The sequence below is a fragment of the Panthera leo genome, chromosome A3, assembly GCF_018350215.1.
Source record: "Panthera leo isolate Ple1 chromosome A3, P.leo_Ple1_pat1.1, whole genome shotgun sequence".
Lineage (NCBI taxonomy): Eukaryota > Metazoa > Chordata > Mammalia > Carnivora > Felidae > Panthera > Panthera leo.
Genome location: NC_056681.1, coordinates 110,779,270 through 110,923,448, shown reverse-complemented (window position 1 = coordinate 110,923,448; position 144,179 = coordinate 110,779,270). Strand labels below are relative to the sequence as shown.

The window sequence follows — 144,179 nt, the reverse complement described above, 5'->3', positions numbered from 1 at the left end:
TTTCGGTTTCTTTTAAAAGACCTAGAAAGTCCAGTAAAATAGACAAAAAGATAACAAATTAACTGCTAGATCCTCAAAGCAGAGACAACACAGATCAAAACAAACCCAAATCCTTCAGCCATTGCTAACACCCTATAAACTAAAACAATCTTATTTTCAGAGATCTAGAACCGTCAAATTCCCTTACAGTTGTTAAGAAGAAAGCTTCAGTTTTAAGACATTTATCTTTCAGATTCTTCTTTGTGGAGACAATCATCATAACATCTGTGGAAGTAGAGAAAACAGTATGGACATGCATACGAGGTCCTAGAGGAAAACCAGCTGACTACCCTGACAGGCACTAAACAAGTGACAGTGAACCATGGGGGAGTCAACATGGTCCATGACTTAGTTGTAACTCATCCAGAGTCATTCCCATTTCAGTTCATTCCTGCCTTGTTTGCTCTGCCTGAAAGATATTCTCTGGCCAGTTATTAAAATGGAGCCACCATCCAGTGAAGTGAAGCCTCTTCATTTATTACTCCAAGGAGACCAGCATCACCCAGTTCCACCAATAATGTGACCTCCATGCCACTTTGAGGTCCTCAGACAGAGTAAGATGATCAGAGACAGTGGTATAGATTTCATACCCACTCAGAAACACAAGCTCTTGTTGTTGCTTTTGTTTTCGTTTTGGGGGATTTTAGGGTTTTTAAAGTGTTTATTTAAATTCCAGCTAGTTAACGTATAGTGTAATATTAGTTTCAGGTGTACAATACAGTGATTCAACACTTCCATACAACACCCAGTGCTCATCACAACCAGTGCCCCCCTTGATCCCCATCACCTATTTGACTCATCCCTCCACCCACCTCCCTTCGGGTAACCATCAAGTTGTTTTCTATAGTTAAGAGTCTGTTTCTTGGCTTGCCTCCCTCTCTTTTTCTTCCCTTTGCCCATTTGTTTTGTTTCCTGAATTCTACCTTTGAGTGAAATCATATGGTATTTGTCTTTCCCTGACTGACTTATTTCGCTTAGCCTAATACTCTCTAGCTCCATCCATGTCATTGCAAATGGTAAGAGTTCATTCTTTTTATGGCTGACTAATATTCAATTATATATATATATATATATATATATATATATATATATACACACATGTCTTCTTTATCCATTAATCAGTCAGTGGACATTTGGGCTATTTCCATTGTTTGGCTGTTGTAGATAATGCTGCTATAACCATCAAGATATATGTATCCCTTTGAATTGGTATTTTTTTATCCTTTGGGTAAATACCTAGTAAGGCAATTGCTGGATCATAGGGTAGTTCCATTTTTAACTTTTTAAGAACCTCCACACTCTTTTCCAGAACGGCTACACCAGTTTACATTCCCACCAACAGTGCAAGAGGGTTCCCCTTTCTCTACATTCTCACTAGCACACCTATCATTTCTTGTATTGTTGATTTTTGACATTCTGACAGGTGTTAGGTGATATCTCATTGTAGTTTTGATTTGTATTTCCTTGACGGTCAATGATTTTAGAATATGGTCCCTGAACACAATTCTGAGGAATACCTACTAGGACAATAGTAAAACAAACTGACAACAACTGAAAGAAAACAAACAAAAAGCACTTTTGTGAGGTGTGTGGACTAACACCATCAACAATACCTGGGAGGTTTCTAGAACTACAGAACCTTGAGCCCAGCCCAGACCTCATGTGTCTCCAGAATCAGATATCAGGAAATTTGTACATGCATTGAAGTTGAGAAGCCCTATACTAGAGACTCAGTCTTTAATGTAAGTCGGTTGAGAATCATGTTACTAATTTCAACTAAGTCAAAAGAGGAAGAATGAACTAGGAAATTATGTCAAAAGTATCTAGTTCCATGGGACCCAATTACTAGTTGGTGGGAAGTGGAAACAGGAAGGAATCGCCTTAATCCAATTCAGCTGAAGCATTATGGCTGTTATATTTACTATGGCAGCCATGGGTAGGAGTCCCTCCTTGGTGCCCTTAGCTGGGAGATATCACCATGACCAAGGCCAGCTGCCTTTTCTTACACTGCTTCTGTCTGTGAATGTGGAGTGACATGTTAACACCTGCTGTGATAGAAGGTCCATATTCCTCTTCCACAGAAAGAGCCTTATTCCTGAGAACCAGCTCCAGGACAAATCTCTTTATTCTGGCTCCCTTCGTGGAAGATTTTTATCCTCCTAGCATTTGGTGAGAAGGTAACTAGGCTCACAGGAATTGTGGAAGACTATTCAGAAAGAGCTTTCTTTGGTTTATAGTTGCCATAGCTTGTTATTCAGAGTAACAAACTCTCTTATTATTGAGAAACAAACACATGGCAAATCAGCTGCATTTCAAGATAAGAAATTCATTGCAATGGAAGTGAGGGATTCTGTGATAGATGCCTTGTATTCACTGCAATTGATCAGTTAAAACTTTTCTCTTATGTTCTTTGTTATAGGGGACTGACCCCTGCAACCTACATTTGCTAAGATTCTTTATCTACTGAATTCCAGTTAATTTGGCCAATGGGAGGCCATGGAAGAGGATTAGATGGGGCATAAGCGGGGAGAAGCCATAGAATTTCTCTTATGGCTCTGGTTTGAGAATTGTCTTCGATATTTGCTGTGGGTCATTATCCAAGGAGCCCTTCCCAAGACGTTTCCAACTCATTCAAAAGACCCTCTCACCATGATTCCAGAACTAGCTTAGAAAGACCCCTACCATGGGGATCCCAACTTTTTCCACGTAGCCTTGCCCTTAGGTTGTGGTAACACCACCTCTTCTCTCTGTCCCACCGCCAGAGGAGCTGGGCGTAGCATCCTATTATTGCCTCGTAAGCTCTTCTCGAACCTTTAAAATTAATTTCTTATATCAAATTAATTCTACTGAACAATTTAAAATGGATTTTATTTGATTGGCCTCACCCTAATTGATACACTGACCTTATATTCTATAAGCTTAAGCATCAAGGTCCTCTCTTTGAGAAATCAGGCCCAGCGGGAAATGTCATTGAAATTAACCTTCAGGCTTAGAGTGAGGATCATAGAATTTTATTGCTAGAAAGAACTTTAGGCATCATCTAAGTCTGTCATTTTACAAATGAGGAGTTGTTCCCCAGAGACAGTAAGTACGATGTCCAGTCTCAAACAGTTCTTAAATGTCAATGCCAAGACTAGCTCTGTCCGTGTCCAGTATATTTCCACTATTGCACATTTCTTCTGCATGTTTGCTGCCTTCATGAATCCATGGTTTGATGTCAAACTCTGTATAGATATATATTTTAGTACTATTGGCCAAAGTTACCTTAGAAACATTACTGGGCAATCTTAGGGTTCTGTGCTTTACATATAAAAACAAATGGTTACCGAATGTGTGCAAGCCTGTCAAATGTCATTGAAATTAACTATGAGAACTTACATTAATAATATGGGAGATATTTGGTCTATGTGTATAAAGATATGAGAGACTTATATAAGAATTAAAACATAAAAAAATGACATACTATAAAAAGGAGCATCGGGATCCTAAGATAGCTTAGTGACAATTCTCTGCAGGTAGGATGAGGAAGAAATATGAGTTTAGAATTGAGTAAACATGACAGGCAAAAATTTTAGCAAAGCAATAATTTTCCAAAGTAATACAAGATTTTCAAGGATATAATGCAACAATATATATTTTAAGAGACGAAGACATTGCTGAATAAACACCCTATGAAGTTAAAGGAAAACAAACATTTATGTTCCTTTCTAATGCACAATGCTCTGAAAGCTGCATCAAACCATCACATTGAAGGGTTCAGTGCAGGGCAGAGACCAGTAGACGAGATAAGACAAAAAAGAATAAAGTCCTTTAAGTACATTCTGGCATCTTCAGCAGTTCTGGACAGGTAGTAAAATGTTAGGGTTAAAAGCATAGAATCTGGAATGAAACTACTTGGGCTAAACTATAAGCTCTGCCAATTACTTGTTGTGCATGTTTGTTAGGTTAGTGCAGTCTGCAGTGAAAAATAGACCCAAACATATATTCTTTTAACGCAAGACAAGTTTATTTCTCACTAAAACAGTCTAAGTTTTCCTGATAGGAGAGAGTTTCAGAATGGATTTTGGTGTGCAGGTAATGCTTTGTGCTCTAGGGCTAATTACTCAACTTCTCTGAACTTCTGGTATTTTTCTCTTGTCTAATATTGGAATAATAACAGTGTTCCTGTAGGGCTAAGTGAACCAGTGCATATAAAACACTTATAAAAGAAGTACTCAATAAGAACCAGCTATTAGTAGTAGTGATTGTCCAGACTGGCCCTTTTTTTTTTTTTTTTAATGTTTATTTATTTTTGAGAGAGAGAGAGAGATAAAGTGGGGAGAGGCAGAGAAACGGGGAGGCATAGAATCCAGAGCAGGCTCCAGGCTCTGAGCTGTCAGCACAGAGCCCGATGTGAGGCTCGAACTCACGGACTGCGAGATCATGACCTGAGCTGAAGTCAGAAACTTAACCAACTGAGCTGCCTAGGCATCCCCAGATTGGCTATTTTTGAAGTTCTGCCTAATACTGATGGCTCCATCCACTCCAAATCAATTAAAGATACAAAAATGTCTACCATAAAAACTTTATTTCTCTAGGAAATTTCTTAAATCTCAGGGTGCATCAGAATCACCTGGAGAGTTTATTAAATCCCATTATGGTTTGGCCCTACTCAGAGAGCTTCTGAGTCAGTGAATCTGAAAAAGAGACTAAGAATTTGCTGTTCCAACAACGGGTGATGCTCCTGGTCTGTGGAGTGCACTCTGGGAACCACCACCCTGGGACAGAAAAGCCTGACCCTACAAAGGCTGAAAAAGATCCAAAGGGCGGGGGGGGGGGGGGGGGGGGGGGGTGGGGGTGGGGGGACAAAGATAATTAACACTCCTGTGTGATTCCATATTTTGACCACATCTCATCATATTTTTCCCTGTAAATCTCTGGTTTTCTTATTCTAGACGAGCTTTCCCTTTTCAAAGAGATCCATGGCATCAGCATACATCTTCCCATCTCTTCTGTCCCCACTTTGGGATCTTGATATTCTACCAGCGGGGGGGAAAAACGTGCCTCTTGGAAGCTCAGTTATGTATTAAGCAATGTTTATTTATTCCCTATGGTGTACAAATCACAATAGAGACATTTTCAAAATTTTATGAGCCCGTATTGTAAAGGGGTCATTTTAATATGGTATCTCATATCGCTTAGCATATGTTTGGCAACTTCCCCCAACCCTCACTTCATATGTGCTTATGGAATGCAAACTAAACTTTGATATTTGCTATGAAAATTGGCTATAATAAGAATATGCAGTGGACTTCAAAGGAGGGATTTTATACTCTCTACCCCCACTGCTTAAAAGACAAAGTCTAAATTATTTAATCCTCAGGTGGCAAAATAGCGGCCAGTTTGAATTTAGTCAGCAGATGTGGTTTTTGTCAGCATGTTATTTTAAAGATTTAAAATTTGGAGATGTTTTGCAGAGTATGCCTGTTCCAGTTAGATTCTCCTCACCACTCCCTTTTCTATTATGATATTGTGCCTACCCCTTGAATATATTCCAATCTGTACCTCATGCTTTGACGACACTTAGGAACTACATTTATCATTCCCCACCACCCTATTCACCTCCATCTTTCTATGAGACTTTCTTTGCTTCTCCTAAACTCACTGACTTATTAAGTGTAAAATATAAAATGTGTTTCAATAATATCAAGTGTACACTTGGAACATAGGCTTAAGTGGCTCCAACCACCTCTATCCTCATTAATAAAATGGGGATAAAGATAAAATCCTCTACATCTTCCAGACAAGATGGTGGTCTAAGTAGATATAACATCTCTTCATCTTGCTACCAATAAATAGTAATTTTGAATGAAATAAATTTTAGAAATCTGAAAGAGATAGCTGACCTCAAAAGCAGAAAAAAAAAATCCTTAGGGAAAGTCATAAAGAGGGTAATCATAAAAAAAAAAAAGATGCTAAACAAGTAGGAAATCTGCTACAACCCACAGGGATATCAGGATCAGATACACACCTTATGGGTAGAGTTCTGATGTTTGGGCAGAGACAGCACTTACAGCCATAAGGCCCTGTGTCTAACAGGGATTGCTATCTAAAGCTAAGAATGAAGAATGGATTTCAATCTGTCATAGACCAGAAAATCTGCAACTGTGTACCCCAGGTTGTGTTGAGGATAAGCCAGTCAATCTAGGCTCTGAATAAAACTAAAGAAGTCCTTAGCCTGTGTCAAATATGGGCAAGGTGTCCAAAGTTACACTACCAAAATTATGATGAAATTCTGAACCAAAAACTAAAGATCACTCTATGACCAGTAAATCTCCTAGGACAGACATCCCATCATGTTGCCTCCATGATTCAAGGCATATGTGGGTTTCCCATCAAAGACTAAACCACCAAGGTGAGCTCATTAACAAAATGTCCAGAGACATGAGGAAACACATCACCATAAACAATAGAAAGAAAATGCAAGAGTAGAGTATTCATATCTGACAAACTGAAGAAAATCGAGGAATTATAAAGTATCTTAAAATAGATTTTTAAATGATCAAAAAAAGAAAAAGGAAAACAATAAAATACATATAATAAGAACAGAACATTTGGAGGGGAGATTAACCAATTTGAAAGAGAATAATATGTTCAAACGTAAATAATATTTAATCCTTTAATTTTTTAACAACATTCCATAGATGCTTAAATGGACACTAGACACAGTAGAAAGGAAAATTTATAAATTTGGAAATAACTGAGGAAACCATCCAGAATACAGCACAAATAAATAAGGAGATGAAAAATATGCAAAAGAAGTTACATGGATGATAAAAAATAAAGAAGCAAAATGGTTTGTTTGGTTAAATTTGTAGACATGAGTCAGCCTCATGCATATATGTGGTATTTCCCAACAAGATAATCAGTAAATATTTGATGAACATTGTCTCATGTAGGGTAAAGAAGAAAAGCAAGCTGCTGGCTTCAAACACATTGTAATAGCACAACAATAGTGGTATTAGCAATGATTATATTAAAATGAATATTATAAAATGAATTATAGAATATCAGTTATACAAGGTAAGTCCTAGAGATCTATTATACAGCATGGTGTCTCTAGTTAACAATACCATATTGAATGTGCTATGGGTAAAGATTCTCCAGAGAAAGAGATATATCTACATATCTATATAGATCCTGGAGAGGAAGACAGAGAAGTTGAGAGAGAGAGAGAGAGAGAGAGAGAGAGAGAGAGATGTAATCACGGAGACAGAGAAGTCCCATGGTCTGCCATATGCAAGCTGAAGAACAAGGAAATCTGGTGGTGCAACTGAGTCTGAGTCCAAAGACCTGAGAACCAGGAGTGCCAATGTCCAAGGGCAGGCAAAGATGGATGTCCCAACTCAAGCAATGAGAACAAATTCATCTTTCTTCATCTTTTTGTTCTATTCGGGTCCTAAATGGATTGGATGATGCCCACCTGCTTTGGTGATCTTCTGTACTCAGTTTACAGGTTCAAATGCTAATCTCTTCCAGAAACATCCTCACAGACTCACCCAGAAATGTTTTACCAAATATCTGGATTTAGCCCAATCAAGTTGACATATAAACTTAACCATCATATGTACTTAAAAATTTGCTAAGAGGGTAGATTTTATGTTAAATGGTCTTATCACAAAATAAAAGTAATAATATCAATAATAACAGTTAAGAGGACAGGAGGAAACTTTTGGAGAGGATGGATATATTCATGGCATATATTGTGGTGATGATTTCATGGATAGTTATCTCCAAACTCATCAAGTTATATTTATTAAATATGTACAGCATTAAAACACATGCAACATAGTTACATCTCTAACAGTTTAGCAGCTGACAGTGCTTGAGAAGGTATTTCAGTTCTGTAAGGCAAACTGCCAAGTTGGTGGCTGGGTTTTTAGTAATAAAATTGAAAAATTATAAAAAATAATATTTGATATTTTAAAGTTGTGAACTTTTGGACTACAGCTGAAGAAACAATAGAAGGGGGTAAAAATTTTTGGATTTTAAAAAGGTATTCCAAATTTTACATTATGGTGTCTGTTTTTTTCACCCATCCCAACCTTTGTCTTCTCTCTCTATCCTAGCAAGTTTTGGTGCCCTATCCTTGCTTATGCTACTTTTTTTGTTACTTACAATTGCCTCTTTCAGCCAAAAACCATAGAATTCATTTTTTTATCTAAACCAATGTTTCTTTGCTGTGTCTATCTCCATCAGAACCACCAGAGATAGGGGCGCCTGGGTGGTTCAGTCATGTAAGCATCTGACTTCAGCTCAGGTCATGATCTCGCAGTTCATGAGTTCGAGCCCCACATCAGGCTCTGTGCTGACAGCTCAGAGCTTGGAGCCTGCTTTGGATTCTGTGTCTCCCTCTCCCTCTATCCCTCCCCTGCTCGTGCTCTGTCTCTCTCTGTCTCTCAAAAATAAATAGATGTTAAAAATTAAAAAAAAAAAGAACTACCAGAGATAAGTTATAAAATGTCTTCCCCAAATATACTGAATTAGAATCTAGGGTGGGTTCTAGAAATTTTCATGAAAAACCTACTTGAGTGGTCCACAGACCCATAATGATTGATAAATCACTCTTCTTAATGGCTCTCAATATTTCCCTCCTAAAAAAAAAGTCTTCCTAACTGCACTCATCCAAAATTATCACAGCCACCAGGAGATTGTAGGTTCTTGGGTGGTTGGACCAGCCCCTATTCCTTCCACATTGCACTGGGATACTTAACACCATGATTGACAAACACTGACATTCAAGAACTGCATTCCTCCCCATTTACTCAGGTTGCCCAGAATGTGGAACATTCACCCAATCTCCAAAGAATCTGTAATATCAAACTGTAGACTTTCATTCCCAGATCTTATTGATTCTATGAAAATTACCCTTTCTTCTGTGAACTTCAAAAGAAGTAGTCAAGGGACATCCAGTACCTTTGGGTGACTGTTGATATTCTGACTAATCTCTCTCTAAATACTTAGGCTTGGGATGCTATTTATAGTAAAGAAAAATAATGCAATTGGTAACTTGGATGATACTGGATTTTTTTTTTTTTTTTAAATATCAAATTGGTTAGGATCAATTTGTACTTCAAAGCTCTTACAGCCACTTGATTAGGTTTCCTCCATTTGCTTGTCTACACTGGGACACATTTCATCATGCTCATAAGGCAGAATGAAGCTGTCTGTGGACTTTACCAATCAGGAAGATGAAAGTACAGAACCTCAGCAGGGGCAAAAGACCTGCTGTGCGTAATGAAGCTGAGAAATTGCAATTCTTCTCTCTAGATTCTCCACCAGCCTCTGCATTACCGAGGGCTGCTCATGCTCTCCTCCTTGACTCCTCCACACTTGCCCATGAGTATCTCTGCCCTTGCCCATTTCAACCTTCTGCTTATCTCTGTGGATTTCAGGACAAAGGACAGCTATAAAGCTGTAATAATGGCAGTTACACGTACACTCTGGAGGGAAACTAAAGAAAACTAACCACAGCATTTTCGCAAAACTCTACTCACACGGTCTCCTTTCCCCCACCCCACACTGTTCACAACATCATGGTCTATAGAGAATAAGCCAGGATTCAATTTAAGTTACGCCCAAGACCCGGAGACTATATAAGGCACAGTGCAGTGGGCAAGATGGGCAGGCTGTGAGAGAAATCTGAACTCAATTTAGGTTCATCGGATCTTTCTAATTCTGTTTTTTCATCGGTAAAATAGGGACATTTGCAATGTAATACAAATGCTAACTGTAAAGCACTACTATGTATTACTCATAAAAGAGCTGGCTACTGCCCGCAAGGAACTTATAATTTAATGGTTTCCCTAGTGGTGAGGTAGCCTGAGAATATAGAGCATATCTTAATCCTCTTGGGCTGCCATAACAAAATATCAAAGGCTGGCTGGCTTCAACCACAGAAATGTCTTTTCTCACAGTTCTGGAGGCTGGAGGTCCAAGATCACGGCATGATTTCTGGTGAGAATTCTCTTCTTGACCAGCAAATGTCTTTTCACTGTGTTCTCATATGGTGGAGAGAGAGAGCAAGCACAGTCTAGTGTCTCTTCAGATAAGGTCAGTAGTGCCATCGTGAGAGCCCCACTCTGGTGGCTTCTTCTAAACCTAACTATAGGCACACCTCATTTTATTGGGCAACTCTTTATTGTACTTTGCGGAAATTGTGTTTTTTACAAATGGAAAGCTTGTGGCAACCCAGTGTATGGAGGTCTGCCGTGTTGAACAAATCTAATGGTGTCATTTTCCAACAGCATTTGCTTTCTTCGTGTCTATGTGTCACATTTTGGTAATTTTTAGAATATACCTGACTTTCTCAGTATCGTGATATTTATTATGACGATCCGTGATCAGTAATTACGACTTGTTGAAAGTTCAAATGGTGGTTATTAGACTTTAATAATATTTTTAACTGAGGTATATACATTGCTTTTTTAGACATAAAGCAATTGTACACTTAATAGACTACAGTAGAAAAGACTACATAGCTTTTATATGCACTGAGAAGCCACAGAATTCATTTGACTCACTTTACTGCAATATTTGCTTTATTGCAGCGGTCTGGAACCAAACCTACAGTATCTCCCAGGTATGCTTGTAGCTCCCAAACACTCCATCTCCAAAAACCATCACATTGGGAACGAAGGCTTCAGCATACGAATTGCAGGGAGAAACATCAGCCCTTTACAGACCACCACCATGCCCATCTCTCGTTTGACCCTCACTCTTGGGACTAGTGTTAGATACCTTAAAGTGAAACTAAAAATAAAGGTTCTCAGGAGAGCAAGTTGGAAAAATATGAAAATTGTTTCCCTTAACCTGCCATAATCTTGATTTTGGACTTCTAACCTCTAATACTATCAGCCAATAAATTTCTGTATTTTTTAAGCCATCCATTTTGTGGTACTTAGTAACAGCAACCCTAGAAAATGAATACATAAGAAAACATGTCTGTGGGCTAAAAATAAGAAGAAGGTTCCCTGACTTACATTAGGCAATAAATCTACTAGAAGATAGTAATTCCTTTTCTTGTTTTAGGATATCCTGGGAAAGAGCAATACTAACGACAAAAGGGAAAGGCTCAGGATTTTTCCAGTTGACTCTGGGGTTTTGTCAGATTAGAAGGACAAATCTCAGTCCATTAAGGTTGCTGGCATGGGTCCCCTCCAACTCTGAGCTTCTCTAATTCTCAGAAATGGGTAGTTCTGTGAGATACTGCTCATATTGTCTCCGGTATGACAGAATGTTCTGATCATGCAACATTCCTTCAGGCAGTGCCCCTGCTAACTGATAACAGGTGGAAGGTGGAACGGATATGAGCTTCCCTCTGATTTAGCTCTACAGAGCATCACGGTTTACCTCCTAGCAAGCTACTATCATTTGAATGGCCCCCTCTCAGCCTGAAGACACCTAATATCCTTTATCCTACCACAAGGTATTGCCTTCTACCAAGAGAATGGCCAAAGAAGTCAGTTAAATTAGTCTCCTCAGCTCTGGTGCATATTCCTTTTACTCTACTCATTCGTCTCCTGACTTTTCCATTCCCCTTAAATCTCCAGACCCTGTCCCTGAGACCTCAGATGGGATTTGGGCTTGCCTCCCCTCCTCCCTTGTTTGGCAGCTCTATTCCAATATGCTGATCACACCTGCTTTCTGCTGCGGGTACCAGACAACTCGGCAGGAGCTGCTTGTTCAGCTCTCCTCTCCCACTGCTGACTCCTGCCTCCCCAGTTCTACCGGTCTTGTCTCCTGCCTGCTGCTCAGATGGTTCTTGGCACTCACTTCCTAGTTCCTAATGTTGCATCCTCCAGATTCGTTTACTCATTCCCTTATTGCCAACGCTGAAAAACCAGCCACGTTGTTTAAGGAATATCCTCATAAGGCAGTAGTCTTTACCTCTTCAGAAGCAGAATAGTTGACTTCTGGCTGGGATTGCAGGGGGGTTAGCCTACTGTAAACAGACACCTTTCCTGCTGTAGCTACCTGTGAGTGTCATTGGGCACAGGACAAGCAGAGCAGAATGCTTCCTTTGTGTAGGAGCTGGAAGAAAGATGTCATACCTCTATTGACTGACCCACACCTATCTGGACCAGCTCCAGACAGAGGTTAATGTCTCTTGAGTGGTTAAAACATTTAGAAGAGGGCTAAAGAACTGGCCATTGCTAAAATACTTCATTTACTCACTCATTTTCCTGCCCCTTATCTGCTATACTGCCCCTTATCTGCTATACCTACTAGAGAGATTTTAATAGATTTCCTTAGAAAGACACAAAAATGACTTGATTTCTATGGACCCAATGTTCGTGCCCCACCAAAATTCATAGGAAGTCCTAATGACAAGTGTGATGGTATTTGGAGGTGGGGCCTTCAGAAGGTAATTAAGTTGAGATGAAGTCATGAGACTGGAGCCCCCATGATGGGATTAGTGTTCTTAACGGAAGCCGAGGGAGGAGCATGCTCTCACTCTCTCTCCCCACCTCCTCTCTGTTTCCTAGATAAGGATAGAATGAAAAGGCAGACATCTGCATGCCGGCAAAAGAGCTCTCACCAGAACCACACCATACCAGCACCCTGATCTTGGGCTTCCAGCCTCTAGAACTGTGAAAAGTAAATTTCCGTTGTTCAAACCACTCAGTCTATGGTATTTTCTCATAGCAGCCCAAGCTGACTAAGACCCTGATAGACTACCTTCACAAATGATCAGTTTACTGAAAATTTTTACTATTTTTATCTAAAAAGCAGAGTAAGGAGAGAGTGGCAAAGGTAACACGTTTGTATGAGTGGCGGGGTTGACAAACCCTAAAATAAGGCAATGAGGTGATACACTGACCTCTGATCAAGGAGCATCACTCTGGACTCTCCAAATGGGGGGCACTGGGAACATGTAAAAGACCGAGGAAGAACAGATACCACAAGGACAATGAGAAGACAACGAAATTTTAGATACATTGCAATTCTGCATAGGCGAGTCTTTCTTCATGTTGTTTTGCACAGCCTTGCTCCTCCCCTCCAGAATAAATAGAATCAACCCAGGTGTTTTATCATCCAGCTGGCTGGATAAGGGCCGCCAGGCTCAGACAGCCAAGGATTTCTGAACATTTGATTTGTGGCTGCAAATCCAACTCACTCTTGAGCATCCAAAAAGATACAACTTCAAAAAGAAGGCATGGATTTAAAATGTTTTTCATCGCATGCTATTCTGGCTTCAAATTTCATTCTTCATCTGAAAGTTGTTTTGTCTCCAAAAGTTTGAAGAATCAAAATCACTGTTGTGAAATGTCCCCCAGTCCCATTCAATCTGCTTGGTTATGTAGCTGGATATCTGTTTTGTAAGCATTTATCACTTTAATAGGAAAGGCCTGAAGGGGAAAAAAGAGAACTTGTTAGGATTTATTTTATTTATTGTAAAAGATTCTAGCCCCTCGGTCCCAGATATTGTCTCTTTAGCTCATTCTCCTAAGTCATATTTAATTTACTTCAGAAGCAATACATATTTTGTGTCACATAGTCTATTTAGCTGAGTTGGGTTGTTTTATTATCCACGACTATTTCCTTCTGTGATATATACCCACTCACAAAATTCGAAGGACTCCTCTTGCTGTATAGTGTTTTCTATACGGTCTTTAATTCATAATCCATCTCTGTAAAATCAAATACACCTTCAATATTTACTTTTAAAAGAGTTATTATTATTTTAGATCCAAATGATGAGAAATATAAACATGGTAATCATTGGCTTCATGCCTTTAATTCATGAAAACATTTCACAAGTCCTCCAAGCATATGCTCACACTGAGCTTTTATTGCACACCCTGAGATAGGTAGGTATTCCACACCTAAAGAAGCAGAGACTGTAGCTGGCACATGACCAAAGATTATGTTGGCTATCAGGTTATCATCTATGTTTCCCTGTCTACTCCCTACCTTTTAAGGATCTTGGACTCCCAGTTTTCCACACTCGTTGAGGCTAGTGGTAGTTTTCCCCACTGGCCAATAAACACTGGTTCATGAAGAAGTGTGTATAGATTGATGACGTAATTAGTGGAATCTTAGAAACTGTGATCTTACAAACAAAACCAAGTCATGGGAGATATGCAGAATCTGGGTTTTTTTAAATATCCACAAAAGAGCTGTCGCCGGCCATAAAAGAATATAAAAATAATCCAGCAATCAACCCATCAGGGAGAAATTGGTTAGAGGAAGTGAAGTTGCAGACGCAAATCAGGTGAAAAACATTTGGTAAGATGTAACTAGAAACCAATAGAAATAAACTGAGTTTAAAGAGTTTAGACCAAGAATCACTGTTGTAACAGCAGCTAGATACAAAAGTGTACGTTCCCTCACTGGTGAAAGATGAGTAGGCTTCATCCAGAGTCCAGACAAAAACCCTCGGGGGTGCCTGGGTGGCTCAGTTGGTTAAGCGTCCGACTTTGGCTCAGGTCATGATCTCACGGTTTGTGAGTTTGAGCCCGCGTCCGGCTCTGTGCTGACAGCTCAGAGCCTGGAGCCTGCTTCGGATTCTGTGTCTCCCTCTCTCTCTGCCCCTCCCCTGCTCACACTCTGTCTCTCTCTGTCTTTCAATAATAAATAAACGTTAAAAAAAAAAAAAAAAAAAACAACCCTCAGGTCAATAAGCTCTCCCATTCTTACGGAATGCAAACTTCGACTTACCTGAAATAGTAAAGCTATTTCCTTACTGAGAAAGAGAATCTTAACTCTGGCAAGGCTTAGAATTAGGTACACTGATGATTAAATTTACTTTGTACTTTACAAAGTCAAAGGATGAAAGAACTTAAACATATTTTAAAGCGTTTAAATAAATTGAATAGACTAAGCTTAAAATGAGTCTGATTATTTAAATAAGTTTATTCATTTCAATTTGGATTGACTGAAAATTATCGCACACACCCCCCCCATAGTGATCCTTAAAGTTTACTAGTTTAATAAACAGTAAAATCAGATCTGTTCATTAAATTTAAAGGCTTAAAGAAAACCGGGTTTTAAACTATTACTTTAATAAATGAAATTCTAATTTAAAATCTATAGCAGCAATCATTGTTATTTTTTTCCTTGCTCACAAAAGCACTTCCCTTGCAATCAACTCCCAGGAGAAATAAATAAATAAATAAATAAACAAACCTCACGGGAACACATGACATCCTGGCCAGAAAAATGTGAAAATATCTGCCCGGTCATAGTGAAATAAATAATCAGTTACCTGAGGCTCAGCATCCGCTATCCTAAAGGGCCACCTGGAGCCAGCCTTAGCAAGTCTCCCTGCCCACTGTTGTTCTCTCTCATCAAGGAGAAAGGGGACAAAGCAGCTGGTCCTTGACTTGTCAGAGTTCACAAAGAATGCCGAGTTGATTACAACAGAAACAGGTCAGGGGGAGGTGGATGAGGTTGAATATTTTGATTGTGAAAGACAAAACGCACCAGGTAATTACAGAGATGACTATTCAGGCTCTTGCATTAGGGGGAAAACAGTCATTAACGAGAAAGTGTAAAAGAAGATAGAGAAAGCCTAGAGTTTTATAAAACAGCCTAGAGTCATGGAGGAGGGTGGAATTGGATCATGTCTTAGAATATTCCCTGGCAGGTGGTTTTTGTGGTTAGCCTAGTGATTTCTCAAAACAGAATAAAAGAGGGGTGGAAGGCTTTTCCAACCATCCTTGCTTTACAGAATCCCAAAACTCAGATGAAGTTCAACACTGTTATCACAAACATATGTACATGAAACTAGATGTTCAACAATGGTTGTGACTTGAAAAATCAGTGCCCTGGAAAAAGCTGAATATTTGGTTGTCACTTTTATTTTCTTTCTTTCCTTTTTTCCTCCTTTTATTTTTGTCACAATGAAACTATTAGTTTGAAATATTTTTTGCACAAAACTCCATACAAAACAAAATTTCATGTAAGTTTCTGCATTGAAAATTAACAATTTGTGTCCTCTCATGAGAAATATGACCCTTTATTCTGAGATGATGTCTTATTTTTTTAATTAAAATTTCCTGTCATTTAGAAAATGATGGTGATGTATACCTTTATAAGTATTTTTAAATAAAGTTAATAACTATATATTTGCAGTCCTAGTTTTTTGTTAATTAATTTAGTCATTCAAATCCAAAAGCATGGAAGGTATTTTTCTGCAAAGAAATGCAGTTGGAGGGAACACAGAGTCTTAAAATTTACTTTCAATGATGCTTTCTGCAGTGCTCTTTTATCATGCAAATTTTCGAAGAGAATTAACATGATATCATCAACATCTACAGTTTTCTTAGCAATTTCCAACTGGGATGACCTGGGACAGCTAAAGATTAGAATTTTTGGAGAGAAAGAAAGAAAAAGAAAAGGGTCACCTTATGAGGAGGTAGAAGAATGTTCAAAATCCATTTGACTTGCATTACAGTTTGCCAAAGACTGTATTTAGGCACTGCTTAGCTACAGTTTAACATTTTTAATCTTTCATTCCTGTCAGAAAAAAAAATGATAACATTATTCAAGTTCATTATCCTCTATTCTTACTATAGGAAATTGGAGTACCAGCTTGAAAGTTGAAGGATCCAGTCTAGAAAAATCCACAAAGGCAAAAGTCAGAGCAGGGATTCAGTCATGAACAATGTGTGACAAATTAGAGGTAGCCAGAATCAGGCACAAGAAAGATCTGGTTGGGGGGACGGACAGGCAGGCAAGATGAGTCCTACCATCAGTCATAGCTAGAGACAAATAGTCAATATCACATATATCCGTGGTGAGTAAGAGGTGAGCACTAACATCTTGCCATAAGTAAAAGTACAGGTCAGAAGATAGGGTTGGGTAGATGAAACACACTAGGATACACAGTTAGGACCTACATAGCAGAAGTTAGACTTTATGAAGATCTAGAGAGGAAAACCAAGAAATGGACTGTCAGGTCAAATGGAATGAAAAGAAAACCTAGTTAACTATAGCACATGGCCTGATAATTACAACCATGCAACCAGGCAGAATAAGACCAAATAATTTTGCTGCCTTAAAATGGAATCTATAGGTCTAAGAGTATCTATCTCTGTAACATAGAGGGATACTAAGCGCTTTAAGTAAAGATGACTCAAGATATAGAGAATAGAGGAAATTATAACAAAAATGAACAAGCAATTTGCAAAATTAGGACCATGTGGCAGTTTGCTTGGGTACCCGGAACGGGGACCTACAGAAGATAACTAGGCAAACTTTGAGAATCGTTAATCATAGACAAAAGATTGCTCTATATTACCCAAGTCACAAATATTTTATATATTTCCTATCCAAAAAAGGCATTGACCTCAAAATGTAGGAACTTTGAAGAAGAAGCATCTGAATGGAATGGAATGATGTGACATATTCCAAGGAATCCATAATGATTCCTAGGCCCTGGGCTATGCTACGAGAAAATAAATATATTAAGAAAAAGGGAAAAAATATGTGTTGGAGATATAATGTCCTAGTCATATTGATTAATTGACTAAGCTATATCTAAGAGTGTCCATATTATTTCCATCGGGAACCAAGCTCTTTCTATAAAATCTTTTCTCATAAAAAAAATTCAAGTGAAAAATAAAACAATTGGCTATGATAAACATATAGCCCTTTTTCCAGGATGTTTTAACAAAGTCCTTTCCAGTATTAAAGGTTTTTCTCCTAACATCTGAAAGATAAAATACCCTTGGGTTGATTGAACTGAGTAGACCCCAGAAGTTCTACCTACACCTCTAAGGCAAATATCCTTATTGAAGCCATAACTTAAGTACACAAGGTTGGCCTTTCAGTGTATTACAACATGATATGCTACACACAGTAAGGTGTAAGGTCCCCACAAAAGTGCTATACACAGCAAAGTACAAGGTTCCCACTAAAGTCCAAATCTTTTTACTTACTTGATATTACAGAAGAAAAATTAGCAGAAGAATGGGGGAGAAATAACATGCATGGACCATCTGCTATATAAAGGGCAGGGTGCTAAGGCACTTCTACTTATATTACCTTAATGTATTCCTCATAACCCATTGTACTTCAGTTATTTCTAGATGAACTATCTCGGTAATTCCTCGTAGGCATTGGTAAATGTATTACCTTACTTATCCCCCAAAAAAGTTTGGGGGTCAGAGGTTTTTATTCAAATTTTATAGATGAGAAAAGCAAGGCTTAGCTACATTAGATAGTAAGTCACAAATCACAGTTAATGAGACCAGAGAGAATACATTTCAACCTAGACTTGCTGGACCTCAGAATCTGTGCCTTTCTAACATCTGACTGTCTTTTAGGAGTCACGTCTCCAATGCATGCATTTGCCACAAAGGCCAGCATGAACATGGCGTAGTTTTGTGTAACACCCTAGTTGTTGGTATCAGCAAGGCCATCAGGAAATATTATAATAGAAATGAGCTTAATTTTTGATCCTTTCCCAAATCCATTTTTTTCCTTTCTTCTCTCAGTTATAAGATTCCCCCCAACACTTCCACGAAGCATCTGAATTTTGCTGCCTGCCTCCACCTCTTATCTATGCTATACTCAAATCGGCTTGAAGATCAGAATATTAGTTAGAATTAGGTTAGCCTAAAAACAAGTTAAAATAGCATGCTTAAACTATTTAAGCATGTATTTAAATTTATTTAACTCTCACATAAAGAAGACCATATGCACAGCCTCCAGGGCTAGGATAGCAGCTTCACCCTACCGCCAATGTTCCAGAGTTCTTCTGTAGTTCTTCTCCACCTTCCTTAGTATGTATATCCCATCCTCAAATAGGCTGCATGGTTCAACATGCCAACTGGAGCTCAAGTTATCACCTCCATATTTCCAGCTAAATGTACAACTTCTAAAAAGGGAGAATTCCCAGAAGTTCCATATGACAACTTTTGCATATACTTCTGTATTCATTTTCTAGGTGTTCTATAACAAACTACCATAAACTGAGTATCTTAAAACAACAGAAATTTATTTTCCCATGGTTCTGGGAGGCTAGAAGTCTGAAATTAAGGTATCAATGGGGCCATGCTCCCTTTGAAATCTTGAGTGGAATCCTTCCTCGCCTCTTTCTAGCTTCCGGTGTGGACATTAATTCTTTGTGTTCTTTGGCTTATAGTTACCATCTCTGCCTCTGCTGTCACATGGTGTTCTTCTTTTATTTGTGTCTTCTTGCGGTGTTTTCTTCCCTTTGTTTCTGTGTCTTCTCTTCTTATAAGGACACCAATCACTGGATTGAGGCCCCCATCTATCCATTATGATGTCATCTTAACTCGTTATGTCTGCAATGACCTTATTTCCAAATAAGGTCAAATTCTGAGGTGCTAGGGTTTAGAAATTCAACATATCTTTTTGGGGAACACAATTCAACCCGTAACAATCTCAGTAGACAGGATTTGGTTACATGGCCACAACAATATGCAAGCATGAGGGAAAGTGTCAACATTGGCTAAATATATTACCATACCAAATTAAACTGGTGCTATTACTAAGGAAGAAGAGAACAGATGTTGATTCTCTGCTTATCAAATAGCATTTGTCATTGAGCACCTACACAGCATCTAGTACATTGCATGGCACATAAGAGACCCTCGCTAAACATTTTTTGAATGGACAAGTGAATGAGCAATCTATACTTATGTTGATGAGAAGAATATACATGATAATGGGTCAAGTTTATAAAGCACAGTAAATTATAAAGCCCTAAAACTGGAAATTCCAACTTTATCCAGAGAAGATATACTTTACAATTCTTAGAGATATCTTAACAATCTAGAATAAAGAGCCTGTAAAAAATTCTGAACCCACTGGCTCACAATCTGAAAATAATATAAGCCATAGGTAAGGAGGCAGAGAGCTTTCTGCCTACACTCTATCAGCAATCCTTAACAACTGGCAGTGGTTGGGTCTACCCAACTGGGCATACAAGATGTAAAAGCAAAGAGTGCAAACAGGAGGCCCGGGAACCAAATCCAAAGATCCTTAGGGTACAACAGTGTTTTTTCTTTTCAAAATTTTAGTTGACTGCCAGCTTTGAAACACGGGGGGATTCCAGATAGCAATACACATTTCTAACATTTCACTGAAAATCTGAAGATCTGGTTATTTTGAACCCAAATACATATGTAGAAATTGTAACTGAGTCTGAGCACCAGCTGTCCACTTAAGATGGGAAAAGCATTTTCTATGTTTCTAATGGCCTGTCTTCACAAATGTATGCTTTTTACTTGAACTCTCAAGGTATTTGAGTTTGTCACTACTGGTCTGGAAAATCCAGTGGAGGTGATCACATATACATGAATGTCCTCAATTGTAAAGTGTTAGTTTTTATTAGCAAATAGTAAAGGTACTGTAGCAATAGATATGTGACACGGAAAAATAAGCTAATTATCTCTAAATTGTATAATATACTACTCAGTCTTCTTTCTCTCAAGAATGTTGAAAGTAGAAAGATGTGTATTTCTTTTCATCTCACGCTTTGGTGTCATGAACTGGTAGGTTCACCAATGAATAAAGGAAATTAATGTGATGGTCTTAAAGAAACATGTGGATATTATATACCTATTTCCTGAAGTATTGAAAAAACACAAATTGAACGTATTGGTAAGAATTATTCATAGTAATGAACTGTAGCAGGGAAAAAAAATAGGCACAAATCCCTGCCATCATAGAAAAAGGAGAGAAGAGAATAATAAATAAATAATTTAAAATATAATAGTCAAATTGTGATGACAGGTTTTAAGAAAAATAAAGCAAGGAAAGGGAATAGGAAGATCTGGGCCAATACAATATTTAGAAAGTTACTTAGAGAGAGTGTCACGTAAGAAGGCAATACTCAAAGGTGATGAAAAAATAAGCCATGCAATATCTTGGAGGAGAAACTTCAGAGCAGAGCGCAAAGGACTTGAGATGACAGGGGCATGACTGGCATGTTCAGGGGATGCAAGGGAAGAAAAGTGTCTGGATGAATGAGCAAGAGAAAGAATTATAGGAGATGAGGCCAGGCAAGGTGTAGGAGGATGAATCATGTAGGCCTTTATGTGTCATTTTAAGTATCTTGGCTCTACTCTGAGGGGGCTAAAAGCCAGAGGTATGATATCACCTGATATTACATTTTAAAGGCATCATTTTGGCTGCTGTGTTGAGTTAGACTGTAATAGGGAAAGGGAGGAAACAGGAATATTACTTAAGGAGAGTATCCAGGAAAGAGAGAATGTTGGCTTGGACCAAGATAAAAGCAAGGGGAATAGTGAAGAGTCCTCAGATTTGGAATATATTTTAAGGTGGGATTTGCTAATGGATTGTACGTGCCATGTAAGGGAGAGGAGTTAATGATGACACCATGTTTTTTTTTGGCCTGAGAAACTGGAGAGTAAAGTAACCATTTACTAAGATGGAGAGGACTAAAATCCCATTGCAGGTGAGGCAGGGAGGGCAGGGGCCAGATTGGGAATTTACTTTAAGACAGTTTCAGTTTCAAGTGCTTGTTAGATATTCAAATGGGCTAAAAGTGTCTGGGCTAAAGATTAATTTTGGTATTCTACTGTATAAAAATGATAATTAAAACCATGACACCAGATGGTATGACCAATAGAATGTGTGAGAAAGAGCATCAGGGGTGCGCTAATATTTAAAGTTTGAGAAGATAAGAATAAGAATAGGGACAACAGTGAGTTAGGAGTAACATCAGAAGTATGGTGTTCATGGAAGCTAGTATAGAAGGTATTTCAAGGAGGAAGGTTGACAACTGGGTCAAATGCAGTGGATAAGTGAAGAAAAATCGAGACTTAGAACTGATTATTGGGTTTAGCAAAGAAATGAAATTCAGTGCCTTGAAAGTTTTGATAGAGTAGTTGATGGAGGCAAAGCCCTAACTCATAGTGTTCAAGAGAGAAGCTGGACATACAGGCAGCAGGTGTAGACACTGATTTCAACTATTATTCTCTAAAAGGTGACAAAGGAGTGGTAAGAAACTAAAGAAGAATGTGGAATCTAGGGAGGTCTTTTGGTTTTGATTTTTGTTTGAAGATGGGAGAAATTACAGATACTAAAATGTTTAGTATGATCTATGGAAAGGGGGAAATATTTGAATTAGGAGAACAACAACAAAATGTCTAGGCTGATATTCTGAGCTGGTGAGAGGAAAGTAGATCAGATGCACAAATAGACAGTTAATCTCCACTAGGAGCATGGTCAGTCTATCCATGTGAGATGGAAATCATAACATATGGGTCCAGATGTAAGTAGATACATGGATGTGGTAGTGAGAGCCTCTAGACATTGTCTTTTGATTTACATTATTTTCTGGGTGTAGTAAAATAAAGAAATCAATTAAGAATGAAGGTGGAACACTAGAAGTCTGAAAAAGAGGGAAAGGTAGAAAAAATAGGCCTAGTAGAGTGAGAGTGAATGAATGAGGGCAGTAGGGAGGATGGCTTGGCAGCACTGAGAATCCACTTAAGATCAGATGTCATGAATTTAAAGTGAGACCAGACAACTTGGTTTTGTATGTAACTCCAACTGCAGGAGCAGGGACAACATAGGTAGAGAGAAGTATTTAACCATGTTTGGAAATTGCCAGACAAGTATGATAAAGTGAGATGGGTAAGCAAGTTGAGGACATACGCAAAGGAGAGTTTTAATGTCCAATGATAGAATCTAACTTGAATAAAGAAGCAGTTGTAGATATAAAAGGGTGGTAAAGGACGGTGAAAAGTGGAAGAACCCATAGATTATACCAATGAGCTCAAAGAATTGTTGAATTGGGGGTTCTAGCAAAGATGACATGAAAAGATATGAAGAGGTGCTTGGAAAGTGTGATGCTTGAAATTAAGGCTACAAAGATGTTATTTTTTTTTGGTAATGATGTCATCTAGGAAATGGCCACAGGACTGAATAGTTGTGGAAGGGGGAAGGACAAGATCACTGGAGGAGAGATGGGCAAAGAAGTTTGAGTCTGGATTATTAGAAGAATTAACTAAATTGATATTGAAATCACCAAGGACCATAAAGAATAATGTTGCAGAATTTGACAGCAAAGAGCTAAAATCTTCTGGGATCAAGGGATTTGGACATTAGGGTCAGGGAATGACTACAAAAAAGTGGGATAGGTAGTTGTTGGAATGTTTTGATCACATGCTTTTTAACACTTAGTGATTATAGAGGAAAAGGAGAAGAAATGATCTGGAAGAAGTTATAATGAGCAAAGACTCTATCCCAAGGCCAGTGCTATAAGAAATGTGGGAAAGAAAATAACTACTATTTGAATGGCAAGTAGGAAAACAAAAGAAGCAGGGAAAAAGATAAGTATTCAGAGAAGAGTTTCAAAATATGAGTGATATAAGCTCTTAATATAACTCTTACAAGCTCTTAAATATCTATGAATTCCATAAGGCAAGGTGAAAGTTAAGAAGAAGTGGGATGGAAACAAAGGAGAAACAACATGAGGTTGACAGCCCAGAGGATGAAACTTGGTATTCCTGTGGTAATTGACATTAACAGTGGCAAAAGACAAATGGGTTAGTCTAGATAGAGCTGGGGCTAGGATCGGGGAAGAAGGAGGCACTGGCTTCCAGGGGCAAAATTTAAAGGTACACCAAATGAAAAAAAAAAAAAACTATGATGAGCAAATGGTCAGAATTTTACATAAAAATTAAATTAATATTACTGATTTTTCCTCTCACCCCAGGCTCCAATATGGCTAGGCATGGCATTGTTATTAATCTATGTATTTTTCACATTAATTTTGATTTTTTAAAATATGGTATTCAGGGGCACCTGGGGGACTCAGACAGTTAAAAGTCTGACTCTTGATCTCAGCTAATGGTTTGGGAGATCAAGCTCCGCACTGACAGAGTGGAGCCTGCCTGGGATTCTCTCTCTCCCTGTCTCTCTGCCCTTCCCTTGCTGTGCTCTCTCTCTGTCTCTCTCTCTGTCTCTCTCTCTCTCCTCTCTCTCTCTCAAAATAAACTTTAAAAGAACATTAAAAATGTTTAAAATATTGTATTGAAATAATATTTATCTTGTATACTGAGATTTTTCTGGCATCTCTTTAATTTTTAGCCTACCTCTTCCCTCCTCAAGTCAGTGCTTCACTGGCCTCACCCTGGTCCTGCTCTGAGACTGGACAAAAGTGGTTAGGAGGGGCTGTGAGCACTTTATCAATAGGGAAAAGCAGAGCATGCTGGGTCCTAGAGTTCTGTGTTCATTTCTGCCAATGGTAACATGGTGGTTTTAGCTGGAATCCGCACATTTTCCTCCTGATTCTCAACAATAAAGGTATTGAGGCCAAGGGAGGACCTATCCCATTATCACTGTAAATTCATTTGTCTTCTTTAGGATATCAAGGATCTGAGGCCTAGATTCAGAGAACACGGTGTATTTGATGTGCCTTGACAAGTTAGACGCTGCCTCATTGTCCATCAGAGAAAGAGGGAAAAAGATTCGTAGATGATGGTCTAAATCTATGCCACTGTTTCTTAGATGTGACCCGTTGCTCACTTACAAGCAGGACCAGAAGAATTCTTAGGAAAATATAATTTGCATGTGCATTCATCTAACAGGTAACTTATCCAAAATTGATCTCCTGATTTCCCACCCCTCCCCCAAACTGCTGTACCTGCACGTCTTCCTCATCTCAGTCAATGGCGGCTCCATCTGTCATGTTCCTTAGGACACACTCCACATGGCACCTCCAGTGCCTGTAATGATCATTAAGACGTAACAGCTAAACAAACGAATACAGCATGTATTATGACCAAGGGCATGTGTTTCTCTGGGGAAGAAATAACACGTGGCTAAGATGTGAATGTCGTGGTGAGAAAACTTAGAATAAAGTTGATAACAAAAGGCATAAAACTGTACTGCATTTGTAGCTCCAGCCCATTCCAGAAAGCTATAAATCACTGTAAACATATATATGCAATACAACCAGGTCGAAAATTTGGAAGAAGATTGGGAGATGGTGAAATAAAGATAGGAAAAAGAAAATGGAGCTGGCAGTATTCAAGAGACATACCAAACGCTCTAGAAGGTTTCTTAGAGATAAGTGGCATATTTGACTCTGAGCTTGCTGGTAACTAGTGTAAAATAAAAACATCTTCAAATCTTCACTCTACAGATCTTATAAGAATTTTAAAATAGTAATTAATAATGAGTAATAATAATAAATCTTCAAAGGGGAAAAAATGTACTTGATAATGAGACCTGAGAGAACTTCTTCTGATGAGTCCTCCTAAAGGGAAAATGTTGCTATAATAAATCAGGTTCTCAACAACATTCCTGAAGTACATTTAATAATGATCTCCAGAGGTCCATCCCTGGAAGGTCCCTCAATGGAGGACGATGGCTATCACCAAACTACAACTCAATGGAAACCAAAATATTGTGCTCCAAAAACACAGTGCTTCAATACTCTAAGTCAATCCAAGATTAAAATCTAAAGTAGCTAGCGTAAGCAACTGCTTTCTCCTTAAATTTCTGAACACTATGTTAACTCTTGAAGTACACTGTGATTTGTGAAACCTAGTTCAGGAAAGAAACACTGTTGTACAGCTATCCGTGTATACTCTATTCTCTAGACAACTGTCCAGGATCAATCCTTTGATAATCACTCTCTAGACATTCTTCAGGACAATTTTCTCACAACTAATAATCTGATAAATGACTTTTAGCAAAGCTTCGGAGGTTGTACTCTAAAAAATATGTGGATTACCATACTGTATTACTAATTCGGTATGAATATTTTTATTTGACAGTAAGCTAAAATGGGGGGAGGGGCGCTGGGATGGCTCAGTCAGTTGTGCCACCAACTCCTGATTTCTGCTCAGGTCATGATCCCAGGGCCATGGGATTGAGCCCTGCATTGGATTTCACGCTGAGCATGGAGGCTGTTTAAGATTCTCTCTCTCTCTCTCTCTCTCTCTCTGAGGTGCCTGGGTGGCTCAGTCAGCTAAGCATCCGACTTCAGCTCAGGTCACGATCTCATGGTTCGTGATTTCGACCCCCATGTTGGGGTCTGTGCTGACAGCTCAGAGCCTGGAGCCTCCTTCAGATTCTGTGTCTCCATCTCTCTCTGCTCTTCCCCCACTCACACTCTGTCTCTCCTTCTCTCTCAAAAATAAACGTTAAACAAAATTATTAAAAAAAAAAAAAGATTCTCTCTCTCTGTCCTTCTGCCCCCTCCCCAACTCCTGCTCTCTAAATAAATAAATAAATAAATAAATAAATAAATAAACAAATAAAATGGGAGGAGAGCTGATAGTCTCTTAAGACCAGTTGAAGAAAATAACCAGGGTTTGTGCCTATATAATTGGTCACCCCTGCTTCCCTGTAATAATTACTATAATAAAATATGATGAATCAGGAGTTCCAGGTTAAAAGCCATCCTACAAAAAGCCTATATTAAACAAGTCATAGAGTTCACCTCAAACAAATGTCAGGTGTGGGGCAAAGGGGAGAAAGCTTTATAAACATACTGATCTATTTCAGAAGTCGGTCATTTTTTTTTTCTTTTTTAAGATTTAAAATTAACAGGATCTTAGGGCACTTCCTTAGTAAGAAGGCTATCTCCAGCAGCTGAACTTACATGTAAGCTAGTCAAACAACTCAAAGAGCCCTACTCTTCCCAGAGTTTCAACTCAACTGTTTGACAGTCAAACAGTCAGTGACAAGCCCTACTCATCAAAAACAAACAAACAAAAAGAACACTTACTTCATTTTTATGTCCTTATGACAGGTGAGGTGACTGTGACACAGATATTATGAATGAGGTGGGAATCGTTCATGGTCTATTCACTGAAAAATCAATGAGGTGAGAGAAGATAAGTTAGGACTTCCCATTGTGCACTTGCTCTTTCTAGACTCAAAATTAAACATCCAGCAGTGTGAACCTATGCCTCCAGCCCTTACTACCTCCTTCAGCTCTCACCACCTCCTAAGATACTGGCTCAAAAATGAACAAAAAAAAAACAGCTTTTCCTTCTATTCCACATGGACACTCCTATATAGCTTCAAGCTATGCCATGAAGCTGGAACTGGCATGAGGCAAAATGGTACTACTAAAGTTTTCTGAAAATCCAAGTTAAGAATGCAAAACACATTTGGAGCAATTCATAATGCTCACAACTGATGTTAGAAATTGATGCTCTGAGCTTACAGATTCAGGAGCCTGAAGACAATGGAGAATTTATTGAAGTGATATTCGACCTGCCTCTTAAAAAATATTTTAGTTTCTACTCAACATGCCAAATCAGTACTTAGGAGTACTAATTAGAAGTAAAATACTTCATCTATAGACAAGGTATCATCAAATCATTCTCGGGGGCTTACCAAAATATCTTCATACTTGTGTGCTATATGAACATTGCCAGTTACTTGAGGTGATACTTCAGGGAAATTTGCAAACATAAAGCCTATTATCGATGGATCTTCATTTCCTCCCTTAGTGTCTAACTTCCACACACTACTTTAGGGCAGCAACTGTTTCTGTACTGAAAGTTCTCCTCTTGGTCATTAGCCTATTGTGACCTGATCCCCTGTGTTCTCCTTATTCACAAATTGTGAGTTCCTCCCTCCGGAAGCTCTCACTCAGAGAGATGGCAGGTACTGTTCAGTGGTGTCCCTAACCATTTGTAGGTTGGTTCCTTAAGTTTAAAAATAGTCAGGGGGCACCTGGGAGGCTTAGTTGGTTAAGTGTCTGACTCTCAATTTCCACTCAGGTCGCGATCTCAAGGTTCATGCCCTTGAGCCCTGAGTAGGGCTCTGTGCTGACAGCGTGGAGTCTGCTTGGGATTCTCTGTCTCCGTCTCTCTCTGTCCCTTGCCCACATGCTCCCTCTCTCAAAAACAAATAAACATTTAAAAAATAGTCACAATGGAAGTAAACAGTTTAAATTGCTTTTTCTTAGGGGCGCTTGGGTGGCTCAGTTGGTTAAGCGTCCGACTTCGGCTCAGGTCATGATCTCACGGTCCGTGGTTTCGAGCCCCGCGTGGGGCTCTGTGCTGACAGCTCAGAGCCTGGAGCCTGTTTCAGATTCTGTGTCTCCCTCTTTCTCTGACCCTCCCCTGTTCATGCTCTCTCTCTGTCTCACAAATAAATAAATGTTAAAAAAAATTATAAAGAAAGAAAGAAAGAAATTGCTTCTTCTTAGAATTTGTTGCTGTTGCTTCCTACTGCTTCTTCTTTGAAAATATTAGTCATGAGAAGAGTAATAGAAATGTAAATTGTGGTGGCAGTGGGGTTGCCAGAAGACAATTCAAAGTCTGAATTATGCAGGGTACACACTAATTTAAACTATAACCATTTTTCATGTAATTAAAATGTTCATATGGCATAGACACAGGAATCAATCATGTGGTCTAACTTTCTTGCTTATCAAAAAGGAACAATAATTAATTAAAGGATGCCTTCAGCATTTCACATGGCAAGTATTTCCAAAGTTATGAATGTAAAATAATAATCATCTCTCTTTGGGGTAAGATTATGCTTTGCTATTGTAGTAACAATAAAAGCAGTGATGAATATCAGAATGAGAAAAGGCTTTCCTAATGGTTCAAGAATAGTATTCCAACAAGTCCTATCTTCCTAGGAGGGAGGAGCATAGCATATGAAAAATATATTCACATGGAACCTAATCATCTGTGAGAACCAAAATAAAATACTGAAGATGGTAGAGCAAAAAAATTCAGACTTAAGGAGGATGCCCCAAGGTTAGAACTGATAATATGAGGGTACTATAGGGAGATGTAAAATAGTCTTCCCAGAGCAGAAGCTTCAGGAAAGGGAGCTGTAACTGTTCGCAGAGGTTCTTTCATCATGCCAAGATGTCCATTCATGTTTCTCTAAGCAATATTGAAACCACGGGCTGAACGATATAAAATGCTAGATTCCTGTAGAAAGCCATATACTCTATAAGTAGAGTTCACCTAAAGAGGACACAGCTGTGTCAAGTACAAAAGGGAAAGCAAGACATCAGCTGGAAAGCTTAGGTCCATTGAGAAGTGTCTTTCTTATCTTCAAAATTGGCTTGACTGGGAACCTAGGAATAATTATGGGAAAAGCCCAGACATGTGACTTCCCCCTCCTCCTAGAGCCAGTCTTCCAATGGCATGCAGGATGGCCCCTGAGGACAGTGGATTCACACAGACTAAAACAATTATGCTAGAGAATATATTCTGCCCTCTGAATATGTCTGAAAGTTTACCTTCCTCCTTCTCAACACGCTCTCTGTTCTGACGCCATTCTATTCATTTTTTTTGTTCCTTTGACAAGGAAGCAACACCCTCTAAGTACAGAAGACAGAGGAATTCCTTGGCTCTTTTATCCTTTCTTTGTTGAACCCAAGCCTTATTTATAAGTTTATATTTATAAGCTCAGTTCCGAAAGCTGGTTTCTTTCAGGTGCTCAGCAGACAGATTTCCTTTAACCTTTCACTTTTTTTTTTAGGGTTATTTCCAAAGCAGAAGAATGAAAAGTCAAAGGCCGTAGGAAAGAGGATGCTGTTCCACTAGCTTGAGATACCTTCACATCTTCTGGGAAAGGCACGTGAGGATGGTTCCATGTGAACACAGCAACAGGAGAACAAGCAGGCTGCTTCCCCTCAGCCTGTACCTCCTACAACAGACTCATAACAGATGTGAATGAATCTAGTCATTCAATCTCAAGTGATGCAGATTCTCCTCTCCTTTTAGTTCTGAAAGTCTGAAATGGCTTATTCTCAAATCAATCTACATAGTAGACCCCAGGTCCGGTCTCAACATGGAGGCCCTAGGACGTTGTTAAGGAATGAAGTTGCAATAAGTAATTCACTTGACTTTCTAAGATTATGTTTACATGTTAGGCAGAACACAATTACAGTAAGCCTATCCATATTGCAACCCATGATGGATCAAGTTTTGATGCTTAGAGAGACACATTCACGTTTTAGAAGCTAGCTGATCACCCAAGTTCTTGCAAATTTACAAAGAAAGTACAACAAAACTGGAAATAACTGTGAAATGTACCATTAAAAAAAACCTATTTCTAATGAAATTGTTTATTGCTTGCCTTAAGAGTGATTTCCTAGGTAAGATACTTTTCCAAGTGGAAAATGCAATAGCGATGGTGACATTATTGCAAATCATTGTAATGTAGTTCTATAGGCATATTACTGCACTCCAAAGCAATTTCCTGATTGTACATAGAAGTAGATTAAAATATGACAAGACACAGAACTGCAATGACAACACAGAAAAAATGCTAAAGAAAATCTAATATAGATTGTGTTGTGCAGAATTTAAGTAAATATAGATGTGTAGCTTTATGACTCTTAGTTTAAATTTAAATATGGTGTCTTTAGTCTTTACAAATATTAGATACATCACATAGTTGCACTATTGAAGCTATTACTGTACATTTATAATAGATTTTTCTATTATATTTGATGCAACATGATCAGTTCCATATCTAGAGCTCCTATAATGACCAACTCTATTTCATCTACAAAACTCTTCCTCATATGAAAAAAATAAAAGCTAGTAAGACCAGAGACTGACTCTCAGTTAAGAGAGTCCCTATATAATTTCCTGTATTATAGAAAATGGTTCCCACATCATACACAAACATAATAAAATTCATGTGCAAGCCCCTATCAATAGGTAATTAAGCCACAAATATGCTCACTGAAAATCACATTCTGTGTATGGTAAAACTGAGCCTAAATTATTATCAAGTTTCTTTTGCTTTCCATGAGGGATGGCAGGAGATAAGAATGAGAAGTTGCTGTTCTCACAATATATGGCAATAATTGACTGCAAACAATCAAAAATTAGATGGGCACATTGCTGCCATGTAGCAGACACTGTCCACTGATTATTGAATTTTCCAATTTTCCTCTCTACTTCCTTTTAACTGAAACTGTTTGTTCACTCCCCTCCAAATGGCCATGATTTTCAGGAATCTGCTTCTAACAATAATTGCAGGGGATGAAATCTGTTAGTTGGTCTAAACCTATCGTGGGGGTCTCATGCCTTTTCCTGGGAGGTGGGTTCAGACATGAGCATTGGATACAGTATTGTGATTTTTCTCCTTTCACTGCCTTTGGACGCTGATTTCTGAGATGCCTGGGAAATTGATAGCCACCTTGGACCCAGGGGAACAGATGATGGCAAATTAACAACAACTGAACTACCAGCTGAGGCTTTGAAGGGAAGGTTGCATTTGAATCAGAGATGATAGACTCCCTAAGACAACATTTCCAGGAAAAGGATTCTTATATTTTTATAATTAATAAGGAGAAAAGGAAGAAAGCAGAATCAAGTTCATAACAGGAGAGAAAGACAGAGCCAACAGATGTCACCTCTAGCAGTTCTCATGTTTTGGCTACAATTCACTTATCTGCATCTTTGGCAATTTTCTCAGTGTAAACCAGAGCTGCAAGGAAAAATAATTTTCAATATCTGAATTCATCTCCATTAAAAGAGGGATGGTAGGCATATTATATTTCGAAGGCCAAGTCTTATGAACTAATTACATCTCCTAAAATACCATGTTAGGGAGGATGCTAAGGCTCAGACCCATCCCAGTTGAAAGGAGAGCTGTGCCTGGGGGTGTGCGCCTGGAGCCCAGCATAGAAGAATGTCAGCTAGCTTGCCAAGTATTTGTCCTCTTTGGTTTTGTTGATTTCACTAAACTCCATTATACACACACACACACACACACACACACACACACATATATATATATTCTTCTATTGAATCTGAAAATATCTGGAAACATAAATATTTCTAAGTGGAATCTCGGCTCATCATTAATTTACATATTTGGTAAATATGTCGGGAGGTAACAGAAACAGATGATTATAATGTAAGACAAGAAGGGATGACTAGTGCTACAGTAAAGGCACAAAAAAGGCACATCCTCTCCTAATGAAAATGAAACAATTTACAGCCATCAGTCTGAGATGTATTGGTTGACCCCTCAAAGTATCATCAGCATGTTAGACCAATTTGCCTTTTAAAAGCAGATAAAGTTACAATTATGCCTAAGTGTAAGGCTCAGTCAAGAGAAGGCAAAAAAGGAAAAGGAATAAATAGAAAAAGGGGTGTAGGAGAAAATGTGAGAAAACTAAATGAAAGAGGCAAGAAAGATGTGGGAGAGCATGGGAAATGGTCACCAACCACCCTTCATGTGGCTTTCAACAACCAGCAAGAAGGCCTTGCATGGTATCCACGACGGAAATTACGATGATGTTTTTTTCTCTAAGCTTCCTGGGTGCTTGATATTTTTCTAATAAAATGATTAAGTCTGCACAAAGAAATGATTTCTACCCCAAATGTCACCTAATCTAACCTAACCCATGTCATAAATATCATTGTTACTGCAGTCAATTTTGAAAATCCAAACATAAAACAACTTCGAGTGCAGGAGTGAGACCACTAGTGCTTCAAGTCAATCATACTAAAATATTAATTCTGGAAATGATGATAAAGTCACCTTTGATTTAAAGTTCCCCCATGAGATGGTGTCATCTCTCAGGTTTTAAATCTAGAATATTCAACCTTTCGGTCATAATACCTTAATTACTGACATAAACGTGATGGGAGGTAAAAACAATTTTTTAAATGGTCCTTCTTTACACTTATTTTTTCCAAACTGGACCATAAAATCAATTTTTAACAGAACATAATAAAAATATCAGAATTCATAGTCTTTGTAGTACTTTTGTTTCTGTTGTGTTTGTAGTTTTACATTGGGTCACCTTGATTTTACGGTATTTCCTTTTGTGGATTGCAGTCAAAATATTTGAAAGCCATTACTTTAAACTACCTTCCCTAATGCTATTTGCCTATTTGACTTTTTAATGGAATCATCACTCATGATGTATATAACGGGAAGCAGGGATATAACCAAGAACAATGGCTGTACACTTAGTCTATCCAATCGGTTTGATAAATGTTTACATTTGAATTCTCACTTAAAAAAAATCTCATTAAGAACTCTCAAATAAAAAAAAAAAAAAACAGAAAAAGCAAAACCAACTAGAACAGAATTTGTCCAGTTGGAACAGGGGTGTACCCCCATCACCTCTTTTAGCCTTCTTATGGAGAAACAGTGCTCACAACATCTTCGTCAGGTCTCAGCTCCTCCATAGAGCAGTCTGCAGCTTGAACAACTTACTCAACTTCTCTGGACCCAGCTGCTCCATCTGTAAAATGAAAAATGTATAGCCTCATTATGCTCACAGACCTATTGTGAGTGAAATTTGCACAATAGATCTCAGCTCCCAAGTTCCTAAGCTGCTTCTCAACCATTGTTTTGCGTCAACTCAACGATTTTCCATTCATCACAAAGTGTCTTAAAAATGTATCAAAGACAAGTTAATTTGAAATAACCCCAACGCATTTAGGTACCTGCAGCTCTTCTCCCAAGATATTTGGCCATTGTTAATATTATAAATAAAACCTGATTCAGAGACCTAGGGAAAATATGTTGTGTCCCATCTCTAGAAAGTGCCTTATCCTACATGAAATTCTAATGTTTTAGCTTCATTCCTTTGGATCAGTATCTATATTGATTAAAATGTGAAAAATAAAAGAAATAGTAATTGTATGGGAGAGTAATCACAAGAAAGTGTAACTTAGAATTTATATATATATTTATATATTTATATATATTTTATAAATATAATATATATAGTATATATTTTATATATTATATTCTATAATATACCATATATAATATATATCTATATAATACAGGAAAATGTATATAGTATATTATAGAATATAATATTATATATATCTAATAAAATATGTCATATAAATTAATATATATATATATCCAAAGATTAAAAAAAGAAAAAGAAAATAGTGTTCAGTGAGGTAAATTAAACAGAAAGGGGAGAATCAGTATCAAAGAAACCTTTGTTTACTCTTATTGATAGTAATTCCAACGACTATAAGTAAGAATACCCTGTATTTGCATTTTTCTTGCTGGTTTGCAAAACTACCTCATACCAGATCCCTATAATATCTATGCAGAATACTTAGATAAGTCTTCATAAATTACTTTTTAAAAAACAGTTAAATAAAAAAAAAGCCAAGAGTAAGATAAGCAAATTGCCCAATTTAAGAAATTAGTAAGTTGCAAGAAAATAACCTGGGAAAAGAACCTTGGCCTTCTCTGTTCTTTCAAGTACATCTGTCCTCCCACTTCCTAGTCTTCTGAAAACCAGCCTTGAGTGCAGTGAAACAAACATGTGAAGTATCCCAACCCTGATCACCAGAAACAGGAGCTCAGCTCTGCTGAAGGGAGCTTGCCCTTCTTTAGATTGTTCCCCAGTGCCGATAGGAAGGTAAACTAGTATACTTATTCCACAGTGCAGGACAGGCTTCCCTTCAAGGAGAGTTGAGTTCAAGAGAAAACACCTCCAAACACAAAATATCAATACTATTGTGTGTTATTTTTTTTAACGTTTATTTATTTTTGAGACAGAGAGAGACAGAGCATGAACTGGGGAGGGTCAGAGAGAGGGAGACACAGAATCTGAAACAGGCTCCAGGCTCTGAGCTGTCAGCACAGAGCCCGACGCAGGGCTCGAACTCACAGACCACGAGATCACGACCTGAGCCAAAGGCGGACACTTAACCAACTGAGCCACCCAGGCGCCCCACTATTGTGTGTTCTTTAGGAACAAGGTACTTCAACATCGCCATTAATAACAATGACAAGGGAAGCCCCGCAACCAACACTGGACCAAACACCATATTTATCAACAGTGAAAATGACTAAATAAACAAGCAGTTCACAGCTTTGGAACATGGGGTAAACATGTATCTCTGACTTCAGTGCAGTAATTTTATTTCCCTGGTTAAAAAGCAGCTATAAGAAAAAGATAATAGACATATTTTTTTAAGTTATTTATTTATTTTGAGAGAGAAAGACAGCATGAGTGGGGGAGGGGCAGAGAAAGAGGGAGACAGAGAGAATCCCAAGCAGGATCCGTGCTGTTAGCACAGAGCCCAATGTGAGGCTCAAACTCACCAGACTGTGAAATCATGACCCGAGCAGAAACCAAGAATCAGACTGCTAACGGACTGAGCCACCCAGGCACCCCGGTAATAGACATATTTTATCATTAGTTGACACTACTGAGAATGACAGAGGAAACCTGAAATTAAATAAACATAGAGCATCTTCAAATAACATTTCTGAAGAGGTGACCTTGTGAATCAAATACAGTTTACTCAAGGATACTGTTAGAAATGTCTACTATGTGCTTCTGTTTTCACTCCAGAAGGAAGCTTACCTATGGGCTACATTCACTAATATTCACTTTGTTTTCTTAGTTTTACCTGATTTGTGTCCATATTCTTTGCTATTGCGATTTAGCATTGTGAACTTTCTGAGGTGCTCTGTCAGGACTATTAACAGTGTTGTGTCAACAGCACTCATAGATCATTACAGCGTGGGTGCAAAGATAATATGCTGGGCTAAGTGTTTGATATTAAAGTACTTCTGTTCTTAAAAGCGTAAAATATTTTTTTAATTCTTAAATATTATAAAGACTAAGCTCAACAAGACAACTAGGTAGAGTAGGCAAACTGTCTATGTAATTTGATTTCACGGGTCTAACAATTTCCTGCTCTTTTCTGAATACTTCATCCTTTTGCTCACTGGTATATGAAATTTAACATTTAGAGCTTTTTTCAGCAAACAACTTCATTATCATTCATATAAATAACCAAACATTTTTTAAAGTAGATACTCAAATGGGTACTAGTGTAAACCAAGATACTGTTGAACTTATGGTTTCAGTGCCTTTATGGAGAAGAAACATTTAGTGCTGAAGGGGAAGAAAAATGTTTTGCCTAATTAGAAAGAGAAAAATTAGTCAAAATTTGCATTTTGAAGGCAGTTTACTAAGTCATATGTCAAATGCCCCACACCATACTCAGAGAACTCTCTTTGGTTACTTTCCTCAAAAGTGGTTCTGGATAAGGCATATACTCAAAATGTCCCATAGATGGGTACATTAAGGAATTCATTTAATTACATTTTTAATCTTCAATTAGACTTTGAAAATTTAAAGAAAAAACTTGATTTTTGTATGGTTGACTTTGTATTATGAATTCTTATAAAATTTCCTTAGTATTTCATAGCAGTTTTATAGGTTCCTTTGACTATTTTATGTATAGTTTGGTTGAATTTCCATAATGACATTTTTATTTCACCTTTTCAAACTTTATTTCTTTTTCTTGACTTATTACATTTTGGGCTCTCTACTTCAACATTAAGGGAAAAAAAGAAATGAGAGAAGTCCTTTCTTTGTTTCTGATGTAAGAGAAAAAAATGTTAATTTTTTACCATTAAATTTGATACTAGCCATAAAGTCTTCATAGGTGTTCTTTATCAGGTTGAGAAGTTTCCTTCCATTCATAGTTTATTGTTAGGATTTTTTCAAATCATAAATTGCCATTGAATGTAGCAAATACTTTTTCTGCTCCATTGAAGTGATCATGTGATTTTTCTTTCATAATCCTTTACTATGGTGAATTATACTGATTGATTTCATATATGAGCCAATTTGAATTCCCAGGATAAAACCTACTTGGTCATGACTTATAGTCCCTGCTATCTATTGCTGTTCTATCACAATCAATAGAATACTTTGTTAAAGATTTTTGCATTTAATATTCATGAGAAACATTAGTCTCCAGTTTTTTTCTCTTTGCAATATCTTTATCTTATCTTGGTATCAGAGTTATGCTTGCCTCATAAAGTGAATTGGAACGATTATACTTATCTACTTTGTGAAGAGTTTGCAAAATACAGGTATGATTTTTTTTCCCTTAAATATTTAATAGAATTCATTAATGAAGCCATTTGGACCTACCATTTTCTTTGTGAAAATTCTATTTCTTTAATAGATATAAGACAATTTAAAAATTCCATTTCCCATTGCAAAACTTATAGAGAGTTGTGTTTTTAAGTCAACACCAAATTCCTATAAATTATTGCATTATATGTTATGAAGTTATTCATATATCCTCTTATTTTAATATCTCTGGTGATGCTCCTTAATTTATTCACCTTGGTAATTTGTATCTTGGGGTTCTTTTTCTCCTTTTTCTTGACAGTCTTGTTAGTAAATTTATCAATTTTATTGATCTTTTCAAATAAGTAGCTGACATTATTGATTTTCTCTACTGTTTAAATTTCTATTGCAGTGGTTTGACTCATATTTCCTTTTACTAATATTGGATTTGCTTTGCTCTGGTTAGTGTCTTCTTAAGGTAAGAGACTAGATCATTCATTTTGTACCTTTCTTCTTTCATGAAATAAACTATAAATTTCCTTTTATGGATTGTTTTAGTTGTATCTGTTAATTTTGATAAGAGGTGTGTGTGTGTGTGTTTTATTATTCAGCTAGTAATAGTTTTATATTAATTTTTATCTTATGATTTTTTCTTTGATCCATGAGTTATTTGGAAGTACATTTAATTTTGAAGTACTTGGGGACATTTATCAATTTTTTATTAATACAGATTTCTAGTCTACTATACTAACTAGTATAATAATAGTATACTAATACTATTATACAAAGAGCACATTGTGTATTATTTCATCCTTTGAAACTTATCGGATCTTTTCACATGGCCAAGAATATGGCCTATTTTCAGGAAAATTCCTTATTCGTTTGAAAAGAAAGCATATTCTGTTTACTTATAATGTTTTGAAAATGTCAATTAGGTTAATTTAATTGATAGTGTTAATTGGGACGCCTGGGTGGCTCAGTCAGTTAAGATCCTGACTCTTGGTTTTGGCTCAGATCATGATCTCACAGTTTGTGGGTTCAAGCTCCATTGGGCTCTGTGCTGACAGTGCAGAGCCTGCTTGGGATACTCTCTCTCCCTTTCTCTCTGTCTCTCTCTCAAAATAAATAAATAAACAAAATTTAATTTATACTGTTAATCAACTCTTCTATATATTAATTGGTCCATGTGAACTCATGCAAACAGTTTCTAAAAAGGGAGTTTTTAAAATCTTCAAATAATATTGTAGATCTTTGCCCATTTTCCTTTTCATTTTGCTGTTGTTATTATTGAAGTAACATTAATATACAGTGTTATATTAGTTTCAGGTGTATAATATAATGATTCAAGTGTACTCATCAAGATAAGTGTACTCTTAATCCCTTTCATCTGTTTCCCCCATCTCCCTCCACCTCCCCCACTCTGGCAACCACTAGTGTGTTCTCTGTATTTAGGTGCTTTATTTTTCCCTTTGTCTCTTTTTCCTTTGTTCATTTGTTTTGTTTCTTAAATTCCACACATGAGTGAAATCATATGGTAGTTGTCTTTCTTTTACTGGCTTATTTCATTTAGCATTATACCCTCTACATCCATCTATGTTGTTGCAAATCCCAAGATCTCATTTTTTTTTTTAATTTACATCCAAATTAGTTAGCATATAGTGCAACAATGGTTTCAGGAGTAGATTCCTTAATGTCCCTTACCCATTTAGCCCATCCCTCTCCCACAACCCTCCAGTAACTCTCTGTTTCTTCCCCATATTTGAGAGTCTCTTCTGTTTTGTCCCCCTCCCTGTTTTTATATTATTTTTGCTTTCCTTCCCTTATGTTCATCTGTTTCGTCTCTTAAAGTCCTCATATGAGTGAAGTCATAGGATATTTGTCTTTCTCTGACTGGCTAATTTCACTTAGCATAATACCCTCCAGTTCCATCCACGTAGTTGCAAATGGCAAGATTTCATTCTTTTTGATTGCTGAGTAATACTCCATTGTATATATATATACCATGTACATACATGTATATGTATATATATGTATGTATATACTACATACATATATATACATACATACATATATACATACATACATATATATATATACCATGTACATGTATGTACATGGTATATATATATATACACCACACCAAGATCTCATTTTTTAATGGCTGAGGATTATTCTAGTGTGTGTGTGTGTGTGTGTGTGTGTTTGCTAGTATACACACATATCTCACACATCTTCTTTATCCATTAACGTATCAGTGGATATGGATTGCTTCCATATCTTACCTATTGTAAATAATGCTGCAATAAACATGGGGGTGCATATATCTTTTCAAATTAGCATTTTCATTTTCTTTAGATAAGTACTCAGTTAGTGGAATTACTGGATCATATGGTAATTCTAGTTTTAATTTTTTGAGAAACCTCCATACTGTTTGCCATGGTGGCTTTAGCAATTTGTATTCCAACCAAAAGGGAATGAGGCTTCTTTTTTCTCCACATTCTCGCCAACATTTGTCATTTGCTGCGTTTTTGATTTTAGCCACTCTGACAGGTATAAAGTAATATCTCATTATAGTTTTGATTTGTACTTACCTGATAATTAGTGCTATTGAGCATCTTTTCATGTATCTATTGGTCATCTGTATATCCTCTTTGTAAAAATGTCTATTCCTGTCTTCTAGTTTTTATTGGATTGGGGGTGGTGGTGTTGAGCTGTACAAATTCTTTATATAATTTGGATATAAAGCCTTTATGGATATGTCATTTGCAGATATCTTCTCCAATTAAGTAGGTTGTCTTTTTGCTTCCTTTGCTGTGCAAAGCTTTTTATTTTACTGTAGTCCCAATAGTATCATTTTTTGCTTTTGTTTCCCTTCCCTGAGGAGACATATCTAGAAAAATATTTCCATAATTGATTCCAGAGGTATTACTGCCTATCTTTTCTTTGAGGAGTTTTATGGTTTCAGGTCTCACATGTTGTTTTTTAATTCATTTTGAGTTTATCTTTGTGTATGGTGTAAGAAAGCAACCAAATTTCATTCTTCTGCATGTAGCTGTCCGGTTTTCCCAGCACCATTTTTTGAAGAGACTATCTTTTCTCCATTCTATATTCATGCCTCCTTTGTCATAGCTCAATTGACTATATAAGCATGGGTTTATTTGGGGGCTTCTAATCTATTCCTTTGATCTATGTGTCTGTATATTTTTGTGCCAGTACCATACTGTTTTGATTACTACAGCTTTGTAGTATATCTTGAAATCTGGGATTGTGATACCTCCAGCTTTGTTCTTTCTCAAGATTGGTTTGGCTACTTTGGGTCTTTTGTGGCTCTCTACAAATTTTTCCCTTTAGTCTGACAACTTCTGTTTAAAGAATTTTAGAAAATTTGATACTGGACTCAGACATACTTACAATTAATAAAAATTCTTGATTTTTTGACACTTTTATCTGATATTAACACAATCACAGCAACTTTCTTATGCTTAGTGTTTGCAGGCAAGGTATATTTTTTTTTCCTTTAACTTACAGAATTGTCTGTGTCTTTGTGTCTTTGTCTTTAAAATATGTATTATAATCAACACGTAGATCATTTTTTAAATCCTGCCTAATAATCTCTGCCTTTTAACTGGGTTTTTTTTAACATACCTATATTCAATGTAATTATTGAGATGTCTACAGTTAAGCCTATGACATTGGCGTTTTTCCTATGCGTCCTGTAGTTCTTTGTTCCTGAGTTCTTCCTTCCAAGATTTTTTTCAGGGGCAGTAGGATGCACTAAATCAAGCATTTTTTAATATTACATTTATGTCCTCTGTTGGCATTTTAGCTATGCTTCTTTGTTTTATGTTTAGTGTTTACTGGATAGATTAAAATCTCCATTTTTAACTTTCAAAAATCATGTCTTTGCACATACATCAACAGCTTGTCTTTGCATATAATGTTCCCTTTTTCTGGAATGCTTTCTCCACAGGTATCTTTAAGATTCTCTTCCTCACGTCTTTCCGGTCAATGCTCAAATGTTGTCTCATCAGAAAAGTTCCATAACGTCTTCATATAAAATTGTAACCCATCTCTCTAAGTTGTCTCTTGTATCTTGTCTTATTTTCTCCATAACATGTTTACATTTAAGGAAATTTTATTAACTAAAGTAATAAACAGAACTATTGCTCAAGGGGGTGTTGGTGTATTTACTTTGAGTTTATTCAAATGAGTGATCACAAATCAATATAACCTTTGATACTTTAATATATTTCTGAAAATTATTTCAAAATGTATAATTGATTTTAAAAGCATACTACTGTTTGTTTTATAAATATACTACTTATTTGAGAGTTAACTAACTAGAAATAATCTTTCCAATGTTCAAATTTCTCTCTTCAACCCTCTTTGACAACTCTCATTCTTTGCATTTCTACTGAAAATTAACTTCTTTGCAATGTTTTCTTCATCCTTCAAGTCTAGATTCAGGCTCCACCTATGCATTTCTAGAGCACCTTTTGCTAAGAACATTTATCTCATGGGACACCTGGGTGGCTCAGGTTAAGCATCTGACTTCGGCTCAGATCACGATCTCCCGGTTCATGAGTTTGAGTCCCACATCAGGCTTGCTGCTGTCAGTGTGGATCCCTCTTCAGATCCTCTGTCCTGCATTTCTCTGTCTCCCCAACTTGTGCTCCCCCACCCCCCGTGAAAAATAAATAAACATTTAAAAAATAAGTTTGGGGCATCTGGGTGGCTCAGTCAGTTAAGTGTATGACTTTGGCTCAGGTAACACTTTCACGGTTCATGAGTTCAAGCCCCGCATTGGGCTCTGTGCTGATAGCTCAAAGCCTGGAACCTGCTTTCAGATTCTGTGTGTGTCTCTCTTTCTTCCCCTCCCCTGCTCATGCTCTGTCTCTCTCTGTCTCTGTCTCTCTCTCCCTCTGTCTCTCAACAATAAATAAAAGTTAAGATTTTTTAAAAGAATATTTATCTCACAGTATCGCACTTGCCAATTTGTCTCCCAGCACCTTGCATGGTCCCCAGCACATAACAAACACTCCATACATATTTGTATAAGGGAGAAACAGTGTGGGGAAAAAAGGAAAAATAAGAGACAGGAAGAGAGGAAAGAAGAAGGCCCGCTTTACCTAATTCTGGTCAATGTCCTTCAATGCTCTGCACTCTTTCCTTACCTCACAAAATATCTAGATTTCTATAGTAAAATATATTAAAAATGAAGCATTTATTCAATTCATTTAGATCCCATATAATTTAAGCTTTATATTTAAGCTTAAGAGAGGGAAATCATTCTTTCTGGCTGTCAAGTAATGCTTGGATAAACTCTTATTGGCTTACTAAGGTTTACTACACATGGAGTGAATTTTCAGAATATGAGATCCTGCTACTTTTGTATATCCCATAGAGTCCTAAGTACAATATGCACTATTATGAAATATGAAATCAAATTTCACTGTTTCTTGACTTAACATGTTCCATCTTGTTGCTTAGCTACTTTGTTCTACAAAATTTCAAACTCACACTTGCCACTTGAAGCAGAAATTTTAAGGAGAAAAAAGCTTTCAGGATAAAGACTCAGCTCTGCAGTCTACCCAAATTTTCCAGAAGATTCTTCAAAATATTTATATGTGCAAAAGCAAAATGACTCTTCTTAGGTATGACAGTCTACCTTTCTGGTATTTAACATCAATCCCCTTCTGTTTCTCCTATCCTTTGTTTTAGCGCCATTCTATTAATCTTTCTTTAAATACATCATAATCACCAACGCCCTCATATCTGCAATGCCCATGTCCTGGATTTTATATCTCATTTTTACATCTTATCCCAACCTTCCACAAGAGAAACAATCATCTCTTCCTGTGTGTTCCCTAAGCTTCTGCTACATTGCTCATATCCACCGTATGTTATTTGGTGTAAACATGATTATAATCATGCCTAGCAAAAAGGGGAAACTCCCCCCCGCCCCGTGACATCTTTCAAGAAGTACACTGTCTTTGTTCAGCATAAATTAATACACAAGCTCCTTTGAGATACAGAGAAAAACCTTGGGGGCCTGAGTATGAGCAGAATCACTCCACAGTCTTTTCTAGAGAGGAAAAAGAATGTGCTGGCTTCTCCTCTGGGATGTAAAGGAGCAGAGCAAAGGACAGAGCAAAGGGTGATCCATGATGGGATCCCCATGATTTAAAACGTGGTCTCACCCATATTTTGCTGAATATCCGTGGTGAAGGAATAAATCCATGAAATGCTTGCATGATGGAGGATTTTGTGGAAAACTGGTGAAAGCTGGAGTTTTGCACTCATGTGGCGGGGGTGAAATGAGGACTGAAAGGACAGAAGCAGTCAGGTGACAGCCAAGAGAAAGGTATAAAAATAAAAGTGATTAGATGTTGGTGATTGGCAACAAGTTTATAGAAATCTCTTATGCCTGTGGTCACTCAGGTTTCATTTTACACTCTATGCCCCGGATCCTGTGATCTAGCACAACTTGGCCAGCTACGTATTGTATGTAATTATCCACCCTCGAACACAATCAAGGTTGTGGATGGTCTTGCCTTGACTCCTATCTATTGAAAGAATTGGATAAGGATGTAGAGCATCACCAGGCACAAGTCCTGACTGCTTTTGGAATAAACCTCAAAGTCAAAGCAAAGTTTCAGAAACTACTACTTACACTATTGGATGGTGTCAAATGGAAAGCTAAGCACACAAAAAGTAGGGTGTGAACTTACTAGACTCAGCAATTCTAAGAAACTCCCACCTGAAGCAGCTGACTAGAGGTTGTTTTTAACACAGCTTAGCTGACATGCCATGCGTTAAGAAATTGAAGAAATCTTTCCTAGAAGGGGAAAAAAAGCCTGTTGCACATGTATTTAAGCTGAATTTCTTTCTCGTATTTCATCCACTGAGAGAGGAATCTGCAGCCTGGACTGCTACTATAATAGCATCTATCTGACAGATACTGGAATCTCTAAATAAGGCTACAAGCTACTAGAAACAAGGGGCATTTTAACGGAGCATATATTTAGGGTTTGCAGTGCAGGATTTGGAACCAAGGAGAGAGCGTGATCCTGAAATGTTGTAGTGCAGCCACAAGTCTTGAGAGTAGCAAAGTAACAGCAATTAATAGAAAGTTGGGAGGATATATAGCATACGATCCCAAAGCCACAAGGGAAAATACCTTGCAGATACAATAGCATAAAATACTAGAATGGGTACTTAAGAAGGTGGAGAAATTCTAGAATGCAATTCAAATTTCTGACCATAAACAGGAAGGGAATGGCATAGAAATATTTTAAGACATATGAGACACCTTAAGTAAACCATTCAGCAAAGTGCTTGGAAGTCATTTTTAAAAATCAGGCCCAGGGAGCAATTTACAGCAATGCTTTACTAGAAAAAAATTTCACCAGCATAAGCAGGTTTAGAGCCCCCCAAATTCTTACTATTAGTGAATCTAATCCAGAAAAAAAGAGAGTGATGTGACATCAGCTGCCCTCTGGGATCAAGAATAAATCGACTTCCACACTGAAAGTGAGTGGGAATTTGAACTGAGGTAAATATAATGCAGACCCAGAAGACGAATGCAGGTGCTAAAAGTCAGCTGAAGCTGGCTCCCCACCTTTAGTAAGAAGGTATGGCAGCCAAACGTGCTTTTGAACAAGTATTTCCTCTTCTCTAACATATGGTGGTATCACATTTCTCCATTCCCTTTGAAATTAGGCATTGCCACCCAACTTGCTTTGGCCAATGAAATGTGAGCAGAAGTGATCAAGTCACTTTATAAGACAAAAACATTTAGAGTTAGTACACAAGTTGTTTCATACCTTCCCATTGCTGCAGTGATTAAGGAAACATATCAAAATGGTTTCCATGGGCACCTTGGTGGCTTAGTTGGTTAAGTGTCCAGCTTCAGCTCAGGTCACGATCTCACAGTCTGTGAGTTCAAGCCCCACGTCCAGCTCCGTGCTGACAGCTCAGAGTCTGGAGCCTGCTTCAGATTCTGTCTCCCTCTCTCTCTGTTCCTCCCCTGCTCATGCTTTCTTTCATTCTCTCTGCCTCTGTCTCTCTTGAAAATAAATAAATATTTTTTAAGATGAGGTCTCCATTAGCCTGGGTCCTTGAATGTCTCCAGTGAACATGTACATAGATATGACTTAGAACTTAGGACAGTTAACCGACTGAGCCACCCAGGTACCCCTATTATATTAATTTTAAAACATTATTCTGAGAAGGGATACACAGGATTTACCAGATGTCCAAATGGTTTTAGGGCCCATAAAAATACTGAGATCAAAGATAGGCAAGAAGTGTTAAGATTACCAGTGAGCTAAACAATCAAATCCATAGAAATCAGGGGAACACCAAGTGGAGCGAGACCCTTATACCTCTGAGAATTACTGTTATTTCCTATGCCCAGGTTTGGACATTTTATACCTACTATGTGAAATATCTGACTATATCTTTAAAAGACCTTAGTGAAAAATATGAGATATAATTTTTTTTCCTGCTGTAGCTGAAGTCTTTATATGTAATGGCTGATGAAACAGTAAGTGGTATTATCATGCTGAGTCAAATCATTCAAGTTGACTACCAGTTAAGGAACGTAAACACAGGTTGTATTGAATTGGGAGGGAATAATGAAAAAATTAAACTCCATCATCATTCCTATCATTTCAATTATTGTTTTGCTTATAACATTCCAATCCTCTTTCAGTAACTTAAGATAACTTAAGATATATTTACATATGCATTCTAGTGGTGGTTTTAAATAAGCATTCTGTCAGCCTCCAGTTATTACCTCAACTAATTTGAGAAAGAGAATCTGTGGCTAGAATTACAAATGAGTGGGTTTGCAACTCACGGCACTTAGGGAGTGAAGGACCATTGACAGTAATTACTTCCTTTCCCCTTGAGGGCCCCTGAGAAGGAAAGTACTGCATTTTCCTACTGAGAAAATTCAGTGTTTGACAGACCATGGACAATTATAAAATTAGCTAATTGATAACTTATTAACATGAGAAACATGCATGTTCATCAGTAGATATTTTTAAAATAAAGTTCTACTCTAATTTCGCATGAATATTTCAAATGAGGCCTATCAAGAAATTCTGTTTCATTTTACTTCCTTTTTCTTCATTTGCATTGTCTGTCATCCCTGATAAATTCTGGAATCTTCAGAGATTTAGGTATAAATAGGGAAAACCACTGACTCTGAGGTCTCTGAAGTTTTCCACAATTGCTTTCCATATTTCCACAATTTCCACAATTAATTTCCATATTAATCTATGACATAATTCTAAAAATATTAAAAATTATTATCAACAAGTGCAACAGGAATGAGGCTGGATGAAGTAAGGCCACCTCTGACTGTTTCTTTAAAACAGAAACACACTCACACACACACCTTGATTCTGGACTATTTGAAGGCAATGGACACTAAATAAAGGAAGAATAACAGATGGGAGCATACTGTGTTTTCAATATCCTTGAGGACTTGTTTTAGAAAAAGACTTGTTTAAGCCATTCTGCTCGATCTACAAAATTCTGTTGTAAAATTTAGTCTCCTGAGAAATAGGAATAAAAAAAAAATACCTGATGAAGAGAATAGCTCTATATTGTCATGTTCAAACAAAGGTTAACTAGAAAATGGAAAATCTTGATTCTAACAAGTTTATAATGCCATAGTTCATGGCAGTGCTTAATAGCTGCTTACTGGCAAAGTAGAATCTGAGCTCAAATTCCACTGCCACGTTCCACCTGCATATCCTAGGGAAAAGGAATGAATGAGTCTCAGATGATTCACGTGTAAAAGGAGGAAAACAACAATTCTCCCTCAGGGATGTTGTGAGGATTTCATGAAACGAGAAAAGTGCCTAGGAAAGTGCCTGACATATGACAGGTGCTCAATAAACTGAAGCATGCTGCCCTCTTCTGCTGGTTTGTACCCTACTGTCCATCAGACTGAGCAGCATGTACAGGAGTGAGCCAAATGGATACTAATTTGGGGTAAGATGGAATCAAGGAAAAGAAAGGAACATAGAGTGATTACATTTGAAATAGGACTACACCTTGAGAAAGAGAAAAGCAATACCTCTCAGATAGGCAATGAAATAACTCAAGCTTACATATCTTTAATTCCTGTTAGTTCGAATCTCTGAGGCCCTTTCTTAGTTTCTTTTTTCTCAACATTCCCCGTGGCTTTCCAGAAAATCATTGCCTTATGTTTTGGTTATTTATTTTGATGCTATATGTTTAAATTAGGCTTATTATGTTTTCAGTGATTTAAAGGAAGTGGACTTATGGTGGTAGTATATAATATTTCTTAATGCTTACTATCTTCAACTAAAATTTAGGTAATAAGCCACTAGAAGATAGATTTCCCCATTCTAAAAACCCCATAACCCAAATGACTGGTTTGTTTAAGCAACAATAAGTGAGGAGGGAAGAATAAAAATCAAGAGAAGGAGAGAAGAGTGAAGGAAGGAGGGAAACAGAAAAAAAAAGGATAAATATGCACTTCTTTAAAAAAATACAATTTCAGTTAGGTGAGTAGTGAATGGCTTCTTGAAAATATAGACTTAGGGCATTTCTGTAACCCAAAAATCCAGCAAGGTATGGACTGTTTGCAAAAATATAAGAAAATACACTACCTTTCCCATCTGCTTCTTCCTCTAAAACCCTATATATTTCTTTGTTGTTGCACCTCCAGAAACGCAAAATGGAATTGGGAGATTTTCAGAAAGGAAAACCAAAGCAATCACAGGGATTTGGAGTAGGAATCAAGCTAGGGAAGTCATCCAGCAATGCAAGAAGAAACTGAAAGAGGAAAAGTCTTCAACCAGGAAAGGCAAAACCATAGGATGCTAACCACATTAAAATCATTACAACACAAAATTGCTATGACCAGAACAAACATAAACTTAACTTCAAAATCTGAAAGACTAGGGTGAGTCTTCTTTAAAGGAGATGTTTCTCAAACTGAGCAAGGCAAACTTAGGAAAAAGAAAAAAAGGAAGTACTTTTTTAGACAGAGGACAATAATCTTACGAAATGTAATCCCCAAGAGGTAGGTACTGACAGCAAATATAAGTAAGTTTTGAAAGGGATTGGCTGAATTTATATACCACAGTGCCATCAATAGAGATTAAGAAGAACTGACGCATGTTATACCTCTAAGGTTGATGTCAGAATGAAAAATTACAACCACTCATGGTTCATCCCTAAGGGCCATTGTTTGCACAGATTTGGGGGCTAGTTGGAACATTAATCTAGACCAGTCATGGTTATTTCTAAGTTTCTAAGCTTTATCTTTATAATTTAAAATTTATAAAGTCAGGAAATAAGTTGGAAGAAAACTTAGGTCTCATCTGGTTTAACCTCCCTCATATTTTTCATAGGAAGCTTGAGTCCCGGAGTCACATTGACTTACCTCAGGTCACCCAATTTGCTGATGGAAGAATCAAAAATAAAATCAATTCTTCTCCAAAATTTATAGATGACAGCATTAACATTCTTCTCTCCTCATGGCAACTATAAATAAAATTATAGACTATAATATAGCTAATCAAGATGCATACCCAGGGCAGGAGTCATTGTGGTTCTCCTACCTCAATCAGGAAATTAATTTTGTAGTAATGGTTTGAGGTATTCTATTTACCTCTTCATCAGTTCATCTGTCATGGGCCTTGAAATCCACATAAATTTAGTTTCTTTACTAAATTCTCAGTTCTCAGTCAGTTTTTAAGCCTGAACTAAAGCAAAAATCTCTGAGAGACCCTTTTTTTCTGTTAAAGAAACTTCAAATTAGGGAAACTGACATCATCTTTGTCTTACTGAATTTTAAAACTTATCTTGGTAAGCAGCTCTACAGAAAGTAATTGACTACCAGGGTTTTATGTAGATGCCTTCAAAACCACTCACCTTGAACTAAATCATAGTAAACGCCCCTCCCAGGTTAACTTGAGTAAATGGAACCACTCAGTTATAGCTGGTAAGCATTTTCCCTCTTCATTAATGTGTGTACCCATATTTTTAGCCATTCTTCAGAGAATTGCACTATTTGGCATTGCATTTGCAGGGTCCGTTAAGGTAGATGGTCTCAGATATTTACTGGAAACAAATAAGAATTATTATTCACACGTAAAATTTAAGATGTACATGCACTACCTCAATGCAACGATGTTGCAATTTTATTTGACTGATATTCAGAGAAATCAAACCACAAGGGAAATTAACCTGAGAATCCAGTGGAGCTCTGGTCACCAAAAGGTCACTCATGGAATTCTATATTAATGTCTGTTATCAGAACTTAGTAACCAAAGGGATATGCAAAGTGTAAGCAATAGAGATTAACTGAAAACATAAACTACACATAACTATACCTAGCATACAAATGTCCATGAGTAGGAAAGAATATGAGAAGATTATGCAAAAAGAGAAAAGCTTGTTATTCTGGGCAAATGCAATCTATTTAGGGTATGAATTTTGCCTAAGGAAGGCCTCACTTGCTCTGAGGAACTTCTGAGTAAACCATTACTTGATTGTAGCATGGAAATGCAAAGTGATTCCTTCAGAGGACTGCTATTGGAACATCCCAATATTAAGACCAAGTCATGGAAATTCTCTTCAAAGCAGCCAGTTGTGCCCTCTGCATACTCTGAAAAATTGTAGTACTTCATGTTTTATACTTGATGATTATATTCTCATTCCTGATTTTTTTTAATTAGACTATAACCTATTCAAGGAAAATAATACTATAATCTTTCAAAATATTTTTAAACTCATTGTGCCCCACATAGTATCTGACCTGGACCATTAATAGACTGAGCAATCTTAGATCATGATAGGCAATCAAAATGGAGAAGGCAAGGAAAAAGGGGGACATTTTTCAAAGTACATTTATATTCATAATCTGACCTTTAGATTTCTTATAGAGTTTTGGAAATGATTTTTTTGATAAGATAAAATTATTATTCCATGCATACTAAATCTGCTGTGGCTGACATTTTGGAATAAACAGAATTTTTACACAGCAGAAAAACATATCTAAATCTACTTTATAAAGAAATTCAAATCCTGCCTGGCCATGATGGAGTAATAATGCTAGAATACCGCTTCTACTGCAGACCATTAAAACGTAGACAGAATATATGAAATTACTTTTTTAGTCACTAGAAAGCAAATGGCACAGACCTACAGTCCTTGAAAACAGGAGTCTTTGGCTTTCTGCCTATGTCCAGTTTCAGGACTGGATAAGAAGGAAGGGAAACTCAAATAGAGACTGCCATCTTTCTTAGTACAGGACACAGAGATTGACATTCAATGAGGCCAAGGAAACTCAAATTAGTTGTGGGAGGCAAAGGAGGAATTATAGAATGCCAGAAAGGAGAAAGCTATGAAGAGAAAGAGGTCCAATATGTATTGCAGTCCTCTTGAATCTTTAGCTGAATATAAATCTGCATATATTTGTGGTGGACCAGACAAAGAACAACTTTCAGGGAAAGAAAACGTACTGGTAATCTGTTGGAAAATAATTCCTAGCACTCACTCAGGGCAAGAAATAATGTGTGTTCCCACCAACCAAAATGGAAAGACTTTGTTAATATACAGGGCATTCAGTACATGTCCTGAAAGAATCAAGCTTTAGTAATGAAGCTAGAGTGGAGGCTACTCTCTACCTGTCCCCACCCCAAAAGCTTGAAAACAAATCACAAAAGCATCAAAATGATTCGTAACCAACTTGATTCCCTGTCAGGACATTCTTCATACAAATTTGAAAAGTTCAATACTCGAAAAAAAATGTAAAGTCATAACGCCCATCAGCCAATAAAAACCACTAGATAAGTGAAAAGGCAGAAAAATGTAACCTACAACCAGGAGAAGAATCAAACAACAGAAGCAGACATAGAAATGACAATGACAATGGAATTAGGAGAAAAGTATACTAACATCATTATTATTAATGTGTCAATTTTGCTCAAAGATTTAAAGAGAAACATAATGAGAAGAGAAATAGAAAATATAAGAATCAAATGGAACTTCTAGAAATGAAATACTGAAATGAAACTGTCACTAGGAAGAATTAAGACCAGATTAGACACTCAGGAAGAAAGGTCAGTGAATCTGAAGACATAACAAAAGCAACTACCTAAAAAATACAATGAGAGGGAAAAAAAAAAAAGAGAGCAAGAGAGATTGGAAAAAAGAAGAGTCTCGGTGATGTGTGCTTAATTGCAAGATGTGTAACCACCATGTAGTTTGAGTACCAGAAGAAAGGAAAGAAGAGGGAGATAGAAAAATATTTAAGGAAATTAAAATTCCAAAATTGTCCAAGAGTTTTCCAAATTTGGTGAAAACAATAAACCCACAGATTCAAGAAGATCAATAAACATTAACTGAATACAAAACCACACCAACACACATTACAATCAAATTACTGAAAACTTCAACAAAGAGAAAAATCATAGGAAAAAGATACATTTTTTACATAATAAAAAAAATGACCACAGACACATGAAAAGTCAGTGATTCAGAGTTGATGAAATGAGAGGGGGAAAAGAAACTTGCCAAACAACACAGTGAAAATATTCTACAAAAAAATAAGCAATGAAGACTTTTTCAGGCCAAAAAAAATCTGTAACAATGTTTTGCCAGCAAGTATTCACTGAAAGAAATGTTGAAGGAAATTCTTCAGATATAATGAAATGATACCAGACGAAAAACTAGATGACAAAAAAGAAAGAAAAATAAAAGGTAAATAGGTAGGTAGACATAAAAGCATGTTTGTTTTATGTTTAATTTTTATTTTTTTAAGTTTATTTATTTACTTTGAGAGAGTGAGTGCATGAGAGGGGCAGAGAGAAAGGGAAAGAGAATCCCACGTAGGTTCTGCACTGTCAGCACGGACCCTGATACAGGGCTTGAATTCATGAACTGAGGGATCGTGACCTGAGCTGAAATCAAGAGTTGGACACTTAACTGACTGAGTCACTGAGGCCACCCAGGTTTGTTTTATTAAGGCGGGGGGGGGGGGGAAATATATATATATATATATATATATATATATATATATATATATATATATATGTATAATTGGTTGTTTAAAACAAAAATATACTGTGGGATTTAACTTATTCCTATAACTATACCTATATACACATAAAGTGCACCACAACAAAAATACAAAGGATTGGAAGGGAAATGGTTTAGGGAAATTTTTTTAAGGTTTTTAGCCATACATGTAATGTAAAATATGTTAAGTTACAGATATATAGTGCAAAATCTATAGTAGCCACAAAAAGATGTATACCTAATACACCAATAGTGGAGATAAATATTAACAAATTAGACAAAAAATAATCAAAAGATAAAGAGAAATAAACAAATATCAGATAGCATGATGGTATATGTAAGCCAATTACGTTAAAATTTACTTAAATACAAATGGTCTAAGCACTCTAACTAAAAATCAGAGATTATCAGACTGAACCAAAAAAGCAATAATGAACTATATTTTGTCTACATTTAAGTATGTTTTTTTAAGTGTAAAGATGTCAACAGGATAAAAGTAAAATGGTACAAAAAGGACTGTACAAACACTAATATTAAGAAAGCTATAGTAACTGTCATTAGATAAAATGCAAATCAAAGAATATTAACAGGGATTAAAAAGAATATTTCATAATGCTTCATAAGGATAAATAGGCCAATTCTCAATGAAGATACAATAATTTTACACTTTACGTGCCTAAACATAAATTTTAAAAACGAGTTTCAAAATTCCATGGAGCAACAAATCAGCAGAACTGAAATGAGAAAGAAGCAAATATATTATTCTAATTTGAGTGTTCAACATTCTGAGCAATGATAGAACATGTAGACAGAATATCAGTGAAGATACAGAAAACTGAGCAACACATTCTACCAATGTGACCTGACATTTATTTACACAACACTTTACCAAAGAACAGCAACACATACATTATTTTCAATTGAACATGCCACATGCTACCAAGATAAACCATATGGTGGACTATAAAACAAGTCAATAAATTTTAAAAGATTCAAATACACAGTATGTTCTCTGACAACAATAGAATTAGCACAGAAATTAACAAAGCTATCTGGGAAATTCCCAAATATATAGACACAAAACAATGCGATTCTAAACAAATATGTCAAACAAAGAATCACCAAAAGAATTAGAAATGCCTTAAACTGGTGAAAATGAAGTCATCAAAATATCAAAATTTGTAAGTTTTGGCTAAAACAGTTCTTAGAGAGATAATTATAGATTGATAAACTTAGAAAAGAAGAAAGTTCTAAAAATAAGTGAGGTAAGCTCTCAACTTAAGAAACTAGGAAAAGAAGAGCTAATTAAAAATAAATTAGCATAATGAAGAAAATAATGGATACATAATTGAAAATCAATACAGAAAAACAATAAAGAAAAATCAGTTAAAGCAAAAATTGTTCCTTTGAGAAGGTCAACAAAAATGGTAACTAATTATCCTGATCAAGAAAAAAGAGAGAGAAGAGACACAAATTGCCAAAAATGATGGAGGAGATCACTAAAGATCCCACAGACATTAAAAATATAATAAAGGATAATTTCACAACTTAATAACAATATATGCTACTTCCAACAAATTCCTTGAAAATCAGTGAACCAAAACTAATACAAGATGATACAGAAAATCTAATCTAATTTTTGAAATATTCGTTAAACACATTGATTTTTCTATCATTTTCAAAAAACTGTAGAACCTTATGATTTATATGAATTATGTCATACATTTATGAAATAAATAATACCAGCCACATACATACTCTTTCAGAAAGCAGAGAAGGAAGCACTTATCAAATCACTTTATAAAGCTAGCATCACTCTATCACCAAAATCAGTTGAAGACTTTACGAAAACAGGAGCTGCAGACCACATCCTTATGCATATAAATGCAAAAACTCTTAACAATTTATAACAAATAAAATCCTATAACATATAAAGAGGCTGACATATAGGGTTTACCCTCGAAATGAGAAGATAGTCATGAAGAAAGAAGTAAGATCTATAAATGGATCTTATCTGGGGAATGTAAAGACTGGAGGAAGAGGCCACTTGTTTTTATGTAAAGACAGCAACACAAGACTTCAAGGAACAGGAAGAATCAAGGAACCATGACACCACCAAAGGAACACAATATAGACTCTTCAACAGTGATGTTAGAACAACTGGGTAACCGTATGGGAAAAACTAAATCTCAACTCTTAACTGCATCTTAAAAAAATTAATTCAAAATGGTTCTTAGACTTAAATGGTAAAACTTTAATTATAAAATTCTAGAAGAAAATATAAGAGAAAGATATGTGATCTTGGACTAGCAAAAAGTTCCAAAGTCATACACATACACACACAACAAACCATGAATCATAAAAGAACTGAACGTAATCACAATTAAAAATTACTATTTTTCTCGGGGCGCCTGGATGGCTCAGTCGGTTGGGCATCCGACTTCGGCTCAGGTCACGATCTTGCGGTCCGTGAGTTCGAGCCCCGCGTCGGGCTCTGTGCTGACTGCTCAGAGCCTGGAGCCTGTTTCAGATTCTGACTCTCCCTCTCTCTCTGACCCTCCCCCGTTCATGCTCTGTCTCTCTCTGTCTCAAAAATAAATAAACGTTAAAAAAAAATTTTTAAAAATTACTATTTTTCTGAAGACACTTATATGGAAAGTCACAATCTGAGAGAAGATATTTGCACTACACACATGTGATAAAGGACTTGTATGCACAATATATAAAGAATATTTATAACTCGGGGCACCTTGGGTGGCTCAGTCGGTTAAGTATCCGACTTTGCCTCAGGTCATGATCTCACAGTTCATGAGTTCAAGCCCCACATCAGGCTAGCTGCTGGAAGCACAGAGCCTACTTCAGATCCTCTGTCTCCCTCGCTCTCTGCCCCTTATCCTCTCTCTCTCTCTCTCTCTCTCTCTCTCTCTATGTGTGTGTGTGTGTATCAAAAATAAATAAAACATTATATATATATTTTTTAAAAAGAATATTTACAACTCAATAATGCAAAGGAGATCTGACTTAAAAATGGGCAAATGATTTGAACAGACACTTCATCAAAAAAGAAAATACAAATAACTAATAAGCACATGAAAAGATGTTCAACGACATTAGTCATCAGAGAAAATGTGACTCTAAACTGCAATAACTTACCATTGTACACTCACACTCAAATGTCCAAAGTTGAAAAGACTTGTCCAGGTAGTAGAAAAACTGGCGCTCATACATGGCTGGTAGGAACATGAAAGGATAAAACCTTTGGGACACTGATTTTTTAAAAGAATTTAAACATACAGGGGCACCTGGGTGGCTCAGTCGGTTGAGTGTCCGACTTCAGCTCAGGTCATGAACTCACCGCTTGTGAGTTTGAGTCCCGCGTCAGGCTCTGTGCTGACAGCTCAGAGCCTGGATCCTGCTTTGGATTCTGTGTCCCGCTCTCTCTCTGCCCCTCCCTCGCTCATGCTCTGTCTCTCTCTCTCTCTCTCTCAAGAATAAATAAAACATTTTTAAGACATTTTTAAAAAAGAATTTAAACATACAGTTACCATATGATTCAGTTATTCAACTAAGATATTCACCCAGGAAAAGTGAAAACATTTATGCACAAAAACACTTGTACAAGGATGTTCACGTCAACTGTTTTCTGTAGTCAAAAATTGGGAACAATCAGAATGTCTATCAAGAAGCAAATGGAAAAGCAGTTGGTAGGGACTAGTTGGTAATATAAAAGAACTAACAACTGAGAACAATGTGGCTGAATCTAAAAACAACACATTGAGTGAAAGAAACCAGATACGAAACTACATGATTCCATTTCTATGAAACTCTAGAAAAAGGCGAATCCTACATATAAGCGAAAGAAAGCATGTCAGTGTCTACCTGGGACTCAAGTTGCAGTAATGGAAATGTTCTCTATATTGATTTTAGTGGTAGTTTTCAGATACATACATTTACCAAATCACATAAACTTCCCATTGGAAATCAGATCTTTTCTGCTTCGTTTGGCTACCACAATGAAAGACTACCATGTCTAGGGAGACTTGTAGAGTTTGTTTTTGATCTTTACATTTCTGATGTTTAATAGCATAGTGCATATAATGTCGTCGTAGATACAGATGCACAGATTCTATATAAATGTTTGTTCATAGGCTTTGATGCCTTGGAAGGGTATATATATTTTCTCAATATTGGCTGCAGAGCTGTACACATGACTATCCATTCAGGCTGTTTATTAGATTGTTTGATTGATCAGTATCTAAAAATGCTATTTTTCCTTGGTAATTCTGTCAATATTTATGTCTTATGTTTGAGGCTACAGGTATATCCAGGGTTCAGAACTGGTATATCTTTATAGTGAATCATTCCTTTTATGGTTAAGTGATAATCCTCATTATCCCTACCAATATATTTGTCTTGGAACTATCTGTTTTGATAATAGTGCCACATCAATGTTCTTTTGAATAGAATTTTTAAAACATACATTTTCCATTTCCTACCTTTCAAACTTTCTGTATCTTTGTATCATAGGGATGTCTCTCGAAATTACCTGAGAGCTGGATTTAGTTTTTGCTTTTACAGCAAAAACTTTCTCTAAGAGATTGTGATCAAGAAAGTTTCTTATATTTACAAGTATTGTGATTATTGATGCATTTAAACTCATTTTAGTTTTTAATTTTTCATGCATTTTTATTAGTATGCAGCTTTTAATATCCAGTTTGTAATATTTGTTAGTGGCATATGTTACGAGACCATGATTTTTTTTTTCCATTTGAAACTCTCAAGATGTGCTTCCTAAATATGATGATCAGAAGAGGGAAGCAGAGGCACCAGTTGATGTCTGTTTCTTAACTGAAATGATCAGTCCTACCCCCCCACCCAGTAAGAAGATGTATTTGTGAGAATTTTGGACTTGGAAAGAGTCTCAAAGATGTGGCCTAATCCATTTTACATGTGAAAATTGAAAACTGGAAGGTTTAGATTTGTTGTTCAAGGTCACAAAGCGAGCTAATTATTACGATATGACTGGAGTGGAGTCTCCTAACTCTTTGTCTAGTATTCTCTCCATGCTGTCCTTTCAGATTTATGCTGTACAGACTATTGAGTATCATCATTTCGGCGATACAATTGTAGCACATGTCTTCCTGAAGGAGCTTGCAAGTTGAATCAATTCTGATGTGCATATTAAGTTAAGAAGCATGCAAAGCAGATGGTAAAATGCAAATGGATTAAGAGCTCCAAGGTTATACAGATTTGAATCTATTTTAAAAAGCGATAGCCTGTTTTAAGTCTCATCAGTGACTTTGAAAACAATAGACTCAACCACAATGGGAAATATGAAATATTTTCTAACTTGCAGTTGCCCTTTGTAAAAAATGTTTTATTTCCATACCTAATTTATTATTTCTCATTTATGTAATACCCTGCAGCTTTATTTCTCTACAACTTTTACCTTCCCATTGAGTATTTAAATTTTTCTATCATTTATTTTCCCTCAAAGGCATTAACCTGCTTTTCTAAACCATATTTCATTTTCTTTGTTACTTTCCAGACACCTAAAATTTTTAAATATTATTTCTAGTTAATCCCATATGGCACACAAAATGAAGAGCCAGTGTAGAGAATAATTACTCAGTATTTCAAAATGCAGAACTGCTGGGGTAAATTACATGATGGGAATCAATGCCATCAGGTCTCATAGTATTGACCATGAAAATGTAGCAGTCATACTTGGAAAAAGCTTTTACTTTCTCTACATGAGAAAGAAAAGGAAAACACAAAAATCCAATCTCAAATTATGCTTCAATTTCTACATTAATGTTCTCTTCTTAAAATATACATCGCTAAACCCCCTGGTTCAGCAGATCTTTCAAAACCAGCCTTTGAGATTTCAGTCTAGGTCTGCATTCGGAGCATATTTTTTAGCAGATAGACCAATTAGGCTTTTTTCCTGACAGCAGCCAATGTCGTGGGGCCTTTGTTGAATTTCTATCACATCTTGTGTTTATGAAAATGAACTGTGTCCTTGGGAATTTCAAAAGGTAATGAAGCATGGGTCTACGGGGAGCACCAGAGGGAGGCATAGCACAGAGTTTGTCACTATGTCACTCTGATGGGGGTATTTGATTTCAACTGATAGCGATGGTTCTCTATGGTACATAGGTCCAAAGAATCAGAAATCAAAACAAAACCTCGTGAACTCTAATATCTAGAAAAACCCAATTTTTGTTTAAGCCCATGTGTACCACCAATTAATCCCAAGAAGAGATAGATTTGGAATTTGGCATATTTTATTTTTTTACAGAGACCTATTTAAACTTGAGAAAGGGCAGACATGAGCTATTTACAATCTCTTGGGCATATACTATGTTGTGCCTGCCTCATGCCAGCCCCACGCTCAGCCTTTCACTGTTTTGGTTGAAGGACTCCCTCAAAGGTCGGCTCATCCTGAACTCTACAGTCAAGCTCTTTCCACTTTCATTCTTCTCCCTTGGCTATTCTTCTTTCCATCCAGGGATGCATTTATCTGTTCATCCTCAGACTCTCTGGAACTTTGGGTGATCAAATCATGCAGCTTTGCCAGGGACTGTCTCAGTTTTAGCCCTATAAATCGCACCTCCCAGGAACACCCCATTTTTCCTTTCCAAGCTGCTCTGGAGATTTACATCTTCCTCCAAGCCCAACCAAGGGATTGATCTTACTGCATATTCATTCTTTCAATAAGATCCTTCTCCTAAGTCACTGCCCCATCCCCTCCCCAAACACACACACACACACACACACACACACACACACACACACACACACGAGCTTAGAAATATACTGAGAATGAGCACGAAGGCTTTGCTTCATTGATGTGATGTTTGGCCTAAATGTCACCTCTTCTTTGCCTTTTCAAAATCAGCCAGGACTTGAAAGACCTGCCTCAGTCTGCTTAGTGTCTGTGTCTTCAATCTGTGTTCCCAGGTCAGCCTTATGCTGAGTAGGTGTTACTCTCCCTTGGGCTCATTTCACCAAGCTTTTTATGCTCTCTGATGGCCTTCACTTGCTGGCTCAGGCTCATCTTGGATGAGCCTGGGAGCAACCTGGGAGAGAAAGTTCCTATTTCAGTTACGCCTCTCCACCATATTTCTAGGAAGTGGAACATGGAATTTTCATACTTCACATTTTGGGATTTGCGGGCCCAACTATGATTGCTCTTTTTGTATGTGACTTGCTTTTTCCTCCTTATTTGGAAGGTTTTAAGATCTTTCCTTTGTCCCTACTATTCTGAAAATTCACAAATATGTTCTTTCTTAATATTTTATTTTATTTTTGAGAGAGTGCAAGAAGGGGAGGGGCAGAGAGAGAGGGACAGGGATCCTAAGCGGGCTTTGCGCTGACAGCAGACAGCCTGATGTGGGGCTCAAATTCACAAACCGTGAGACCATGACCTAAGCTGAAGTCGAATGCTCAACTGACTGAGTCACTCAGATGCCCCACAAATATGTCCTTTAATGTGGGTTTTTCTCCATTCATTTAACTAGAAACTCCGTGGGTCCTTTCATTCTGAAAAATCATGTCTTGATACCTTTTTATCCCACTTCTTTATTAATTTAGTCATCTTGCAATTTCCCTGTTCCTTCTAACAGTTTATTGTTGTTTTACTCCTTTCATTATATATGACATCCTATTCTTTTTAATTGATGTAACATTTTCCCTTATTAAGGTGATCATAAAATGTAATATAATGCATTCATTTAATGTTCATTTTCCCCTTTCTAAATATCAAATAATTTTACTGGAATATACCTCCCAGTTCTTTTAATTGTTTTAGCTGTAAATTTAATTGTATCAGTTAAACAGTAAAAGTTTCATTTTATGAATGTTGAGACTATGCAACGTATAATTGTGTAAAATTGGAGGGGGGGATTGTTCAAAGGACTGTGGAAAACCTTGTCTCTGGGCTCTGGTTTCACAGTTTTAAAATGAAAACTGACGGCAAACCTGTGTTTTGTACCTGCCAAAAGACAGGTGATCTTAAAAGAGCCACTCCCTGCTTCCCCCCCCCACCCCCCCCACCCAGTCCCTGGACATCAGTTGAAGAACTGACATACTTTAATCCTAACCAGTGTTTTGAATGAAAATACAGGGTGGGGGTAGGGGGGGATTACACACATTTAACTCCAAAAGGAATACCTTTTTAAAATAATAAGAAAAAGAAAATGAATGATATTAACCAATTAGAAATGAGTCAAAGGCCAGGATGCCTGGGTGGTTCAGTCAGTTAAGCATCTCACTCTTGACCTTGACTCAGGTCACAATCTCAGTGTGAGGCTGAGTCCTGCTTGGGCTCCAGACTCTACAGCCAGCGTGAAGCCTGCTTGAGATTCTCAATCTCTCTCTCTCTCTCTCTCTCTCCCTTTACCCCTCCCCTTCTCACATTCTTTCTTTCTCTCTAAAGTAGAAAGAAAGAAAGAAAGAAAGAAAGAAAAGAAAACAAAAGAAAAAAGAAAAAAGAAATGAGCCAAGGGCTAAGGGAATTTTAAGTAAAATAAATCCTTAGGATAAAACCAAATTAAAAAGTTTTTAACGGCACAAGGTTCTCACACAAAGACAGGAAAACAATGAGTCAGCACCGAACTAGTAACAAAGTGTCTTATCTGTTAATGAAATTATACCCCACTACAACTGAGTAAGATGACATGGTGAGTCACGTCCATGCCAACAATCAATGTTAAAGCTAAAAGGAATAGTACAGAACAATAAGTTCAACTCTTATTTTCATGAAGAACCGACTGAGACCAAAAGAAACAAGAAAGTCATTCAAGCCCTCACAAATAGCTAATGGCCCATGCAGCAAATATGTTATTGCTCCAAAATCAAACTGTTCAATCTCTTTATTCCTATGAACTTCAATGTTCTATTCCCTGAAGAAACGAGTCTATAATGAAATATCTAACACAACTACAGATAGGTGAAAAATAATTGGCAAAGTCTAGTTATGGCCCATATAATTTAATACTCAATACAGCGCAGTTTCAAAAAGAGAAAAGATTCCAGATCTATATGTTTTCAATAAAATATCCTTTAAAGTCAAACGTTAGATGGTCCAGAGATGAATAATAAAAGAATAAAAAAGAGAACACCAAAGAACATTTGTGAAGGCAATTAAAGAACTTGGGTTGTAAAATTTAGAGAAAAAAAATGTTAAAGAATGACTAGCTACAGTTAAATGACAAATACAGGCTATTATTCCCCATGTTCATGGAGATAAAATAGAATTAGGTAGGCACAGATGTACCCAACAAGCAATTCTTATAGGTAGAGTGACTTAGGTCTGGCTCAGCCCATCAGTAGCGAAATAAAAGGTTAATGGTAGATGGATCCCTAGAGTTTTGGGATAAATGGACTAACAGCTGAAATTTGCTGGGCAGAGGTCTAGAAGCTAGACCAAGTGACCACTACCATACTGCAAAACCGCAAAGCTAACTGCCTTTCTTAATCAAGGAAATGACATGTTCAACTCTTCCAAGTCAAAAAGGTACTGTGATTAAGCACAGACTCAAGGGTCCAGAATGCCTGGGTTCAAATCCCAGCCTTCATCAATAGCTAATGTAAATTTAGGCAAATTACTTTTAAGTATCTCCAGCTTCTCCTATGTCAATGAAGGTTTGGGTGACCACCTAAGATGGTGTCTACCAATTCTTGGGCCAACTCTAGGAAATAATGAGTAATTATTATCTTCCATATGTCTGAGAGTGTACAATCTGACATAATTTAACATAATTATTGAAAGTATCAAGATAGAAATGTGGCTTTTAAATTTATCTATTAAAGGTGTCACCAGCTTGATTGAAGAGGGAAAAAAATGTAGCTAAGGATATTTAACAGCCGTTATTACATCACCACGACCCATCAAACGGGCAGTGATGAATACCTTGACTAAATCCTAATTAAGAGTCTACTGAATTAGTGAATTTTCGATTTTTACAATTGGCATTTGCTTCCTCTTGAGTAATGTTAGGCTTTATTTACATGAGCATTGGAGAAGCCGTTTCCTAGTCATGTTTTATTAGAAACTATGTGGCAATACCATGCCTCTCTAAACATAAATTTCTATAAATACTCATAATGTATACACTCAAAATACAACTTGTTTCCAAATGGCTGAATCATTTGGCTGTCAAATGAACTCTCAGTTGGAACAATGGAAGAAGCACAGAGAATTTGTAATTTAGACACAAATAAGAGACTATCCAACAGCATGACTTGGTAGCTAAACTCAATAGTAATGAAATGCTAAATTCTTACATTTCTTTAATTACTGCATAAATCTGTTAAGACTCTAATCTGTAGGTATGGTGAAATCACTATAGAGCAAGAGAAGGAGCTATTAGAGTCCTCTAAGATATCCCAATACAGTCAGTTCTGTGATCTGAGACATACGTCTTCCTAAAAATCAGTGCATTCTGCAAGATTGTGCAATAAAAACCATAGGGCTTAGGTAACAACAACAACAACAAAATGAGGCTATGGCACAAGACTTGAAAGCTTCATCAGTGAAACACTGGAAAAAAAGAGATAGGAACCTAACGACTATGGCCAGAAGAGTTTTATACACATTAAATAGCTAAGAAATACTTAAGTACTAAAATACACCAAGTATTTTACCTGGAAAAAAAGATGTGAAATTGGCTTGTGTAAGTGGACAACAGAGAAGTTGCTGCTTGTGAGTTATTGTAAAGAGGTGGAAGGAGGATTAACAGAAATCATAGGGAAAATTGTAATCCCAGAAGCAGTGAACTGAGGCAGCTGGAAGATATTTGAGGCACGCACACGTGTATGAGGCACACACACGTGTATGTCTGTGTGTGCATGCGTTCCTACCTAAATCACTTCATTTGGAAAATTTCCTGCATCAACCTAATATTTCTTGCAGATAAAACCATGCATAAGCAAATGCAAAATTCACAGTATGCTCAAATTGTTACCTAAAATACCAATCTCATGGGAACAAATCAGTTTCAAAATAAGATAAAGTATATGACAATTTATCATTGATAAAAACTTGAGACGGGGAATAAGCTTGACAGAAAATTTAAATAATCAACACCGGACCTTCTTGGATCAAGGAGGTTGTTGAATGAACTGAATAAATTAGAAAGATTAACACCTTACAAAACTTTTCCTGGATTTTCTCTCCTTTTTCTTTTAATTTGCTATTCCTTTGCCTTTGAAAATTAACTCAACGATTTCTTAATATATCTACAAATGACCCTCCTCCATTCTTTTTCTTAACATGACTTTTTCTCCTCTCTATTCATCACCCTGAATTAGTTTCTTTTTCAAAAATGTTTTTTGAACTAACATTCTTGATTTTCTTTCTTCTAAACAGGATATTAACTTTAAGTGTGAGGCTAAAAAATGTTTTAAATACCTTATTTTGAGACATGGGAGGTTTGGGGGTTGGTAAAGGATGGGTGGGTTATGTTTCTAGGGTTGAATTTCTGAAGACTCAATTTGTAATACAAGTACAGTTTCTAATTCCTCACAAAACTGGTTCACAACCTGGATAATACCAGGATGGTGAACCACCCACCCAACTACCTTATCCTCAGTTTGTTTCTTTTTATCAGGGAGAAAATCTTCAACTAAGATGGAAATCAAAAGATTTCTCTGTTCTAGATGTAGAACTGTTTGTCTTGGAATGTTTCACTAAGTCCCTCCACAAAGGCTTAGAATGTTTTTCTTCCCTCTGGATACATTTCACTTTAGCTGAAGGAAGAAGGTGTAGGAAAAAAAAAATCCTATCAGCCTCTGAATATCAGCTTCCATCCTGGCTAACTTTTGACCATAGAGTTACCTAAAAATAAAAAATCCTTTCAAGTATTTTCTCAGGTCTCAGCTGGGGCACATAGTAAAATATTCCTGGCAGTATGGAACAACCCCTTGGATGCAAAAGGCATCCCCAAAGAGGGTGCAAAGGATACTAGGTACAGAGTCAATCCTCAAAGATAAACACAAGAAAGACAATTCCTCTGAGAGCTGGAAAGAGTGAATAAGACCCTAGTCACAGATGGAGGGCAACCCACATTTCTGTCCAACCATATTTTGGGGGACTCCAACCTAACAATCACCAACTAAATACACAGGACACAAAATGAGACAATCAAACCAATGGGTACTTGAAAGCAAATTCATGAGCCACAATTTAAAGATCTAATTCTTACAAATGTTTTTTGCCTGAAAATCTGAATTTGGGAAGGAAGGGAAAACATTAAGTTTTATCTTCCTTCCTTGACCAGCCACCACCGATACAGATCTGGGAGAAATGACTTCAGTTAAAATCTTACTCTTGCTGCACCTGGGAGGCTCAGTCGGTTAAGTGACAGACTCTTCGTTTCCACTCAGGTCATGATCTCATGGTTTCTGAGATCAAGCCCCACATTGGGCTCTGTGCTGACAGCGAGGCACTTGCTTGGAATTCTCTCTCTCCCTCTCTCTGCCCCTCCCTAGTTTGCACCTTCTTGCTCTGTCTCTTTCAAAATAAATAAATAAACTTACAAAAGGGGGGTGGTGGATCTTTTATCTTTTGCCAGCCTCTTCATTTTTCCAGGATCCTGTCTTCAGTCTGCAGAGCAAGTGGATCTCATCCTGGTCACCAGAAACTATAAAGGAGGAAAAATAATTTCCCTTCGACCCTTTGTACTGAGTGCTTGGCTAAGACCCCTTTTTGTTGGACACCTCATAAATGAAAAGGCTTATATATGTTAAAATTCTCCACTGTGGCCACTGTAATTCAAGAATATCTTTGGTAAGGTTAACCTGCTTGTTCAGCCTTAAAACAATTTTTGTTTTTTATCTGTGGTCTCACACTGACCTCAGAGCAGTTTAAGTCAGGCCCAGTCTGACTATGGATTCGGTCTGACCCCGAACTCTGTCTGGTTTTCAAGTTGGACCCAGTTTGAATCCCAACCCAGTCTGGCTTTTTAAGTCCAACCCAGTGCAACTCTGGCTAGGTTCTGGACTCAGTCCAGGAAAAAAAAAAAAAAATGGTCAAATAAAATCTCAAAGCTCATAATGCAAGGTTTGCACAGCTAGGATCTGAAAGGTACTTACCCCCACCTTCAGAGATAGCTAGAAGGCAAGGAGCTTAAGGAGCTCAGCAGGTCTCTTTGTGTGGTTACTCATGGCTCTTGGGGGCTGTGGGGTCTCCTTTGGATCCCTCTCCTGACGACAGAACTGTTAAAAGATAAACTGTGGCATATGAAAAATTCTGAGTTCATTTGAGCAAAAATGGATTCAAATCAGGCAGCATCCAACCTAGCAGTAGAAAGGAGTCTTGGAGAGCTGTGCAAAATGAAAGAACCTTAATTTGTTTGTTTATTTATTTTTGAGAGAGAGAGAGAGAGCATGAATGGGGGAGGAGCAGAGAGAGGGAGACACAGAATCTAAAGCAGGCTCCAGGCTCCGAGCTGTCAGCACAGAGCCCAATGCGGGGCTAAAACTCACGAACTGTGAGATCTTGACCTGAGCCAAAGTCAGACAATTAACCGACTGAGCCCCCCACGTGCCTCTAAATGAAAGAATTTTATAGGTAAAAGGGAACAGGAACAAGAAAGTTATACTAGGAAAACAAAACAGTTCCTTTTCTGTGAGGGGTGGTAGATTACCTACCGGGCGCTGTTCAGGTGACTCCCGGTTACTGGCTTTAGGATTCTGTGCCTCCTAGATTTCAATGTCTGTTTTCTTCCCCAGAATGGGGAAGTTCTCAGCTGATTTGTTCAAGTATACCTTCCGCCCCTTCCTCTCTCTTCTTCTTCTGGAACTACTATGATATAGATATTGTTCTGTTTCATTGAATCACTTAGTTCTCTAGTTCTCCCCTCGTGATCCAGAATTTTTAAATCTTTTTCTCAGCTTCACCTTTTTCCCTAATTTTACCTCTATTTCACTTAATCTCCCCTCTGCCTCTTCAATCCTCACTGTCACCGCCTCTAGTTTATTTTGCACTTCATTTGCAGCACGTTTTAATTCATCATGACTATTATTTAGTTCCTTGATCTCTGCAGCAATAGATTCTCTGCTGTCTTCTGTGCTTTTTTCAAGCACAGCAATTAATCTTATGACTATTACTCTAAATTCTTGTTCAGTTATATTGTTTATATCTGTTTTGATCAATTCTTCAGCTGTCATTTCTTCCTGGAATTTCTTTGGAGGAGAATTCTTCTGTTTCATCATTTTGGCTAGTTTTCTGTCCCTTATGTGTTTTAAAAGTTTTTATGTGACCTTCACCTGTGAGCACTACTGTATTAAAGAGGGATCATACACTGTCCAGGGCCTGGCCCTTCAGGAGGTGTTTTTTTGGAGTGTGTTACTTGCTCTCTGTTTTCGTGACTTTGGTTACTTTATCTCCCTACTGGAAGTGATGTTTTGGACCTTCCACCAGATGTGCTTTGATTTTTTTGTCATTGAAGTAGCCCTGGAAAGGAAAACAAACAAAAGGCAACCAGAAAACAAAAACAAACACAAAAACAAAAGCTAAAAACCAGAAACACCAGCTACAAGTAAACACCAGGGTGGAGGCAGTGCTGATGGAAGCGGCCTTATCCCACACAGAGAAATGGCAGGGGTGGGGAAAAAGAAAATAAAATAAAAATTGACCAGAGAAACTATATGGCTTAATCCAGAGAGAGAGAAAGAAAAATAGAGAAGGTATAGAACATGTATAAAGAGAAGAGATTAACTATGTCTGCTTAAACAAACCAATAACCAGAGTAACCAGACTGGAGGAGGGAAGAGACAAGAAGGAGAAAAGGAAGGAAGACTATACCTATATAATAAGAATTGTCCGAGAATTAAATTAGGCAATGCTAGAGCGCCGGTCTGGAAGAGGGCCTGTCTGGCTTGTCAGCACCAACTCGGCTGCCGTAGATACGCAGTTAGCAGGCACGGAGGGGCGTGGTTTGGTGCAGGCAGTCCCGCCTTTTGTGGACCCGCCGCCCTTTCCCAGAAGCCCCACCTTGGTGGTGATCGGGCGAAACATGGCGACGCCCAGTCTCTCTTCCACAGACCGGGTGATCCAAACCACTCTGTTCAAGCCGTCCTCACTGTGCCCTGGGAGCAAAGAAGGCGGTTTGTCCCACCCCGCCAACTCCCGCACCTCCCTGGTGCTTGGCTGGGACTTAAACCCTGATGTCTTTAAGGTTCCCACTCCGTCCGCCGCCAGGGTTTCGGGCAAGTGCAGCTCCGCACTGCCCAGTGTATGGTCTCCGGCTGGAGGGCGCAGGCAGTCTTTTGTCTTTTTAGCGGATATATACCTTCTTCCCACAGCATTCCAGGAAGGGGATTACTTTCTCCCACTTAGAACTGCGTGTCTGAACCGGTTACCAAGCCCGGGGCTGGCTCCCTTCCTCCCCAGGTGCGTGAACAGAGCAGCCCATCCCAGTCCAGGGAAAGCCCGCAGTTAGAGATTGTATCTTTCTCCATCCTTGTCCCTGGTTTTTTCCTTGTCCAGATACAGTCCTACACTTCCCCAGCCGCCCTTTCTCTTCCCTTTGTCTCTCCGCAGGAGGGGATCCCTTCCCTCCATTCCTCTGCTACGGGTTTTCTCTCTCCCAGTTTGCAATCAAGCATCTATGGCCCGCCAGGTTGTCCCAGTGCCTGGAGGCATCTCTGTCACTTTGCTTCCTGGACTCTTGGAGTTCAAAGTCTGTTGGCCTCAACACTACTGTGTTTGAGAGATGAGGGAACTTCGGATCCCCCTACTTCTCCACCACGTTGGAAAGTTGCTAGATCTTAAGCATTCTTACCGAACAAAAGAGAGTTAACTCTGTGACAGGTTAGATGTGTTAATTATCTTGATGTTGGTAATCATTCTACAATGTATATGTATATCAACCCATCACATGCACTTTAAATATATACAAGTATGGTTTTCAATTACCACTTAATAAGGTTAAAAAAATTATTTGGATCAATCTTCCAATTCATGAGTTTAGTTCCTGTATCATGAGTTTAGCTGTATCATTTCTCCTAATCTAACCCCTCTGTATTTACTTTTAGTTTAATTACCATGTTTCTTAATTCTCAAGGCTTCAAATTTGCTTTTCTATTGAAGTCTGTCATTTTATTCTCTCCTAGAGGGTACTAATAAGTATTTTTGTTTTTCCTATATTAAAATTTTGGTGTGATCATTTCTTAATTTTGTTGAATCTCTTCTCTTTTGAGTTTCCTTACATGTCTGGGACTTTGTTGAATGTTTGTGTTTTTAGATTAGCATCTAAGAAACACTGAAAATACCCATACAGGGGGGAAAATGAGTCTCAATGAGGAGTCCTATGTCCAGCAGTTATGTAATGGAGCAAACGGCGGGACTTGTGGTGGGCTAGCATGTTGTAAATGCATGAGAATATTTCACTTGTTCAGGAAGGGGAGGCACCCATTCTTCATAGTAGACATAAGTTATCTGGAACCTTCTCCATACCTTGTACTCTATAACTCTCATAATCTCTTGTGAGAATGTCTAAATTCGAATTCCTTATTCATATTGTACCCCTCCAACTCTATCCTGAGGCCAAATTAGGAAACAGTGGAAAATAGTAATGAATAGACATTTGTCATTGGTTTCCCCTCATCCAGCCTCTGAACCCTTCTCCATGTTAGGAGAATTTTCCACCGTAGGAGTCTTGCTGAGGCAAAGAATGCCCCCTTTATAAAAAACCGAAGCTCTTGTGATTCTCTTTTCTAGTTATCAGACTTAGACTCTGCCAATCAAAATATATCTGTGCCGGATTTGAAGCTCTGAAAGGGAAGATCTGTGCCCACGCCTGCAAAATTCACCTCCTGGAGCAGAAGTGGCTCAATGGTAAGTCATTGCAATACTACCTGAATAGGGTTGTAGAGATTCCATAGCAAGGCCACTTCTGTGGCTTGGAGTTGTTGCTCCTAGCGGCCCAGCCTCCGTCCTGGTTCTCCAGCCTTCTTGCAATTCTGTGAGCCACGCCAGTCCGTATCTGCTTCATTCAGAGTAATTTTCGCTTGCACTTGACAGCTGATTAGTACCCTTGGCAGAACTACTTCACAGCCCTTTTATTAATTACCAATCAGACCTCACAAGGCCTCCTTCTCTAAAACATACCACCTGGAGGAAAAGGTGGGTTTTTCTCTTTGCCTGCCTTGTGCTTTTCAGCAATCTCGCGTTCCATTGTCGGCCGAATATTACATGTTCTGTTTCTTTCAAAAAATGCACCACACTTCTGGGTTTTGGTCACTCTTCCCAGGTTTCCAAATTCCTATGCATCCCCTTTTCTTTTATGTATGTTTCCATGAGATCTGGGATGGTAGGAAAAGTACATCCTATTTTTAAGAAACCATACTGAACTGAAAGTTAACTATTTTATTTTCTACCTTTTACTCCTGATTCATTTTTAAATAATAATTGCCATGTGAGTATACTTAAAACTTTATATATGAATGTGTATATATGTGTGTATGTGTGCGTGCATGGGTGTGTGTGTGTGTGTGAGAGAGAGAGAGAGAGAGAGAGAGAGAGAGAGAGAGAGAGATCTATAGATCACCGGAAGAATTTCTAACTTAATGGCGATGTTAGAAACAAGTGGAGGCCTTGGTATCAGGTCGTACTGTACTGATATATCATTCTTTATCACTGTGATCAGTGTAGTCAGGTTGTTTTCAAATTGCTTTCATTGTCAATCAGCAAAGTAAACATTCCATTCCAATTTAGCCCACATAGCTCCTCATCTGCTTTCAATGGGGATCATCTACAGTGTGTTCATTCTCTTTTGTTTTTTGTTTGCCTAAATACCTGTTTGAGATGGAATCGTGAAGATTATGACAGTGTCTATTTACTTTGGTGAATATGACATTTCTTCAGGCCTACAGTAAAATCATTACCTAGGTTTATTCAATGTAGAGGTCCATTTATATTTGAAATCATATGCTGCCCAAAAGCCTGAATAAAATAAGTGTTTTGTTAACTGGACCCTACTTTGAATGTAGCTAGGTCCATTGCAAGCAGATGTACTTAAAGCTACTGAAAAAAAAAAAAATCTATGCTTTTCAATACAAAATTGTCAGCACATTGCAGGTGCCCAATCACAATCTTGTGTGCTTGATATTCATTCTTTCCTGCCCTTCCCCCACCAAAAAATTCCTCTAATTTATCTGCATTTTTAAAAGTTGTCGATTCCTATAGTGGGTTTTCATAAGCTAGGGCACACCTGTATATATCTCTAACCACTGAATTTTCCAGTTGCCTCAATATCACATTCCCCAATACTGCCTTAAAGACATTCTCTGTTTCTGTTTCCTTTACCTTTGCTGGTTTTCTTCTGGTGAGCTAATACTTTTCAGGCGCTCTTTTTTCAATTTGCTTTAAACTTCTGACTCTACTCTCTGAGTTTTCCTGCTTCTCTTTAAACTTGAGTCAGGCTGTCAACACCACTTATTGAATGCCTGCTGTGAAAAGATACAAAAGGAATCAAGGCGACACTTTCTTTCCTGGAAGACTGTAAAATCTACTTGGTGAGACAGAATATACATTCCCATTGAAAGCATGTAAAAGACTCCAAAATGACCTGAAATAAGCATGTATTAATTTAGTCGAACACTTACATGTATTCTAAAAGAATGCAGTGTTCTTTAGTACTGTGCAAGATTGATTAAGTCTCTTCTAGATCTGAGTTTTGAGTGTCAAACCTATCAGACATCATGTCTCCTTTTATAATAAATATTTTATGATAACTTTTTACTATTTCAAAATGAAATGAATAGATGACAAAATCTAACAATGCACATAATTTCAAGGAAATTAATATAAGGTCTTATCTGCAACACAAAGGAGAGTAAAAATATTTTATAATCAAATAACATATATTTCAAAATATAACTGGCCAGGCACATGCACACTAGAAGACAAAATGAGGTAGAATCAGATTCTGGTCCCATATGTGGCAATTGCAAATGTGTTGGTGGTTCAAAAGTCAGGAAGCATGGCTGTCAGAAGTGTGGATTTCCACGGTGGTGACCTACTCTTGGTCAAGTTCCAGAGGAAAACAAATATTCCCTTGGCTTATATGTAGGTTACACCTGTGAAAAAAATCACTGTGTATTAGAAAAATCACTATGTATTGTTGTATGCAACCATTTTGTTTCCTATATGCGAAAGGGTTAAATTCTGGTCTCAATTAGAAACAGGCATCCCATTTACATGAGGACCCAGGGTCTGTTCAAATATGGCAAGGATTTGGAACTGTTCTTTATTGTACAAGATTGTCCTCACACTGAGGGATGTCTAATATCTTCCTGCTGGTCATCTAATCATGTGACAACTGTCCTCACACTGAAGGATGTCTAATATCTTCCTGCTCGCCACCCTGTCCAATCATGTGACAACTGCATGTGTCTCCACATATTTGCCAAAGCATCCTCTGGATATGGGGCTACCTGTGTTGAGAATAACTGGAATTAGAAGAGAAGACAGATCTTTAGTGATAAATGGGCCAAGCATTTCAGCACCTTCTTTCCATCTCTTTGGTTCCTAAGCCTTATTCATGTCAAAACCATGTGGAGAAACCTCTCATCTATCTAGTTAACACACGCTTAACACGTACTTCCATCGTGTGTTCTATACCTGAAACTGTTATAAATGCTCTACATATATTACTTCATTTAATCTATTTACCAACCTTTCAGGTAGCTTTAAGGTAGACACTATCAGTACAAATTACAGATTAGGAAACTTGCATATTGAGAGGTTAAATGATTTGTGCAGGTCGCACAGCTAATAAATATAGAAGCTAAGATTCTAATATAGGTATTTTGGTTTCATGGTAAATGGTAAGTTAATATATTATGCATTAGACATATAAATCCCATCCTCAGTGGTTTTGATTCAATTAAATCTGGTGTCAGGATAGAAAAATCTGTATGTATGTGGATAAGACTTTCACATATATATAGTGAGAAAGGCACTGACTCATATATGGAAACTTTAGTACTATATCACAGCTCAATTGGGAGTGACAAGAAGGAGACTTATATCATTAGAGTCAAATCTCTGTATTAGAGTATAATGAGAAAGCAAAAAAAAAACAAAAACAAAACAACAACAACAACAACAAAACAGTGGGTGGGGAACTATCCATTTAGAACCTTGGAAGCCAGGCTAATACACATCACTTTTGTAAAATCGTCAATAGGGAGCTATGCATTGTTCAATACAATGAAACATATTGAAAACACAGCATCAGAGGAAGAGCATGAATAGCATTAATAAACATAAAAATGTTATAACACATTCAGCAAAACATACAAAGATAATAAATCTGCACCTGGAGAAAGTACATTAGGTTGTATGCCTGATGTGGGGAAAAAAGCAATAGTATCTAATTAGCTGTTGCATAGCTTTCAATTATGAGGCTTACAAACCAATTAGATAATTGTGAGCTCACAGATAGATAAGCACTGGGATTTAGAAAGTACCTTTGAGAACATTAGGTCTGGAGACCACAAACCCAAACACTTATAAGATCAAGCAGATAATGAGAAAGAATACTTCTAAGACAATGGGGAAGAGTGGGAGGGTGTCAAACTTGAACATGCGTAGAGGGCAGCTGTCATTTTGTTCCAAGCAATTACTGTTAGGATAATTATACTAGCCCAATATTAGCACACACTCTGATTTTAAAGAAAGCCACGACATTCATATTTTTAGTCAAACAGTTCACATTTTACCATGTTATGCTCAAACATATTTTAGAAATTTTATCACGTAATTTGTTGAAATCTGGATATAGTGTATTTTTTATGTCTCCTAATTTTCATAATGTGCGAAAAGTTACTGATAGTGACTATAAAAATATGTAGGGACTTTAAAGAGTTGCTGGATGCCCTTTTACTAATCCCTCCCCTGTGACAGGTGGCAATTACAAAAACAAAACAAAACTTCTGTTCTACCTACAGTGATCCCTGCACACATAATGACTGGTAGTTATAAACTACACGTTCTAGGAGTCATGAAAGAAAAGTCAAGACCTGTGTCTTCCATTTATTAGGCATACTAACTTCACCAATGCACTCAACCTGTGCCTACTCTGTAAACTAGAGATTACAATTCCCAGTCTGTATTTCTCACTAGGTTACTATAAAAATCAAATATATATTGAATGTATTCAACCCTGTAAAAATGCAATACAGTGGATTGGAAATTAAGGGATCGAGTCAGTTAGTCAATTGGTTTTCCACTGGTGTTCTAACCTAAAAATGAGGTTGATCAAGAGCAGCGATCACTTATAGAAATGTAAGGTGAACCGCATTTATAACTAAATGTTCTAGAGTCTGCATTGAAAAAGGAAAAAAGGACAGGTAAAATTAATTTTAATAATATTATATATTTAATTCAGTGTATCCAAAATATTACCATGTCAACATACGATCAAGATAAAAATAATTATTGAGATTTTTTTACATATACTTTTATGTCAAATTTGGTATATGATAATGCATTTTATATTTACGGCATGTCTCAATTTGTGTTAGTCACATGTCAAGTGCTTGATAGTCACAGTGGTAGTGGCTGTCATATTGGATGGCACAGATCAAGATAATGACTAATTCAACTCTTTGATACATGTCTCATTATTATATATCGCATCATGCATCGGTCTTTTTAAATGGCTAAAGCTTAAATCCACCTCACGATGAATCAAATAAGGTCTTTAACATGTTTTTTAATTAGGAATTGAAATGGCCTAACAAAATTATTCTTTTCTAATTCCGTAGTAAGGAGAAGATACCAAGAATTACAGTATATAAACAAGTTCCTTTGATATTTTTTAAAACTAGCATAGTCAAAATTAAAATTTTATTCAACAGAAAACTTATTTAGTGCCTTCATTGTTTCAAAAGGGCATATACAATTTCACTCATGTAAGCTGCTTGCTGCATTTGTTGTCAACTGAATGCCAGATATATAATTGAATTTTGAAATCATCAATCTGCTCCAAGAGATATCCACTACCACACTGGCATAGAGAATTTGTTTCGTGCAGATAAATCTTTCAATATGGCGATGAAGAAAAAAGATGCATGGGAAAACTTCCCATTTTTTTCAGGTACGCTGAAATAATGTTTTCCTCTTTGAACATCTTATGGGAATTTCTTAGAGGACACAGTGGAATCTCATCAGATTCTTTAGGACAGAACCTTAACTCTAAGTGCAGGCAGTGAGTTAGTTATTAATTCAACACTTCAGCTTTCAGCCAGAAAGGTTAAGATGGAACTTTCTAATGCCTGGAAGGAATGATTTCAGAGATTTCCCCTTGGTCTCCTTTAGGGGAAATTCTTAAATCTATAAGCATTATATTTGTGTTATTAACAGTACTCTAAATTCAACTTGTCATGTGTAGAATGCTGCAGGACTACAGCATTGCACTAATCCAGAGGGCACCATTTGTATTTTATTGTATGGAGCCCACTGCCAAAAGGAGATATAGCTTGGTGTTTGCAACTTGGCAGTCTTAATGGGTTATGTTTCTCCCAAAAACATGTAAACATGTCTTAATTTAAGAGTAACCAATGCAAGTCATTCAGTTGAGCCACCACCTATACATAGTTCCTTCCTGTAAATTTCCACATGCACACATATAACCACTTATTTTGTATTTCCTATTTCTCCATCTGAGAGTCCTCTTTCATTATTTAGCAAAAAAGCTCCTACTCATTATTCTCTAGAGTTAATTAAAATGACAAGGAAGCATCTTCTTTTTTTCCCCTGCAGATGCTGTTTGAAATATAAATATCAGAAAAAAATAGCTGGAGGTAAATTATCCATAAAATGACACTTCCTAGCTAATCACATATTTACAAATTTTATTATACTGTTTCTATTACAAGTAAATGAAGCAATGTTGTAGAAATTTATTATGTGTATTCTACCAAAGAAAACATAAACTTCACTTTAATTATCACTATTATTAGCGTTACTAAAATCAGGAAATCATTTAAATTTATAAATTACTTATTTTTTGTATACCTAACACAAATATGATTCAAAGTAGAGCATGTGTGTGTTTGGGACATAGTCTACCATTAGTCTAAAAAAACATAATTAATTTGAAGTTGAAAATCTTACCCAAAATTGTGCAAGAAAACAATAGCAAGGTTAAGGATCTAGATTAGAACTAAAATTCCATTAAGAAAGCCTCACTTCTTAGAATGTAGAAATTCTTTAATAAGAGCCATACATGTGTGCAAGAGAACAAGGGAGAAAACACAGATTAAAAAAGAAAAGAGATAGATGATGCTCAAACAAGAAATTTCAAGGTGGTGTTCATATTAAGTATTTTCTTTCTATCAAGCTGCATCCTTAAATGGTTTTGCTCCTAAGAAGCGCTAGGCAGCATGTGCACACTGAAGCCCTTGACTTATTTTCTTAGTGTTAGTGTTGTACTAATGAGGTCAAAAGATATATGCCTGCTGCTTAAGGACAATTAAGAGAATTACAAGAAAAAGAAAGTGAAAAGTGCCTAAGAGGATATTTAAAAATTAAGTGATGCTCTGAGCAAACTAGAATAGAGGGAATTTGCTCAACTTCATAAAGAATATCTACAAATACCTACAGCTAACATCATCATCAATGATGAGAAAGTTTAAGCTTTACTGCCCGTATCAGGAAAAGGCAAAGATCTCCTTTCTCATGACTGGTTTTCAACATCACACTGCAAGTCCTAGCTAATGCAAGCAGATAAGAAAAGGAAATAAAAGGGCCACAGATTGGGAAAGAAGAAATAAAACTGTCTTGTTTGTAAATGATATGGCCATCTAAGTAGAAAATCCAAAAGAACAGGCAAAAAAATTCTCTAGGCTTGCAGTGACATGCCTTTGTCACTCCCACCCCACATATTGCTTACTGTATATTCTAGACCTTAGCTGATAACTCTCTCCTTCAGAGAAGTTTCAAGGACCCCGAGTCTTTGTTAAGTTTCTCAGTTACATATTCTCACAGCACTGTTTCTTTCCTTTAGAAAATTTACCAAAATTTCTTGTTATATATTTGTTTTATGATCATGTTGTTCATGTCTGACTTTCTTGATATACTGTAAGTTCTAGGAAGGCAGAATTTCTGGTTTTTCTCACCATTGTATCTCCAATATTTAACTCTTGGCAATGCTATTTGCTTTTAAACTGTAATACATTAATACTATTTGAAAGAACACAAGCTGATACTATGTAAAAGTATATACCAACTCGCTGTCTTATGTAATATTACATAATGTGTTCTTGTTTAGAAACCCTTACTAAGGAAAAACAACTACAGAAAGGTAAATAGAAACCTATAACTCACAAAGCTAAAACAAATAATAACTTTGGACTCAATAATCACTTTCCTTTGCTACAGGGAGTACAGATTATTTCTATTACACCTATAATCTAAGTTCTAAATATTTTAAAATCACTCAAAGACTTAAATGAAAAACTGGGCAACAAAAATTTGCCTAATTTAAGTTCTAGTAGGGATTTAACTTAACTCACAGTTTCCCTTCACCACTGTGAATTTGTAAAAGGCATTCTGGCCAGAATTTACCACTTGGTCCAGAAAAAATTTTAAAGAACTATCAAGTATAAAGTATATGTCTAAGTTTTTCTCTCAAGCTCTTTTAGTAGGGAAAAAACCTCCCAGAATAATGATGGAGGGAAATTCTTTAGCTTACTTTGGTTCAACTAGAATCTTATAATCACCATCCTCAGTACAGTAAAACCTCGGTTTGCAAGCATCATTTGTTCAAAAAAATGCTTGTAATCCAAAGCACTTGTTTATCAAAGCAAATTTCCCCATAAGAAATCATGGAAACTCAGATGATTCATTACAAAACCCCAAAATATTCATATAAAAATGATTAAAATACTGCAATATAATACAAAATAATAAAATACAAATTATAAAGAAAAAATAAATTAACCTGCACTTACCTTTGTAATCCTTTGTGGCTGGTGTGAGGGAGACAAGAGAGAGGAGTTATTGTGTAGGATAACTTTTACTACCACTAACAGAATCACTGCTATCTTTTGGCTCAATGGAATCTTTTTCTGCATGGGGGTCATTGTATACACTCGCATGGATGTTGGCTATAGTACAATATTAATAAATTCTTGTCACAAATTGCATGTAATGTAACTGGCAATAAGTCAGCAGAAGAAAGGGTCTGCAGGCAGCCTGACCTAGAATGAAGCAAAGCCTTCCTAAGCTCACTCTTGTCTGGAAAAGCAAAGGACTGTCCACAGGTGCTTTGAAGTGACAAAAAACACACTAGTGCCAGTCGTGGGCACCTTCCAACATTCTGAAAAATCACTGATTTTTGCCAAACACTGAGGCCTGAGACTGAGCATCCGAGCATGGGTGATGAACACCCACAATCCCACAGCAAGGGAGTGAGCGAGAGAGAGAGAGAAACCATTGGCTCAGTTGTGATCATGTGACCTATGGCATTACACACTACTCCTATTGCAAGACATCACTTGTTTATCAGTTAAAATTTATTAGAAATGTTTGCCCATCTTGCAGCACACTCACAGAACAGGTGACTCACAATGCAAGGTTTTACTGTACTTTTACAGGCAACCCTTGCCAAGAGTAGGTGCTCTAAGCTTAGTGCTTAATGGTAAAGATAGACCGTAGAGTCTCATAGCATTGGATACAGAATAACAATTAATGCCACTGGTAAAACAATAATTTGATTGTTAAACAATGGTTTGATGCATATTTATTGAATATTTTCCTCAGTTTACATAATACTTGCTGATACAATGTTTAGTGTACAGGTGAGATTCTCCACATGCAGGGAACTTTACCTGTGATCATATAGCAGCAATAGAGCCAGATGGGGAGGCAGAATATAAATTTAAAAATGGATTCAAATGTCAATAGTTAATAAAAATAACTAATAGGAGTAGTCAACTAGAGAAGAAATGAGGATCAACATTGGGAGAAATTATGAAACAAGCAGAGAACAAGAAAAGCACTGTAAATCCTAAGTAGGGGGGCCTATAGTGCCCACCCTCTTCCCAGGAAGAACATTATACATCCCCACAGATCGCCATGAGCTTTCAGTACTCTATGGTAGGCGATATCTACATGTTCGCCTCATTGTCAGGGCCATTTGACTTGCTTTGAACAGTGAAATATGAGCAGAAGAGACATTTGAAATCCTAAGTATAGGCTTATGAACCACCTGCATGCTTCTGTTGGCACTCTTGCTTTTGTCTCTCTGCCGTGAGATGGGTAGGTCAAGACTAGAGGCTGCTTTTTCAGTTTGGACTTTGGAATGAAGACACAAGTCATGACCACCACAGCCACTGCAGTCTACAAATACCATCAAAAAGAAATATACCTCTTCTGTGAGTCAACAAGATCTGGAGATTGTTACTGCAGCCTTCCCCAGGGAGAGCAAACTAGTGCCGTGAGCATCCAGCAGGACTACTTTTTTGTTTGTAATCTGGAGGACTTCATCAATACGTAGGATTGAAGTCTTAAAGAAGTCAGGTCAGAATGGAAAGGCATTTGCTTTAAGGTTTTGTGCTGAACGCCAAAGGAAAGCTGATAGTTTTTTTTTTTTAATTTTTTAATGTTTATTTATTTTTGAGACAGAGACAGAGCATGAGTGGACAAGGGGCAGAGAGAGAGGGAGACACACAATATGAAGCAGGCTCCAGGCTCTGAGCTGTTAGCACAGAGCCTGACACGGGGCTTGAACTCGTCAACCTACAGATCATGACCTGAGCTGAAGTCTGACGCTTAACGGACTGAGCCACCCGGGTGCCCCAGAAAAATGAGTTTTTGCTTTTAAGAACTTTGCATTCCATTTGGGAGAACTTTTATGACTTCACTAAGCTCTGTCTAAATGAGGACTGTTTGAAGGAAAAATGTCAGAGGACTTTAAGACTTACTCTTTCCAGTGATAAATTATCAGAAGATATCTCAGAATTAGAATGTAATTTGAATTTTCAAGGAGGGAAGGATCACCTTTAATAGGTGAACAGAAGGGATATTCAAATTTCTGTGAGTGTAAACATGTAGGCAAATGTACATCTAGGAGGAAAGCATTGGTAAACGTGTGTAGGATTGAAGACCTATAATCAAGAGGACATTAAAACTGTAAATAAAGGTCAAAACAAATTATACAGAACCTTGAATACCAACCTATAGAGCACTAATGTTGAGTTTTTCCAAATAATGCTCACAAACACCTGGAAATGACATAAAAATTTAATGACTACAGCCGCTATAATACTTCTGGACAGATGTCTGAGTAGCAGTGGTCAGGCTTAACTTTCCCCATCTTGACCCCATCCCAGAATGGAGAAACTTAGTTCAAGATACTCATAGATGACATGGTGTTACGTGAAATCTGTTGTGTGTTTCTTCAGACAATCAGCTCATGCCCTTTCAGAATCACAAAACTCTGCTCTTCAATGCAGTTCTCTTTGGAAACTTGCTATTTTAAATGCCCAGGTAGAGAGGTAGCAATATGAAGCCATAATATACAGCATCTAGAGTATAGGTGACTGTATATACATATTTTTAATGGAGAATTTAAATAATACTAGGCAAAAATGTACACATTTTATGGGTTACTTTAAATCGCCCATAATTCTATGAAACAATTATTTGATTTAGTAAGCCTTTCTCTCCCTTTCACTATTTATATCTACCTTACCTTCTCTCTGGAGAACAAAGTAGAAGGAAAAAAAAGAGATTATAATGCTGCAACTTTACATATGAGGTTTCAAACAAAAAATATTCTTATTAAATGTGGCTACAATTTTGAATACTCAATGTGTTTTGCTATATGGAATATTTAATAAGTGTTAAGACAATATTGCAATGCTAATTTAAGTTTAGTATTTCTTGTGTTATTTTTATGTTAGGTCTTAGCTTTAATATTTAATTAACATTCTAGTAATATTTAATGTATTTATACATTATAAACATTACTATAAAGGCTTGAATTGTATGTATTTTCATGCATTTCTTACTTAGAAAATCATGAGACTGATCCTGAACTGTTAGCTTGGAAACAACTGATTTGAAGTCATTTTCTAGATGACAGTACTTTGAGGATTACACAAAGCGATTTTATAATCAATCAAACCTGCATCTACATATGTAGTATTAAATGAAGAGAAAAGCAATTTTCTAGACAATTCAGGCAAAATTTCATTTAAGGTGTGTTTGTTTATTTGTTTGGTTATTTTTTTTGTGCTAAAATAACATTTGGGTTGAATTCCACCAAATGTATTTATTAATCTATAGTCATCATTTTTTATTAGATATGTAGACATAGTATTTATGCTAATTATATTTGTATGTAGGACAAGAAAACTTATAAATATAATTCATAATTTTCAGAAGTGACCGTATTACAATGTTTGAGAAAACTTACTTTGTTCAAGTTAATACAGTATTTGCAGAGGCCCAGATTCCCAGTAAATCCAATCCAAAATAGTTACTGAAACTGTACCATGAAAAAGGTACGACACAGGGGCTGTAACCAGAAAGAATGTAATATCCCAAATAAGGGGCAAAGCCTTAGCACTTTAAGCCAAATTAAAACCAGAATTTTTGAGGCAAATTCATGACTGATCAAGTGATTCATGTACTTAAATCCCTTCAGTGAAATCCCATTTTCTTGGCCCCTGCCTGCCTCTTTATCTTCATACCTAGCCACACTAGGGGCTGGAGAATCTTTAGATTTCTAAACACTTTCTCTATACACAAACATGCATCATCTCCTAATAACTGAGATTTGTATTTCTTTCTTATTAATACGTATTCATGTTATTTCTTTTGTCTTCCTGGACTGCCTTATTTTTAAGTTATAATATGTAACAAACATACAGAAAATCCAAAAAGACATACATGATTTAACAAAACTGTAAAATTAAATGTCTCCTTAACGCACCCCCCTCCCTCCTGCCCAATCTCAAGAGTGGAGCATGGCTAGCAGCTAAAAAAGCCCCACAGGTTCCTTCTGGATCATGATATCCTTCCTGATTTCAATGATAACCATGCTCCTTAGTGTTTTAAAACATATTCCTTTTTGCCTCCCTTTATCATTTTATTATCTAATTGTTCATTTTGAAAAAATGTGGTTTAATTTGTTTCCTATTTTTAAAGTTTATATAAATGAAATCAATTAGTTGGTATTCTTCCATATCTGATTTCTTTCACTCAACATTATGAAGGTTTATTCATTTTTTGCATGCCTATGTATACATTGAGGTCTAGTTTTCTGAATGAATATACAATGGTCTGTTTACCCTTTCTAATGTTGATGGAAATTTAGGTATTTCCAGTTTTGAGCTATAGCAAATGGTCTTGCTATGAATGTCCTTGTTCGTGTTTCCTAGCATATTTATGCATGCCTAGCAGAATTGCAAGATAACATAATAATGTTTTCAGCATCTTCCAGATGGTGTCAAGCTTGTTCCCAAAGTAGCCATTACCATTTCATATATCCAGGGTGGCTATTGGGAAAGGAAATGTGGAAGCAAGGTAAAGGAGAGCGAGAACAAGCTGGAACCCAACTTGAGAGTTGTGGTTCAACATCTTCACCAATATTTGATGTTTTCAACCTTAAAATTTTGCCAATCTGGTGGTAGTAGACTGATTGGTATTTAGGCTTTGTGTTTTGTTTGTTTGGTTGGTTTATTTTTTTGTTTGTTGAGAGAGAAAGACCACGCACAAGCAGGGGAGAGGGCAGAGGGATAGAGAGAGAATATTAAGCATGGAGCCTGACGCGGGGCTAGATCCCAGGTGCTGGGATCATGACCTGCGCTGAAATCAAGAATCAGACATTCAACTGACTGAGCCACCCAGGTGCCGCTCTTATTTTTATTTTATATTAATAGTTCTTCTTTCACAGTAAGTATACATTTAATTTATTTAGCTATGATATTGGAAAGAAGCACAGCCTTCTATTTTCTAATGGCCAAGGAAATTCTTCTCAGGTTTCACTTGTAAATATGATTATTGGTCTAAGTTTTCTTCAAGATATATTTTATTAAATTAAAGAGGTTCTCTCATCTTTATAGTTTATGAATTTCTAGCGTAACTAGATATTGAACTATAGCAAATGCTTGTTCTGTATTTAATGAGATAATCATATGATTTCTCTTCTTTGTTAGGCTAATGTGGTAAGTTATATTATTTCATATGTTAATGTAAAACCAACCTTGTACCCTGAAATGAATCTAACTTAATTGTGAAGAAGTATTCTTCTTATCTATAGACATATTTGGTTTACTAATATTTTATTTTGAACTTTGTTCATGCGGAGATTGGTCTATAATATTTTTTATAAAATTTTCCAAGTTTTATAACCACAATCATACCCACTTCAAAACAGGAGATGAGGAATTTCTGATTTTTTTATTCTGAAAGAATTTGTATAAGAATTTCTAAAATATTCAGTAGAATTTGATGGTGAGGCATTAGTGGCTGTGTGTGGGGGGGGGGAGGGGGGTTGGATATTAAATTAAGGTTTCTTTAAAAATATATGATTCTTATATTTATTTCTCACTGTGTCAGAGTTAAGTTTCATTTTTCTCAGAATGCATCCATTTCAACTAGATATTAATATTTATTAGCATTAAGTCTTTTATAAGATCCTTATGTTTTCTTTGAAATTTCTTTACATTTCTAGTGATACCATATTTTTCAAAACTCTATTATGTTATTGTATTATATATGGTTAGTTGTATTATTTTATTTACTATTTCTTTTTTTTTTAGTGTTTATTTTTGAGACAGAGACAGAGTGTGAGCGGCGGGGGGCGGGGGGGTGCGGGGGGTTGGTGGGCAGAGAGAAAGAGAGACACAGAATCGGAAGCAGGCTCCAGGCTCTGAGCTGTCAGCACAGAGCCTGATGCGGGACTTGATCTCACGAGTGGTGAGATAATGACCTGAGCCAAAGTCAGACCCTTAACCAACTGAGCCACTCAGGTGACCCTACTATTTCTTTCCTTACATTTCTTTGAGTTTATTTTGCTACTTTTTTCTGCTTTTTTTCATATATTTTAAATGTGTCTCCTATGAACAATATACGGTCTGAGTGTTGTGTTTTTGAATCCAGTTCAACAATCTTTGAATTTTGTATAGAGCATTTAGGCTATTTATATTTTATCTAATTACTAGTATATTTGAGCTTATACCTACCACTTTACCATTTGGCTTCTATAGTTAATGACTGTTCTATGTTCATTTTTGTCTCCTTTATTACATTTATTTAGCATAATTGATTACTGCATCAGAGTTCAATTAGGGAAACAATACCACTAGGAAAAGTGATGATACAGATAGATAAAGATAGGTATAAAGGGATTTATCACATGATTTGACCATGCACAATTATGAGAGTTGGTTAAGCAGTCTCTGTAAGGCTATCATTTTCACATCTGATATTAGACCTTGCAATCCAGAGGTAGGCTGTTGGAAAGGAAATATGGAAGTAAGGTAGAGGAGAGCAAGAACAAGCTGGAACCCGTGACAGCTCTTTTTGTCTTTCACCCTGATGATACAGGTGTCTTGCAGAAGCCAGAGACTTCCATCGTGTTACTAAATGCACATTCCCCTGACTCAGGACTTAGAGAAGCTAAAGAAATACTTAAAGATGGAGCAGTTTTCAGGCTTGGCCATTGACTCAAGTCAATGGGTAGGCCCACTGGTAAGGGAAAATATGTGTGAGCTGCAAAAAGGCTGCTGCTTCACTCCTACCTTCCAAATTCCCCAGAAGAATTTCTCTTGTGGACTACTCTACCAGAAACTTAGAGAATAGGAATTCTGGGAATGTAGGTCAGTTTAGACAAGTTGACATATTGAAAAGCCACCAAAACTGTTTTAATCACTTCCATGTTTTCTATAGTTTGGAAGTTATGCAAACTTTGGTTTCTGCACTCTTATTATATGTGTTCAAATGTAAATTTCCTTTTTTTCCCTTTTTTTAAGTTTATTTATTCATTTTGAGAGAGAACACGAGTGGGGGAGAGGCAGAGAGAGAAAGCAAGAAAGTATCCCAACCAGACCCCTCACTGACAGCACAGAGCCAGATGTGGGGCTAAAATCCATGAACTGTGAGATCATGACCCGAGCTGAAACCAAGAGTTGGGTGCTCAACCAACAGAGTCACCCATGTACCCCGGTAAATTTCCTTTTAATTATCCCATTGGACATCTGTTGGACTTATTGATCAGTTTTAGAAAATTGTCAATAACTATTTTATGTTACTGCTTCCTCATTTTCTTCTCCACACTTCTGGAACTCTAATAAATGAATGAATTTTAGATATTCTTGTTTTACCCTTTATATTGATTATTCTCTTAACTATATCTCTGTTTTCCAATTCTCCTTGTTTCATTCTGAATTTCTTCTGAGCTATCTTCCTATTCATAATTTTCTCTTCAATTGTATCTCATCTGCCCTAAGAGTCATCTGTTTTTAATATCAGTTATTATATATTTTTCAGTTATATCATTTATAATTGGAGCCTTTTCAAAGCTGCAAAATAATATTTTGTGTTTCCAGTACTTTGCAGAAACTTTTTGCATTTAGATTTTGTTTCTAAGAGTATAATGAACAGAGTGCTATTACATTCTGTCTTGGATGATTTCATGTTTTTGGTCTTGTGAATTTGTTTCTGTTGGCGATTGTTTCTGCTGATTTTAGTTTGTATTTTATTGCCTCCTGTGCCTCATAAACTTTAATTGCTTGCTGGATACTTTATTTGATAAATTCTTTTTAGAAATAATTTGAGATCTGGAGTTTTATTATCTTGTGTCAGAAATAGTTTTATTTTATTTTTTAATCTTTCTTCCAAGTTCCTGGAAGAAAGAGTGCAAACCCAAGGCATCAGAATTTTCTATGATACTTAGATGATCAGGGCACTATTCCTAATCCCACTCTATAATGTAACCTTTTAGGGTCCTTGCCAGAATAGGGGCCATATAAAACAAGATTTCCACCTTTGGAGAAGACTGTAATTTGATCTTTTCTCTTCGGTTCAAGGAGTTTGTGCCTCAAAGTTCTGTGTGTCTCTTAACAACTTTCTTAAAATTGGCAGAAGAAATACGGAAGTGGACAATTCTCAGAGAGCTTTGCTTCTGGTGGACAAAAGGAATTTGACAGCTGTTCCTTAGCTGTCTCTCATGGAGCCCTAGCTCTGACCTGCTTTAGAAAAATGTCCCTGGATAGAAGCAGCCCTGGTTTAATTCAGGGGCTATTATCTTCCCCTTTTTAATGGTCTGGCAATATCTCACCATCTTACAGACTTTTGACCAGTTCTTTTAGTTATTAGTAGAAGGATTAGTCCAAATCATCTAGTTAGCTATTTATGGAAATGGAAGTCTTTCAGGAAGCTTTTCTTTCACTACCTTAAAGTCTCCATTTTTCTTTAGGGTCTTTGAAAATATTTCATCAGCATATAAATTTTCCTCCCATTTTTGAGTATTTTTGAATTCAGATTGGGGCCTTGGACAGATTTCTCAAATTCTCTTTTAAATATTAAACACAAAAATAGTTTTGTGATAAAAATTAAATGTTTAAGTGTTTAAGGTCCTTCACTCTTACTAAAATGTAATATCATTGACAATAATAATGTACTGATAACATTTATTTAATGCTTACTGTGCTAGATACTCTTCTCAGCAATTTCCACCTATAAGACTCAGAGTTTGACTAACTTTTTCAGGTCAGGTAGTAAGTTAGTGATGGAACCTAGTTACAAATATGAAAACTCTGGCTCCAGATTTCCTTCGGTAAACCACTGCACCAAAAATTCCTTGCGTGTAATGACAGTGGTATCTCATTTACCACCTATCTGTACTATTTAACACAAGGACTCAGTGTGTTATGCTCAAAAAGTTCTCAATAAATATGTGTTGGAAGACTGCATGAATGAATTCAATAATTTGCATATGTATTGTAAACATGATAATTTCTATAAGAATAAAGAGAAAGATTATATCAATTTAGATTGTCAGAGAATACAAAGCAGTTAGATTCTAGACAACTAATCTTGTATACTAATTATTATTTGAATAGGAAAATACAAATAAGGCAAACAAAAGCGAAGAGGCAGAAAAGCATATATCCCAACACCTATTTTAAATATGTTTGGGTGGAGTAAAATATTTGGGAGTCATAATACATATCTCAATATTAATAGTAATTAACATTTTGAACAATGGTTCTAGACTGAGTATATATCATTATTTCATTAATATTATATACTTTACATCATTTATTCCCATTTTACAGAGAGAAAATTGAGTTTCCAAGCGAAATAACAGTCTCAAAATCATATGACTAGCAAGTGGTGAAGCTTTTAAGTAAAGAATGAATAGTAGAAGAAATTGGGACAGGGAAATTAGGATCCAGAATTCACATTTTCTGTGCCTACATAAGGCATTTGGATTTTATCCAGTAGGCAAAGAAGAACAAGAAATTCCACTTCTGAGGTGAAAAATAACCAAAGTTTGTGTGTGTGGAAAAGAAGTCTTGTGGTAGTAGGCCTGATAGAATTTTTATCTACACTAAAGTTGAAATGAATTTTCATTCCTCATACTCTTTCTGATTAGACTAACATCTATCTATTTGTGGCTATTGTTCCATCTGTTTGTTCTTGTTTCTTATGTATAAATGTAATCTGTGTCAGGTACTGGGTTGGTTCCCAGCAATACAACAAAGAAACAGAAACACAATGTGCAAACAAGCAATTTGTGTACAGTATGGTGCATGGTCTTCATTTAAGAAGTAGGCATAGGATTGTTCTGGGAAGGTCATACCTGAGATAAATGATGGATGTGAAGAGTTTAGCCTGTTAAATATGGGCAGGTAGACCCACTCTCAGGTAAAAAGATAACACAGGGACAGGGACAGGAACGGAAATATAGAACACTCAGCGTATAGGGAACTAGTACTCAAAGGTGGTGACAGAATAGATGTCCAGAGCTGGACACAGAGGTCATATACACCATGAAAAGAAGCTTTACTTTCATTCCATAAGATGTCTGGAGCCATTCAAAGATTGTACCCAGGGCCCTGATGTGGATAACAATCAGTGTGTTGGTACCTGACTTGAAATTTGTCCTCAGTGAGTTCTTATCAAGAACTTTCTACCTGCTCTGTGTGTTGTGGCCACCCCACTTCCATTAACCAACCATACAGGGCTTCAATTTTAGAGTCCAGATATTTTTGAATTTGGAATTGCTTCTCCCTCCACAGACAGTGCTCAGAGACGATTTAATCCAAAATGAACGTGGTAACAGAAGGAGCCATAAATAGGATAAGCCACTCCAAGATATGACACCTTACTGAGGAACAAAAAGTATTGAAGGAGAAAATCCCAGTATAGAAATAAGACAATTAAAAAACCGTATGAAGAAAATTACAAAGACTGAATTTCGGGTTAGCTGTGTGGATGTAAAGAAAGTTTCCTTCTCTATCACCCTCCAATGCTTTATTTGTACCAGATGTTCTCAAGTGTAGATGAACAAAGTTACAGCCAGTAGAACAAGTAGCTTCAGAATTAACCTTCCAATAAAGGTTCCTAAGGGACTCTGATGAAATTCTTAAGAAATTTCCACCACAGTCTGGGGGAAGCAGCAATAGCTTCAGATACAAGGCCGTCTATAAACAGAAAACCTCTCCTGGATCTTCCCTCCATGGAGGTTGTATGCCCACAGTTGACCTCATGAGCATGAAATGGATACAAAGAAGAGGACACAAACAAAGATAATAAAAAGGTGGTCCGGGAGTGAGTGCCTGTATGACTTGTGGCTCAGTACATTCTTGCTTGAACACGACTTCCACTTAATGAGTGTGGAACATACTTAACATGTTTACGTGTCTATTTGAAGTGAGTCCACTTCCTAGACAATAATTCCTTTGTCATCTGTCATCCTTTCTCACGTGTTTCTATCATTTTTTTTTCTAAAATATACATTCAAACTGAAACTTTAATTATGAAACCCTAGCTTTCATGCTTCGATCCACTTATACGTAATGTGTCAGATACCCCCCTGCAGGAAAAATGATCCCTTCCAGTTAGGGCACAGATTTTATTCACCTCAGCATCATCTTAAGCTCAAAGCAACTTTCTAAGAACTTTGGATATAGAATATTTTCGATAAAAGATGTTTGCTTTACAACAATATAGTTACTAAAAAATTCTAGTTGGTGTTTGAATTTGACAGCCGTGATTGTATCTGCTGCATTTCCCTTACATCAATTCCACACATAATCAGGGAAATGGAACTTGATGGGGAAAATAAAGAAAGTCCCACAGATTTTAAAGTTTAGAAATCTCAGTTATTAATTAAACTTATAGAGTAAATTCAAAAGCAACCAAAACCTTTTGTAAAAAAAATAACAAATTTAAAAATGTTATCCATATTCAGCCATAGAACTTCAAGGCCAGTTCAACATGTATAGATAAAAAAAAAAGTTCTCCATATGCTACTGGAAAAATAAAACTAGGGTTTCTCATACTAAGGACATGTTCCTGGTTGAATTAGTGTTAACTAGTCTCCATAGTTTCTGTCTTTTTGGAGTTCTCTCTCTTTGCTTCATGAATTCTGTAAGGGTTTTGTTGCAAATAAATAGTCCAACTCTCCTCAGTGCCGTGGAAAATAGCTGTCTACATCAATATTGCATGGCTAAAACTGTCTCTAGTGCCTACTACTCAAGCATTTTGGCTTCCTCTCTTTGCCCCCAACCAACTCCCATTAACCGTAAAGTTAACAGGATATTCCATGATGTCCCACCAGCAGATATGCTTTCAATGTAACCAGTCCAACAGACTGGAGTTGGCCCAAACTTCAGTATACATGCAGCCACTCACTGGAAGTAGAAGTCGTTGTCAAATAAAACCCAACAAAATAGGAAGATGATCAACGCAAAACATAAATACCGGAAGCATTTGACATCACCAAATTATAATATATTCCCCCTGATCAGTTTAAAGAAAACAGTAAAAGGCAACAGAACCTAAAACGGAAGTCTTGCTACCTGTAAGTATTTTGGCTGATTCACAGATGTAACAAAAGCCTCTTTCAAGGTGCAACTTCAAAAGATGAAATAGGTTATAACTGTAAAATCTAACACAAAACAGACTGGATTTAGTCCCTAGAGAGATTGAAGTGGAAGAAAGTCACAATGTAAACCATAAATGAAGAATGTGGAAAATTGTCACCATCAATTTCAGTGGCTTTGGAAGGCATTTGGCAGTCCATGCGGGAAGACCAAGTAATACCCAATGATGGATTTAGCCCTCTTGTCACTGCTGAGCTGATGGATACAAATCACTTGCCTTTTAAACTGCAAGTTGTGGAAATAGGATGCATTGAGCTATAAGGGGATCAAATGGATGAAAGTCAAATACCAACAGATCAGAAGGTGTACACCCCAATGTAGTCTGGACCAATTTTTGTAAATTGGTTCCGGTAAAGAAAATTAATATTCTCACTGAATTCTAAGAGTTAGATTTTTTTTTTAAATCCAATAGTTTCACAAGAATGGTGGAAGGAAAGGTGATGTGGTTGATGTAGATAAGGGACATTCCTAGCTTCACTTCTAATCACACCAGGGGAGTGGCCCGGTTTCACCTCTTTATAAATCTCCAGGTGGAGGACAGAGTGTGAGACAGGGAAGCTGAAACCATTTACCAGTCATGTGACCCTGAGACAGCCACTTAATCTCTCTGAAGCTTATTTTCTATATAAAGAGTGTAAAGACCTAAAAGAGAGAGAGAGGGGGGGGGGGGTTTCTATTTCACAAGGTTGTCTGAGGGTTAAAAGAATTAATTTCTTTGGAAATGCACTGAAGTACATATGTTTAAGGATAGCTGTTTGAGAACAATCAACTGAGTCTCTTCCAAAATTTCTTTGAAATGTCCAAAATGAAAATTATATTTAAACACTTTACCAGCGATAGAAAATGGAGAAAAAAATTGTCATTAAGACAAAAATTTTAAAAGATCCCTTTTAAGATACAGTACAGGTGAGCAAGTTTACAAAAAGCAATAACCAGCTGGCAAATCAGCAGAATGAAGGATGTGAGAAGGTACCCACATGGGTAATAACTTAACAGGATTTCCAACAGAGCCCTCGGAACTTCTCATCTAAAACTGGCATGGCTCAAGAGGGAAGCAGAGTCCCTTGGGGACACTTGGAAGACTAGCAAATTGAACAAATTTAAGAATTTCAGACACTATTTCGGTAGCCAGATACATTCAACAGACTGTGGCCCTGATCACCATTCCTCCACCTAATGTGACCAAACCAAGGTAAACCATGAAATTTGCTACTGCAGACTCATAAAACATAGCCATGTCAGTCAGAGAATGTTTGAAATGACACCTCCCCCCTTAAGTGATGGGGGACTAAGGCAAAAATAACAGCCTCTTTGACAGCTTTTTCCATTCTTCCCTTGAGCAAAAGAATTTTTAATGGATCACAGATATCCCAACTTTCCATCTGGAGGTAGTGGGAGAGGATAGCCATAGGTCAGCTGGCAGAAAGAAAATTACTTGAACAACTTTAGGAACTGCAAGCATGAATGTGGACACACACATACAAACTTTGCAACAAATTTTCCTGCCTCCCCAAAGAAGTGTTTTCCTTGTAGCTAACGTCCTAATTCCCACTTTCAAGCACTAGGAGTAATACAGGGACAAAAATAGATATAAATCCTCACCTTCATATGCTCGTACTCTAAAATAAGTTATCTTCTTTTCTACTTAAAGCTTCCTCTTCCATTTTATATTGCCAGGGAAAGAAAGGCTGTATCTAGAAAAAATTATTGAATCCATAAAAAAGATAAACCAAGACCAGGAAATAAATTTTTCATATGAAAATAGGATAAATAAATTTAAAAATTGAGTTGAGGCAATAAAGAACAGATTAGAGACTGCAGCAAAATGAGTATTTGATTTAAAAACAGGAGTCACCAAACTGGTCTATAAAGAAGAGGATAGTAAGTATTTTAGGCTACGAATTCCAGATATCGTCTGTGTTGCTGTTGCTGCTGCTGCTAATAATAAAAATAATATATAATAATATATTATTATTATTTCTTAGCAACCCTTTAAAAATGTGAAAACCATTTTTAGCTCATGAGCCAAACAAAAGCAGGTCATGCACCATAGTTTACCAATTCTTGATTTAGAAGATCCGCTTATTTCTTTAACATGTTAGAAATATACTAAGATTAAGACAACTTTAGTGGACAGTAGATTTAGGAAATTTCCCAAGAGCAAGAGAGCAAACAAGAAAGTCAAAACTGGGGTTCCTGGGTGGCTCAGTTGGTTAAGCGTCCAACTTTGGCTCAGGTAGTGATTTCATAGTTAAGAATCTGTTTCACCAAGAAAATTTTTTTAATCCTTCAAGCATTCAGGCATAGAAAAAGGTGTTTACATACAAAATAAAAATAAAACTTATCTTCACATCAGACTTGTTTTCCGTTTTATTGGTCACCAGAGGACAGCAGAGCAATGACTACACTTTGACCAGTTGGAAGTCTAGCCAGATCAGGTCATTCAAGAGCCAGAGCAACAGAGAGAGTTTCCAATATCCAGTGACCCAGTAGCACACCAGCTACTTGTTACTCCTGGATAAAAATGTCCAAAAATGTACTTTAGAAAAATACATAAAAAAAAAAAAAAAAAAAAAAAAAACAGTTCAAGAGAAAAAGTAAGGCACTCAAATCTGGCGACAAAAACTGCTAAGAAGACATGGAGAAGTGTAATTGAGGAGGAAAAAATGATATTCTTGGAAATAGAAAAACAATTAGAAATAAGTAGACAAGTAAAATAGAAAAAAATAGAAAATATAAATACATAGGGAAAATATTAAAAGACTAGAGACGAAAAGGTAAAAATTTAGGAAAGATTTTAGATTCACAGTCCATACTCTAGAGAGTATGGCTCAAACACAAAACATTTTTGTAAAATGAAAGAAGATATTGGATCTCCAGCTTCTGAGCATAACAGAGGATTGGATCTAGCCATTTCCTGGGTACCTCGACACACACTGTTCTGATACTTGTGTAGTTAAACTTTAATGCACCTGTAGTTGCAACATTTCTGTGCAAAATACCCCAGAAATACTCCCCAGCTCATAGGGACCTGCTTCAGCAAGGGCACACACTACCCAAATTCATTCATTTACTGACATAAGAGATACAGGGGACCAGGCACTTTCTAGTGCCAGGGATAAACAGGGAACAAAACAGACACAAATCGCTGCCCTCACAGTGCTTACATTCTAAAACAAGCTTATTTTCTCTTCTATTTGAAACCTCTTCCCCATTTTATATTGCCAAGGAAAGGCTACATGAAAAGCTGTCCCACCGACAAGCTTTCATGTTTCTTTGTCTTCTTTTTTTCTTTCTCTTCCCTTTTCCCTCCAACTTTGCTTCTTAAAATGACACTGACGTCGGTAAACAACAGTACTGTTATTCTGAGGATTAGAAATGATTATGCAAAGAAGCAATCTATCAACTAAGAATGAGAGGGGTGGAGTCAGGAACCCTGGCTTCATCATGAGGAGCTCTGGAAACTCAGACAAATCCTCTAACTTATGTGTGCTTCTGTTTTCTTGTGTATATAATAAAGCTAACAGTAGGATTTGCCTTAGACAGTTGTAGTGAGTATTAAATAATATAAATGATGAACAGATTGGGAATAGGGTTAGGCATGGAAAAAAGTGCCCCATATTCCCTGCACTCACATTTAATTATTATGGTCAATCCTGAACAAATGACATGCCTCTCTAAGTATAGGTGTAGGGGCACCTGAGTGGCTCCGTCAAGCGTCCTACTTTGGCTCAGGTTACCATCTCACGGTTTGTGGGTTGGAGCCCTACATTGGGCTCTGCACTGACAGTGTGGAGCCTGCGTGGGATTCTCTCTCTCTCTGTCTCTCTGTGCCCCTCTCTGACTCATGCTTTCTTTCTCTCTCAAAATAAAAACATAAAGTTAAAAAAAAAAAAAAAGTATGGCTAGGGGTGCCTGGGTGGCTTAGTCAGTTAAGCCTCTAACTCTTGATTTCAGCTCAGGTCATGATCCCAGGGTTGTGGGATAGAGCCCTGTGTCGGATTCCAGGCTGGGTGTGGAGGCTGCTTAAGATTCTCTCTCTCTGACCCCCTACTCATGAACATGCAGGTATGCTGTTTGTCTCTCCCCCCCCCCCAAAAAAAATACTCTCACACATACGAAGTTGTGAAGATACAAAGATAGAAAGAAAGTTCACATATACATTACTACAGGCCACTCCATAATTTGAGCTCCGGTGATCCTGGCTCTAACACTTCTGTTCTGCTTATGCTGCCTTCTTAGGAGAAGCATCTGAATCTCCATTCCTTCAAATAACCCAATTCAACTTAATTCCCTTGGCACAATGCAAAGGCTTTGAGCACATACATGGAGCTGAATGTCACTTACACTGGTACTTTTCTTATGACAAAAGGCTTTTATAAAAAGAAAAGTGCAGTTTAGAAAATGGTATTATGACATTATTGGACATAAAAATAAAGCAGACTGAGCACTTCAGGGAGAACCCACTGCCCTCAGAGAAGAGCTTAATATGTCACTCTCAGAGAAAAGCAATCCTATGGAAAGGGCAAGACCAGTAATCTAGGAAGAACCTCACTTACACTTGGTAGGATGTTGAGCTCCCAGCTCAAGGGCAGACAGAGAGCAAGAGTCATATGGAAGGGTCATGAAGATGAGGGGCCCCATCAGAAAATCCCCTTCGCTTCTATTTGAACACTAACTGTAGCAAGAGTAAGCAAGCACTCATAAAATGCTTACTCTGTGAGGGACACTGTGCTGATTGCTTTACGTCCTTTATTACATTTGGTTCTTCCATTAATAAAGTAAATGTTATTGCTATTCTGATTCCCTAGATGAGGAAAGTGAAACTCAGTGAGGTTAGGAAATTGGCTCAAGATTATCAAACTAGTAAGTGGAGTTGCTGGGACCTGGTTAATGAATTCTTGAGAAACAAGTTACTATAATTGAATTAAACAAAATTAATCATTTTCTTATTCAATTAACATGATCATTCTTCAAGGAAGAAAGTATTATCTGACACTGATTTTAATACAAATAACTTATCAATTTAATTATTCATTAATAACATTGCATCAGTGTATATAGCCAGTGTTTTTAAGGGGCCTATTAAGCGCAAAGCACTTTGCTTGGCATGATAGGAAGTTGGGTTTTAGAATAAAAAAAAAAGTGTAAGGTTACAACAGAAGATGCTCCTAGCAATCCCAGGAACTGCATTATTTATACCAAAGGTGAACATTGGCCACCTCAACGGGATACAGAAACACTTGGCATAACCAGAAGCTAGATTTATGCCCATTCTGAGCCCACTTATTTCACAGCCTTACAGTGCCTTAACCCCCCCTGATGCTCTCTCTCAGGTTTTACTGAGTGCTGTTAAGATACCTGTTTTCTATATTTAGTGCCATAATATCTGAGAAAATACTGAGAAATTTAAGAAAATGTTAGTACCAGCTAACTAGAGAGCAATTTTGCAAAATGGAAAGATTAAGGGAGGGAAAGAAAACTAGATTTGGTTTGGGCATTGCAATCCCAATCAGATCTCAGCCAACCCCTGGGTAGCTCCAGTGCTGGGATGATTTCTCAGAGTTAACTTGAGTTGGGTCAAGAGAGTCAAGCCATTACAGCTCCATGGATGCAGGTTGCCCTTGAAAGGAGCTTAGGTGACACGGTCTTCTTCCTCACCCAGTCTTCCAAAGGAAATCCTCAAAGAAGAATAACAACTAATGGCACATCAAATCTTTGAGTAGCTCTCAGGAGCTGGTGGAATAAACTCTTAATTCCTAAAGGGGCAGAAAGGCAGTGCACCCCAATAACTACAACAGTTTACACTTTGAGCCCCTTGTATACGTTTCTTTATATATGGTCTGGGAGCAGTTGGCCTTTCTTCCTGGGAGAAATGCAAAGGGGAGAGAGTGGGATGAACTGCAGCTTTTGTCATTGTAATTGGACTTGGGGCCACAGCTAATATCATTCTGATAAGTCCTATCTGACTTCTCTTATTGTCAGTAGGGATGATTTTTCATGTCACCCTTTTTTTCCAAAAATAAAATGGTCTTTATTGTTGTGAGACTATATTTTAGGAATAATGCGTCACTCTAGCAGATTAAATTCTGTTCTGCTAGTTTTCTTTCTAGTTTTACGTTCACCAAGAAAGAACAATTCCAGTTACCTGTTAAAGATCAGGGTGTATGTTCCATCTCCTTTGTAAGCAAAGAACCAATGTCCTATATGGCTTTAATTTTCCATTTTCACTAATTCTTGTATTCTAAGAATAAATAAGGAACTGTTGCTTTTTATGTTTGCTTACTTATCATTATCAGAACAGTTCATTTATTATCCAATTCTAATATGATAAGTAAGCAAAACAAAGAAGAAACAATAAATTGAGGTTTCAATGGACCTTCTTTAACGACTTGCTTTAAAAATGAATATACATAGGGATGCCTGGGTTGCTCAGTTGCTTGAGCAGCCGACTTCGGCTCAGGTCATGATCTCACAGTCTGTGAGTTCAGGCCCGGCATCGGGCTCTGTGCTGACAGCTCAGAGCCTGGAGCCTGCTTGGGATTCTGTATCTCCCTCTCTCTCTGTCTCACCCCTTCTCACACTGTGTCTCTCTCTCTCTCAAAAATAAATAAACATTAAAAAAATTAATGAATATATATATAATTTCAACCTAAAGAAATCTGCCATGGGTTAATGCATGACTTCAGCTTAGTTTATGGCATGGTTAAGAGTGAACATTAATATATACATGCTACAGATTTGTAGATTTCCAATAATTACTGCTTGCAATATGAAAGGGGAGTTCTTATTTCATTTTGAATAGCAACATGAAATTCTTATTAAAATCATTGACTCTATAGGTCATAGATATCCTTCATTTGCAGAGTGAAATAAATTCAGTTTTTTAAACAATATACTCTATTGCTTTTTTAGCTTTTAATTCTCAAGGCTTTTAATAACCAGATTGAGAAATTAAGTAATTAGCTAGTTTGCTTCTAGTATCTGCTCCCCCCCCCCCCGAGAAATAGTAACCATCTGCCAAAAACTTCCCTTCCCCATTCCTTTTTCCCTCAGACCCCTTTGTGATTTTTTCCATGAAAAGGTTCTGATAGCTTTAAATAAATCAGGGTAACAAGTCCCGTTGGCCAAAGTGATTAGTTCAGAGTGGGTAGTTAATCTGTTAATCTGGTTAGAGCCAATGAGATGCACAGGCATATTTTCTGGGGCTTCTGGAAATATCAGTCTCTCTCTCTCTCTCTCTCTCTCTCTCTCTCTCTCTCCCCATCTCTCTCTCCATCTCTCTCTCCTCTCTCTCTCTCTCTGTCTCTGTCTCTCCCTCTCCCTCCCTCCCTTCCTTCACCCTCTGTAAACCGGGATTTAGAAGAGGGAAGGCTTGGCCCAACTGAATCCATCTTGTGACATTGAATGGAACCAACCTAAAAATGCTAGCAACTCAGACCCAGAGACAACAGACTCAGAAGCGGATCCTAATAACTTTGTTTATGCATCTGAACTAAGCCATGTCGGAAGTTTGTCCTAATCCTAAACTGTCAGTTATGTGACCCAGTAAATTCCCCTTTTCTGGTTGGGCCAAGTTAGTTAGATTTTCTGAGCAACAGCCAGATAAGTACTAACCGAAACCTATGGGAAATCTGCCATTGATCCAATGAGCAGTTGTAGAATTAGCTCTTCATTATGATTAGGCTAATAGGAAATTCCAAACACCATGTTCATCTTTTTATTCCTCTGGAATGTTTACATATCACCAGTATCACTTCACCAGGAATGAAGTGAATAAAAATATGTACAAGGTAAGTTAAATGGAGAGTCATTAAAGAAAATATAATTCATCTTCAAAAGTGAAATTACCTTGTTAAATTCATCAAAATTCAGGTTCTAGTTCTCAGTCTTGTGCATCTAGAAAATTAAATAAAATGTATCAGTATATCCCAAAGTACTCAGTCTTTCAATGAGCACTAACATTAACCAAAATTACAGTAGGCTAATGTATGATATCTAATAGCAATTTTGTAATAAATAACTAGTCATCTAATTTCCAGATGGTCACATTCTCTGTTCAGGGCATCTCTTCCCCAAAATTAACATAAATTGTAACACCAAAATAGTACTCATACTTTTTCCTTTTTGGTGAGCATGGAAATGAAGCCAGAGAGGGCATAATCCTCAGTGGATCTCAACCAAAGGTAGTAACTCTTACTGAAAGTATTTAAACTTAACAGTGATTGGTAGTGTTTGTGGGGTATTACTGGGGCTTAGTGACCAGGACTAGGATGCTGCTCACTTAGAAACATTTAGGTCAGTCCTGACCAAAATGCCAATAAAGACTGATTGTCTAGTAAGGCCTATCAGAAGGTACAAATCCCAGAATCAGTATCCTTTTCCCCTTATAACATCCTGACCCTACAGACAATGACAATCTACAATAAAAAGGACCCCTAACATATAGTTTGTGGTCTCTGAATACCATTTTACATAACAGAAACTAGGGGTACAAAGAGACATGGCTGATTCTGTGTCTGGTACAAGAAATATACAATAGTTTTCTTATGCCAGAAACCTATCAAAGACTAATAAACTATTAAGTCTCTTTCATTCAGTAATGAGCCCCAGGGGAGGTGGTGAGGAACCCCAAGCTAAAGGAGCTTTCACTGGTCTAGCATAGTATAAATCAATCATCAAGAAAAAGTTATTACAATAGGTTGCAACACATCAAATATATAAGAATATATATTAATGATATAATGACATAATACGATAATTTTTAAAAAGTAAAAGTCACTGTTTACCACAATGGACAATTCAATGAACAAATTCAGTATTCTACAGATTAACAAATAAAGAAAAACTGCTAAATATCCTTCTTTTCCTCTGAAACTTTATTTCAGGGTAACCAAATATTTGATAAGGGAGAGTCATTTTTTTTTTAAGTTTATTTATTTATTTTGAGAAAGAGAGAAAGAGAGAGAGTGGGTGAGCAGGGGAGGGGCAGAGAGGGAGAAAGAGAATCCCAAGCAGGCTCCACACTGTCAATGAGGAGCCTGATATAGGGCTCGATCTCAAGAACCATGAGATCATGACCTGGGTGGAAATCAATAGTCACCCAACGCTTAACTGACTGAGCCACCCAGAGACCCCAGGGAGAGTTCTTTTCGATAGAATGCCTGATCAAAGTACAGGAGGAATGATAAAATTAGAAAACCACCATTTTGCAATCCCAATTAATAATGTATCTAAGTAATATCCATCAATGGATTACAAATGTAATGGTGCAATAGGAATTAACACCATCTATGTATATTCTATCCAAAAATATTACGGTTGAACAAATCAAGTCTTAAGAAGAAAAAAAACTATCACTTAAAAAAGTAGCATAGAAAGCCATTTTTAAAAATCTTCTCAGGAAAAGATGATCAGCCAAATTCATAATGTGGGACATTCTTTAAGACAAATGACCCAGTTTCTGCAAAAGAAGGAGAAGGAGAAGACAAAGAAGAAATGTGAAGAGGAAACAAAGAGCCATTTTTGAATAAAAGAGACTTAAAAGGCATAAGAATAAAATGTGATGTGAGGCTCTTGTTTGCACTTTGATCTAAACAAACCACTTGTTAGTAGATAATTTTGAGAAAATTAGTGAGATTTAAATATGGCCTGTGTATTAGTATTAAATCATTGCCAACTTTCTCAGGTATAATAATGTCATGATAGGTGCATAAAAAATTCAGTATCAGTTAGTGAAGTACACTGAATGGTTTCAGAAGGAAGTAACTGTTGGGTTGCAACTGCAGGAGCTTCCTGGATGAAACCTAAAACTGGCTTCCATACCCAGAGGGTAAAGAGTGTGCAGAAAGAGGCAGACCATCCCACATTGGTAGATGGCAGGTTTAATAAACAAGGGAAGTTACATATGAAGCTTGTCTTGGGTGGCCACCAGATGCGGAGGTTTCTGCACCTCCCTGCCAGAATCTTAAAAGTTATATAGAGGCCTTAACTGGGTTCACTCATGTATTTAGTCCAGGTGGTCTCAACAACACCTCCCCCTCTCCAGGCTGCATCCCTGAAGCAGCTCCCACTGTGAGAATGGTACCCAGAGCATACATTCCAGGGGCAGGGGAAGGGGTGAACAGCATCTAATTGCCTGGGTCCAGCTGGTGGGTCACCTGGAAGTCACATTCTCTTGATGACCTTCTCTAACAGTAACATGATGGCTAGCATGCTTTCAAATACTCCAGGAAAATAAAAATGTGTGGACAGGGAATACAAGAGACAAAACTAACAAAATGTTGATCATTATTGAAGTTGGTTTATTATATTACTTTCTAAACTTTTATATATACCATTTTTTTATAAAATAGTTTTTAAGAGAAGAAAGTACTAGAGCCAAGCTGTTTCTCTGAGTCCCATTTTGATAAATAATTTCATTGGTAGACTTGTACCAGTTAAGCTAAAGGCAGTCTTCACTACAGATTAATTCTTTTAGTTGCTCAGGACATGAACCTGGATACCAGCCTTGACTCCGTTTGTTTGTTTGTTTGTTTGTTTGTTTTTCTTTCACACCCCACAATGACTCCATCAGCAAATCTTTCTGGCTTGGTATTTGACACATATCCTAAATCTGACTTCTCATCATTTGCACTGCATCTGCCTTTTTCCAAACTACCACCATCTCTCCTCTGAATTATTGCAAAATCCTCCTAACTGGTATACTTGCTTCTATCTTTTTGCTCTTTTGGTTTGTTCTCAATGGGGCATACAGACAGGTCCTTTTAAAGGCTAGGTCAAGTTAATCCTTTGCTCATCCCCTCTACCTCTAACATTATATCTATCTCACTCAGATTGAAAAGATATATCCTTAATGCAGTCTGCAGGGTTCGACAAGATCTAGACCATTACTCTCCCCTGTTTGTTTCCCCTTCACTCATTCCATTGCAGCCACACTGGTCTCCCTATCATCTCTTGAACATAAGAGCATGTTCCAGTCTCAGGGCCTTTATCTTTGCTGCCCCTTCAACCGGCCATACACTTTTCCCACATGCCTGTAGGCTTATTCCCTTACTTCTTTTAGGTCTTTGTTCAAATGTCATTTTCTCAGAATTCCTTTTTAAAAATTCTCTACTCTTCCCTATTCCTCATCAATGTCTTATTTTTTGTCGTACCTCAAAAAAATTCAACATATATATGTTGAACTTATTTAAATTGTTTATTTCAGTGTCTTCTATTTTCCATGACAGATTTATGACTCTTCTGTTCACTACTAGATCCCTAGCGCTCAGAATAGTGCCTGCTACATGGTAGGAATTCCATAATTACTGGTTGAATAAACAAATTTGTTGAATAACATTTGATGAATAAATTAAGCTACTATTCCAATAATGTTGTCCATGACCCTAGAGTCTCTTTATGTTCCCAAGTGAATTTACCTTGACTAGTTTTAACCATCAGGGAGCAAACCCACTTGCATTATTCACTTATTCTTTCAAAATATATTTATTGAGTTCCTTCTTTGCATTAGGAACTAAAAATACAATAATTAATGAGATAAAGATGTTATGCACTCTCTTATAATCATCTCTCCCAGTTTTTAGGGAAGAAGGGGCACCTCACTGTCATCCTGTGATTAATGTATATAAGTATTTAATCAGTTATTCTAGACCCTAGGGCAAACTTTCATAAAAAATTTTTCAAAGTGTGTATGCTACAGAAGAGTTATAGAGGTAGGTACTGTGAGATAAGGATCCCTCTGGAATAGGCAGCCTTAGTGATCCTCAGGGGCTGTTTGGAGTCCCAAAGCCAATAGCATCTGATTTTTAGCTTCCTCTTCTGGACCTCCTCCAAGAGCAGCCCAAGAGAAATAGGTTACAAGAGTATTGCCCGTGGTCTTCTCAGGTGGTGAGTGCTCCTAGCCATATCTGGCTCTCACCACTGGACCCTGATATTCAAGCGTGGAGCCAAGGAGTAGCTCTGCCACTAGAACAAGAGGGCAGTGTTACTGCGGGAGGCACTCAAAGAGAACCACACAGAGCAGCAGTCCAACCTCCAGCCCATGGGAGGAGAGGAGTGACTCGTCATGGGTACAATTCCACACAGTGGCTAATAATTAAAGCTTTTATTCTGATGCTTCTACTGTTTGTGTCTCTTTAGTGATATCCAGGGTAACCTAGGATGGTTGTTCTAACAATGTATGCATGTTCTGCAAGTCAGAGCTCCATCATTAGTTTAAAATACCTACATTCAAGATCCTTTTTTATTACCACAGAATATTTCAACATTGCATTTGTCAGTGGAAGAAAAGAATAATGATTATATTCTTTAAACCTAATTTCCAACTATTAATTTTTGTATTGCTATAATAACAGTTTTAAATTTTTTATCACCTGTTTATAGGAACAAAGTTTCTTGTTGATAATGACTATCAGATTTTGGAGACATCATCATTTAAAAAAGTCTTAATCAGAAATTGCTTTTGGTCATTTCAGTATAAAGATCTGATGAAAATTATAGTTACGTTCACTGAAGCAAGCTCAAGCTTCTCATTTGAAATTTTAAGGTTTTACTTGGATGTATTCTTCCAGTTAAATATCAAGTATTGTCCTTAATACTTTGCTTTATAAAGAGATATAATTATTTTATCACCATGCCTTATATAGCTACTCCCAAATTTACTCCGATTTACCCCAGGAAATATTATTATTTCCTGTGTGTGCTTTGAAATGGAAAAATGTTGATAAGCACTCCACTGGGGAAACTTATATGCCATGGGTGAATCCATTGGCCTCTTATGTGCAGACATTTTCAGACAGCCAAGATTTCCCAATGGCATTTCAAACCTCTTTCTCTCATGGCTTGATTCCTGTGCAGATGATGACAAGTACTGGTGACAGCAATAGCCTCCCTGTGCTATCATTCAATTCCTTCAGTTTCTTAGAATGAGATCAATAAAGCTTCCTTCTTTTGAAGGAAAAATTATACCACTGTCTTGGAGTGTCACTAAAGACAGTATGTGAGTTCAGAAAGAGGATGTATTGATGGTACAGATTTCCAGTCCAAATTAGAATGACTGTTTCAGGGTCAAGGAAGTGAGACAGAATTATTCTAATCCATACTAGACTGCCATTTGCCACAGTTATTATAGTATATAATCTTAAGTCATAAGAAGAGAGTTACGGTTGAAATTATAGTTGCCATCTTTGATATCTTGAATATCTCTTAGGCTCATTTACCCTTTTTCTAAATAAACTTAGAACATTAGCACCTAAGAGCTACCCTTATTAGTAATGGGTTTGACTATCAAAAAAGTGTGTAATCAAATCTGAGTTGCTTCAGCAAGATGAGGTAACTATGCAATTTCCTGACTACATGATAGCAGCTGTTTTCCCATTTGGTTGTGCGGTGGAAGGACTTTGTATAATCATAGGTGAGGCTTTATCTTCTGCATATCCATCATACTGTGACCTAGTCAAAGAAGGTATCTGTGAATGGCATAAAAGGATATTTCTCTAACAATTAAGAAAAATTTTAACATTTGGAAAATAACAATTATATTTGGAAAAAGAAGAATCACAAAAATGCTGGTGGTTATGGGTGTGGAAAGTTGGGGCCTGACCTCTGTTCCCATTGCCCTGGTAGTCCCCACCCCCCGCCAATGCAAGGCAGGTGCTTAACCCCTAAGAAAAATCTAATAACTGTTTATAGGTTTGAATGAATAAAATAAGAGATGTAAAAATGTCTTCAATATTCATAACATTCATCACTAATACAGTAGGCGGAGTACAAGGTTTTATTGATATTCAGTCTTTGGTCGGGCATGAGGAAGAGCTGTGAGCAGTGGCTATGTTGTAACCCTATGATATGGTGGAGCCTTAGCTAAGTGTCTGTTCTCTCAGACCCATACTCCCCATGAAAAGGTATATGTGCTATGGTTTCATTTTTGAAACAGACGTTCTTTCCTGCTGCAAAAATTGTCGAGAAGTTGAGTTTATAGACAGCATGTGTAGCAAAATGTTGAGTGCTTCAGTCAGGATGCAGAACACCGTACATTTTAAACCAGTGTATTTATAATGTTGCTGATGCATTTGGTTAGAGGAAGGCCCTGTTAAATGCCTCACACGCACTCTCGTTTAACCTTCGGAGTGCTTTTACACAGGTGCTATTTGTAACCCCATCTTACTGATGAGGAAAGTAAAGCTTAGCATCTGAACCCAAGTGTGTCTGAATCAAAATGCCACACTCTAACCCCTTTGCTCATTGCCTCTTAATAAATGCACATTCAAGTGCTTACGTTTTACACATTATATCTAGAAAAGCTTTTCTACTCTATGACAGCTGTTTACATTTTTCAGCCTTTTTGGAGGAAAAGTATAACTTTTGCCACTTTACAGGCTTGTATTAATTGTTAAATTGAAAAATTAATTTTTTACTTTTTGGAAATGCTTATGTTAATACTTAAGATTCAATCTGAAATAGATGAGAATTTGGGTATTTTAATATATACTTGAAGAATTATTAAACACTGATTATGATGATTGTAACCGGTATGAGATAAGAGGATACCCGTGGCCAGGAAGGTCAAGAATGAGTTTTCCAGGTCATTGGCTCTGCCCAGAACTGCCTTGGTGAATCACATTCCACACAGTCTCTCAGTGCTGAGCTAGCATCTATGTAGATCAAAGCTGTGGCCAGAATGGCTAATTCATGCACTAAACCCAAATGTCAAGATTTGTTAAACACATGTCCTTTAGAAAAGCTACCTAACTGAACCCACTGCATGAAAAGTGGTAGAACGAATTATTGGTCTAGATTCAGATTTAGATATTTTAATTTACTTTTAGGAGGAGCAGCCACACAATAAAAGCAATAGCATAGGAATAGCCTACCTGGGGGGAAAGTGAGAGTCTGTGGCTGAAAGTCTTCAGGGAAAGACATGTGAGGAAATTAGTGAGATTGATGAAGTGTTTCGCGGTATATGATACAGAGGTTCATAATGGATTGTCCCTCAGTCTTCCCTAACCACATTGAATATAAATGCATTATTGAATGAATAAATCAGCAGCTTAATGATATAAAGGCTTTCAATGTATCAACCCAGCTGTTGATTCTTAATGTCTCTGCTCAGTTTCCCCACCCTTCTTTTTTCTTCTTCTCACTCCTAATGAGGAATGTCTTAGGACTACAAAAGCGTAATAACCCCGACGCTGCCACCACCACATACACATCTTTTTTAATAGGGTGGAGTACTAGTTCAGGACCCTCAAAGCTCCAAAAGCAGAAACCTGATTCCCTTGCTCCTCTTTGTCTCTTTTCTCACCTCCAATTCCACTTAACCAACTCCAGGAGAGCACATACTGGGCTTCTCACGAGGACTTGCATTTATTATACAACATCATTCTTCATACTTTTTATCGTGCCATAAAAATTAGTAGCATGTGGACACTCATGGCACAAAAAGGTAGGAATCCTGCTATCTTCCCTTTCAGCTCTTCCTCACATAAGGAGAGAAAATGGCAAGCATAAACTAAAAAGATGCTCATAGGGGTGACGGGGTGGCTCAGTCAGTTAAGCATCCGACTCCTGATTTTGGCTCAGGTCATGATCTTACAGTTTGTGAGTTCAAGCCCTGCATTGGGCTCTGCACACTGACAGTGCAAAGCCTGCTTGGGACTCTCTCCGTCCCTCTCTCTCTCTACCCTGCTCCCACTTGCTTGTTTTTTCTCTCTCTCTCTCAAATAAATAAATTTAAAAAAAAGATGCTTATAATATGATAGACCCAGTGCCACTTATACACACCACAATGTATTACCTGAGTTAACATGAGACTCTCATATAAGGTTCATGCCGTGGTCACTCCTTGCCTTCTACATCCTTTCCACAGTCAATGGTTTCTATGTATTCTGCTTACATAAAGTCAACATAATTATATTTGAAATGTTCAGAGACAAAGAAACTGGTATTTAGCTACAATCCTTGATTTTCCCAGTACCTAGAAACTCAATGACAAAAACTTGAATCCTGTACCTCTCAATTAAGCTAAAGCCTCATACAGACATGTCTGAATGACCAAGATAGACATTCAAGGTCATAGCAGAAAAGAACCTAAGGCCCCCAAATAAAACTGTTACAAGTGCCAAATGAGCTTAGGAAGACAGGACTTCACAGAAGTGCCCGGGCATTGGGAAGAATTAGTTGATGCTCAATAAGACGAGCAGAAACCTATCTGTCATCTTTGCTATTAGTTATGCCAGCTGTGAGGTTAAACTGAGGGGATTATAAAATTAGGGCCTTTAACTCCTCTGCTATGGGATCCCCTTAATGAATAGAGTGGCAAGCAGCTAAGCTCTGAGAAAGGATATGATGAGGAAACGTCCAAAGAAATTTTAGCATTGTTCAAGCATTTCGGGTCCAACCCTACAGAGACCTAAGGCATTGTGTCCAGTCCTTCTACATCCATTACAAGCCAACACTTTATGGGGTCTGGCAGACATTCTCAGGCCAACCATGCCCTCTTGGCCCACACATTTCTGACTTTCAACTCCTTTAATTTTGACCCCTGTCAGTATCCCTTAGACTTTCATGAGCACAGCTATGCACTTAGGATGTTGTTGCATTTCTAGCTGTCTCACAATGGAAGAATTTTCACCTCCCAATCTCAATATTCCTGGGACTTTAAGAGTCTTCATTTTTCCAAAGAACTCTTTCTAAAATAGATGTGTATAAGGCTGTTGTTTAAAACAATGAATTCACTGAAATTTGGTGTGGTTTCAGCTGCTTTGATATATTTTTGTCAGATACTATGCTCTGAGAACCTCTGTTCAACCTTTGGCTCTCTCAGCCTTCTTTAAGAGGGTAAAAGGAAATGACCTGTGTGGTTATACTTGAAACTCTTCTTTTAGGGATAAAATCTGGAGGCATGTGGTAGAAAGCAAGTAATGTACTGAGGACATTGTAAACATAAGAAAGTAGGGTACAAAAATGCTGGATGGATTATTAATAATATTAGCTTAGCACTGAGTCAATTTCCCAAAGTCCTGTTGTATCTTGGTAGAGTTTCTCCAGGCATGTAAACTATTCCCTGGGTGCAAACTAAACACTTTCAAAACTATATTCACTTTCTTAGGCTTCTGTGGAAGTAAATTCATTAAACTGGAAATTCCCCCTGGACTGAAAGACTGAATGCAGTTTCTTTAAGTGCTCTTTAAGTAAAGGAAAGATGACTTTTAAAAGTGTATTGATTTGGCAACTATTCTGAATCCATTTACAGACAGAATAAGCACAGGCCCCCTATGTCCCCTGGATATCCCACTCTGGCTCCATATTCCTAACTGACAGTCATACCTCTCAAGAAAATAAGCCTAGGTAAAGAAATTTAAAAAGAATTCAATGGTTTGGAGCATGATGCTATTTAGCTATCTCTATTCTTCTTTTCCTATGTAAAATATCAACAGAGCACAGAGAAGTTGGAAAATAGGGACACAGAGAAGTTATGAGACAGTAAAACACAAAGAAGCAAGACCATTGTGGGCTTCCAGGTTGGTTGCAGACCCACCAAACAATAGGTAAGTCTCGCAAACATATTAAACCCAGGTTAGGAGTATAAATACAAAGCCTTCCCCTAATTACAAATATATCTCTTTTGCAAACAGATGTATAGGAGAGAAAGGAAAAGGTCACACAAGGTCCTGAAAAGGAGGCAAAAACAGTGATAAAGAGGGTGGTAAGCCGAGCTTCACTGTACCTAAAGAAAAGTGCCAAGAGACTACTGGGTGTCAAAGTAGGACCATAGACTTTTTAGCAAGAACATGGAAATAAATAAATTGATGGGGGGAAAAGGGGGGGAAATGTGAGCATTGTTGAAGGGAGTCTTGAAAAAATATCTGAGGGGGCACCTGGGTAGCTCAGTCAGTTGGGCGTCCGACTTCAACTCAGATCATGATCTCGCAGTTTGTGAGTTCAAGCCCCGCATTGGGCTCTGTGCTGACAGCTCGGAACCAGGAGCCTGCTTTGGATTCTGTCTCCCTCTCTCTCTGCCCCTCCCCTGTTCACAGACTGTCTCTCTCTGTCTCTCAATAATAAATAAATGTTAAAAAATTAAAAAAAAAAAAGAAAAGATATCTGAGGACTTTTAGGTATGAAGCTAATTACATGTTAAAACTACTGAGGATCTAACCTTATACCCAACGTCCTTTCAAAGTGCCCTTTGAAGACCTGCAATGGGGAATAATGAAGGCAATAACAGAAACCTAGATTCTGTGATCGAGCTTGGGACTAAATTTAGGAAGATTTGCTGTAAATTTAGTAGAAATATGAACACATAAAAAAAAAGGGTGTGGAGGAGGGGTTTGAAGATTGACATAGGATTGCCTCCTGAACTAAACAAAGTTCTATGCCTCAGAAATAGGTGGGTCTTGGAGAGTCAAGACAATGTTCAGAATCTAAACAATAGTAATATCTTACACTATAATCATCAATGTTGACCCAGGAAGTCTACTCACAAGCCTCTTTAAGGACACATTTAAAAATGTTGAAATGCTTTGTACACACATATATTCATCAAAGGGTTATCTATGATAGTGAAATTGAAATGTCTAACCATAGGCAGGTTGTTAAACGAATGGGGTTTTTTGAAGATCTGAAAATGAGATTTACACATCCAGGTAATAACATGGAAAAGTGTTGCTATGTTTAAAATGTAGGCTGTAGTATATAGATATTTTTAAATTAGAGTTGCAGGAAAAAATGCTTAAATGGAAAATCACAAAAAAGTCAAAATTCTTGCATTTAGATAGGAGAAAATGATGTTGACATCATCTTCCTCTGCCCCTTCCTCCTCTGCTTTCTCGTTTTTTATTTTATAATTTTCAAGTTTTATTTAATGATCTTGTATTATTTTTTAAATGATTTTTTAAAAACAGTTCAATAGAGGTAGAAGCCCATCTGAGGTTATTCATACAGGGAATAGACAGTCTAAGATGGTAGTTCTCCACTTAAGCATATATAAGAATTATCTACAGTTCATGATTCTGTAGATCTGGGACAGGACCAGAAATTTTGCTTTTTTCATATGTTCCCAAAGGATTCCTATAGTATTGATCTAGAGACCAAACATGGAACCACTGCTCTAAGAGAAATGCTTTCATTCCTCATGATTCACAAGATTTTACCCATTTATCCAATCATTTTACCAGTCATTCTACCACACAAATAGAAGGCTCTAGTGTAGTGAAACTGACGCTACAACAGTATGACTCAATATTTTGCCCTTGCCTTTTATCCAAGGTCAAAGTAAATATGACACTTTTCTTTTTCTTGGAAAGGGCGACTGAGGACATGATTTTACATGTTCCAAGTTCCCTTTTAAAAGGCTTATGTTGAAAAAGCTTTCACAGAACAAAGAGGAAAAAGAATTTAATCATATTTTTCTAATTACTTTTCTTTATTAAACAATAGGAACTGATTTTTAACTATGTGTTTATATCTGCTTTATTCCTGGATTTAGGATTGTTTCCAAAAATAGAGGACAGGAGACAGAAAAAAGTTGCAAATAGATAGGTGAGGAAATCATGACAAAAATTTACATAACAAAGATGGCATTAGCCTGTCCTCTTTACCTTGAAAAGTTATGCATTTGCCATTGCACTACCTTCCTTCGCGTTGGTTTTCTGTTTTTTTTCTGTATTTAGTTTCCTCCTATTGCTTCCATGGCACCTTTGAGTACTTTCTTGCAGACATATCTCCCTTTCGACTCAACTGCCCAAATAGTTACGTTAAATTGTAGATGATGCTTATATTCCTATTCCTCACATAATTAATCTTCAACTAAATATCAACAAATACAAAGTTATGTTCAACTAGCAACACAACTGAAATTAATACTTAAGGACAAGAATATTTAAGTCTACTGTCTCAAATATAGTTTTAAGTATTTGTTTGGATATCTCAACAAAGCCTTGAGAAACAAAAGCTTTGAGAATATGAAAACCTCTCCAATTCAAGATAAAATAAAAGTGTCACAGTCATTGTAATGAATTTACTCAATATCTCAAATTTAACCAGCTGAATTTTTTTTTCCTTTGTAAGCAGTATTCTATTCAACTTTTAGAAATGAGGATCCTGTCTTACAATGGAAAAGCAGCATATTGTCCTATAGGTGGAACAAAATGTCCTTGACTTATTAATCCTCTAGGGGAGCATTGCCTTTGGTAACAGCTACTTAGCATATATTAAAGGAGTAGATTCCAGTAATTTCACTTCAGGGCTTAAAAGTCCAGAGGCTTCCTTTTGTTCAGCATAAAGAAAAATGCCATTCTAATTCCAATGTACTAGCTTCTGCTTAACTAAACTCTGGCAATATTAGTCTCCTGCTGTGTAAGGACACCCTAAGAACACAAAAGAAAGAAGCAACTTTAAAATAAGTGATTGAAAAATAAAACAAAATAATAAGTGATTGAAGTAATTAAACACATTAGAAAAGGAGAATGTTGTGATCCAAGAGCAAGTAGGTCAACAGCAAGTTTAAGTGAGACTCAATGTACTGTAAATACCTGCTTGCTTCTTACTGATTTGGGGAATATATAATTAAAAAATAGCACATTTAATCTGTAATTTGCAAAATCAGTGAAACAATAAAAGCCTATTTAAGGGAGAAGTTTTTATACTTTGGTTTTTAAACAGCAAAACACATGATTGGCATTTGCTTACTTAATAAGACTGTTGGAGATAATTTTTCAGGGTTGACACATTATCAATTCAAATCAGTAATTAAAGATACAGATGAAACTTGTCAGTGATATTGATATGGTTCAGAATTGTTTGGAATCAAAGCAAACTCAGAATGAAGTGTTGATGGAAATTATTTTTAAGAAGTACTATTAGGTTCCTCCTGGGTACAGAGTCTTGAATCAAACCCTGGAGAGACAGATAAATTATAAACATCTCCAAGAAATATTGTATACAAGGATAAACTGACAGAATTGCACCATGGAAAGAATTCAGTGTGTTTGTATTCCATTTTTTTAAGGGAAACATTATGACATAATTGGTTCAGAGTTTGCCCACTTGAGAATACTGAGCACTCACCAGGGGTCAGATGCTTCATATAAACATTACGTCGTTTAATCCTTACAACAGTCTGGAGAGGCAGGAAAAATTGTGCCGTTTTACAAAAGAGGAGAAAAGCTCAGAGTGTTTAAAAAACTGTCTCAAAATAGCATTGTTTGTGGGAATCAGAACCAAGACTTGAAGCCAAGACTGCCTGATAAAACTGTTTCCTACAACACACCAGACTGCCATGCAGCACTCTCTCTTCCATACTCTGGGGACACCTTTATCCAATTTCTCATTTCTAAATCGAAGATCATTCTGTTCTTAGGAAGCTCCTCAAATCTTATTTCCCTGGAATATTAATTATATTCTGGCAGCTTCCAGACCAAGAAGCACTTCTACAGAAACTTGGACACCTTCAGGAAGTCATCAACTGGAAACACTTTCCCCTCCATGGGCAGTGTCTCCCACCCACCTTTAGCATCCGGATCTATTTTAGACGTACTTGTTTTTAAAGATTCAACACAAGTAGTACCTATTCCATAAAGCTTTTTCTTTTATTCACAACCAGATGTGATCTTGCCTTCCTCTGTTATAATTTTCTTTTCTTTCTCCAATAGCACTTTGTTTATAGTTCTATGTGGTAGTGCATTGTATTTATTTATGTATATTTATTGACTCAACAAGCATTTACTGAATGCCTTCTAAGTATCACTCTATCTAAGTCACTGCTAAATGCTGAGTCTACAGAAATTAGAATTGTGTAAAGACACCCCAACTTCGTTTCACAGCCTGGCAGAACATGCTTGCTTCATGTGTTGGATAAGACTGAAAGTTCTTTTATGTTTCAACTTATGTCTTGTTCATTTCAACATAAAACATGAACCATGTGTTAACTAAACCAACACATTGTCTTTCTCCTAGCTGCTTTCAAAAGCGGTTGTTTAATTTAATTAGATTGAGAGGCACCTGGACGGCCCAGTCGGTTGAGTGTCCAACCGTGGCTCCAGTCATGATGCTGCAGTGCGTGAGTTTGAGCCCCACTTTGGGTTCTGCGCTGACAGTTCGAAGCTGGCTTCAGATTTTGTGTCTCCCTCTCTCTCTGACCCTCCCCTGCTGTAACTCTGTCTCTCTCTCTTTCTCACAAAAATAAATATTTAAAAATATATATATTTAAAACATAAGAATTTAATTAGATTGAAATAACGTGCAATACTTGCAGTGAAAAAATCCATGTAAAGTTATTTACGAGAATACAGCATTTGTATCCGTATCTTATTATTTCAGGTAGATGAAAGTAAGACTTTTCTCTTTTCTGACATATAAAACTAGGAACTAAGTATATAGAATTCTGTGTTTATAACCATATGCCAGGTCTCAGTAGAGTCTTAAATGTACCCAATCTGACATTAAATGCATTTTGAATATATTGCTGGTCAAATTAAATCCCAAGAAACATTAAATAAATTACATAATTAAAATGCCTTGGACAGCATGCTCACAAAGGGAATACCCACATACAACAGTCAACAAAAAGCAAACAAAAATGATGTCAGTTTCCTTCTCTGAGTAGTATAAATGGATTCTCCTATATTTTCCTTCAAGTGAAAAATAATGAGATAGTGAAGCTTATTACAGGGTTGCTTTAAATTTTTTATGGGTAGAGAAGTTGCTTCCATATTTTAACCAACCTAAGTCACATTGATTTAAAGTCCCAAAGTGATTCAATTTTTGTCAATACTTTCCTATCCTTTTAAGTCCTTACTTCTTATAGCTGATTTCTAGATCCAAATGACTTGCTGTCTTTAGAATCTTCTTCCACTAGTAGCTTAAGAGAAGAAAGTATGTGTATATTTCTTCTTGAAAGAGTTTTGTGCCATCAACATAATTGGGGCAATGTAGAAGGTCTAGAAGAATGGATCTGTATTGTATTTCTTTAAAAATTTTCTTCTAGTGAAGGATAGATATTTTCCACAGTTCAAGTGGATTAGGAGTTTGCCATGTCAATGCTCTGTAGAACACCCAAATTTCACCTCTTATATCTTATTTACTCCTGATATTTCTCCCATAAAGAGAGTAGGTTCAAATAATTTAAGCTTGGTCAGTCTCCCACTAAAATGCAGGCAAAAATAATCCACGTGGTGTTGGTGGAAGAGAATCTGATATAAGGACTAAAAGGTGAAAAGCTAAAAAAATGATTTGAGAACTCTACTGCCTGATGAACTTAGAGATCTTTTTAAGGAACTTCCTGCAATCATTGAGGCAGCACCAGAGTAACATGTTAAGAAAGGGGGGGGGGGGGGCATGGAAATGGAGGGGTCATGGAAGCAAATTAAAAATATGCAAAGAAGTGGGATACAGGTAGGAAGCTGGAGGCCATGCCCAGCAGAGTCTAGTGAGAAAGTCCCCCTCTTAAAAGTGGAGTATCCATCATTGCGGAGGTTCTAGTATTGGAATGAATGAGAGAATAAGTTTATCCAGCTTTCTAAACTGCAGTTGCAGGGAAGCAAGATGGGGTGGACGTTCGTTCTGTGTCCTGGGTACTCTCTTCCAGGCAGCTCATTGCAAGAGAATGTATTTGAAAGCTTCTAATCACCTGTCTCCTGCTGAGCAGTTTCCACCTGGGTAAGTTCAGCAGGTGTGTCAATCAAGAGTTTGGGCCAATATCTCCTCAAATGCCTTCATTATATCTTACATCTTCCTCTGGCTGTATTTTTTTTTTCATTTCCAGAGTCTTATTCTGATTTTTTTCAAACTAACAGAAAATTTGAACAATGAACATTTTAATGCCCTTCACCTATATTCATCATTTCTTTTTCTTTCTTTCTTTCTTTCTTTCTTTCTTTCTTTCTTTCCTTTTCTTCTCTCTTTCTTTCTCTTTCTTTCTCTCCCTCCCTCTCTCTCTCTCTCTCTCTCTCTCTCTCTCTGACATTTCTCCTGAGCAATTTGGAATGTAGTTACAGAAATCATGATAGTTTACCGCTAAATATTACATCATGCATCTCGTAAGGAAAAAAATCATCTTACCAAGAAAATTAACAATACCATCTACTCTCCATATTAAAATGTTCCCAATTACCGAAAATACATTTTTTTCCAAAAATATATCTTATAACTTTAAAATACAAGATTCAAGGGGCACCTGGGTGGCTCAGTCAGTTGAGCATCTGACTTCGGCTCAGGTCATGATCTCACAGTTTGTGAGTTCAAGCCCCACATCGAGCTCTGTGCTGACACCTCAGAGCCTGGAGCCTGCTTCCAATTCTGTGTCTCTGGCTCTCTCTGCCCCTCCCCTGCTCCTCTCTCTCTCTCAAAAATAAATAAACATTAAAAAAAATGTTTTTAAATACAAGAGTCAATGAATGATGAAGAATTGCTTTTGATTGTTGTCTTTTTAGCCTTTATAAATTTAGAAGTTACATACCTTTATGTTTGTTTGTTTTGTTTTCCAAGACATTGTGTTTTGTTTTGTTTTGTTTTTTGTTTTCTGGAGGAGTACAAGCCATTATTTTGAGGAACAGATTACATTTTGAAGTTTCTGATTGTTTTTTAAGGAATGAATTCAAGTTAAACATATTTGGAAAGAAGAGCATAGGTGTTACTGGTACTTTTTATTATATTACATTAGGAGCATAATGTATCAAATTTTCACACTAATAGTAATGCTGTTTGCTTGTTAGTTAAGGAGTTGACTGTCAGATCTCTCTATTCATAAAAGTACATTTCCCCTGTAAAATTCAATTAGTAAATAACTGGTGGGATTGAATCATTGTTGACTAAATATACTATTTTCTAACCATATTTTAGCTAAAAGTGTTAACATCCACAAAGAATCCTTGCCTAATCTAGTTATTACATTAAGGGTTGCCAATAGTGTTTTCCTAATTTTCCCATTTCTTTTATTTTTTAATGTTTTTGGTTATTTTGAGAGGGAGAGAGAGAGCAAGCAGGGGAGAGGCAGAGAAAGAGGGAGAGAGAGAATCTCAAGCAGGCTCCACACTGTCAGCATAGAGCCCAAAGCAGGACTCAAACTCACAAACTGAGATCATGACTTGGACAGAAATCAAGGGTCAGTCACTTCACTGACTGAGCCACCCGGGTGCCCCTTCCATTTCTTTTACATTAACTCATTGATATTTTTCTGAAAAATGCTTTAATTTGTACCCCCCCCCCCACACACACACACATATTATCTCACAGGAATCACTACCACCACATAGATATTTGTATCAGTGTTATCATCCATTTTCATAAGTCTTTGATACTCAAAGTGCCCAACTTGTGGCCAGTGGGAGCCCCTTCAACCTGCCTTCCATGTCATTTTCAAATGACCTTGTTGTTTCTGAGTTCCTCTTTGCTTTCTGCCATAGGTATTCCTGGCACACCTTATGCTTTTCCTGCCTCAGAAGGAGGCAGAAGTCAGCCATGTCAGCTACTTCTCAAATGAGTTGCAGTTCTTTTTAGTGGGAAACGGAGCATGGAAACCAACTCTGGGAGCTAGATGTGCCCCGTAGTAATGGGATGTCATTGTTTTGAGACCATCTCAGTAGCCAGTTTACTCTGTGTGTGTGTGTGTGTGTGTGTGTGTGCACGCACACGCATGCATGTATGCATGTGTGTTGTATAATGTTCTTAACTTTCTTATATTTTGATATGCCTTCACTGGGATAGTAAATTTTATTATTTTTTAAAGATAATATTTTTAGAGCAGTTTCAAGTCTACAGTAATGATGCTTTCTCTACCCATATCTTGGGGTAGATGAGAGGAACAAACAAAATAACATATACCATGTCCTTTGAAAGGCATAAACTGCTATAAAAAACTTAGTGCACTGCCAGTGTTATTACTCATACATGTTCATAGTTGATCGGACATTTCAAATATGCCCCAGAAATTTTCTTAGTTTGTAGTGCTAGGTGTTTATGCTTTTTTGCTTTTGGTTAAAAATATCATTTTAGAATTTCTTAGTGTAGTATGTATAATCTTGCATGCTTTTTATAAAGTTAGAAATTCAAAGTTTGGGAGGCCTGCAGTAACCTCAGGAATAGGCAAACATTGGCAGATTTGGAACATAAAGGCTTTCACTTTAATGCTGGCCCTTACTGCAATCAGCAAACTAAATTCCTTGTCACATTTCTTACTCTGAGTGAATTCCAATGTGGCAGAGTACTCTCAAAAAGCATTTAATCATCGTGCAAGTCACAAGACAGGTTATTAATAAGTGATTATTTCTCATAATAAAGAAGCTTGTTATAATCAAAGCTGTTGTTTATTCCTATAAGAAATGTTCTTCTGCTTAAAATGAAGTTTGTTCCCATTTTTAACGGAGTTTAAGTGTGAGAAATTAGAATGCAAAACTGGGTGAAGCAACAGAAATTGGCTGGCAGGGTTCAAATATCAACCCACAACATGTCAACTTTCTCAGTCTCAGATGCTGCTGTAGACACACACGCCTACTGTGAAGGATCCCACGCACAGAGACCTGACACAAAACATGAGAATCATGGAAGCAGAAGAGACCGTAGGAACATATGAAACACTTGCCCCACAACAGATGAAACTGAGACTTAGTAGGAAACTCTTTTACCCAAGTTCACAGTGCAAGTCAGCAGAAGAACAGAGCTAGAGCCCAGGTGTCCAGACTCCAGGTCCAGTGCTGTTCTGCTTCACGCACCTGTCTGTAGCGCCGGAGGTAGACATTGGTTAAGTTAAACAGTCAAGGGGTAAACAGAATGTAACCTGGTTGGATGTGGGGAAGGCAAAAGGACAAAAGAGAAAAACATGAACAGATTCTTACCTCATTCCCCAGAAATCCTGTCCCTAAAATTTGGCTCTTTAAGGCTATAGTGATTCTGTGATTCTGGCTGACGTTCCAGACATGGAAAGGAATGGTCTCTAGACATTTCCTTTTAAATAAACTTGCTGCCACCAGGAGTGCTAATCCCTGGGCATTCTGCTGCCTGCAAAAGTATCTTTATCCTCTTATGCTTATATGCTTAAACAAGGGTGATACCACACCCAGACCCTAGACACATTGTCCCTCAGTGGCTTTCCCAGCAAACACTGTTGTTCTTAACTCCCAGGAAAGATCAGTAAGAACTGAGGCGCCCCTTCTTTTGGAATTATTCAGAGTCACCGTGCAGGGCAGGGGTGGGGTGGGGGGGGGGCAGGGAAAGAGTATTCATTTAGAATAAAACAAAAAATCTACAAAGAAAATGTTAAATTATATTAAAGATACATATGTCCAAAACAAAGATTTTTCAGGGAAACATAAATAACAAAAATATATATTAAATGCATTCAAAAATATTCTTGTGGTCAGAAGGCAAATAGAATTAAGGACAAAGGGAATAAGTAGACAACAAACTAAAATAAAATAAATTTAAAAAAAAATTTGGGGGGAGTGGTAATGACAGAGGGGGTATTTCAGTATAAGAAATACCAAGTTACTATGCACGTCACTTGACCTGACTGCATAAAGAAATCAGATGTCAGAGTTGTTAGGTCCTTGGTATAAATTTGTGCCAAAACGTTACATCCCATAGTCTTTATAAAAGTGTTCTGAAAGAGCTCTGTTAAAACACAAAGCGCCAGGGATGACTGCATTCAACCTGGAGAGCTAGGAGTGAAAGAAAAACCATGCCAACCGATACAACATGTTGGCCAGTTGCATGCAGTTTAATTCATAAGGCCTCACAGGTGATTATAAAATGACCACTTTGACTTTCTTTTTGAAATCATCTGCTGAGAATATTAACATAATGACAATTTGCGTGTACCAGGTGAGTGGGGAATATTGCATAGAAGAAAGTCAGTATTTTTGAAACTTCCTGGTTCAGTCAGCTTTTTAATTTAACCCAGAGAAATGAGGAGAAGCCTCCAGTTAAGCCTGGGGTTTAACCCCAGGGTGGGGGAGTAGGGAGGTAGAACAAAGACAGAAGCAAGAGGAACCAGGAAGCCACCCACCAGGACCAGAGACTTTCTGCCAACAAGGACTTTTTTCTTTGCAAGGATGAACTGATACATTGAGGAAATTCAACAGCAGGCTTAATTTTTTAGGTGACTGTTGAAAAAACTAAAAGTAAGACATTGAAAATAGTCATACCCTTCAAAATATATGGCCCTTGGAATTTAAAGGAGGTTGTTGTCATAAAATGTAAACCTTAATTCAACTTTCACAAAAGTTCTTATTGGACACCCCTCCACTGTCTCCCTGCTCCATGAATAGCCTGCTTTCAGCAATTTTCGTTTCTGTTCATACATAAGGTATTAGCTTACTCTCCTTTCCCCTTGGCCTCTGGCCTTGAGAGAGACTCTAAGTAATAATGCAGGAGGAGAGCAGTACAGGGCAACTTTTCAGTGTTTCCACTTCCTCCTTAGATGTCACACCAGCTCACCCAGCAACTCTTCATTCAAGAAATCCAGTGCAGAAACCAGAAGGTCATGAGCAGACTCATGAGTCACAAGAACTGGCTAAATTCTAAACCATTCCTGAGATATAATAACAACTACCTACTAGAAAAAAGCAGCTGACCCTAAGAGGCTTCTTGACAGTGTAAGACAGAAGAGTCCACAATAGTCCCTCTGCACCATTGCTGCACATTAGAATCACCTGGGGGAGTATTTCAAAAATATACATGCTCAAGTTCAACCCAAACTAATTAAATCAGAATCTGAGGGGGTTAGCCTCAGTATTATTAAAGCCCCTCAGGTAATTGTAATATGAAGCCAAGGGTGAGAACTAGTGTTCTAGAAGATCCAAGGAACAGATAATTAATACAATCCGGTTGCTTATTAAGGGTGGTTTTATAACAAAACATTTAATTAGTAGCTAATCAAGGTAGTTGAAATGGAGAATTAACCTCAGGCTTTGTCTTACTGCATTTTTTGAGATCACAGTCAGATACCAATTTATAAAGTGATAGGTTGCAGAAGGCTGAGAAAAATGGAACAGAGTAAAGTGTGTGGGGAGATGGGTAGGAGTCAGCCAAAGGGAAGTACCCCAAATCCTGAGAGCAGAGACAGCATCGTATTCATCTTTGAATTGCCACCACCTAACATAGCAAGTCTGCACAGAGTGGGTTCACAATAACTACCACGATCTGACTGAATTACCAGGAGAAGCTTCTGGGTTTCTCTGATAGATCTTGATACTAGAGCGTTTTTCTCCCGAAAGCCAGGGGAAATCCCTTGAGAAAGCACCGCCAGACAAGCCTGGATAGACATGTTGGACACACGCAACTAGCTAACAACGTGGTGCCCCTTAAAATGGACATTCATTTTAAATGTTCCCTGGGCATTGTTCAGTCGAGAAGCTGAAGGCTCTGTTCGGGAAGGGCAGGACTGAGAAGATCTGGTGGTAGTAATCTGGCTTTCTTCCATTATATGAACAAATTAGCTCTGGACCCAAATTTGCATATAGCATTTGGCAAAACAAAAGCCATTCAGTTAATTAATCCACCCTACTCAAAATAATTTTCGTGATAATCTATTGTCATTTAAGCTTATTGATGGAAGTGTCACCTATATCATCCCTAAGTACTTTGTTAATATTCCTACTAATTATATCTGTATTTTCCCTCAAAGGGACTAGAGAAGATAAAATTTGATGCCTCTTTTACCTTTCCCTTGTTCCCCAGGGATTTACATGTGCCTGCATAAATTGGTACCCTGTGGCTGGCATATCTCTGAATCCATCTTATTTTCTTGAGTAATTGCCAATATCACCACACCGTCTAGCAGTGCCTCAGACATTTCCTGGTTCCTATTGGAAATTTCAGTTCATCGCCAGGCCTTCTACTCATCTTCAAGTTGTCCACTCTGAGACATTGCTTGCATTCCTCACACTGACTTCAGGACAGTCACTCACTATTCTTCTTTGGAAACCCTCTGCCTCTATTATACCGCAATATTTGGCTATCCAGAAATTCAGCCCACTGTCATCACCTGTGAACATTTTCTCATACTGGTCCTTATCTTCCATCTCTCTATAAAAATATAATCTAAAAGATTTGCCTCAAATCCCATAATTTAATAGAACTTTCCAGAACTAATTATGAATCTCTTTTCTCTGAGCTTTTTGTGCTGTAGTTCTTTTTCGGCACTCATGCTATTTTACTTTACTATGTACACGCGAGTCTGTATTAGTTGGACTCTTTTAGTTACAAGTGACATAAAACTCACTTTTCAAACTGGCTACAACAACGAAATATTTAACTGAGAAGTCAAGAAGTAGGACAGGCTTCTAGCATGGTTAAAGAAGAACTTGAGTTCCAAATATGTGTGACTCTAACATTTTTTCACTCCGCTCTCATGTGTTGGCTTCATTATCAGAACTGGCCTCTTTCGTGGTGGTAAGTTGGCTGCTGGGGCAACGATAACCTCCTCCTTCACATGTGGCAGATATAGGAAATGATATCCCATCATAATTGGAAAAAGAATCTTGGGTTTTCTGCTGCCTAACCCCATTTCCAAACAATCCCTTTACCTAAGGAAATGTCTTTCATTAATTGGTTAATGCCTGAATCAGTCACCATAGCTCTGGAGTTTGGCTGAGACCAGGAGTCAGCATCGCCATAAACTTCAGCAGAGGGTACAAATTGGCCCACAGTCCATTTTTGTAAATAAAGTTTTATAGGAACACAGACACACTCATTTGTTTACTTTCTCACTGTGGCTACTACAAAGGGCAGAGGTGAGTAGTGTGACAGACTCTATATGGTTCCACAAAGCCTAAAATATTTCACTTTGGCCCTTCATAGAAAAAACTTGCCAATTCCTGCTTAAGTCTAGTTTGGGACCATCCATGAAACTGAGCTTGGGGGTCATTTCCAAAAGGAATGGCTGCTTTATCATGAAGAGGAGAGGGTCCCAAAATGCAATTCTGTGTCTTACTAGTAAAGAAGAAGGAGAAGTTTCTTGAGGGCACTGACCAAACTTACTGATTTTCATAGCACAGTGTTCTGAATGGCGTTAGGCTCAATAATAATGTGTAGATTTGCTGAGTTGAATCGAATTGTTGCATTCTCTCCTGTTAATTTCCTCTTCCATTTCTCTGGGAATGTAGATATTGAATACTCTAGAAATTCTATTGGGTGTAAAGGAAAGTTTCTCCAACTTGCTTGCTCCATTACTTTGCTGAAGGAAATGATGGGATCTGACATTGGATTTGTAATCACCAACTCTGTTTATTTGTCCAAGTCAACAGTAAACCCTAAAAATACTGCAGGAACTCCAAGAATGGAGAAGGACATGCTAAATTTTTTAGAGAAAAATAAGGCTGAATATTCTGTAATTATACATTCAGGAAGGTATCCTCATTTGTTTGTTTCTTTTTTTAACAGAAACTTTTACAAATATGAGTCAAGTTTAAAAGTATATTCTTCCTTTTCTATAGTTCCATAGTAAATGAATATTTTCATGGAATAACTAAATTGGGTCTGTAAATTTTAGTGTAGAAGATTTCTTCGGCTACTGAACGATACAACTGACATTATTTGAAATTAGAATAAAGCAAAAAGTACATGTAACAGCTTAATATTTATAGTTCTGCCATCAGGAAATCATACATCTGACTAGAATATTTTTAATATAAATAAGGCACATATTTTTCAGTTATTTTACTTATTAAGTACCAATCGTATCACGAAGTTAGTACATCAAAATCATTCCTATTTGATTATTAGCAGGTATGTTTTAGCCTACCGATTTATCTTTTTCATTCAATACTGATTTTGAAAGCAAAGGGGCTGGGATAAGGAGAGAGGACATAGAACTGCAAAAATTGCCTATTAATTACAATAAAAATTACAATAGTATAAAAATATTTATGTTATCCTAAGACCCAAGATATTCAAAATTGGATGTGAATATCAAGCTGAAAATGCAAAGGAAAAATACTTTAATTTCCCAAACAAACTGCATCATTTCCTGCTGAAAGGAAAAATTGAATAGATGAGAATTTGATGCTGTAACATATTCTGAGTTCAGAATCCTGCAATTTTTAAGGATTAAAATACTAGGGGATTCAAAGCTGTGCAATTCCATCTGACATTTGGATTGTCATTTACTATTCAGCTCCCTGTTTCATCACTCTCGGGGGGTGGGGGGGTGGGGGGGGTTGGGGGGAGTACTCTGCATACTGGAGAAGCCTGCTCCCCCATCTCAGCTACATACTGAGAAGGGAAATGTCCTGCCTCCTAACACCTCATTTCTTGTCTTCCCGTTTGGATTATGCATTGCCCACAATGGATTTCAAAACAACCTTGAAATGTTGTGGTATTAGAATCTCATTACCTGATATTTACCACTGATTTCCTTCCATTCAAAATATAATTTTACGTCCTTAATTTCTTAGCATAAACAAACCACTTCCAATACCCACGTCTACTTGCACACCGTGGAATTAGTAATAACTCAGATTCAGTTGTTCTAATTCACCACGGCTCTTTAGGGTTGCCTCCAGAGAGGCAAAAATTCTGTTTTGCTTGTAAATAGTAACCCACTGTTGCCTGAAGGCTATGTCTAATTTATCTTATTTTGCAAAGATATGCACCTGTAGCACAATACATATTGAAATATTGAAACTTTTACTTTGGTTTACACATTAATTTCCTTAAAAAACACCTTTAGCCTTTTAAAACCATTCACCATTCGGTAATTTTCATGACTTTCATACACATTTGTCAATGGTTTTTTTTTTTTTTATTTTCCCCACACCTTACACTCTATTTCTTGCTCTTTATTACTGAGAATAAAGGTTTCAGACAATAGAACTGGGCTGTTTCCCCTATTTTATAAAATATCAAGGTTAGGATAAAAACTACAGCACTTTTTTTCCTCCTGAGTTCACTTTTGTTGCCATTCTACCTTACAGAATCTGATCCTCAAGAAGTTATTCATAGAGTGTGTGCAAATGTCCTTTTTACGTTCAACTACTTTTTACATATCAAGTCTCACTACTCCCTTCTTTCTCCTCCTCTGCTTACCTAGTCTACACATTTACTTTGTCCCCAGAAGGAATAATCCCAATAGAAGTATGTTAATACTGCTTTACAATTTGGATGTCACTACACTGTAGCATTTTGTCCTATCACAGACATAAACTAAGAGATTATATTATAGTTTATAATAATCTTCTCACATGGATTACCAAACAGAAAAAGCTCTAGTCCACTTCTGTTTAAAACTTCACCCACATAGATCAGGAAAAGGAGAGAGCAATGTCATGGGAACTTTTTTGATTGTTTGTTTTTAATATTTATATATTTTTGAGAGAGAGACCGTGAATGAGAGAGAAGCAGAGAGAGAGAGAAACACAGAATCTGAAGCAGGCTCCAGGCTCTAAGCTGTCAGCACAGAGCCCGACATGGGGCTTGAACTCAAAAGCCATGAGTTCATGACCTGAGCTGAAAGTCGGACGTTTAACCCACTGAGCCACCCAGGTGCCCCAGTGTCATGGGACCTTTGTATTTGAAGTTAAACTGACCTGAAAATGCAGGTTTTGACTCTGTGCATGTGAATGCCTGTTTGCCTGCCTATTATGCCAATGTGGGCATTTCTCAGAGGATCCAAGTGACAGAGACAGTGGAGTTAGAACAAAGAAAATGCATCAATAAAGGATGTATCTATTAAGTATGGACAGGAGAGAACATATACAATGTAGCCCCACAGATACATTAAATGAGTGTTAAGAAATTAACCAGATGAAATGAAGTAGAATTTCTTGATTACTGCAGTAAGAGACTTCTAACTCTGCTGAGTAGATCCTGAAGTAAATCAGACCTTGTTGAACAACAAGACTTTGAAGGCTTGTTTCAGCAGAGAGGCTTGACTAGAATTGAGTAAAGGTGTTGGCGTAATAGTTCAGGCTTGGTAAAAACAGCAAGGTGACGATTTTGAGGTGAGGGATTCAAAAAATGTTAGGGAGTAAATAGTCCACTGATACTTTCTATTGAAGACTTAATGAGTCTTTTAGGAAATTTCTGGAATGAATAATGAAGTTGTTTGCAGCTAGTTTTTTATTTTGCTGGTAAAAGTCTCCTGGAATAATAATGGCATATTGATGTAGACAGTGATAATACTAGATCCTTTATTTATGATTTCTGTAATCTGGCAAAACATTTACTGTCTCAATATCTCTTTTCCCCATCTGTAAAATGGGAGTGCTTTTTACCTGGCAGTTTGTTTGGGAAGACTGAATGAGATATTTATTAGGTTCTGGCACAGTATTTGACCTAAGTTTTCAACAAATGCTATTTTTTTTCCCTCTTCCCTAATTTCTGGACTCTGGCTCCAAGGATTCAATAATATTTTATTTTTTATTCTATTTTTTTTAATAACTCGAAGTTTGTACACTTTGATCACCTTCACCCATTTCCCCTGTCCCCGCACCCTCCCCAGGCATCTGCCATTTTACTCTTTAGGGTAATGTCCTCAAGTCCATCCATGTTGTTGCAATGGCAGGATTTCCATATCTTTTATGACTGAATAATATTCCATGGTATATGTATATACCGCATTTTCTTTTTCTGTCCATCTACTGACGACCCTTAAGTTGTTTCCATGTCTTGGCTATTGTTAGTCATGCTGCAGTGAACATGAAGGTGCAGTTATCTCTTCAAGATAGTGATTTTATTTCCTTTGAACCCAGAAGTGGAATTGCTGAATCATATGGTAATTCTGCTTTTAATTATTTGAGGATGCTCCATGCTGTTTTCTATAGTGGCTGCACCAATCTGCACTTCCACCGACAGTGTACCTAGGTTTTCTCTTGTATCGTTTGCTTTAGCCAGCTTTTAAATAGAGCCCAAGAGTTCCTTCCATCTACTTTCCTGCATCCCAGAGCTGCTGTAAATAATGATACAACCCTCCCAACCACTCTTTTACTGGATGCTGTGGGAAATTAGTACATGAGATCTTTTTATTTTAAAGTTTTAGTTCTAATCATCTTGGGGGAAATAGATGTGAGGAAGTTGTACAAGTTCCAGATAGTTCAGGAAATTGGTGTCACGGCTATTCCCAGATTTATTGAAACACCCAGGCTGGGCCTGTCTTTTATTTGGCCTGGCAAAACTACTTCTTAAAAGGGTCCCGTGGAGGTTTAATTCATATATATTTTTAAGTGACTGATAGCTTAATGCGTTTCCTATAGCAGGGCAATGTATATACCAGCTTACCAACTAAGACATTGTGTATACAAATGAACAATGACCAAATCATACATGACAATAGAAATCTGACCCACAATCTCTACAGCAACCAGTCCAGGAAGCCAAACCACAACTTCTACAATAATTGTAGGACTTGGTTAATGACTGCCAGCTTACCTATTTTTTGCCTCCCACTCAAATCAGAATCAAAGAAAGCCACACATGATCTCTAAAACAATCATATAGACACTGTGCTTCTAATTAGCCTAACTCGCATGCCCAAAACCCTCATTCAGAGCACACGTAACACCTTCCCCTTCTCTCTCCCCCTATTTTTCCTATACTGCTTTCCCATTACCCAGCCTGTCTTTGAGTTTCTGCCAAATACAAAGACTCCTTTGCTGTAGAAAACTCCGAATAAATAACCTCTGATTGTTCTCATTTAGGTGGTCATTTGTTTATACACAATAAGGCTTCAGCAAAATCCAGAGTCCCCAGCCACTTCCAGAGAGCCATTTACTAAACATATCACTCAAGTGTGAACCTCTAGTTCCCTCTTATTCTTCCAGCTTTCATTGACTTGACTATACTCAACAGGGGCAAACTACATTCCTGCCAATAGATCTCACCAGAAGTCAGTATTAACATGAGAGGCTTTCTCCGTCACCTTAGTTAGCAATGTTCATGTTGAAGTCCCACTAATGGACCCCATGAGTTCAAAAATGTGTCTCTAGGGATTAGGCCTCAGCAACAGAACACAAGTAGGTGACAAAGAAATTTAGGTGATGAAACAGAGCAATCAATCTCCTACTTACTGAAAGTCAGGCCCTAAGGTTCATGACAAAACACCTGATTTATGTCCCCACTTTTGTTGGCCAGAGAAACACCTAAGTGTCTTCTTAGGTTGGAATAGATTTTGTGAGATTTAATGCTCAAAGAAATCATGTGACACCAATAGATGAGAAAACCAAAATTCAAATACATGAGCATGTCCACAGCCAACCAAAAATTATCTGGATGACTACCAAAGACAAAAGCCAGAGATTCAAGTCCAGATGGTCTATTCGAAGTCTAATGTTCTCTCTGTTACACCCTAATAAAGTATATAGCATGTTTATAAAACAACAATTTCACATAAGAAACCAATGTCAAACTCACAGAAATGAAGACATATTAAGTTAAATCAACATATGAAATTAATTAGTTCTTCCATAGTATTAGATAGGGCAGGGAATCTGTATGATATTTGTTTTGACTGCTGTCATGGCCCTTAGCACATTGTTCTATAATCATCAGATAGTCTTCAGTGTCTTCTTGATGTTAGGGACTGTGACATTTTTGTTTTTGTGTCTCCAGTCTTAAGAATTTGCAACACATCACAGACTCACAATAAGTGTTTGCTGAATAAATGTAGAAATTTTGTGAGGCAGTCAAGAGATTTCAAACCAAGAGCTATATTTGCACCATCTCTGGAAATTAGTCAGGTCAATTCATCTACCTGGGACTTGCACTAGATTAGTGCTTCTCAACTATTTTTTTTTTCATTACTTATTCCCCTAAGGAGTCTTTTTTAGATATTTTTAAAAATCGTCACTGTCTCATCACATTTTAGTATACCGGCTTATCTAATACATGTATATCTGTGTTTTATACATAAAAATGTTAAGATTTTCTTCTTACCCTCCAAGAACCAATATTGCCCTCATTGAAAATACATAGCACTACATGGTTGATGAATATCCCAACTACAAAATGCTGTAATTATTCAATTTCTTAGGTTTTACAATTATTACAAATGATGTGTTAGTCTTAAGGTTGGTAAGGAACTGTGTGAAACACAAAGAGGTGATTGATAGTGAAAATTATAGAATCAGGGCAAGATAAATATTATTCTGATCATATATAATCAGGCTCCTTCTATTCTAAACATGGACACTGACTTTTGACCAGGGATCAAAATCTTCTTGTGGTTATAGCTTTCCAGTTTGTACCATCGATCTCCCAGAGGCCCGCATGCTGGTAGGCCTCACTCGGAAATGATGTACATTAAAGGAAAAGCCTCCAATCGTGAATCAGATCCTGGAGTGAGCAAGCCAAAGTCTCTAAAATTGAACGGCTCAGCAGGGACTCTAACACTGCTTTAATTTGAACATTCTGATTTTTTCCTATTTATACATATCTTGGGTAGTCTCTTGGCTTAAAATCAAGTAACAAGCATATTCTTACAATGGACCTAATTAATAATTTGTGCCTGGATTTATACTGCATTACAACTGAATGAAGATTAAAAGAATAATTTGTCCTCCTCAACACTACATGCTACTCTGAAGTTATCTAGGCTCATTTTTAATTTTTTTTTTTTTTTTTGAGAGAGAGAGAGAGAGAGTGTGCAAGCAGGGGAGAGGGCAGAGGGAGACAGAGAGAGAGAATCTTAAGCAGGCTCCAGTGTGGAGCCTGATGTGGACCTTGATCCCACAACCCTGGAATCACGACCTGATCCAAAATCAAGAGGCGGATGCTCAACCAACTGAGCCACCGAGGGGCCCTCAATTTTACATTCTTATACAATAATTCTCTGGGATTCTCTCTCTGTGTGTGTCTCTCTCTCTCTCTCTGTCTCTCTCTCTCTCTCTCTCTCTCTGTCTCTCTCTCTCTCTCTCTGTCTCTCTCTCTCTCTCTCTCCCTTTCTCTATCTCTGTCTCTTCCTCCCTCAACTCCTCCCTCCCTCAGAATGTTCCAGTGTGATTGATGGACAAACGAATTCTACAACAAATCCAAGCTATATCATAATAGGTCATGATAAAACATTACAGTGATACTGACTTCAAAAATATTGCCATGGTAACCAGCAAAATTTGGATTTGAATGTGGTGAGAGAAAATGACTATCTCTCAACAAACAAAAGAAAAAATAACAGTTAAGGGTACAGAGTGATCTTGCCTTAGTAACCTGATTAACAAAGCTCTCTGTAAGGAGTATCACTCAGTGGTACCATTGCCCTTCATTTCCTTGGCACTAGGAATGAATAAACAGTGATACAAAGAAAACAAACTATGAGTAATAAGCTAATAAATACTCTGGTTATAAAATACAGTATTTGGTGCTGTTTTGCCAGTGACTGTGCTTTGAACTGATTTCAGTAGGGGTTTCAATTTTTTTTTTTTTATGTACTAAAAAGAGAGAGATGTCAAAACCCAGATTTGGTCCATCTCTGGTAATTTTAGCTCATGAAGGTCACAGGTCTCTGCTCAACATAATTTCAAAGCCTATGCTCCTCTCACCAGACTTCCCTAAATAATGCCAAGTCAAACTAATCCCCAGAAGTTTTCTCCAGGTAATCACTTCATCGCCCACTCAATAAGATGGGCTTTCCATGCATTTCATCTTTTTTTTCCAAGTGTTCAGATTTTCAGATTTGGTTGTACAAATCATTAGAATACGCTTGCCATTAAAAGATATATGTGCTGTTGCATATTTGATGATATTGTTTTGAAGTTGGAACCATCCTGTTTGAAAACAGCAGTTGCCATAGGAACAGGTTTTCCAACTAGATCTTATAAGGAGAAGTATGTCATAAATAATTGGCAATGCCCTGAGGGAGCTGTTAAACACCCAAAGAAAGGCAAGAAAAGAAAAAGAAGAGAGATGCCAGAGGACAGCCACAGAGTGACATTCCACAGGGAAAAGGCAAATGCTGTCTAAATACCCTAGATTCCGATTAAGGTAATAAATTAAACTTTAAGATTCCAAATCAATACCTGAAATGCAGTGCTGAGTTAATTCTAGTGCAGAGTTAAAAGAAAAGTGGTCATAAATAAAAGACCACAATCACATTCTGTATTAATAACTCTCCTATCCAGGAGTGAATTAATGGCACTCAGTTCCCTGTTACATAAACGTAATAACATAACTCAAGAAAAGCATATATTATGGTTCAAAGACTCGTTCCTAAATGCACAGATTTCTCTTCAGGAAGAGCTGCTCTGCCATAAAGTGCTTGGCAGCCAGAATGCAGGAACTGGCCCTGTGGTGCGATCCAGAAGTGGAGGGAGCTGAGACTTAGGCCCTTTGCTCTGGGCTCTTTGCTTTGTTGCATGGGGTGTTGACTTTTAATCTTATTTCTTCTCTCATTGTCTCTCCAAGCCCTCTCCTCTCACGTTAATCTCTAGCTCCAGCCCTGGTTACAGCCCTGCTGATTTTGCACAGGAGAACTCGTCACTTGGGATTGAAACCTAGTTGGAAGGGAACAGAAAGAACTCTGGCATGTCTGTGGGAGTTCTGTGAGGTCAAAATGTATACCGGTGACCTGGAGTTCCTATGGAAGAGGGAAAGCTATTCTCAGCCATATTTATTGAAGAGACAGACCTACAAAGACTCTCTTTACATGGACCACGCCCTACTGTTAGTTGAAAACTGAAACAAATCAGACCCTGGCTCTGTATCCAGAGTTCCTCCTTCTCATTCAGGCTCTCATTGGTTCTAGAAGCCTCTTCAGGGTGGGCTGCTCACTGGATGAAACCCTGGAGGTAACAAGCACACAGTGCCTTCCTCAGTTCCCCTTATCATAGCTGTAATGGGCTGGATTATTGTCAAATATTACTACTATATACTAGGGGAACGCAACAAAATTATTCAAGAAAATGCAGACCACATATCCATAGACAAGTTTCCAAAGTCCTTGATGGTAAGAGCACTATTGAATCCCCAGAGTGTCAGAAGGTACTTGTCCCCTCTTTCCTTTTTTGCTGTATTCACGTCGTGCATGTGGTTTACATGGGTCAAGATGCAAACCTGCGTTTTAATCCAAGGGGCACGTTTGCTGTACTGCCTAGAAAAAATCGTTAGGCACAATGATTTTGGCAGCAATTAGGACAACTTTTTTCAATCTAGAGCCAGAGACAGGGCAGGCAAAAATAGTCCTTTGAAAATAAAATGCATTGCTGGAATTACAAAGAGAAAGAAGAAAAAGGAGGAAGAGGGGTAGGGGAGGAGGAGGAGAACAAACACTGCAAACTTTTGTAAAGTGTCTTGTAGAAAGATAGAACTTCCTCAAGTTCTCTATAGTAAAGCTCAGGATGTATAGTGGATAAAGATTCTTTTTTAAAGTCTAGAAGCTCTGCAACTGAAGACCATGTGTCTGAGAGTTCCTTAAAAGTACCAGTATAACTGTGTTCAAATAAGTGAGCACATAAAGCATACTCTGATCTCAGAAAGTAGAAACCAGAATAAATAGGGCCAAAGCTACTGTTAAAGAGTAAGAAATCATAATTAAGAATGTCATTAGTTTTCAGAAAGGACTTGAAAATACAACATATTAAATTATTAATTTATTGTTAAAACCAATTCTAATTCATTAAAATTAATTTTAAATAATAATGTTGAATTGTATAGTTTTCCTTCTGTTTCATCTCAGGTTCCTTTGCTGGGCCCAGCCAGGAGCCTGGGTTTGTGGGAGCTGACAGGGAGTCTGAGGGCCATGGGATCTACCCAGGGCTCCTGGGGCCAGCAGGTGCCAGGGCAAACTGGGGTGTGGGGAGGGAGAGAGCTGGGTTCCCAGAAGCCCACTGGAAGCCTAGTGCTACAGAAGCCACCTGAGATTACAGGAGCTGCCTGGTACCATTAGAGCTGACAGGCACCATGGTGAGCTGGGGGCCTGGATTCCTGGGAGACCCCAGGGAGCCACTCTGGGGCAGGTCCTCTCTTAGTCAGTGCTCACTTCAGTCTCCTTCCACAGGGAAATTGTGTCCCTCCATGCTAGGCTGCTGGGGCTTAGGGGATGGGTGATGGAGTATGTCAATCTGTTATTCCTACCTTCCCTGCATTTTGTTTGTTTTTTTTTTTTTAATTTCTGTGCTTCACCCAGCTGCTGTAATACCTCATATGGAAACCTTGTCTCTTTTGATGGTATTTTTATGGTTCTAGCATATGGACTACAAAATCCCTAAGCTTGAAATTCAACAGAAATCTATTTAATACCTAAGAACAGCCATCCAGGGCTGTTTTAATGACTTCCATCCATTAACATAGAAGAAGTCAAGAATAACATGAGTAAAAACCAAAATGTGTGCATAAATTGGAGAAGCATACACAGATAACATCTATCATTTCTGCTTAAACACTTTGTGGCCACTCTAAAAAAAATACATGAGATAATGATGACCTAAATGGGGTGGCAGTAGAAAGAGACATTTTGAAAAAGAAAATGCAGTGTGATTTAGTGATGGAAAGAATGATGGAATCTAAATTCACTTTAATAGAACATTTTGAACTAGGCAATTTGCATAAATAAATGAATAAAAATTCCATGAATGGAAAAAGGGAAATGGAGAGGGAATTCGTTTGGTGAGGAGAATGATTAAGTCAGCCCCTAGGTATGTTTCATCTAGTATATTTTCATCTAGGCACAATCATGGGATAATCATAGCACAGAGAGAGGATGGAGTTAGAGGCATAACTTTTGATGCCATCATTAACAGCTAAAAGTAGATGGAGATGATTTATATTTTAAGGCAGTATTTTGAAAGCAGAGACTGAACAACACAATAAATGAAGCTGTTTGAGGTTTTGCTTTAAACAGCACTCTCTCTTGTAGATAACATAGAAATAGTTTTACCCAAATATGATTATCTGTGACTTTAAATTGGAGGTTTGGGGCCATTTTTGTTTAATGTTTTTGTACGATTGAGTTTGGCTCTCCATTGTCATTTGTTTTATTTTTACTTCAGTATGTTTTTTGCTTCTCCATTTCTTTTTCCTGACTCCTTTGGGATTAATCAAATATCTTTCCACATTCTGTTTCAATTCTTCCATTGGCCTGTTAGCTATACCTCTTTATATTGTATTTTCTTTCTTTTCTTTTTTATTCTTTGTTAGTTGTTCTAGGAATTACAGTATGCTCCATTTATTTATCCTGATCTAGTACATTGTCCTACGTTATATAAAACATGATATCTTTATAGCACTGTGGCCCCATTTACTCCCTAACTTTATGTTTTTGTCGTAGGTATTACATGCATAACTACAGATTTTATGAATGCCACAACACAGTACTATAAGTTTTGCTTAGAACTGTCATATGTCTTTTTTAAAAAATGAGCAAATAAAAGAAAACATGTAGGACTGTATGTTCATTCACATATTTAGCATGGATGATACCTTCCATTCTGTCATATAAATTAGAGTTTCCATTTGATCTCATTTTCTTCAAGTATAAAGAACTTAACCTTAGCATATCTTGTAGTGCAGGTCAGGTAGAAATGAATTCTCTATCTGAAATTTTTATCTATCTGAAAATTCTTTCATTTGTTTTTATTCTTTTTTTAAAATTTTTTTTTAACATATTTATTTTTGAGAGAGGGAGATGGACAGACAGAGCGTGAGTGGGGGAGGCGCAGAGAGAGAGAGGGAGACACAGATCCTAAATCTGGCTCCAGGCTCTGAGCTGACAGCACAGAGCCCAACACGGGGCTTGAACTCATAAACCACAAGATCATGACCTGAGCTGAAGTCGGATGCTTAACCTACTGAGTCACCCTTGTTTGTTTTTATTCTTGAAGAATATTTTTGGTGGACATAGCATCTCAATTGACAAGTTTTGTTTGTTTGTTTGTTTCCTCATCACTTTAAAGATATCACCCCACGGAGTATGAGCTTCATGGCTTCTGATGAGAAGTTTGCCATCATTTTGTAAGTAACGGGTCATTTTCTCTCTGACTGCTTTCAGGATTAATCATCAAATATTTTTTGATATTTTGTTTCATTTCCTCCATTGGCCTGTTAGGTATACCTCTTTATACTGTATTTTCTTTCTTTCCTGTAAAGATTTTCTTTTTATCTTTGGTTTCCAGTAGTTTAAATATATTTAGAGGTGTGTGGCTTTTTTTGTCTCTCTCTGACCGAAGGTTGCTGAGCCTCATAAATGTTAAATTTATATCCTTCATCCCATTTGAGAAATTTTTGGCCGTTGTTTCTCTAACTTTTTTCTGCTCTATTTTATTTCTTCTCCTTCTGATTGAATTGCATATATATTTGACCAGTCATTAATATTCTATGTGTCACTGAGGATCTGTTCTTTATTTTATTCATCTTTCTCTCTTGTCTTTACATTGGATAATTTTTTTTAACTTTTGTTTTTACATTTATTTATTTTTGAGGAAAAGAGTGAGACAAAGCGTGAGTGGGGGAGGGGCAGAGAGAGAAGGAGACAGAATCTGAAGCAGGCTCCAGGCTCTGAGCTGTCAGCACAGAGCCTGATGCGGGGCTCGAACCAACAAACTGTGAGATCGTGACCTGAGCCAAACTCGGACGCTCAACCGACTGAGCCACCCAGGCACCCCTACATTGGATAATTTTTAATGATCAATCCTCAAACTCAACGTTGTTTTCCTATGCAATCTGAAAATTTCTTTTCAGATATTGCACTTTTAGTTCTAAACTTTTCAATTTTTATAGTTTTAGAATTCTTACTTCTGAGATTCCCCACCTGGTCATTTAGTATAACCACATTTTTTCAAGTCCTTGAAGATGTACATAATATCTTTTTAAAAATCTTTGTCTGCTAGTTCTTAGATTTAGGTTTGATTGACTTTATTTTTCTGGACTATGGGTGATATATCCCTATTTCTTCTCAGTTCTGGTAGTGTATATTGTATGCATTAGATTGTGGACAAGAGATTGTAGGAAGTCTGAATTATGGCTTCACCCTGTAGATGGTGTTGACTTTGTTCTGGCAAGAAATCAAATTACTATGGGATGATGTTGGTTCTGTCAGAGTTACTCCTATGATCTGTTGTGGCAGATTTCTTTTGGTTTTGAATTTAGAACTGTGGTATGTCCTTTACCATAGATGTGATAATATCCATAAAATATCCAAAACGTGGTCATTGTGAGGTCTCTAACAGTGGCAGTTGCAGCTGCCCAGCAAGGCCTCTCTACTCTGATGGGGTTGTAACTCCAATGTCTTCCAGAACTGCAGAACCTTTAATATCAGCTGACCTCTTTCAGGTCTCAGTCTTTCAGCAGGCAATCTCTGCTAGACCTTATAAATACTTCTCTGGATGTGTGCAGCTCAATCCTTGGCCAATTATATATGACCGACTCCCACACAGATGTCGGGGTTCTCTTTCTGGTCAGCTGTCTCTTCTCTAGTATGCTGCCCCACAAACAAACTTCAACTATTTAGGCAGCATGGAATTTTGAACCTCTGTTTCCTCAACACAGAAATTCAGCCCACTCCTCTGCTTGGGGTCCAACTCCTTGTTCTACAATAGCAAAGTGCCCTAGCTGAAAATCCAGGGAAATCTTGGTCAGTCACTGGGCTCTTATGTTGTGTGTTTGCCTTTTCTAAAGGATCATAGTCCTCCTACATTATCTTTTGTTCAATGTTTGAAAATAGTTACATTGAATATTTTGTTCAGTTTTGTAGTTTTTTTTATTGAGAAGGCTATTTACTTTGTGGCCAAAAACTGAAATCATCTGGATCTATTTTTTTTTCATGATAGCTATCGGCCCTTGACATATTATAGTCTTTTAGTTTATTTTTTTATTGTAAATCTTCCCCCACCCCACCTTGATTGAAGTGTCCAAGAGAGCCAATATTTTGTCTGTAGTTTAATGCTCTAACCACCTCATCTAGAATAGTAACTAACATATATGGGTTTTTTCAAAATGTTATTCATTATTCAAAGAATGAGTGAACAATTTCCATAATCTCACTCCATAATCTCATGTCCATAATCTCACATATTCTCAGTAAATTGGCTTTTTAAAACAATATTACTAGTTTTTAGTTCATTTCTGTAACTGTGAAACAAAGATCCCTAAACCGGTACTCAGCTGACAACTCTTACCCATATTTAATTCTCTGAGTAGCAGCAGTATCCTTGTAGCATCTGTTTATATCCACCATTGTTTGCCACATTCCAAGTTCATCGTTTTATTATAAAATGTATTATACCTGTGAATATGGATGTGTGTATACTAGTATACATAGTGTTTTGTATAGTTTCAGAAATAATAATAAAATAAAACCTATGAAGCAACCACCCTAATTATGAAACTATCCATTATCATTAACTTTGAGGATCCTTGTGTGTCCTTGATATCATCACTTTCCCTCTATAATACTTTCCCTTTTATAATACTATAAAACAATTACGCATCCAACATTTGTGCTGCTTCTAGTTTTTTGTTACACAAAAATTCTTCTCAGGATGATCCTACATGTGTCTCCAGGTATAACATGCAAGTTTCTGTAAGGTATATGTACCTAGAGTGGAATTTTTGTGGTCTTTGGTATGGAAATGTTAAATTTAAAAGATAATTTCAAATAGTTTTTCAAAGAGTCTGTTCCAATATACACTTCAGAATTCAGCTCATGAAAGTTCCCATTGCTCAATATACTTATCAATTATTTAGTACTATCAGATTTATAAATTATAGCCATTCTGATAGGTGAAATGTTATTTCACAATGCTTAATTTGCCGTTTCCTGTTTACAAATGAGGTTGAATATGATTTCATGTTTGCAGTCCATGCATATTTCCCCACTACCAAGTGTCTATATGTGTCTATTGCTCATTTTTTTTCTCTTATGTTGCTTCCTTTTGTTGATTTATAGATATTTTTATATAATATGGATACTCACAGTCTCTTTACTATAATGTTTATCAAATAGCTTCTCCACATTTGTGGCTTTCTTTTTCTCTTCGTGATGGTTGCTTTTGAAGGACAGAGGTTGTTAATGTGAATGCAGTCATATCTCTCAGTCTGTACTCAGCTCTTCTGTGATAAGGATTATTTGTGTTTTATTTAGAAATCCTTCTTATACCCCAAGGATAAGCTCCTCCTCTCAAGTTCTTTTCTAAAATGTGTACAATTTCACCTTTCTCATGGAAGTCCTTGTCCCAACAGGATCTGGTTTTTGTATATATGAGGTAGAGATCCATTTTCATTCTTCCATATGGATGAACAGTTTTCCTAATGTCATTTCTGGAATGGCTCTTTACTCTCTGTTCTGCAACACCAACTTGTTTAATTATCAGATTCCCATATATCAGCATGAGTCAGGCCATTTTTAAGCCCAGTATTCTGTTCTATTCTGTTTGTGTTAACTGACCTCCTTTTTAGGGTGCTGCTATAAGCATAGTCCCTCTCCCTCCATTTTTGTAGTCTCTCCCTTTTTAGATTTTCTGGCTTTAACTCTCAGTTTTATATTCACAAGAAAGAGAACCTCATGGGTCCAGGTCAATCAAGTGTCTATCTACTCCAAGTTCTATAATATATGGTAGGAATCAGGATCTTCCCTGAAAGCAAATAGGGCCACTAGAGGCCCACCGCGGCCTCCACAGAGGGTGAAACTATTGTGGGAAAGGGAGCTGGCCCAGGGCTTTCTACTCTGACTAATGTCAAAGCAGGATACTGTACCTATATGCAGTTACAAAAGAGTTTGACTAAATCCTTTTCAGAAACTGCTCACAAAACAGCCCCCCAATAATTATAACAATGAACTATTCTTTGCTTACCAACAAGACAGAGATTTATTCAAATTATAATTGATCATCTTCCAAAGGATGCAACGGAAGAAGCATGCATGCATGGTGATAGGAATTTAATTCTATACAACTTTTCTACATAGCAAATTAGCAGTATTTGTCAAAAACTTTAGAAAGGTATGTATCCCATAAAGTAATAATTCTAAGACAATATCTTATGAGAATAATCATAGATTTATTAAAAGGTGTCTTAGGTCAATTTCTTCATAAGCAGAGCACAAGGCAAAGCTTTTTTCCAAGTGATTTATTAAAAGAAGTGTTCCCAGGGGAAGGCGGTAAGCCGGTGGAAGAAGAAGGAAGGGGAAAAGAGAGGAAGCAAAGCAAGGGTGTAGTTGTAGGTAAAGCTTCAAGCAAGCTGCAGCTAATCCCTCAGGGAAACCTTGAAGTTGAAGTCATGCCTCAGAGCTGTCTTACCACAGACGAAGTTCCTGTGCAGTCATATCTGGGCACCTGCCAGTCATTGTTTAAACACTGAATTTCCCAGGCACGTAATGACATTGTTACAACAGTTACAACAGTTGTACTACTCACACTTAATTATAATAGCAAAACAAAACAAAATAAAACTGCAACAATTATTTAATAGTTAAAAATGGTAAAAAAAAATCATGTCATTAAATATCTAGTTCTTTAATAAAATGGCAAAATGCTCATAATATATTCTTAAAAATCAGAATATATATATATATATATATATAAAATGAGGCAAATTATATTACAAATATATAAAATATATATGTAATATATATTACAATAGATAATATATATTACAGTATATTACAAATATATACTATATATTACAATATATATTACAAATATAATAATAGAGATAGAGAAATAGGAATACATATGCAGAAATAGTTATATTTTCTACCCTATACTCTATATTTTCACAATTATTTACCAATTTAAGTGCACAATACATTTTTGGAGAAAGTGAAAGCAAGTGAAAAAGCAAAAGAGAGAAAGAGATCTTGCATTAACGTCTATAAATGTAAATATGCAAATTGCATCACGCTTAATGCCAGTACCCTCCGGACAACTGTTACTTGGAAACTGTTTGGGAAATGCTTCTCTCACCTCAACTCCACTTCATCCATTCAGCATCTGGCTACTTGTTCCCTGTTTCACAGGGAAATGCTTAGACCGCAGCCTTTGATGTAGACACCCTGATGATTCTAAATGCTGTGGCCCTGAGCGTGTGTGTGTGTGTGTGTGTGTGTGTGTGTCTACATGCCTTGATCTCCACAGGATAAATCAACGAAACTGTCCTGTGCGGTACATTGGAAATTGTAACTGAGAACCATTGTCATAAGTGAAACTGGAGGATATTGAACAAACTTTAGAAAGACCCGAGTGAGCTACAGGGGGAAGAACTGAGCTGCTTCAGGTGACTGCCCCAGGAAGGACATCTGAGCTGCCATCTCTCTGGGGAAAGTGTCCCACAGTTGCCAGTACACGTCTCCACAGGAGAAACATTGGGGAGTCCCCTACGGCAGCTCCATGCATGAGCCAGTGTCCATCCCCATGATCAAGGCATCTCTTTCAAAAGGCTACGTATTTGTTCTTTCTAATCCAAGTATTTTAAGTCCAGTAAAAGCATTACTTAAATAAAAGGCCAAACCATTTTGAATGATCAAAAATCTTAAAGTTAATTTGCTTCAAAATCTTCCTCGACCTGAAAAATGCCCTTTCACATTTGGATATCTCCAAATTGGCCCAGTGAATTTTTGTGTAACCTCACAATATGTGGCTCAAATTGAGATGAAGAATGAGAAATTTCAGCAAACGGGACTTAAAAAAATAGACAAGGAAGAGGAAATAGGCGGTTTAAATAAAAAATGACTTTTCCACCCATAAATATAGGGTTGCCACTTTCACATTACTACATAATCAATTTAACATCCTTGGGTATCATAAGATAACTTTATCATCCATGGCTTATATCCATTTCAAGCAACATTCTTCTGATTTCTAATTTTAAAGTGAATTCTAGATTGTACCAGAATATGCAATAACATATGCCTACACACAAGACCACATCACATTCCTTACGTTAGGCTATATTTTACTGTATTGACAGTCCTTACAGTAAAGTAGCATCTGAAAATGTATTTGAAACTGTAAATTAGTATTAAAAATCACACTTTGTTTTATTTCTTCCAACTAAAACCAGTATGCTTCATTTTAAAGTTAAAGATTATGATTTCAAATACATGTATCAAGAGCATTATCCTAACTATTAATTACAGATTTACTTTGAAACATAAACTTCTACTCTTCATCACTGTGCCAGTGTTCTAGGGGTGCCATAACAAAATACCATAGATTGTGCAGTGTAAACAACAGAAAGGTAGTTTCTTACAATCCTAGAGGCTGGAAGTCAGAGATCAATGGGTCGGCAGGGTTCATTTCTTTTGAGGCCTCTCCCCTTGCCTTGTAGATGGCCATCTTATTTTTTTGTCTTCGATAGTATTTCCTCTGTTCCTGTCTGTGTCCAAATTTCCTCTTCTTATAAGGACACCAGTCATATTGGATTAAGACCCACCCAAATGACCTCATTTTACCTTAATCACCTATTTATAGACCCTGTTTCCAAATAGAGTTAACATTCTCAAGTATTGGGGGTTAGTATTTCAATATGAATTGGGGGTAGGGAAAGACATAATTCAGTCCAGTCATCTATTAGCACATGATATCTCACAAAGAAAAGTAAGTGGACCTTTTCCTGACTTGTAGTTTTTGACTACAGAAGGGTTCAACCATAGGATCTTAATTGTCTCTCACAGGACAGAACATAATGATGCCTCTGTATAGTTATGGGAAACATGAACACTCAACCAACCTATCTGCCTGTGTCTTCTCAGCACCCAATACTTTACCTCTGAGGAATGGTGTGCCTCTATAACAGAGTAGGCTCAGTATGAGGGAGGCATAATGTTGGCCCATAGAACTAATGCAACCTACACAGAGATCAAAACAAAGACATTGGTTTCATCAGCTCCCCTAACCACCACAAGTAACCAAGTTAAAAATAATATTACAAAGGTGGGGGGGGGAAATTTACCAATAAATTTTATCTTGTTTCTCTAAGGCAGTATAAGATCCCAATCAGGGTTAAATTTCATGTAAGCTTACTGTTATGTTTATCCTAAAAAAAAGGTTTGTTTTAATTTTTTTGTTTTTAATTTTCATACATTATTCCCCTTTTGTGAAATAGATTCTGTTCTTCCTTCATGTTCTCAAAGTCTACTTATTTTCTAATACTTAATTCCAATCCCACCTCTGGTGATACTTCTTCAAATATTTTAGCTTAGATTTCTCTCTCATCCCTTGGCTTAACAGGCAATGTAACATAGTTTGTTTTTGACTGGTTTTTGTTTAATTTATGCCTTACGAGTTGTGTTCCTCCCAGCCAGAGAATAAAATTGGAAAGAGTAGAGATTGTAGTTTCTAGTCCTCTGTATACAACTGAGGGAATATAGTAGGTTTAATATATATACATTGACTAATAAACTGGAGTATGTCCATCATGACCATTGTTCACAAGATGCTGTCTCTCAACGATCACTTATAGCCTAGTAGGGTAAATTCTCAATGAAATTAGCAATTGCAATATGTTTGATAGGTATTTTTAGGATGAAGTGCAAGTAGTGAAAATGTGGAACCACTGAAAGGTGTTATCTACAAAACACCTGTGATTAAGTTGCATTTTTAAAACTCACTGTGGGCACTGTGGCTGGATATGGCAATATGCCTGGCAAGAATTTTTAGTGGCCTGGACTTGGCTAATGGCAGGAATGGAAAGAGAAAAATACACCGGATACACATTTAGGAGGGGCAAACAATAGGCACAGCTATGGAGTATAAGAAAAGCAATCTTAAGTGGCATGCAGATTTTAGGCTTAAACACCTGAGTGGATAGACATAATGTTTACAGGAAAAACAAACAAGAAAAATAGATATGGGAAGGAAGATGATGGCTTCATGCCTGATCTTGTTGAGCCTGAAGTGATAAATATCCGAGTAGAAATGCCAATAAATTATGCTAATCTGATTCATGATCTAATGGCCTCCCAAAAGCCCATTTCCTAATACCATCACATTGGAGGTTAGGATTTCAACAGATGAGTTTAGAGGGACACACATATTCAGTCTGTAACAGTGACCTAAATTATCGTGATAATATAATAGAAGAGCCAAATTACTGTTGGAAGAGTGAATGAAAGGTAAGAAAGTAGACATTGAAATAGAGATAATCTTTCAATTGGCACATCTATACTTTTCACTGTCTACACTGTAGACTCAATTACCGAGTTACTTGTTTCTTTAAGACAGTGTAAATCCCAACCAAGGTTAGAGTTTATGCAGATTTACTATTATTTTTATTTACCAAAAATATGGTTAGAAAAAATACTTTTAAAAAAATCTTTAAAATGAGTTACAGAGACCCCTTTGCTTTGTCCCTTGTATGGCTGGATCCCTTTGCCTTCATTTATTCTCACCAGCATCTCATCATATTTCCATCCATTTGCCCCGAATACCAGAGCGTCTCACCCTTCCATGTTTTCATGTACAGTGCTTTCCTCTGTATGCACTCCTTGCCATTCACAGCTTCTACGCCTGGCAAACACCTCCACATCCTTCTCCAAAACCTCTCCTGACATCCTTCTTCTCCAGTATAGCAAAGATGACTCTAATACCCACACCATGCTTTATATCTGTCTCTTTTATGGCAATTCTATAGTCTGAATCCGAACACTCTAAGTATGTCCTTAAGTGACCTCATCACATTTTCTTTCAATAGAGACAGATTTCTCAGAAAATCATAGTTAGCAAAACCTTATTTCTTCATAATTCTCATAGTATCTCTTCAAGATAAAAACCACTGAGATCCTGTATTTTCTTTAGCAAAGAGAAGTCTCATAAAGGCATTTTATGTTATAACATCTAAAAACAATTTTTAGGTTATTCCTCATGTTAAACAGAGATGACTTAATGATGCTATCAGTATTTGAAGTTAACTGTAGAACTCACTTTCTTAATGGAAATAGTTCTCTTTGTCAATTTAATCACCTACATAGAGTTTTTCCCCATGCCTCCCAAATGCTATCAGCTTTCAGGTAGTGAGTGTGTTACCCCCACATGAAATTTAGAAGCATTATAAGCTAGAAATGTGGAGTTGAGGAAAAAGAAGCCCTATAAGAAAGAAGTGTTAAAGCATAATAACAACTTATTTACAGGGTGACACAACTCTACTAGTGATGCTTAACTTTGCAAGAGATATGGGGAATTTAAGAAACAAAACAGATGAACATAGGGGAAAGGAATGAAAAATAAAATAAGACAAAAACAGAGAGGGAAGTAACCCATAAGAGATTCTTAAAAGCAGAGAATAAACTGAGGGGTTGCTGGAGGGGAGGTGGGTGGGGGGAGGGGGTAAATGGGTGATGGGCATTAAGGAGGATACTTGTTAGGATGAGTACTGGGTGTTATATGTAAATGATGAATCACTAAATTCTACTCCTGAAGCTAATACCACATTATGTGTTAACTAACTTGAATTTAAATAAAATAAAATAAAAAGTGAAAAAAAAAACATACCAAGAGATTAAAAATAAAAATAATAATCTCCCAAATTATCAGCTTTTATGGAATGGATAATAAAAGCAAAATTAAATAGGGCAAACTATATAATCCCCAAAGTCAACTAAATAAAGTATTGACAAACTAAAATGAGGGGATCAACACTAAAAATATATTGTTAATAAAAATGTATGAAAGGGAAATTGTCCTGAATAAATTATAGACACTGATCCAGATACCAGAATTACAGAGAGAATTATGTAAAATATAATATCCCTGGAAGAGAGCAATATGATCAGGTTTGTTAAAACCTAGTCAAACTTATTTCACAGACTATTATAAAGTAGAAAATATGATTAAATATGCGACATCATCTCAAAATCCAGTGTTTGAAGCATTAAGCCTAGAAATATTTATATTTCTTTTTTTAAATAAATTGAACACAAAACTAGATTTGGAGAATAAGAAGCAGAACAAAATAAATAATGCACCATATTTAGTTAATAATCTTTCTGTTTTATCTCTGAACTGAAATCCTGCTCAGGCATGGAAGCAAATTGCTTCAGAGACTCCGAGAAAGGAAATCAAGTTAGTAATGTGGAATTGGACCAAACATAGACTATGATGTCAGAAGGATTTCTTTTTTTCATAATCAATAGGTGATGAAAGACTTATAAAAATCATCCAGAGATTTATTTGATCAAAACCATATGCTACCCAACCAAAGCAGCTTTGTAGTGAAACTAATCAGATTTTGTATGGTCAGTGCTCAAAGCATGCCTTTTTCACCACAGAGGTAATTGCCTTTCAGTTTCCAAAATATGGCATGTTAATGTTATTTTTTAAATATTTGAATTGGTAATACAGTCATATTATTCAATATAAAAGCAGTATAGTGGAAAGTCTTCCTACCGTCACCATCCCTCACCCAGGTACAACTTTTATGAGTGTCTGGTATATTCTTTCAGAGTTTCTTTACAGAGATAAAAGTGAATATGAATATACGATCTTATTTTCTACCTTTTTATACACAAAAAATATTATATTTTCCAGTTTCTCACCTTGTTTCCATTATTAAACACATGTCTTGGTAAGCTTTCCATATCAACAGAATTTTCAGATATATTTGGAATAGATTTTGGAGGAAAAATAGTCTCTTATGAATTTCCTAATTTCTATCATTTCTCAGGATGCCTTTATTTCTTTCCTGTGTTTTATATTTGTGCTTTCCCCTTATATTCTTGGTAAAGTTAGATTGTGGCTTATCTGTTTTATGATTTGTTGAAATAATACTAATAACACATAATTATACATATACATACATACATATATATGTGTGTATGTATGTATGTATACACGTGTTGTGTGTGTGGTTTTGAAGGGAATGCACTATAAAATAATTTTTTTAAATTACTATAATTTCAGTCTTCCTATCCAAGAATAAAGTCCCTATCTTTAAATTTGCCAAACTTAGTAAAGTTTGTTTCATGAATTTTCTCATTAAATTAAAAAACTTGTTCTCTGAATCTTTGAATAGAAGCGTAAAAGTTGAATGAATATTCTTTTTTAGATCACAATGATCCAAACCACCATTTTTTTCCTTTCTTTGTTTTTGCAAAACTTAATTGTTTAGTGTTTTGGGGACTGCCAGGTTGCCTTCAGAGCCATACTTTGCCTTTTACTAGCCGTGTGACTTAGAGCAAGTTCTTCAATTTCTGTGGGCTTCATTTTCCTTATTTTTCATATGAGAATGATATTTTTAATGTTTATTATTTATTTTTTGAGAGAGAGAGAGAGACAGAGCATGAGTGGGGGAGGGGCAAAGAGAGAGGGAGTCACAGAATCCAAAGCAGGCTCCAGGTTCTGAGCTGTCAGCACAGAGTCCGAAGCGGGGCTTGAACTCACAAACTGTGAGATCATGACCTGAGCCCAAGTTGAACGCTTAACCGACTGAGCCACCCAGAAGCCCCTGTATTGTGAGAATGATTATAATAACAGTACCTACATCATAGTGTTGTTATGGTAATTAACTGAGTAATAGGTATAATGAGCTAGTAATGTTGTCTGGTATAATAAACAAAAATGATGATGATGATGATGATGATGATGATGATGATGATGATGCAGTAACTTGAAATTGATAACCCTGGCAAGTGCAAGGTGTGTGTGTGTGTGTGTGTGTGTGTGTGTGTGTGTTTCAATAAACAACTGCTTACACAAATATAATTTGCTTCCCTATAGTTGTCATGAAACTTGCTTTGGATCACTTATCCCATTGCTCAGGCCAAAGATGAAGAAAGCAACCCTGAGTCCTCTTTCTCACATACCCCACAACTCACCAGCAAGTCCTGCAGTTCTTCCTTTAAAATAGACCCCAATTCATGAGATACCTGGGTGGCTCAGGATGAGTCTTGATTTCTACTCTGTTCATGATCTTACAGTTCATCAGTTCAAGCCCCATAGCAGGCTTCGGGCTGAAGCCGAGGAGGGTGCTTGGGATTCACTGTCTCCCTCTGTCTCTCTCCTCTTCCCCAATGCTCTTGCTCTCCCTCTCTCTCTCAGATAAATAAATACTTAAAAATAAAACAAAATAAAATAGAACCTTATTCAGACCTCTGTGCACCCTCCCCACTACTAATGTTGTGTTCCAAACCATCATCTCTGGCATGGTCTGTTTCACCTGTTCCCCACAAACCCTTCCTGCTTCATCTCTTGTCCTTCCATGGTCTGTTCATATGGCAGCCGAAGTGGTCTCTTTAAATTTAAATTACATCACACCGTTCCACACC

At 37.1% G+C, this 144,179-nt stretch overlaps 1 long non-coding RNA gene across 1 annotated transcript; it reads left to right on the top strand.

Annotated features, from left to right (window-relative positions):
• Window positions 1-67,137: 67,137 nt before the first annotated feature.
• Window positions 67,138-106,602, top strand: LOC122215117. Its single transcript, XR_006200249.1, has 3 exons — window positions 67,138-67,322; window positions 68,652-68,768; window positions 106,507-106,602. It is a non-coding gene; the product is annotated as an uncharacterized LOC122215117 (long non-coding RNA).
• The last annotated feature ends 37,577 nt before the right edge of the window (window positions 106,603-144,179 follow it).